Here is a 144179-nt window from a genome sequence, read left to right on the forward strand (position 1 = left end):
GTCTACCATAGGTAAATATTATTGTTTGGGAATAGGGCAGCAGCAGGATTTTGACAGTGAGGTAGATAACTCTTTGTGTGTCTATGTATTTGGGAATAGAGAGCACAGAAAATTCTAAGTGCACATAGTGCCCATCTCAGATATGATTTGTAAACTACACACGGATGAACTTAAGTGATTAAATTCCAGCAGACGTTTTGAAAGTTTTTTTGATCTGGCAGTTTTCTCCTGCTCCTTTGGACTTCCAGCTCAGTCAGAGCTGGTCTTTGCTGGCTTATAGCTCCACAAATGATAAAGAGGATGGAACAGCTCCCCTATGAGGAAAGGCTGAAGAGGTTAGGGCTGTTCATCTTGGAGAAGAGAAGGCTGAGGGGGGATAATAGAGATATCTAAGATCATGAAAGGTCTTGAACGAGTAGATGTGAATCGGTTAGTTACACTTTCGGATAATGAAATTAGCAAGGAGCACATTTAAGACTAATCGGAGAAAATTATGTTTCACTCAATGCACAATTAAGCTCTGGAATTTGTTTCCAGAGGATGTGGTTAGTGCAGTTAGTGTAGCTGGAGTTCAAAAAAGGTTTGGATAAATTGTTGGAGAAGTCCATTAACTGCTATTAATCAAGTTGACTTAGGGAATAGCCACTGCTATTAATTGCATCAGTAGCATGGGATCTTCTTAGTGTTTGGGTAATTGCCAGGTTCTTGTGGCCTGGTTTGACCTCTGTTGGAAACAGGATGCTGGGCTTAATGGACCCTTGGGCTGACCCAGCATGGCAATTTCTTATGTTCTTACAAGTTCTCTTTTACAGATTCCTGAGATTTTGTCTTCTATTCTATATTTGCCTCCAACTCATCCCAACCATCAAAGCAACAGTGAATGGCTGAAGGACATAAACTGTGGCTCCTCCAGAGCTCAGCTAACATGGATCCAAAGTCCTGCCATGAGGTGTCACCATTGTGAAGTCCGAGACTCTTTCTCCCCTCCCCCCTCCCTAGGGACTGTAAATGCTGCCTCTGTTGAATTCCCAGCCTGGAATGTGAACCCAGGTCTTCTGCATGACCCTGCCCAGCACTGCCACAGAGCCGCTGGACTAGCCCAAATTCTAGGAGATTGACTTCAGAGGGAAGAGATTCCTTTAAGGAAGTCCCATATTATCCTTCATTTGTACATTCCTGGGAGTTCCAGTCTTAGCAATGAAGCAGCACACGTGCTAATGCTACACCTAATCCATGTTAATAATCTATCCCAGGCTGTAGTTTCATGAAATAAAGGAGAAAACTATATTGGTCTAGAGTAAATGAATGTCAAATATCTGGCTTTAAACAAGAGTTTCAGAATCAAAGTTTTCACAAACCAGACAGTATTTATATATTAATATATTATCAAGAATATTGATGAAATATTAGACTGCAATATAAATATCTGGACCCTTACTAAAGTGCACGTAACATCACCAGTGTATGCACGTAAATGCAAATTTATCTTTCCTATTAAAGGGGGATGTGAATGATCTACAAATGAACCCAAATGATAAAATACTCATATACTATGCTTATGGACTTTATTGCAAAAAGCTTTCCTGAGGTGCAGTGATTTGTCTCATAATAAAGCGTTTTGAGAAGGAGTTTGTCCAGCACTTTGTGCTAATAGATGATGAGGGCTTTTGCATAATTTTTCATTGCATTACTTCATAAGCATGGGCTTTGCAGGTAAATTCACAAATGCCAAAGTATGCAGATATAAATTGCTGTCAGTAAGCCAACACTCAGTTCATGCACAATAATTGCACTTTTTGTGCACTTTTGAGCCCAACTTTCAAAACTGAAGTACACAATTTGCAATTATAAGTGAAGGTGCAGAGATATATGCAAGAATTTTGTAAACTGTGTGCCAGGCTCTGCACAGTTTAGAAAATCCTGCCTATTTCAGCCCTGAAAGTATGCATGTATGTTGTAGTAACGATGCGTATTTCAATCCCAGAAAATGTTTCCTTTCTCTGTTTTATAAATGTACACCCATATATTTTAGAGGCATAAAAAATATAACGTCTGCTTAATAACCCTGATTTAAACACAGCGGCAGTATTTTGTAAAGAATGCTTGTGTACTATTCTGAAAATACTTGCGCACGTACTTAGACTAATCCCTTTGCCCATACCTCTACCACTTTGCCCAGTCCTGTAAACATTTCACCCAGACCTCCCACTCAAAAACTACAAAAAAAAAGAAAAAAGCAAGTTTGATTTCAACTGCATGAGTCTATTCCTGGGTGTAAAAATGTTCAGGCAAGTTCAGCAATGTGTGCTCATATACCTCTTACAAAATAGCAACGTGTGGGTGCTTCTGAATCCTAGCCCAAATTGCCCCTAGACCTGGTAAAATGTATCCATCATACTGCAAGTACATGCGTACTTTTGAGGTTATAAAATAGCAAATATGCGCATACCTGCTACTTAAGTACATATATGCAATTTGCACTCATGTAACCCCTTAGAAAATTCACTCTTTTTACGTTCACCTTAATATATTGGTCTCATTATATGAAATTCATGATCCCATCTCTTAAAGAAACAATGCTCTTGTTTTAAATACTGTTGGCCACTTCACTGCTGACTTTTTAAAAACTCATGAGGAAGAGCAAAAATAGATAAGGAAGTAAAGTATCTAGTAAGATATTACTGATGTATTAAAGGATTTTCTTATGGAATGACTTGGAAAATTTACCCTGCCTGGTTTGTGCCTAAAACACAAAGAAGAATGGCTGAGCTAGCATGTCTCAAACTTGCAGGCAGCAACGCTGTCTTCATTTCTTCAGTCTTGGCTTTGAAATATTTAATCAACTGTCATGCACATTTGTACTTCAGTCACTTTTAATAAACACATATATTCACTCACCTTTTTCCTCATTTCCTCGTCTCTTAAGAAGAGATGAAATAAGGAGCATTACGCTTAACAGGGGTCATTCTCAAATGGTCCGCACTGGAACAAAACGTATGCAGGCTTTTTATCCACTGGCTTTGTACCAGTTTTCAAAGCAGAAAGATGTGCATATTTTCACTTTGAAAACTGCCACCGATACAAAGTATACGTGTTTACGCATGGGCAGAATTGTGCTTGGAAACTACATGCACAGATTTGAAAATGCAATCTATGCGCATACTCTCACCCACCCTGGAACGTCTTGTCTCCTATACAGCTGAAAGGACAATGCATTGAGGAACAACATGCATATGTTTTGTCACAGTTAAGATGGGCATTGGGCAATGATCAGACAGCCAATGTCTATGGTTGAAAGGAAAAGGAACAAATTTAAAATAATTCCTCAATTACTGAATTTTACTAAGACCACCAGTATTTAGTGAATGTATAGCTTGTCCCTAATTTCAAAAGTGTTTCATCCATTCTGTGCCTATAACAAACATCTTTTGAAAATAGGGAACTGGGTTTGAAAGGACATTTATACAACTAAACCTAGCAAATAAGGTCACTTTCAATGGCATACTTCTGATCTTTTGGGACAGGTGAAATAATTGGACAGATACAACCTTTTACAAAGCAGTATGTGTTTGCATGATAAAATAATTTGGTACATAAACTGGGCAATTTTCAAAAGTTATTTCTGTAGGTAAAGGCCATTTATTTGTGATTTTTTAAAAACTTTTTCCAATGATATATGCTGATAAAGTTAACGTGTGTAGTGCCACTAGATGAGGAACTATATCCACAGCAATGGGCAGCATTCCCAGGAGCAGAGTTTACAATTACAAGAATATGCATGGATTTTCAAACATACAGGCATGCATTTACCTGGAAAAAGTGGCCACTCAAAAAGCAGGCGCAAGGTTGTCTAGGTACATTTTTTTCTTAGGCAGTGTTTCAAGTGGGAAGGTTTTTCCCTTTGAAAAACTGGTGCAAAGTTTGCAGATAAGAAGTACCCATGGACTTTTCACTTATCGGCTTATTTAGAAGTGGTCCTAGTGTTCAAGTGCCCTTGCTGATGATGTAGGAAACAATTGTAAACATTTGTGGAAGGGAGTTTCACCAAGCATCACCTATTCAGTCCAGAGAAAATAAAGTGGAATTTGATGCTTGTTTTCAAAAGCAAATATTTTTTTAATTATAAGTAAATATTATGCCCTCATCTTCAGTTCATGGAAGGTCCAGGAACACATCTTTATGTAATGTTAACAAACGACGACTCTAATTTCTGTGGAACTGATCCCAACTAGCATCTGAAACACACAGGTAACCTTTGTAATAACCAACTGGAATGACCACACCTTTTTTTTTTTTTTTTTATTCATATTCTTCCTTTTTGCAACAATTCATAGCAAATTACGTTCAGGGACTTAAGCAAGTTGTGTTTTGAATGTGGATTAAGTGTATTGCAAAAATCATAAAGATGCGTGCCACAGTCCTCTGAAAACAAGCCCGTCTGTTCTTTCTATGTATCCATCTATAGGATGCTAAAGCTGTTAATTCCTATACATATCTTTTACCAGAGCACCCAAGTGATTTTCTCATTCCACTGTGGCATAAACCAAGGCACATCAAGTTGAAAACACAGTAAAAGTCTCATGTAGGTGTGAATATAATCTACCTGCCCTTTCAATTTAATTAACTTACAATGATTCTATGCAATGTCTATCCCCTATTCCCATCCCAAAGGGCTATTCTAAATCTACTTTGAAAACAGTGCTTATTATAACATGGCCACACTGCACCCCCCCCCTGTCTTGCCATGCTGTACCCATCCCCCACTCCACTCCTTAACCCCCTTCCTCCAAATCCTTCTTGAAATGACAGAAGAAAACCATTGCCTGGAGTGGAACTACCACAGCCAGAAAACTGGACACCATTGTTAACCAACTTAAGAAATTCTTTACTACAAAACTTCCTCACCCCAGCAGGAAAGGGTCCCATTTACCATACATAAAACCTTGCTCCAGTTAGTGCTGGAACTTCATAGGAGGCGGCACTTTCCATCTCGTCCACTCCATGCGTGAGACGGCGTGCGGTAGGGATGCGCATGGGCAAGCATGTTGCTTCTGTTTTTGTTTTTCTGTGGGCGGGAGTTCATATCTCTGTTTACGGTCTTTTTTTTTTTTTTTTCAATTTTGGCAAGGTATTGCAAATAGTGCATGCTAGCTGTTAATACGTCACTTTCTGTTTTTTTTGGGGGGACCACATCCATTTCATTTGATGTAAAATGAAAAACAGGCTCATTTGTCCTGTTTTTCCATTTTAGTTCTGTAACAAATGCACATCCCTAGCATTCAGTCCTTACAGGTAACTGCAGCAACCTGCAGACCTTTGACCTGTATTACTTCTGTCTCAGCCTGCCCATACTGAGGGCAATATTCAAAGCCCTTTCCATGGTTAAAAAAGCATTTTGCAGACAGAAATCAGTGCTTTGAATATTGTCCATGCCCAATGGCACAAGTTCTTTTACCCACAGACTGAAGAGGAGGTCCCAGGACACAAAAGGGGTAGAGATTAGAACAATGCAAGTTGTTTCCAATCGAAACATTTTCTGTAGAGAAAAGCAGGCACTAATTTCTGTAGGGTCATTTTTATTTAGGCACTAATGAAAGCAAAACTGCCTAACTCAGTGGTTCCCAACCCTGTCCTCGGGAGCCCCCAGCCAGTCGGTTTTTCAGGATATCCACAATGAATATGTATGAGAGAACATTTGCATGTTATGGAGGCAGTGCATGCAAATGTTCTCTCATGCATATTCATTGTGGATATCCGGAAAACCTGACTGGCTGGGGGGGGGGGGGGGGGGTGACCCCAGGACAGGGTTGGGAACCGCTGGCCTAACATCATTGCCTCTTGCAAATCTCATGAATAAAAATTATCCACAGGCTTCACAGCAACTGATTATTATTGCCCCATTATGCATAGCTAACCAAATCCCTTTTCTTCCTGGGGTTGGGACCAAACCATACCAAGCTCTGAATGGGCTCAAGTGCTCCATCTGCATCTATACCTGAGGCCGCATGCCTTAATAAGCCCAGGTATTCCCTGTGTTCTAGCACCTGAGCTCTAGCCACTTCTTTCCAAGTTCTGTTTTTTGTACTGTACCCCCTCTTTCCTGCAAGCGAAGTTCTGCCAAACTGTGACAGATTGTCCCAGGTCTTACCCTTTCCTAGGTTCTGGGGTCCGGTGAGCAGAGCCGGCGCGTCCATTAGGCAAACTTCGGCAGTCGCCTAGGGCACTGAGCCGTAGGGGGCGCCAAAGAGCAGCCACGTAGTGACGCAGCAAGTAGGGAGGGGCACGACCGGGGGAGCGGGTGCGACCGGGGGGGGGGGGGGGGGCAGTGCAAGGGTCGCCTAGGGCGCCCAATACCCTTGCATCGGCCCTGCCGGTGAGTGGGTCCATTCTAGTAAGTCTACCCTTTAATCTAACTATCTCCCTATTTATTCACCCCTTGCGCCTGTTAGACCTGCCTGCTGCTGCTTGCACTAGCTCCTGCTTGGAAACCTGTCCCCCTGCTCCGGGATCCGTACCTTCAAACTTAACCCAGTCGTTCTCTGAATTCAGACTCACTTCCCCAAGTGATTGGACTGTGGCCATGTAATACTGCTACTATCCTGTAAATGGCAAGGCTATTTTATTTGGTGCCTGATTCACTAAGGGTTTTTTCCCATGGACACAAAATGAGAGAAAAACCTTAATGAATCTGGCTCTTGATTTGATAATGTTCCTAGTATCATTTTTCTTATTACTATCATGATAAATACATAATTTAGCAATATGCCATGTTCAAGGTGTTGAACTCTGGACACAAGAACTCAAATCACGATTTATTAAGCGTTTTTCCCCAAAGATAGAAAATGGAAGCACATTTATGATAAAACAGGCTATTGGTGCTCTCCAATTTGCAGATGCTTCTTTTGCACAGATGTGCAATGTTAACACTGTTAATGTGTACAGCTCCCCTCTCTTACGATAAATGTAGGGCAGAACCATAAAAGCTGCAATCTCATTTCAGTTTTGTTTTGATGCATTTATTGTTACGTGAACAAGCCTCTTAGGATTTGAAGCATCCAGAGCAACTGATGATTCTGGAAGAATTCATCTGAGGCTTTACAACATCAGGATCTGCAGACTGCATGAGGCCATTCTCGCTTGCAATTATGTGTTTCACCAGACATTGGACAGCTTCCTCAATATTTATGTTATCCTGAGAGAAAGAAAAAGAAAAAAAAGCAAGGTTGACATTCACATGTTTGAAATACATGTATTATATCCCCTGAAGTCTGAATTAAGCCTGCTCCTCCTTTTTTGTGTCTGCTTGAATGAATGGGCTTATGCTGAAAGAGTCACAAACAGCCACGCAGGGCTTACTTGGGTCATAGCGATACTGGCATTAGCCTAATAGCCAGATGACAGTGTTATGAAATTCAGATATAAATCCCAAAGTGACCCTTAGCCAGTCATTGTAACTTCCCTGGGCTCAAAGGAAAATGACCCCAATTTTCAAGCAGAGATGGAAATTTAGCACACAGAGGGATGCTGCAACCATCCTTAGAAATCAACATAAGAGCCTGATATGAGCTCAGAGACATGAAGCATTGCCACTTAAAGTTCTCTTGAGATGAAACTCTTTTTCAGTTGCAACCAACTCTGATTCTGTTGTTAAAAGTTGCAAATGTATCATTCCCACTTCTAAAAGGGAACAAAAGCTGGGCTGGCACCCCTGCTACCAAAGAGACTGTGCACCCCCTGGATAGCCCTGGGGAAGACAAATTTTCTAAAGCATTTGCACGGGTAAAGAGCAATTTGCTCAAGGAAATTGGCTACATCTGAGATTGTTTCCTTCCTCCATGCGGCGAAACGTATGCCCACGTCTTCCAGGATTTGTGCACCTTCTGCCACATTTACAGAAGGTGCTCCTGGAAGGAGAGGAGGGATTTTTCTTTTTTTTTTTACCAGATCAGAAGTAAAATAATGCAGGTAGGTTGTACTTCCAAGTCTCTGTGTGTTATTTTCTGTTTAAACTCAATCTGCACCATAAGTGAGTGCAAATGTCTGTGGCATAGTTTGTACCCACAGCAAGTCTCAGAACGGAAGTATATACACAGTCTTTGAAAGTCTGTGCAAAGCCTGCAGATAAAAAGCACCCAGTGGAATTTGTCTCAAAGTGGACAATCAGAACCAGCACCACCGGGTGTGCAAGCCATGCATTTGCACAGGGTGGCACACCCGGTGAGTGCGGCATCGGGAGCAGGGAGAGGTCTGTGTTGCTGCCGGAAACAGAAGGCCTGTGGTGCCGCCGATGGGATTGGGTCCACTGGCGGCAGAAGAAAAATTTGCGTCCAGGTGCTCCTCCTCTTTCCTGCCTGCGTGGCACCAGAAGAAACACTTTGCCAGAGCTAAGCAGGCAGGAAGGAGGAGGAGCATCGGCCATGTGCAGTGTCAGGGCCGCATTAAGATGGGATCCCACTTCATGGCAGCCCGAGAAGAGGAGAACCCAGCAACAGGGCCACCACAGATCCCATCTCATGGCAGCTAAAGAAGAGGAGGCCCAGTAGCAGGGCCGCCGTGGATCCCACCTTCCAGCAGCCCGAGATTAGGGCCCATGGCATCCCGCGAAGTGGAGGCCCAGAGGTGAGAGAGAGACTGAGGCCTTATAGAGTATGTGTGTATGAGAGTGAGTTGAGAAACTGTATGTGGGAGTGAGAGCCTATATGATCGGAGAGATAGCATGTGAGAGCCTCTGTGTGTGTGTGTGAGAGAGACAGCATGTAAGAGCCTATGAGTTTGTGTGAGACAGCATGTGAGAGTGAAAGCATGTGTGTGTGTGAGAGAGTGAGACAGCATTTGAAAGAGAGAGCATTTTAGAGTGAGAGTTGTGTGTGTGTGAGAGAGACTGCATGTGAGTGTGAGAGCCTGTGCCTGTGTGTGTGTATATGTGTGATAGAGAGAAAGAGACAGCATGTGAGGATGAGAACCTTAGTGTGTATTTGAAGGAAGAAGGAAAGAAGACAGGTGGATAGAGAAGAAATAGAACAAAAAAGAGACCCTGTAAAAGGAATAGGGAAAAGGCCAAGAAAGGGAGAGGTGGGGGAAAAAAGTCTGTAACCAACTGATTAGAAAACTAAGAACAGACAGCAAAGGAAAAAAAAATAATTTTTTAATTTGTAATGATTGGAATATGTTATGTTTGGGAACGCTGAAGAGTAGCACTTTCTCTATGCTGATCTCTCAATGTTTGTGATCAGCATGGAGGAACTGGAAGCCCTGCAAATTTTTAATACCATGGGGCCTGCACAGAGGAGGCAGCAGAATGGGCTTCAGTGCCAGCAGCAGCAATCAGCACCTCCCCAATAGCCACGCGGCAGTGGTGACAGTGGCAGCAGAGGAATGAGAGAGGTTCCGAGGTTGCTGGCAAAAGAAAGAGAGGGGGTCTGCCTTCCGTGTGTGCATGTGTATGAATGGGAGTCTGCCTGAGGGTCTGTCTGTGTGTGAGTGTAAATTAGGGATGTGAATCGTTTTTTGACGATTTAAAATATCGTCCGATAAATTTTAAATCGTCAAAAATTGTTAGGGCCACGATACAATACCAATTCCCCCGATTTATCGTTAAAAAATCGTAAATCGGGGGAAGGGGGAGGGCAGGAACTTACTTACTTGCCCTAAACCAATGGCAGGAAAACCGGCACACTAAAACCCCCTAAAACCCACCCCCAACCCTTTAAATTAAATCCCCCACCCTCCCGAACCCCCCCCCAAATGCCTTAAATTACCTGGGGGTCCAGCGGCGGTCCGGAACGGGCTCCTGCAATTGAATTGTGTTGTCTTCAGCTGGCGCCATTTTGCAAAATGGCGGCCGCAAAATGGCGGCGGCCATAGACCAACACGATTCGACTGCAGGAGGTCGTTCCGGACCCCCGCTGGACTTTTGGCAAGTCTTGTGGGGGTCAGGAGGCCCCCCCAAGCTGGCCAAAAGTCCCTGGGGGTCCAGCGGGGGTCCGGGAGCGATCTCCTGCCGCAAATCGTTTTCCGTATGGAAAATGGCGCCGGCAGGAGATCGACTGCAGGAGGTCATTCAGCGGCGGTCCGGAACCCCCGCTGAACGACCTAAAACCCACCCCCGACCCTTTAAATTAAATCCCCCACCCTCCCGAACCCCCCCCCCAAATTTTTGTAATGAGATACGTGTAGCAAATGAATCATACTTAGTACTTGGAACGAACGATAAACCTCTTTGTAACAATGACATTTCCACATTTGAAATCCTTCAATCAGATAAATTAAATACCAAAGAATTATCTACTGTTGCGATCGTGTTTTGCGTTTGTCTGTCATCATGTTGTACGTTTTGTGTTGTAAAATGCCCGTCTTTTTCTTGGTGTTTACTGGTTGTTGCGACAAAAAATTAGAGGATGTCTGTACCTGTGTTGATTCTCCTTGATGTGAAGTTTGGAATTTCACCCTTCTACCAGAATCATTTTGTCCATTATTTTTAGGGCGGTCTTCATCAGATGACTCATTCGATGATGTATCAAAAGATCTTGGTCGCCTATGTACCCTATTTTTGTTCATCCAAGGGTACCCTTGGATGAACAAAAATAGGGTACATAGGCGACCAAGACTCACTCGATGATGTATCAAAATGGATGAACAAAAATAGGGTACATAGGCGACCAAGATCTTTTGATACATCATCGAATGAGTCATCTGATGAAGACCGCCCTATAAATAATGGACAAAATGATTCTGGTAGAAGGGTGAAATTCCAAACTTCACATCAAGGAGAATCAACACAGGTACAGACATCCTCTAATTTTTTGTCGCAACAACCAGTAAACACCAAGAAAAAGACGGGCATTTTACAACACAAAACGTACAACATGATGACAGACAAACGCAAAACACGATCGCAACAGTAGATAATTCTTTGGTATTTAATTTATCTGATTGAAGGATTTCAAATGTGGAAATGTCATTGTTACAAAGAGGTTTATCGTTCGTTCCAAGTACTAAGTATGATTCATTTGCTACACGTATCTCATTACAAAAATTTTTCAGAAAATTAAAAATTGTTCGACACTTCACTGATCAACCTCGATTAATAACTAAGGGTTTATGGAGACCAACGAAATGGAATCCACCGGGAGTGGTGGATCCAGCTATAGCCATTTTTGAAAAATTAGTATTACGTGATTTGGAGATATTAGAAATGTCATCTACACAAATTTCATACAATCTTACTAGAGATGAGAGAACAGCTTGTATAGCCCTTCAGACCGATGACACTATCACTATACGCCCAGCTGATAAAGGGGGCGGTATAGTGATTTTAAATACGGTGGATTATGATAGAGAGGTGATGCGGCAATTGGCGGATCATAAATGTTATATATTTTTGCCACGTGATCCAACATCTGAGCTCCAAGAAATGATTCATGATCTGTTGGAGGAAGGAGAAGCACAAAAACTTTTAACAAAAAAAGAGAAACATTTTTTATGGGAACCCTATCCGAATACTCCAATTTTTTATGTAGTTCCTAAGATACATAAATCTTTGACAGCGCTCCCGGGACGTCCGATAGTCTCCGGTATACACTCAGTATTGGAGCCGCTTTCGAAATATGTTGATTCTTTTTTGAACCCATTGGTTAAGAAGAGCCGATCATACATTCGAGACTCTTCAGAGTTCATTTCCCGGATTCAATCTTTGACTGATGTTGAGGATGGATGGCTATTGGTTACGGCGGATATAGTGTCTTTGTACACTAATATCCCTCAAGTGGATTCTTTAAAGGTGATTCAGGAAGTATTAAGAGCTAACGAATTTTCGGACAAGAAGAGTATGTTTATAACAAAGGTAGCTAGTATAGCTCTAATGAAGAATTTTTTTCGATACAAAGATGAGTATTATCAACAAATACAGGGGACGGCCATGGGTGCCACTATGGCACCCTCGGTGGCCTGCCTGTATGTTGCAGAATTCGAGGAACGGTACATTTATGTGTCATCTTATTGGTCTAAAATTTTGTGTTGGGTACGCTTTATTGATGACGTATTCTTTATCTGGACGGGGTCTTTACAGGCTTTCTTGGAGTTTAAACTATGGATGAATTCATTGGATGTTAATTTACAGTTTACTTTTTCATCACATGAATATTCTATCTCGTTCTTGGATCTACAGATTTTTAAGCAAGCTCAACGTTTGGTGACGTCTATACATGTAAAAATGACAGATCGTAATAATTTGTTGCACTTCAGCAGTTTCCACCCACAGAATCTTCGAACAAACATCCCTGCAGGACAATTTTTGAGATTACGACGGTTATGTAGTGGTACGGATGAATATAAAAAACAAGCAGAGTCAATGCGGGATAAATTTGCAGCAAGAGGATATCCAAATAAGACCATCAGGAAAGCATATAAGAGAGGATTATATGCAGATCGAATATCACTACTTCAAACACGACAACGTAGGGAAGAAGATAGATTAGTATGTGTACTTCCTTATTCACAAAGAACTCATAAGATTCAAGATATTATATTGCAACACTGGCATGTTTTAACATTCCATGATTCTCTAAAAAATAAACCCGTATTCGCTAAAACCAGAGGGCGAAATTTACGAGATTTATTAGTACATTCGGACTCACAGATAACAGATACAGGACAAACCCCTAGTCAATATAAGTGCCAGGGCTGCTCTTTATGTAAGCATGTTATTGAGACACGGAGTTTTCAACACCCCACTATGCCTTATAAACAGGTATTGAGTCATTATTTTGACTGTGGTACAGACAAGGTGGTATATGTCATTTTATGTCCATGCCAGAAACTATATATCGGTCAAACTAAATTACCAATACGGACCCGAATTATACAACATAGGAGCTGCATACATACAGCCAAATTAGAATCTCCATTGGTTAAACATTGGCAGGATTATGGCCATACAGAAGATCAGCTAAAATTTTGCATATTACAGCAACGTTTAAATAGAAGGGGAGGACATATTTCTCAAGATTTGCGGCAAACAGAGCAAAGATTTATTTATTATTGGCAGACTACGGCACCTAAGGGGCTTAATGCCACAATAGAATGGGAAGCATTCGCGTAAGTTAGAGTGTGACGCATGGGGAAAGGAATAGGCAGTACGTCCGGTGGAAGGGACGTCCGGTGGAAGGGAATTGACTACGTATGATATATACTCTTTAGAAGAGCATTGATTGGAGAGAGATTTGGACGTGAGTTGGGATTGGATGCCATAGAAAACCGTGGAGGCGTATATAAGGGTAGTTTCGATTGGAGTATCCTCAGTATGAAAAAACCTTTGAAGACGATGCACGGCTACACGCTGAGGAAGGTGAGTGTGATAGATGTTAGTGATGGAGGCGGTTGACAGAGAACGGTTTGGGTTGTTATTTATTTGATTTTAAATTTATAGAAATTGAAGGTGGTTGAGAATTACCAGGAACGACTTCGAAGTTAAGTGAGAAGGAATTGAACAGCGGTAGTGTGCAGTTGCTTTGAGAATGTTTTGGAAGCTTGAGAGAAGAATTTGAATCTGCAACATTATTATGAATAGTAGCTTTACTGTGGAGGAAAAGGTAATTCAAATAATTTTAATAGATATAAAGATAACGGGAGGAAGCGCCACTTGTTTTGTCTCACAGGTGTTAGAGTAACATAAAATTGTAATTTGTAACGTTCACAGGTGATGAGAACCAGTGAACATTCTTTGAAAGTTTGTATCCATGGTAGACGCCGATAGAGACGAATCTGTGATGAGACAAAGGTAAAGTTCTGTTAGTCTTTCTGTGGGAACATCAGAAGACGATGCCAGATTAAAAAGAATGATTAAGCCATTTTTGGAAACTATTCATTTCTAAAGATTGTTTTAAATTTGAGGATTTAATTGAGTAAGAAAAAATTTTTTGAAAATACTTTATAGGGTCACATTCATATTCGGGAGTTTTCTAATAATTAAAATCTGGAGCTACTTAGCCGGAGTGAAATGAATGTGTTGGTCTGAATCCACTCCTTTAAAGTCTAGGCAGGAGTGGATATCAGGTTAGAATTTTTAAATATTGTGGTTTCAGTTGTAATCATTAATGAAACATCATGAAGTATTTTTGAATATGGTTAATAATAAAAATGGGTTAATGAATATGTTTGAATATTGTTGAAGATAGGGTAAATACATGATTATGGAGGGGTGGGAGGATTAATGTTGGTAATAGATCTGTTTTTAATATAGTTGTGTGATTTTCAGATATATGAAATAGAAGATATTGGTCTTTGTTGATGTTTGGTCTCTATATAAGCATTCCCCTGAAGAAGCCAATATTGGCGAAACAAGGTCCTTGTCGGGATGGAAGATGGAACCATCAAAACAGAAGACACCACTAATCTTTGTTAAGGCTGATGGGCATAGCAGTAGTAATTAAGCTATGCAGATAAAATGTTTAATAGTTAAGTGGTTGATTCATTACAGAAGACCAAGTACAACATCAAAGAGAGTATAAGTCCAATGAGGGTAAGATTGAGTTTAGCAATCAGGTGAGAATTGAGGGCTAATAATCATTGGACTGATTAGAATTTTTAATGTATGTAAAAAGAATGTATTTGATATAATTTTGTATTAATATATTTGTAGAGTGAGTGTTAATACACTAATAAAAAGTTGATAATTTTAAAATAGTGTGGGTTATTCAAATTGGATCATTATAGGTAAGGAGTGCTAGTTGTCTCCCACGTTATCACGTTGGGGTTTTTTTTGATGTATATATATATATATATATACCGTATATATATATATATATATATATATATATATATATATATATATATATATATATATAAGAAAGAGAGGAGAAAGTTTGTGCATCCCACTCCCACTAATCCATGACAATCCCAGGGTGGCTGAAAATCAAAAGTTCCCTGGTATGGAGAGCGTGAATTTTTAAAATCCTTTTTAGTTTTATTTTTCAGGTGTTATTTAGCCGAGGTTATTTCTCCGCACCTCCTTGAAGTTTCCAATAAGATCCTCCTCTGACTCACCAATCGTTTAGACTTGTTTACTGCATTCCTAGGCCTTTTTTCTTCCAGCAGTCTATGCCTCCAAGTTTACTATCCCTGTTGAATGTAACTTTGTTTTTCCTGTTTTAACTATTGTCTTTGGTTCAGTCCCCCAGTTCGATGTAAACCGATCTGATATGGTCTTTTAACCATGAAGGTCGGTATAGAAAAGTGTTAAATAAATAAATAAATATTATTTGATGTGTCTACTGTTTTGAAATATTTTATTGGTGTTTGGGACATTTAAAAAAACATATTTTATTTGATCTGTAATCCATCAGCTTTTTTTGAAACAATATTATTGGTATGTTTTTAGTATTATGATTATGTATTTATTTTATTTCTTTATTTTACTGTTTGATGTTTGAAGTATGGTGATGTTTCTGTTTTTTCATTGTTGAATTGCATAGAGAGTTTGGCTTCTTGCAGATTCCAGTTCAGTTTTTGTCTGCGCGTTTGTATTTCTACTTTATGGTTGCTCTATTCTGTAATTGGTGAGGGCCTATTTACGTTCTGCATGTGTCACTGAGGTGGGGCATTTTCCTAATAGGAAGTGTATTCGGGCTTTCAGAGGGTCAAGCCCACACCCAACACATATCACAAAAGGCCTAATACCATAGGGGTTCCGAGTGTGTCTTTTTTGCAGGGATTTCTGACTGGCATCGCAGCAGTGCATGTAAATATAATGTAAGTGTTAGTTTTACCTCTGAACACTGTACTTTGATATGTTTCATGTAAAATATAAATGCATAACTCTTAACTGTGTGTGTGTGGAATGGGGTGGGGGGCATTGTGCAAGGCTATAAGGTTCACCTAGGGCACCTCATACCCTTGCACCAGCCATGGGTTGGGGGGGGGGGGGGATGGAGTCCGTTTTTAAAGGTTGCATCATTGAAGGGAGCTGGGTGTATTTTTGGTGGGCCCGGGACAGAGAATGAATAAATGGTGGGGGTGCAGCACAGTAATTGTTCACACAGGGCAGCAATAAAGCTAGCATCGGCCCCTTTGGACAATTGGAGAATGTCTTCCATTACGCACTTTTGTTCATTTGCAGGCTACGATAATTTCAATTGGCTCAAATAAGAATTATCCAAAGATGATAAGCTCATGCATATCAAAACTACATAGGCTTCTTCTTTACCCCTGAAGACAAAACCTAACACTTTAGGTGGCCTCCACAGTTCACATGCACATTCTTAAATCATTTTTATGTTCTCCTAATTAATTGTATCTCTCAAAACAGGAAGCCAAAAACCAAAGCGTCTCACAAAATATGCAAAGATCTGCAAACTAGTGAGGACAGCAAATTGCATAAAATCTGCTGTACTTTCATCAAATGGTGCGACTATTCAAGGAACTGATAACTCTGCAGGATTCAAAAAAGCAGGTCTCAATGATGGCTTACTGTGCACATTATAAATTATGTACCAAACAGTTTCATCAGTTTTGTAAGGTATTTTTCATTTTTGTACATAAAACCCAATGGGGGATCAAAATAGAATACAGTACATGTAACAAAAATAGGCAACTGAAAGACATACAGCACGTATCTTGCTTAATGTGTAGTTACGGAGATGGCAGTAAAAGACAACAGGAGCTATTAATTCAAAAGCCAAATCCAGCAAGCACCAGCCCTGGAATACTTTGAGAGAATTCTGTGTGTAACCTATGCCTTTGTGTTGAAATGAATAAAATTATATGCAGAGATTTAGTCAAAGGGGGGATAATTTGCAAAGGAAAGTCTGCAGGTAAAGCAGCGATATACCGACTGAAATGGCCCTTTATAGAATTGAGCAACTAGTATGCATGTAAAATTACACATATTCACACTGTTTGCACATCCGTTTATGCAAATTGTGGTAACTCCAGCAGTAGTGGCTTGGACTCAGCCAGAGGAAAGGAAGCAGACTCTGGTTGTTCATTTCATGCTCTTTATATACAGGGAAAAAGGCAACTCAAACACAAACAATGCAGCTCAGCTTAACTTGAGGTAATACACAGTCTTGAAAAGTCAACACAAAACAAAGAGCGTGGCTCACCTTAGCTTCAGATAATACATAGTCCTTAGACATAACAAGTCTTAGCATATGGTATCTCTCTGCCTGCTCTCCAGGGCCTCCCTAACCTCTCTGGGCACTGCCAAACTTGTGTTAGGCTGAAGGGATCCTCCCTAGGCCCAGAATCCTTTGCACGGATGATCCTCAAGGAAGACCCAGCTAGATTTCTGTGGCTGGTCCCTTAAGGTAGTTTGAGGGAGTTTCTGGTATACTCCCTCACAACATACAGGCTAATTTTAAAATGAGTGCACATGCACCCATAGACCCACACACATCTGCGCATGAGCGGAGATATGCTGCAATTTTAAATCGTGCATGCGCTCGCGGGCATATGTTTCAAAATATACCTCCCGCGCGTAAGTATGTGCTTAATCTTAAGAGAGTTCTCAAGAAAAAGTACTTCGCATATCTTTCCTAGGACCTTGCTGGCTTTTATGCCCAATGCAGGTGAATTTTAAAATATGCTCTTGCGAGGGACAACCCAGTTTTTCCAATTAGCCCACCAGTTTGCCCAGTTCATATTGTGGTGTTCAAGACCCCTTTGGTTCGTCATCCAAAGGGGTCTTGAACACCACAGACTACTCACCCTGTCCCCTAGGCCCTAAAACTCAAGATCTACAATTTTTTCTCCTCATCTGGAGCAGCACTAAAGTTATGCAGATAACAAACCAACATGCGCTGCAGTTTCCAGTTTTAAAATACAGAGCTACACACGTAATTGTTGGCCCTGCCCCGCATCGCACTATGCTCTGTCCATGCCCTACTCCTTTTCCACTCTTATTTTTGATGCGTGCACAGGTATATCTGCGTGTACTTCACAGCTTTTTTAAATCCACGTTGCTTGTGCATGGCCCACATACACACGTATGTGGGCATTTTTGCACGAGCAACGCTATTAAACTCGACCTACTAGGGAACAAGCATTCCAGGAAGTGGAGTCTGGGAGGCGTTGGGACATACACACATACTTTTTAATTAAAAAAACACCAAATAACAGGTGTGATTGTGTGGGTCTAGTTATGCTGGGAAAATTTTCAGAGTGAAATTATGCACATAAGTACAATTTGAAAATTGGTATAACTCATACACACATTTATCAGCTAACTTCTGTGTGATGCTACAAACTTATCCCATAGCGGCCGACAGAGAACGGTGAATGCCTCAACTTAGCACCTAAATTAGGAGCCTCTTTTCACATGATCTTAGGTGCTTAAGTCTGATATGAAAATAGGTGCCTTAATTTACCTTTATGGGCCTGATATTCAGTGCAAGTTAACTGGATAAGTCAGAACTAAGTGGTGGTGTTTCAATATTCAGCTGTGTCAGTGACCACTACTTATCCAGCTAAGTGATGGGCAGAGCTATTGAGCAGGTCTAAAGTTAACTGGATAAACATTTCCTGCTAACTAAAAGTTATCTGTGTAAATTCACTAAAGTGGAGTATATGATCAATGGTTTTAGAGGAAAGAAAGTCATGACAGCGGAGGTGAACAGCATGTTTGAGTAGTTTGGATATGAAAGGGAAGATGGACATGGAACAATATTTAGAAAAGGTAGTTAGGGTCCAATGAGGAGGTTTTGAGAAGTGGCATGATCATTGCATGTTTGAAGGCAGTGAAAACAGTTAGGGCGGATTTTAATAGGTATGCACGGGCGTAGATTTGTGCGTGCAACCCGACGCTCAGAAATCTATGCCCGATTTTATAACATACGCACGCAGTCAAGCGCATGTTATAAAATCCAGGGTCGGCGCGCGCAAGGGGGTGCACACTTGTGCACACCGAGCCCTAGGGGAGTCTGGATGGCTTTCCGCCCCCCCAGCCCTACCTAAATCCCCCGCCCACCTTTATTTTTTTATTTACGCCTGCCTTCGGGAGTTCTTGGCCCCAGTCGCTTGCTGGGCTAAGACTGGTCTGAGCTCTGGAGAAGAAAAAGATAGATTTGAGACAAACAGCCAGGTAACAGCAGGGCTTCTTATGTGCGCAGGACACTGGAGCTCATCTGCTTCATCGCAGGGAGAGGTGGGGGTGCTGGCTCAGGGTATCTTCAGGTGTTAATGGCTCTTCTTTTGCCAGCCCCCAGAGCCCTCTCCCCAGCTGTTTTTTAACAGGCAAAGCATGAATATGTAAGAAGCTCGTGCATAGTCAAGAGGCAGGATGGCTGGGGTCATTTCTCCATTTCAGGCTGCTGGTCCCCCTTATCCCATCAGAGGTGGTCACTGCTTCTGCTGTGTGGAAACTCTGGACCAGGATATGATCTCGGTCCTGCAACCTTTTGACCCGCAAGCTGTCTTGTGGTGTCAGAGCTTTTCTGTGAGTTGACCTGTCTGATAAATTGGCTTTTGGATAGGCTGTTTTTCGTCTCCATGAAGATTTGGGTTGTTATTGCTTTTGTGACCTGGCCCTGTTCTGAACAGTCGTAGCTCATGTTTGTGGAAAGAAGATATAGCCCTTGGTTAAACAAGCAGATCAGATAACCTGAAGCTATTGTCATTCTGGTTAAAAGTTCCTCATCTTGTTTTCCTGATGAAACATCCATATCAGCATCTACCTTATGAAGTCAGCATCTCTCTTGTGGGGTCAGTATTCACAGTGGTAAAACCTTCTAATACCTCCTACAACTTCCTTCAATGTGATTTCAGAAAAGTTGGCAGGGAACAGAGAAAGTGGAGATGAATGAAATGGGGGAGGGGGGAGACTAAGGGGCGGATTTTAAAAGCCCTGCTCGCGTAAATCCGCCCGGATTTACGCGAGCAGGGCCTTGCGCGCCGGCACGCCTATTTTCCATAGGCCTGCCGGTGCGTGCAGAGCCCCGGGACTCGCGTAAGTCCCGGGGTTTTTTGTCAGGGGCGTGTCAGGGGCAGGGCTGATCGACGAGGCGTTTTGGGGGCGGGACGCAGTGTTTCGGGGGCGGGCCCGGGGGCATGGTTTCGGCCCAGGGCGGTCCAGGGGTGTGGCCACACCCTCCGGAACCGCCCTCGGGTCGCGGCTTGGCGCGCTAGCGGCCCGCTGGCGCGCGGGGATTTACTTCTCCCTCCGGGAGGCGTAAATCCCCGGACAAAGGTAGGGGGGGTTTAGATAGGGCCGGGGAGGTGGGTTAGGTAGAGGAAGGGAGGGGAAGGTGAGGGGAGGGCGAAAGCGAGTTCCCTCCGAGGCCGCTCCGATTTCGGAGCGGCCTCGGAGGGAATGGAGGCAGGCTGCGCTGCTCGGCGTGCGCCGGCTGCCCAAAATCGGCAGCCTTGCGCGCGCCAATCCTGGATTTTAGCAGATACGCGCGTATCTACTAAAATCCAGCGTACTTTTGTTTGCGCCTGGAGTGCGAACAAAAGTACGCGAACGCGCCATTTTTAAAAATCTACCCCTAATTTTGTTAACCTTGTCATGGAATTTGCATTGATCTGGGAAGAGAATTAAGTGATGGGGTGTTAGGGGAGACAAAGATAGTTTGAGGAAGGAATGGAGAGTGGCAAAGATATGGTGATATTTGAAGGCAAGACAATTTATCAGATGGACATAATAGTCTTGTGTGGCAAATGCAATAGCAGATTGGAAGGAGGACAACATGAATTTGAAATATATATGAAGTTGTCATGGGCATGGGATTTAACACTGGAGCATTAAGGTCTTTGTAGATTTAAAAAAAAAAAAAAAAAAAAAAAAGGATTTATTAATGATTATGAAAAAATGGCTCATCACACCCTTGTACTAGTATCAGTCATTAAAATATTTTGTTTTCATTGATCACAATGGATATCTGCCAAATTCTCCACCTATATCCTATGTGGTACATTGTATTGCAATATTATAGGAGAAGAAGAGTCGCCTAGTAGTGATAGCAATGGGCAGAAAATCAAGGTTAAAATCTCACTCTTTCCACTGCTAGGCCTTGTGACCTTGGGCAAGTCACTTTACCTCCCATTACTTCAGCTACCCAATTAGGCCTGAATTTTCAAAGAGATACACGTGTAAAAATTAGTTTATATACATGTAAGTAGAATGTACTCACATAATCACTATTTTATAAACATCTGAAGTAAACGCTCACATATATGTGTGGAAAAAAGGGGCAGTCTAGGGATGCTTTGCAGTAGAGCCAACAGTTACGCACTGTGGGGTAGATTTTCAAAGGGGTACGCATGTAGGATACGCACGTACCCCCCAAAAACCTACCCCAAACCCCCCCTGCGCGCGCCGAGCCTATTTTGCATAGGCTCGGCAGCGCGCGCAAGCCCCGGGATGCGCGTAAGTCCCGGGGCTTGCATGGAGAGGCATGCCGGGGTGTGGTGGGGGGCGTGGCGGTCGTAACGCGGCGTTTCAGGGGTGTGGCACAGGTGACGCGACATTTCGGGGGTGGCACCGCTGGCGTGGTTTCGGCCCAGGGGTGTTCTGGGGGTGTGGCTGCACCCTCCGGAACAGCCCCTGGGTCGGGTGATGGCGCGCCAGCAGCCTGCTGGCACGCGCAGATTTACATCTGCCTCCAGCAGGCGTAAATCCGGCGATAAAGGTAGGGGGGGTTTAGATAGGGCCGGGGGGATGGGTTAGGTAGGGGAAGGGAGGGGAAGGTGAGGGGAGGACAAAAGAAAGTTCCCTCCAAGGCCGCTCCGATTTCGGAGCGGCCTCGGAGGGAACGGAGGTAGGCTGCACGGCTCGGCGCACGCAGGCTGCCCAAAATTGGCAGCCTTGCGCGCGCCAATCCCGGATTTTAATGGATACGCGCGGCTACGCGCATATCTATTGAAATCCCGATACTCTTGTTCGTGCCTGGTGCACAAACAAAAGTACGCGTTCGCGCTAAATTATAAAATCTACCCCAAAAGGTGCTTTTTTATAAGAGACATGTGTGAACTCGCATTATTTTACACTTGCTAATCTTGCTTAAATAATATCAGACTTGTTTACTGTGTATAGTTGGCTAGGTGGGATGTCTAAGTTCCCGAACTGGGGGAAGATCTAATTGAAGAACCAGGAGGGTCTCGATGACCTGAAAAAAGACTAGGCAAACTGGTCGAGAAATTGGAAAACTGGTAATTTCAGTTACATGTGTATGCTTTAAAATGTCTACTTCCATGCATAATTCGGGTTTTATGCAAGCAAGTCTTACTTTTTTTTTTGCACATAAAATATAGGCGTGTATATTTTTCAAATTGGTAGGAAAAGTAAGAGCGTTCAGTACATTGAAATACTTTCAATGCATTGCATGTGTTCATTTGTAAGCATACATTTGTGTATTATTTTATAATATGAAAGCATACAATAAGAGTAGGGGTAATGTGGTCTCTTTTTTTAGAGTTTGATAGAATACGTGCTGTAGCGTTCTGTAGGAGTTGCAAGGGTTTGATGTATGTGGAGGGGAGGCTAAGGAGGAGAGCATTACAGTAGTCGATTTTGGAGAAAATAATCGACTGAAGTACTGTGCGAAAATCGGAGAAGTGCAGAAGGGGTCTGAGTTTTTTAATTGTTTGTAGCTTGAAATAGCAGTCACTTAAGATGGATTTAATAAAGGGTTTGAGGGTGAGCTGGTTGTCAATAAGAACACCCAGGTTGCGGGTGTGCGAGGGGAAGGTAGTGGATGATTAAGAGAGGGGGGATAGAGGGAGATGGATGTTTGGTGGAAATAATGAGGAGTTCAGTTTTTTGAGGGTTGAGGGCAAGGTGCATGTCTGTGAGAAGTTGGTTGATGGCGGTAAGGCATGATTCCCAGTTTTGGAGAGCGGTTTGGAGGGAGTGAGAAAAGGGGAAAAGAATTTGCACGTCATCTGCATAGATGAAGTGTTTAATACCAAGGTTGGTGAGGAGGGTGGTGAGGGGAAGCATGTAAATGTTGAAAAGGGTGGAGGAGAGTGAGGAGCCCTGGGGAACGCCCTGATCAAGACTAATAGGGTCAGATTCGTTGTTGTCAGCAAGGACTGTGAAGTGACGATTTTGTAGGTAAGATTTAATCCAGGAGAGCGCGGTTCCAGAAATACCAATTCTGCTGAGGATGTTGATAAGGATGGTGTGGTCAACAGTGTCGAAGGCTGCAGAGATGTCCAACATAGCAAGCAGGTATGAGCTACCAGTATCAATTCTTTTGATTATGGTGTCCGTTAGGGAAAGAAGTAAGGTTTCAGTACTCAGATGCTTCTGGAAACCATATTGTGTTGAGGGAAGAATGTTGTGTTGTTCGAGGTAGTCAGATAGGTGAGAGTTGGCTAGCTTTTCTAGGATTTTCGCTAAGAGGGGGAGATTGGTCTGAAATTGGACAGGGTGGAGGGAACAAGGTTAGGTTTTTTGAGGATGGGTTTAACCACCGCTTGTTTGAGTATATTGGGGACCGTGCCTTGTTCCAAGGAGCAGTTGTAAATGTTAGAAAGAGGCTTGGCAATTGCTTTGGGAATAGACAGAAAAAGTTTGGACGGTATGGTTTTGGAGGGATGGGAGGAGGGCCTCATTTTTCTTAAAATGTTTTCTATTTCCAGGGAGGAGGATGAGTCAAAAGTTGACAGGGTAGATGAGAAACTGAAGGTGGGAAGAATCACGTTGTTGGTGTTAAGAGAGAATTGTGCGGTGAGGGAGGAGACTTTACTTTTAAAGAAGTGTGCTAGTTCGTTGCAGGAGTTGGTGAGGAGTTGGGGAGGCCGGCGAGGAGTTGGTGAGGCCGGCGATCATAGCAAAAAGGGCCTTGGGATTGTATTGGAAACCATGTATCTTTCTAGCATAATATTCTCGTTTAGTAAGAAGGATGTTTTTCTGTTATACATGAGTTATAAAATACTATTACACTGGGCAACAAATTTTCACAGATGTCATGTTACTGAAATGAAATTAGTCAATTCTTATAAATTTCCATGTGCTAAACATGAACGTGTCTGTGAAAATGCAAAATTGGCTCTAGTTTTTCTGTAATATGCAATAATATAATTACATCTTGAATTGTATGCCAATAGTAGGAGGCCTACGGTTAATACCGTTTGAAAAATGAAGTCATAGACTACGTCTTAGATTTCTTTGCTTGTCTCTTGTACACCTGCTCGGGAGCATCTCTGCGGAGTGTCCAGCAGTAGTCAGCCAGCATGAATATTTCAAATGCTCACCCTTTCTGACTGGGCTTCATATAGTACACTGCTGACGTCAGCTTACTCAGCAGCAGCATGGCAGTAGAACTGCATTGCATCAGAAAATGATGTAATAAACTCTGGATGATGTGTGCATGATGGTATTATGCAATATGATGCAATATTACATCATTCTAGGCTTATTTACAGTCCTACTGGATAAATTTACATGACTAAACATAGAAGGGTGGATTTTAAAAGCCCTGCGCGCCGGTGCGCCTATTTTCCATAGGCCTGCCGGCGTGCGCAGAGCCCCGGGACTCGCGTAAGTCCCGGGGTTTTTCGAGGGGGGCGTGTCGGGGGCGTGTCGGGGGCGGGGCCGATCAGCGTGGTGTTTTGGGGGCGGGACGTGGTGTTTCGGGGGCGGGCCCGGGGGCGTGGTTTCGGCCCAGGGCGGTCCGGGGGCATGGCCGCGCCCTCTGGAACCGCCCCCAGGTCGCGTCTCGGCACGCTAGCGGCCCACTGGCGCGCGGGGATTTACTTCTCCCTCCGGGAGGCGTAAATCCCCCGACAAAGGTAGGGGGGGGGTTTAGATAGGGCCGGGGGGCTGGGTTAGATAGAGGAAGGGAGGGGAAGGTGAGGGGAGGGCGAAAGCGAGTTCCCTTCGAGGCCGCTCCGATTTCGGAGCGGCCTTGGAGGGAATGGAGGCAGGCTGCGCGGCTCGGCGCGCACCGGCTGCACAAAATCGGCAGCCTTGCGTGCGCCGATCCTGGATTTTAGTGGCTACGCGCGTATCTACTAAAATCCAGCGTACTTTTGTTTGCGCCTGGTACGCCAACAAAAGTACGCGAAGGCGCACTTTTTTAAAATCTACCCCAGAAAGTGAACTATATTAAATATCTTCAAAACGAGAGCCAATAAAAACTTTTCATGGTCATATTCATGTTCAGCACATCAAGATACTACAGAGTAGGACCTTTTTAGGTCAGTAACACTTTCATTATTGCCCAGTGTTATAGATCTTCATGCGACCACTTTCGCTCGTATGTGTGGCTGGTGGAGTTCTTGAAATTTATCATCCCAGAAAGTAAGCTCTATAGGACAGGAACTTATTGTATCTGGAAACAGTTTTGCAAACCACCTTGAGCTAAAACTGGAAAGGCAGTCTAGAAATACAAAATATGATTATAACAGAAATGTAAAGAGTGAGAGCAACTTAGGATCATTAATTGCACTGAAAGAAAACATGCTGCTGTAGTTTAATGATATTAACCAGTTTTATTTTATTCAGAAAACAGTGATGCAACCATTCCACATTCTGATGGGGAAATAGCTGGCATTGAGCAAAAACTTTTAATTAGTTACTGACTTTATAATTGATTTTTTTTTTCCTGTGGAAGCCAGAGTCTGTCTTCAAATCCTTAATCTCTGCCCTCTGCATCAGCCAGCCATGAACAAGCAAGAACATCACAGTATCTATTTACATACCTAATAGCTGATGTGTGCCACAAACCTAATAATCAATATAAACTGTCTGTGACCCCAGAACTTAAGTACATCATGGGATGCTCTCTTAGACTTCACTGCTACATTCCTCAGCTGTGCAACAAGTCATTTTCAAAGGGCTGTGAGATTTAATTAGAGCCAAGGGGCAATAAAAGACATTTTTTTTAAAACCAATGCAATGGGTTAGTATCTTGCAAATCAAGCAGCACAAAAGGGGATATGGTTCCCACAGAACCAAAACCTGGGAGAAACCTTTAGTCCATCAGGTCCTAAAGTACTCAGCTGCTTTTGGCAATATGTGCTACATTTTTATGCCATTTTCACAGTTATTTATTTATTTGAACAACTTATATCCTGCACTGGTGCCCATTCATAAACGATACGACAAACACAAAACCATTATCATACATCATGCATAGTAATGTGCAAACCTCACATAGGATCACTTGCTGGAATTCTATTGCACATTGAGAAATACATTATTATTTTCAATTACGTCTCAAATACAATAGTTACCTAAGTATGTTTACACCCATAGAGTAACTGCATTTAATATATAAAATAGATTTAACTTAAAATACTTTGTGCTGAAGTCTCCTACTGAGCGTTAGCACAGGACAATTTCCAAATCCATTTACCCAGGTAAATAGCAATTTACCAGGGCAATATGGCTTCTTTAAGAATTGCCTTCCTCCGCCCATCTAAAAGTATGCATGGTCTTCTTTAGCATGTGCACTTCTAGCCAGACTGGCAGGAGGTGCCCAGAGGTGCTTTTAGATCAGGGATGAATATAGTGGCCTTATGACACATTGTGACACGTGTGCATGCTCTCTCTCCATCTCGGTCACCTGCACAATAGAGCAGGCGAAAAGTGCATGACTGTGCCATATGCTTCATGCTAGCTTTCAAAGAGCGATTATCTACATTGCATCTCTTTGAAAATTTGCATAAAAAGTACACGCACTAAAGGCAGCTGAGTACTTTATAAGTATGTGAGCTATTGAAAAGTTGTCTCCTTTGTACTAAATAAATAAATAGCGACCTACAGTTGCTAAGTTAAAGGAAATATTACTGTGACTGTAAACCATTTGGCAAGCCTTGCAAGGTTAATCTGAAAGGTCTTCTATCATCAACCAAGATTGTTCCTCTAGGGGCAAAGAGGACAATTTTTTAAATCAGCTAAGCCTGATGAAAATCTTGAGTGTGCATTTTTTAGATTATATGAGGCATATTAGAGGTGTGGAGGAGGAGCAGCCTAGTAGTTAGCTCTCTGAGAACCAGTGGAGTCAGAGTACGAACCCTGCTTCTTCCACTGCTGCTCCTTGCAACCTTAGACAAATCACTTCACCCTTGACTACCTCAGGTACAACTTATATTGTAAGCTCTTGGACCAGGAAATAACTTCAGCACCCGAATTGTAACTTGCCTTGAGCTTGGATGTGGAACGATGAATAATTACATTAAAAAATAAAAAAATCTACCACTTGTCAGTTGTCAATCAATCAGATTGTTTATCTGGGCATTCCATGGGAATGTGATGAACCTCATGTGTCACATTGCCTCTGCTGAACACGAACCGAAGTTAACATCATTCAATTACATTCAGTGCAGAACTGAAGTCACAACCTAAGGCAAGGGCTTAGGCTAAACAGTGGCAATATCTGTATTTTAATCTTTTTATTTTTTTTTTGTTTAATTATGCTATGCAGGCTGCTGCTCAGAAGATAAGCAGAGCTAGACACCCAAAGCCTAGTCAAAAGACTCTCTCTCTCTCAGCTTCTAATAGGCAGCAGCACACAAAAACATTTTCTTATTTTGTTCATTCTCTTTTGCCCTCCTTCATAAACCTAGCTGCGTCCTGAAAATATATGAGGTGCATTAACCTGATTTAAATGAGTTTCCACCCACAAAAAAATAGAGCAATAGCTCAGTGTGCAGGGTGCACTCCGAACAAGCACCTGGCAAAGGAGGATGGGAGACAACTAGGAAAAACCAGATGACCACTTAGAGAAACCAAGCAAGCAGGCTGAATCCAGAAACGTGGCTCCTAGTCAGTCAGTCCACCAACTAAGTGCAAATGCTAAAACACTTCCCAGTCAGTTCCAGTCAAAACCTATACATTGTTTCTTTTTCCCTTTCCTGAAACGTTCTCTTTGTTCTAGATGCTTCCTAATTTGTGTGACAGCGGTTACACCTCTGCTATAACATCCCAATTGCCTTTCTGACAACTGTACTATTACTTCTCATGCAACATCCTGAGGAGGGGGTGTGGCCCTAGTGGTTAAAAGAAGGATGCTATCCTCTCGGCGTTTCCAAAGCATTCACTGCAAATAGCACACACTGGGCCAGATTTTCTAACCTACGCGCGGGCATAGATTTGTTCGCGCAACCAAGCGTGCACAAATCTACGCCCGATTTTATAACATGCGCACGCAGCCACTGGCTGTTGCGGTACATGTGGGCACCAACGACAAAGGAAAATGTGGGAGGGAGGTTCCAGAAGCCAAATTTAGGCTCTTAGGTAGCAAGCTGAAAACCATAACCTCCAGGGTAGCATTCTCTGAAATGCTCCCTGTTCCACGCGCAGGTCACCAGAAGCAGGCAGAGCTCCAGGGTCTCAAAGCGTGGATGAGCTGATGGTGCAAGGAAGAGGGACTCAGATTTGTAAGGAACTGGGGAACCTTTTAGGGAAGGGGGAATCTTTTCCAGAGGGATGGGCTACACCTTAACCAGGGAAGAGACAGGCTGCTGGTGCTAATCTTTAAAAGTGAGATAGAGCAGCTTTTAAACTAGAACAAAGGGGAAAGCTGACAGTCACTCAGCAGCACATGGTTCAGAGGAAGGTATCTTCAAAGGATACTAATGAAGTATTAGAGATGGGTGCTTTATGTCTGGGATGGCATAGAGTCCAAAACATAAAGGTCCTGCATGAGACTCAATACACAATTGATTCTTTACGGGTAGAAATCTCTTGTGTGTGTTGGAGAAGAGTATAGTGATAGGAGTATACTACCGTCCACCTGGCCAAAATGGTGAGACAGACAGTGAAATGCTAAGAGAAATTAGGGATGCTAACCAAATTAGTAGTGCAGTAATAATGGGAGATTTCAATTACCTAAATTGAAATACGTGGTGTTTTAAAGAATTGAAAAAACTTTTACGCTGTGCATATCAGAATTTGCTTTTAGGAATTTAAGGACCATCATACCACCCAGTGCTCACAAGTCAAACTTGCATTTCATGCACTTCATTTGGGTCACTTTTAATCAACTGGTCCATGTAACTCAGTTCAATTTTTATGAATTTTTTAAGTAATAAATTTAAAAAAAAGAAGAAGAACTTCCCTTATTCATCCGCTGTCGGGGTCATTCATCCCGTTGCTGTCGGAGGTACTCATCCGACGCGCGCGTTTCGCCAAAGTAGCTGCTTCAGAGACATGTATTCAGACTCTCCTGATCCAGCACTCCCCTTGATTTGACGGGGGATACAAACAGATATTTAGGCATTAGTAAATTCTTACAAAAAGTGCTTCAGTGGTGTTAAAGGTCCATCAAAAATTTTTTTCTAAAAAAACATTAAAAGCTTCGGTTAAATTCAGCGATAATACTTTTTTGCAATCAAATGTCTTAACGATGTATACTTGCAGAGGGAACAACAGATAAACTTACCGAACCCAACGCCGTCTCCCCGCTCGAAGTTCTTAGCGGTAGAGCGGCTTGGGTCGGTCTGAATTTAAATGCAATTGCGTCTGACATACACCTGACAGTCAGGAGATTCCTGATTTTGGCGGGCAATCACCAGAAATGAAACCATTCGATGTCTTTATTCAAGCCACCAGGGGTCATTGATTTCAATTGAAAAATCCACTTCTGTTCGCATTGTCTCAAGGTCTGTACACGATTTCCACCTCTCCAGTGCTGATTGATGATGATTTCTAGCACGGTCCATTTGATGTCATCAAACTCATGCTTAAATTCTTTAAAATGAGCAACTAGGGGTTCCTCAATTCGGTTGGTATTAATGCAAAAACATTCGGGACCATGTTGTACGCTCAAACTGTTCCAAACCCATACAGAACAGGTTCAAACATGTGATAAATGCAAATTCTGCCCTCTAAAGTCTCCTCAGACTCAAATTGTCACGGCATCGGGGAAAACCATTCTACTGCCTGAATTTTCTTGTCATTCAACTCATGCAGTTTATGCCATCTTTTGTCCGTGCCCATTAACTTATGTAGGCATGACAAAAAGGAAGGTTAAGATTCGTCTTACTGAACATAAATGCTGCATTAATACCAACCGAATTGAGGAACCCCTAGTTGCTCATTTTAAAGAATTTAAGCATGAGTTTGATGACATCAAATGGACCGTGCTAGAAATCATCAATCAGTAGGGATGTGAATCGTTTTAGGACGATTAAAATTATCGTCCGATAATTTTAATATTGTCTTAAACCGTTATGGAACACAATACAATAGAGATTCTAACGATTTATCGTTATAAATCGTTAGAATCGTGAGCCGGCACACTAAAACCCCCTAAAACCCACCCCCGACCCTTTAAATTAAATCCCCCACCCTCCCGAACCCCCCCCCAAATGAGTTAAATAACCTGCGGGTCCAGCGGCGGTCCGGAACGGCAGCGGTCCGGAACGGGCTCCTGCTCCTGAATCTTGTTGTCTTCAGCCGGCGCCATTTTCCAAAATGGTGGCGGCCATAGACGAACACGATTGGACGGCAGGAGGTCCTTCCGGACCCCCGCTGGACTTTTGGCAAGTCTCGTGGGGGTCAGGAGGCCCCCCACAAGCTGGCCAAAAGTTCCTGGAGGTCCAGCGGGGGTCAGGGAGCGATTTCCTGCCGCGAATCGTTTTCGTACGGAAAATGGCGCCGGCAGGAGATCGACTGCAGGAGGTTGTTCAGCGAGGCGCCGGAACCCTCGCTGAATGACCTCCTGCAGTCGATCTCCTGCCGGCGCCATTTTCCATACGAAAACGATTCGCGGCGGGAAATCGCTCCCTGACCCCCGCTGGACCTCCAGGAACTTTTGGCCAGCTTGTGGGGGGCCTCCTGACCCCCACGAGACTTGCCAAAAGTCCAGCGGGGGTCCGGAAGGACCTCCTGCCGTCCAATCGTGTTCGTCTATGGCCGCCGCCATTTTTCGGCGCCATTTTGGAAAATGGCGCCGGCTGAAGACAACAAGATTCAGGAGCAGGAGCCCGTTCCGGACCGCTGCCGTTCCGGACCGCCGCTGGACCAGCAGGTTATTTAACTCATTTGGGGGGGGGTTCGGGAGGGTGGGGGATTTAATTTAAAGGGTCGGGGGTGGGTTTTAGGGGGTTTTAATGTGCCGGTTTTGCGATTTTTAGATTTTTAGATTTTTCATGATTTTTCACGATTTTTCACGATATTTTACCCCCCCCCAAACGGCAACAATACGATTCCCTCCCCCTCCCAGCCGAAATCGATCGTTAAGACGATCGAGGACACGATTCACATCCCTATCAATCAGCACTGGAGAGGTGGAAATCGTGTACAGACCTTGAGACAATGCGAACAGAAGTGGATTTTTCAATTGAAATCAATGACCCCTGGTGGCTTGAATAAAGACATCGAATGGTTTCATTTCTGGTGATTGCCCGCCAAAATCAGGAATCTACTGACTGTCAGGTGGATGTCAGACACAATTGCATTTAAATTCAGACCGACCCAAGCCGCTCTACCACTAAGAACTTTGAGCGGGGAGACGGCATTGGGTTCGGTAAGTTTATCTGTTGTTCCCTCTGCAAGTATACATCGTTAAGACATTTGATTGAAAAAAAGTATTATCGCTGAATTTAACCGAAGCTTTTAATGTTTTTTAGAAAAAATTTTTTGATGGACCTTTAACACCACTGAAGCACTTTTTGTAAGAATTTACTAATGCCTAAATATCTGTTTGTATCCCCCGTCAAATCAAGGGGAGTGCTGGATCAGGAGAGTCTGAATACATGTCTCTGAAGCAGCTACTTTGGCGAAACGCGCGCGTCGGATGAGTACCTCCGACAGCAACGGGATGAATGACCCCGACAGCGGATGAATAAGGGAAGTTCTTCTTCTTTTTTTTAAATTTATTACTTAAAAAATTCATAAAAATTGAACTGAGTTACATGGACCAGTTGATTAAAAGTGACCCAAATGAAGTGCATGAAATGCAAGTTTGACTTGTGAGCACTGGGTGGTATGATGGTCCTTAAATTCCTAAAAGCAAATTCTGATATGCACAGCGTAAAAGTTTTTTCAATTCTTTAAAACACCACGTATTTCAATTTAGTTCACTATCCTCGTGGGGTTACCCATTAAGAGATTTTTTGAATTAGATTTCAATTACCCCAATATTGACTGGGTAAATGTAACATCAGGACATGCGAGAGAGATAGAGTTCCTGGATGGAATAAATGACAGTTTCCATAGAGCGATTGGTCCAGGAACCGACAAGAGAGGGAACAATTTTAGATCTAATTCTCAGTGGAGACCAGGATATGGTGAGAGAGTGGGGTGGTGGGACTGCTTGGCAAAAGTGATCCTAATATTATCAAATTTGAATTAATGACAGGAAGGGGGAACAGTAAGTAAATCCATGGCTCTAGCTCTAAATTTTCAAAAATGAGGAAAATAGTTTAAAAAAAAAACAAAAAACAGAAAGGTGAAGCAACAAAGGTAAAGAGTAAGCATAGGCATGGACACTGTTTAAAAAATACCATCTTAGAAGCGCAGTCCAGATGTATTCCACGCATAAAAAAAAGTGGAAGGAAGGTCAAACAATTGCCGGCATGGTCAAAAAGTCAGGTGAAAGAGGCTATTTTAGCCAAAAGATTTTCATTCAAAAATTGGAAGAAGGATCCATCACAGGAAAATAGGATAAAGCATAAGCATTGGCAAGTTAAATGTAATTGATTAATTGATAAGACAGGCTAAGAGAGAATTTAAAAAATTTGGCCATAGAGGCAAAAACTCATAATAAAAGCTTTTAAAAATATATCCAAAGCAGGATTGGACTGTTAGAAGATTTAGGGGTTAAAGAGGCACTTAGAGAAGCCCTTTGTGGAAAGGCTAAAATTCTTTGTTTTGGTGTTTACTGAAGAGGATGTTGGGGAGATACCCATTCCAGAGCTGGTTTTCAAGGGTGATGATTCAGATGAACTGAACCATATTATGGTTAAATTGGAAAATGTTGTCAGCTAAATTGACAAACTGAAGAGTAGTAAATCGCCTGGACCAGATGACTGGAGGGTAGCCAATATAACCCCGATATTTAAAAAAGGTTCCAGGGGAGATCCAGGAAACTATAGACCCGTTAGCCTGACTTCAGTTCCTGGAAAAATCTTGGAAACTGTTATAAATGTTGCGGTCCCGGTCGCTAGGCTAGCGACCGGGTCCTTACCTTTCTGCTGCCTCTCCCGGTCTCGCCGCGTTCCGTTGCTCCTGGGGCCTGCAGGGCCGCATGGCAGCGTCTCTCTCCACGTGGAGACGCTGCCGAGGGACGACTCAGACTCCTCCCACTGCCAGGCAACGCGCGCGCGCGCGAGCAGGGGGCTCTTAAAGGCCCAGCACCCGGAAGTGCTGAACCGCCCCGTTCCTGACGTCAGACGCTGGCCGGCTATTTAAACCAGCGTCTGACTTCCTTGCTTTGCCTTTGCAACGAGGTCACTCTACTGTGTGCTTAGTTGCTTCCCAGCGTTGCTTTCAGCCTTGGTTCCTGCTTGTTCCAGCCGTGCCTTGCTTCCAGCCCTGGTTCCTGCTTGTTCCAGCCGTGCCTTGCTTCCAGCTCCGGTTCCAGCTTGTTCCAGCCGTGCCTTGCTTCCAGCCCTGGTTCCTGCTTGTTCCAGCCGTGCCTCGCTTCCAGCTCCGGTTCCAGCTTGTCCCAGCCGTGCCTTGCTTCCAGGTCAGGTTCTGTTTGGTCCTGCTGTGCCTTGGCTCCAGCTCTGGGCTCTACTTGCTGTCTACATATCCTGACTCCAGCTCCGGTTCCTGATTCTCCTTGTCTTCAGCCAGCCACGAACCTTGGTCTTCTTCACGATTCTCCTTGGTCTTCAGCCAGCCACGAACCTTGGTCTTCTTCACGATTCTCCTTGGTCTTCAGCCAGCCACGAACCTTGGTCTTCTTCACGATTCTCCTTTGTCTTCTGCCAGCCTCGAACCTCGGTCTTCTTCACGATTCTCCTTTGTCTTCAGCCAGCCACAGACCTTGGACTCATTCACGATTCTCCTAAGTCCCAGCGACTCGGACCCCTACGGGCTCCTCCTGGGGGGGTCTTGGGTTTCCAGGGTGAAGACGCCATCAGTCCGCTCCAGCTGAGTGCCGCCTCCCGGCTTATTAACTCTTGTGGACGCTGTCCACCTCAGCCGGCCCAAGGGTCCACTATTGACTTTACTCATAACATAACAATAAAGAATAAAATCACATTATGCTGAGTAATTAAATCTCATGCGGATTGTGATAAATTGCAGGAAGACCTTGCCACATTGGAAAATTGGACATCCAAATGGCAGATGAAATTTAATGTGGCAAGTGCAAGGTGATGCATATAGGGAAAGATATCCTTTGCTGTGGTTACACGATGTTAAATTCTATATTAGATGTTATCACCTAGGAAAAAGATCTTGGCGTCATAGTGGATAATACATGGAAATCATGGGCTCAGTGTTCTGTGGCATTCAAAAAAAGCAAACAGATTTTTAGGAATTATTAGAAAGGGAATGGTGAATAAAATGGAAAATGTCATAATGCCTCTGTATCGCTCTATGGTGAGACCTCACCTTGAATACTGTGTGCAGTTCTGATCGCCGCATCTCAAAAAAGGTATAGTTGCACTAGAGAAAGTACAGAGAAGGGCAACCAAAATGATAAAGGGGATAGAATGGCTCTCCTATCAGGAAAGGCTAAAGAGGTTAGGGCTGTTTAGCTTGGAGAAGAGACGGCTGAGGGGGGATATGATAGAAGTCTACGAAATCTTGAAAGGACTTGAATGGGTAAATGTGAATCGGTTATTTACTCTTTCGGATAATACAAGGACTAGGGGGCCATTCCATGAAGTTAGCAAGTAGCACATTTCAAACAAATCAGAGATAATTATTTTTCACTCAACACATAATTAAGCTCTGGAATTTATTGTTGCAGTCTGGGAAGCTGCGGTTCGAGAGTGGACCCTTGAGCCGAACCACCCTGGGTAGAGTAGCTCGGGAGGCGGAGCCACAGGCACAGGTCTTCACCCGGGAACCAGGAACCCCCCAGGAGGAGCCCGTAGGGTCCTGGAACCTTGGGACTTGGGAGTACTGATAAGCTCTTCACCCGGGAACCGGGGCCCCCCAGGAGGAGCCCGTAGGGTCCCAGTCCCTTGGGACTTAAGCACAGTGTCAGTCTCTCTAGGAAGGCCCGGGCAAGGAGTAAGCACAGAGTCCAGCAGCAAGAGCCAATAGGCCAGGGAGCACAGAGCAAGCGGAAGCAGGATCAGAGTCAGTAATGTCTTGACTGGAACTTGCAGGGTGCAAGATGGGAGCCAGCAGCGAGTAGGCCAGAGCCTGGCAGGAAGTAGAAGGTATCAGGACCCAAGACAGTCTGGCAGTAGCACTGTCCGGAGGACAGGAGCGCGGCAGCTGCGGCAGAGAAGCCGTGGACTGAGGCAGGCGGCAGGCAGCGGTCGAGTCAGGAACGAGCAGAGGTCGGTGGCTGGCGGCAGGCAGAAGCAGAGTCAGGAACGAGCAGAGGTCGGTGGCTGGCGGCAGGCAGAAGCAGAGTCAGGAACGAGCAGAGGTCGGTGGCTGGCGGCAGGCAGAAGCAGAGTCAGGAACGAGCAGAGGTCGGTGGCTGGCGGCAGGCAGAAGCAGAGTCAGGAACGAGCAGAGGTCGGTGGCCTGCGGCAGGCAGAAGCAGAGTCAGGAACAAGCAGAAGTCGGTGGCTGAAGCAGAACAACGGAAGTGCAACTAAGAACTACACACTGTAGCGACCCTCGTTGCAAGGCAATGAGAGGACTGAGGGACGCCGGTTATATCGGGCTTGGGGCGTGGCGTGGCCAGCTCAGGCGGGGTCAGGCTTCCGGTGAGCGTACGTCCATAACGCGCGTCCCCGCGTGCGTGCGGGGCGGCAGCGAGACGGCCCAGCAATGGCGGACGCCCTGAATACTCAGCAGAGCCGCGGAGGCGGCGTTCCCGGCCTCGCTGGTGAGCCCTGAACACAGCTAGCAAGGGGGAGGCTGTGGAGACCGCAACATTTATTGACAAAGAATGTGGTTATGGCATTCAGTGTAGCTGGGTTTAAAAAAGGTTTGCATAAGTTTCTAGAGCAGAAGTCCTAAACTGCTATTAATCAATAAGGATTAGTAGCTTGGGATTTATTCATATGCCCCTGAATTTTAAAAGCCTGGTATGCGTAAAAACTGGGGGATACGCACGTGGCAGGGCCGTGTGCACACCGAGTGCATTTAGAAATGGCCCAGCCACATGCATATCCCCGGGTATGCACAGAAATGCCGGGCCATCAAAAAGGGGAGGGCAGGAGTGGGGTCTGGGTGGGACAGCGCCATTAGATGCTGTCCCGGGGAAGCGCATGCCATTAGCCAGCTGGCACTCGGAACTTAGTTCATCTATTCTGATGAATTACGTTCTGAAATAAAGAAAATAAAGGTAGGAAAAGGGGTTTTAGGGGTCAGGGAGGAGAGGAGAGGAGTAAAGGGAGGCAGAGTAGGAAGGGGTATAGGGAACTGGGAACCGGCCGATTGCGTCACCACACATGTTTTAAAAATTCCCCCTCCCCCCCGTTGCATGCGGGAGAGGCCACCCACCCACACATGCATGCGCAGACATTAAAATTGGCACGCGGGAATCATATTTTATGACATATGCGCAGCAATGTGTATATTTTATAACATTGGCGCGCATTTCCGAAAATTGACCCCTTAATGTTTGCGTACTTGCCAGGTACTTGGGACTTGGTTGGCCACTGTTGGACACAGGATACTATAGTCATTTGTTTACAATGAGTTTGCAAGATGTGATGTTTCTCAATAAAATCTAGAGGGGCATAGTGAGGATATGAATCTCCCATATATATTACATTCCATGGGAGGGCGGTAACTGCCAGAACCAGGTGTAGGAGCATGTTGTGCCCTTCCCTGTCAAAAGTAGTTGGTAAGTTGAATACTCAGCTGGTTTGGTCAGAGAAATATGGAATTGTTTTGCCAAAGTATGAGAGGGACAACTGATATTTTGAAGAAACTAAGGCCTTCTTCTTGTGCCCTTGACACATGTCCAACACCTTTATTACAGGATTCCAGGAAGGCCCTGGTTTGAAGACTTCAGCTTTTGATTAATGCATCTGTATCTTAGGAAGTTTTTCTTGATAGCATTCCTTGGTGAGACCTCTTCTTACAAAACAAACAAACAAACAAAACCCCTCTCCTTATGCTGCTATCAAACACAACCACAGACCTATTTCTAACCTTGGCCTTGCAGTGAAAACAATTGAAAAGGTTGTGGCTAGGGATGCGCATTTGTTTCAAATGAAAGTGCAAAATGTGACAAATAAGGCTAATTTGTTTCTTTCAAAGGGGCCCCGAACTGAATCAGGGGAAGCCCCCAAAAGAAATGAACATTATTTATTTGTTTCATTTTAAACTAATGCATTGGGCCTAGACCTAGGCCCAAAGCTAGGGCCTTGCCTAGGGCATAGACTGAGGCCCAAATCAGGAACTGTGGACCTCAGTCTATGCCCTAGCACATTGCCGGTGCCTCAGCCTAGGCCCAAAGCCGGCACCTCGCCTAGGGCCTATGTCGAGGCCAAAGACAGAGGCTGCAGCCTAGGCCCAAGCATGATGCCGGGGTCTCACAGGATTTAAATTCTAAACATCATCATATTTGTGCAACAGTAATAGCAAGAGATATATTTATGTTTTTTTGGAGTTAACCTCATATAAAAAGGCGGGCTTTGTATAGTTCAAATAGCCCTATCAGCCATGCAGTATTTGTGCGGTCACTTCAATACCGATTTGATACCAACCGTCACTATTATAATCATAGGTTACTCCTGTTTATATTTTTTTATGCCGTGTAACATTGCAGCCGGGTAGCAGAATTGTTCCTGGGCAGACTTGAGAAATAAACTGGCACGTTGTGGGCCCCTGAAGAAGCTGTCAGAAACACGAGCCGTGTCGGGCCGTCGCCAGCCAACCAGATATTTCCGCTGCACCAGTGCTACCTTAATATTTACTGCCTTACAATAGGTATAAATAAGCTGAAACCATAAAAAAACATAAACAGGAGTAACCTATGATTATAATAGTGACGGTTGGTATCAAATCGGTATCGAAGTGACCGCACAAATACTGCATGGCTGATAGGGCTATTTGAACTATACAAAGCCCGCCATTTTATATGAGGTTAACTCCAAAAAAACATAAATATATCTCTTGCTATTACTGTTGCACAAATATGATGATGTTTAGAATTTAATTACAAAAGATTTCATCATATATCTGCAGTTTACTATTCTGGGGTCTCACAGGAGGCATGGGCTGAAGCTGGGGCCTCAGTTGAGACCCCTGAAAGTTAAAAAAAAACCCCCAAAAAACCTTACCTGATCCATCAGGTATCCGACAAAGGCTGGGTCCTAACACTGGGGCTCGGCCCGAACTTAGGCCCAATGCTACAAACTGACCTGAAGGCCGGGTCCTGATGCTGGGTCCTCAGCCTAGGCCAGAGCCCAGGCCCAACACTGGAGCCTTGGCCAGGGCCGGTTCCCAACACTTGGGCCTCGACTCAAGGTCGGTTCCCAACACCTGGACCTTAACCCAGGGTCAGGCCCAGGCTTCAGATCCCAGGCCTGGATCTCCTCTTCAGATCCTCTTCTGCTCTTCAACACCAAATGACAGCACCTATTGAAGTCGTACCAAAGTTAATTAACTCTGGAGTATTTACCCCAGTAGATGATGTCATTTTGATGTATGGCATTGTACAGCATTGCCATACCTCAAAATGGTGCCATCCACTGGGGTGAATACACCGGAGTTAATTAACTCCAGAATGACCCCAGTGGATGCTGTCATTTGGCATTGAAGAACTGAAGAAAGAAGAGGATCCAAAGATGAGCTCCTAAGCCTGGGTCTGACCCTGGGCTGAGGCCCCAGTGTCAGGACCTAGCTTCCTGACTAAGGCCCCAGCATCAGGCCTGTGTCCAGGCCTAGGCCACGGTCTCAGGATCCAGCCTCCAGTTCAGGTTGTGGAGTTGGGCCTGGGTCCAGGTCAAGGCCCCTTCGTTGGGATTTGGCCTCCAAGTAAGATTGCAGTGTTGGGCCTTGGTCTGGGCCAAAGTCCCTGCACCGGGACCCAACCTCCGGGTCGGGTTGCAGCATTGGGCCTAGGTTCAGGTTCCGGCCTAAGCCAAAGCCCAGCATTGAGTTATAGCTTCCGGGTCGGGTTGTGGTGTAAGGCCTGGGTCTGGGTTGAAGTCCCAGTGTCAGGACCAAGCCTCCGGGTCAGGTCATTGCGTCACTCTGGGCTGCAGTGTCTAGCCTGGGTCCGGGCTCCAATCTAGGCTGAAGCCTTGGCCTTCACAAGTCTGAGGCTTTGACCTAGCACTTGCCAGCACATTCAAAATCAGACTGCTTAGGAGGAGGCCGGGGGGATCCTAGCCCCCAGAATTTTACCGGGAGAGAGGGTTTGATTTCATTTTCTGGCCATGCTTTCTTTTCTGTTTATCGCTTGATTCATTTTCTTTCACACAAGTGAAACGAATCAAGCAATCCACGGGAAAAAAAAGAACCGAAAATGAACCAATCAACAAAAATGATTTTTTTTCCCACTGCACATCTCTAGTTGTGGCTGCCCAGTTGATTGATATTTTGGACAGTAGATCTTTGCTGGTTAAGTTCCAGTCAGGGTTAAGGGACTCCTTCAGCACAGAATCTCTTCTTACTTACCTCCTTGATGATTTTATTTTATTTATTTATTTTATTTAGAAACTTTTATATACCGGCATTAGTGGGTACATCATACCGGTTCACATAATAACTGAAAGTTTGGAAAATACATTTCAACAGGGAGACAGTAACTGGGCAGGGGATAAAATAAATAGGCAGTAGGAAAGATAGTTAAAAAACAAGAAAGTCATAACCAGAGAATACAGTTTATAATTTACAATGATAGTCTCCTTAATATAAGGAGAGGGCAGACCCCTGAAGGGGGAATTGTGAGGGGAGATGGAGAAGGGTTATTCTGGGTAGGCATGGTTGAACAGGAGTGTTTTTAATTTCTTTTTGAATTTGGTTGCACAGGGTTCAATGCGCATGTGGTCAGGTAGGGAGTTCCAAAGAGCCGGACCGGCAATAGAGATAGCACGGTCGCGGGTAGTGGAGAGATGAGCCATTTTCAGGGATTGGACATGTAGGGTGCCTTTGTTGGTAGATCTGGTGGCTCGGGTGGACAGGGGGGCAGTGAAAGGTAGGTCGAGCCAGTTGGAGTTGTGGGTGTGGATGGACTTGTGTATTATGGTCAATGTTTTGTAATGTATACGGGACAGGATGGGGAGCCAATGTAAGTCCTTAAGGATGGGGGTAATATGGTCGTGTTTGCGTGCGTTAGTAATGAGTCTTGCAGTAGCATTTTGTAGTAGTTGAAGGGGTTTTATTGAGGACAATGGGAGCCCTAATAGGAGAGCATTACAGTAATCTAGTTTGGAGGTGAGAGTGGCTTGAATCACTGTACGGAGGTCATGGGTGTAGAGCAGGGGTCTGAGTTTCTTTAGTACATTGAGCTTGAAGAAGCCCGCTTTAAGGATGGAATTGATGTGAGGTTTCATGCTAAGATTAGGATCAAGAAGGACTCCGAGGTCCCTAATGGACGGTTGGGCTGTGAGGAGGTTAAGTTTAGGGTCGTTAGGTGGGAGGTCGGGGGGATGTGAGGAGATGTAGAGGAGTTCCGTTTTGTTCGTGTTGAGTGCAAGCTGAAGGTTGGAGAGGAGTGCGTTGATGGCTGTAAGGCACTTTTCCCAGTGCTCCAGGGCGTCAGATATAGAGTTGTGAATGGGAATGATGATCTGTACATCATCAGCATAGAGATAGAATTTGAGTTTAAGGTCGGAAAGGAGATGGCAGAGAGGGATGAGGTAGATATTGAAGAGGGTAGATGAAAGTGATGAACCTTGCGGGACTCCTTGTTGTAGGGGGTATGCGGCAGATAGGTTGTTTCTGATTTTAACAGAGAACTTTCTGTTAGAGAGATAGGATTTGAACCAGGCTAGAGCTATTCCTGAGATGCCGATGCTTTCTAGCCGTGTCAGGAGGTGGTGGTGGCTGATGGTGTCGAAGGCTGCTGAGATATCGAGAAGGGCGAGGAGGTAACTGTGACCTTGTCCCAGTCCTCTGAGAAGATAGTCAGAGAGGGAGAGCAGTAAGGATTCGGTATTAAAGTGTTTTCTGAATCCAAATTGGGAAACATGGAGGATATCATGATTTTCTAGGTAGTCCATGAGTTGTGAATTGACCACCTTTTCCATAAGTTTGGAGATAAAAGGGAGGTTGGAAATGGGGCGGAAGTTGGAAGGGTCTTTCGGATCTAGGGAGGGTTTCTTAAGGAGGGGTTTGACAACAGCGTGTTTGAGGGAATCTGGGACTACCCCATGGGTGGTGGAGCAGTTGATAATATCTGCTATGGTGTTGGATATGCTGTTGGGGATGGTTATTAGGGCTTTGGTGGGGATGGTGTCGCTGGGGTGAGAGGCTGGCTTAAGTTTTCGCAAAAGGCCTGTAATTTCTTTAGAGGAGGTGAGGTCAATTGTGGTCATTGAAGGTTGGGATGGGGAGGGGATTGAGGGTGGGTTAGTGGGGGGAGAGGGGTTGGTGGGGGAAAATCTGGAGAGCAGGTTGGCGATTTTGCTTTGGAAGTAGTTGGCGAGTTCTTCAGTTTTAGCCGCAGCCTCAGAGTCTGGAATGGTAGGAGGGATAGGGGTGGTAAGGCTAGCGACATAGGAGAAAAGAGCTTTAGGGTTGAAATTATAGTCATGGATTTTTTTTCCATAGAAGTCTCGCTTATGTTTAAGGGTGGACAGTCTATATATATGAAGGGCTGTTTTGTAGCTGGAGGATAGTTGGGGGGGTTGGGTCCTTGCGCCATTTTCTCTCTTTTTGTCTGAGATTGCATTTAAGGGTTTTTAACTCTTGGGTGTACCATGGCTTAGAGGGTTTCACTGCGGTATTTATGATACGTTCGGTGATTGGGCATAGTTTGTTGGCAATGTCTTCTGTGAGGCTATGCCAGGATGCTAAGGCTGTATCTGGGTCTGATAAGATAAGTCGTGGTAGGGAAGAAGCTAGTGCGTCAGTTAATTTGTCGCTGGGGCAGGTTTTTCTGGATATGATGGTGGTGTGAGCAGGATAGTTAGTTGGGAGGGGTTTCTTCATGGCGAGTCTGCTTTCAATAAGGTAGTGGTCGGACCAAGGCACCGGGGTGCAGGTGGATGAGTTGGAGGTCTGGAAGCTGGAGTTAATAAACATTAGGTCCAACGTGTGACCAGCTTTATGAGTTGGAGATGCTATAATTTGTTGGAAGCCTATGGCAAGGAGCGATTGAATGAACGTTTCGCATGATGCAGTAGGGGGGAGTGAGTCAACATGGAGATTAAAATCTCCAAGGATGATGGAAGGGGTATCTGTTTTTATCCATTCTATAATGAATTCAATTAGGGGGGATGGGTTGGACTCAAGGACGGTAGGGGGGGGCATATACTAGACATATTTGCAGGGTAGCTGCATTAAAGAGACCTATTTCAAGTTTAGGCGGGGCTGCTATGCTGATGGGTTTAAGGTTAAGTTGTTTCTTGGCTGCTAGGAGGAGTCCTCCTCCTCTTTTTTTAGGTCGGTGGATGGGGAAGATGTCATAGAGGGAGGATGGGAGTTGGTTTATGAGGACGGTATCTGATTCTTTGAGCCATGTTTCAGTGACTGCACAAATGTCTGGAGTGCAGTCTGCAAGTATGTCGTTGAGGATTAGTGTCTTTTTAGATATGGATTGTGCATTCATAAGTATAATGGAGAGGGTGGTGAGACCGAGGAACTGAGTCAGGGGTGAGGTGAGGATGGGGATAAGGGATTTGCGGCGAGGTGATGGATGGCGGGGAAGGAGGGGGGGGGGAGGAAGTCTGGAGTAAGGGTGGTGGATGCGAGGGATTGGGTAAGCAGCCATGTTGATGCCTTCGTGGTCAGGTAGGAATGGTAGGAACAGGTAGGAGGAGTTGGTACCTTGATAGTCAGGTGGGAGGGGAGGTGCAGGGGGAGGAGGAGGGTGATCTGGTAGTGGAGTAAGTCAGCAGGTTTCAGCAGTCTGGATATCAGCGGGTTACAATTAGAGGCAGAATGGTACAAAACTTAAATAGGGATGAGGTACAGAGTAGAGAAACAAAAACAAAAACTTTCGATTGCTCACCGCGTGGCGAGAGTCCGTATTGAGAGGTAGCGGAGGAGGAGATAGTGAGGAAGGGGGTCCCGTTGCACGTAGTTCAGTTTGCGGCTGAGAGAACAGTCTTTATAGGAGCGTGTTTCTTAATTTCTCCCGGTCGGCGATTCTCACGCTCTCTCAGGCTGTGTGCTTCTCTCCTGTTCTGTCTCGATCACCCCCAGGCTGTGTATCACAGTGGGAGTTGGAGAGGAGTGGGGCCGCAGGTATGAAGCAGAAAGGGCTGAGCTGCTTTGTGTCCCTGAGTATGGGGTGGTGCAGGAGGCTGTGGAGGGTGAGTTTAGGTGCAGCACTTAGGTGCGGCACGAAGGGGCGCACAAAGGGGCGGGCCCCTTTGTCACGCTCCTTCGTGCGCGCGACGCCCGGCGCGCGGCGCCGGAGAGCGTTAGGATTTAAATGCCGGCTGGGGCGGCTGCTGGTTGGCTGTCCTGGCTGGCAGGGCGGGACGCGGCAGGTCGACGTCGTCGGTGCGCTCCGGTCGGGGGCGGGGTTTAGGCCGGCGGGTGGAGAGGAGCCTCGCGGTCGGCGCCTGGGCTGCTGGGGGCAAGGGTGCTACTGAGGCCTTACCCCGGCGGGTCCTGGGCGCCGAAAGCGCAGGCCTGGCTTCGCACTCTGCCGCTGGATCGAGGAGAAGAGGCCGGCTTCGGCGAGCGGTAGGATTTAAATGCTGGCTGGGGCGGCTGCTGGTTGGCTGTCCTGGCTGGCAGGGCGGGACGCGGCAGGTCGACGTCGTCGGTGCGCTCCGGTCGGGGGCGGGGTTTAGGCCGGCGGGTGGAGAGGAGCCTCGCGGTCGGCGCCTGGGCTGCTGGGGGCAAGGGTGCTACTGAGGCCTTACCCCGGCGGGTCCTGGGCGCCGAAAGCGCAGGCCTGGCTTCGCACTCTGCCGCTGGATCGAGGAGAAGAGGCCGGCTTCGGCGAGAGGTAGGATTTAAATGCCGGCTGGGGGCGGCTGCTGGTTGGCTGTCCTGGCTGGCAGGGCGGGACGCGGCAGGTCGACGTCGTCGGTGCGCTCCGGTCGGGGGCGGGGTTTAGGCCGGCGGGGGGAGAGGAGCCTCGCGGTCGGCGCCTGGGCTGCTGGGGGCAAGGGTGCTACTGAGGCCTTACCCCGGCGGGTCCTGGGCGCCGAAAGCGCAGGCCTGGCTTCGCACTCTGCCGCTGGATCGAGGAGAAGAGGCCGGCTTCGGCGAGCGGTAGGATTTAAATGCCGGCTGGGGCGGCTGCTGGTTGGCTGTCCTGGCTGGCAGGGCGGGACGCAGCAGGTCGACGTCGTCGGCGCGCTCCGGTCGGGGGCGGGGTTTAGGCCGGCGGGTGGAGAGGAGCCTCGCGGTCGGCGCCTGGGCTGCTGGGGGCAAGGGTGCTACTGAGGCCTTACCCCGGCGGGTCCTGGGCGCCGAAAGCGCAGGCCTGGCTTCGCACTCTGCCTATAGCAGGAAATGATAGAGCCAATGATGTGGTGGCAGTGTTCTTGGATTTGACTGCTGCTTTTGATACAGTCAGTCACAGTATGTTGGCTCACCATTTGAAGGAGATAGGGCTGGGTGGTGAAATCCTAGTGTAGCATTGTTTTTTGTCCACGGATGGTCGCAACAAGTGGCATTCCACAGGGCTCTGTTCTTTTCCCAAATCTTTTCAACATTATATGAGACTGCTTTGTGAGGTTATTGGGGAACAGGCCTCAGGTATCACTTCTTTGCAGATGACATTCATATTTATTTGGCTGGATCTAAGGAGATATCTGGGAACTTGGCCAATTTAAATGCAAGCATGAAGACAATATCTAACTAGCTCAGCAAACACATATTGAAACAGAATGTGTCAAAAACGGACGTGCTGTGGCTAGGCCAAACGGATATTCGTCCAGAATTTAAGATCATGTTGGACAGAGAGCCAAGTCAGGTGTACAAGAATCTTGGAATCTGGCAGCACTCTGATCTTGCCTTCTATACTTGCATAATGATGTTTACTTGGTAGTAAGGACCTCTTATGATTCTTTCCAAATTATTCAGCAATTAAGGGGTTTTCTTTCTGAGTAGAATTAATATTCTGTTACCAGTTTATTGCAATTCGATTTATGTGGATCTTCCTCTGAAGTTGATTCAGAGGTTGTAATTATTGCAAAACACCACCACAATAACTGAGTTTTCTAAAGCCTTATGATCATGTTTCCCTGATGTTAAGGGAGTTGCACTGGCTACCAATCACCTTTCAGCGCGAATGCAAACTGTTAATGTATGTTTTGGTTTTTTTTTAATTAGGCTCAGTATGGCTTCTATTTGGCAGAAAAACTAGTTTCTTATGTTACAGGAAAGGAGTTATGCTCTGTCTGGAGCGACCTCCTCCATGTTCCTACACCTAAAGAGGTTTGGTTGGCAGGGTTGTAAGCTAAAGCCCTTAATTACCATATTTGTTCACAGGGTAATTATTTAACTTTTCATGGCTTTTTTTTTATGTTCTAGCATCTTGAATGTTTACTTCATTTTTGAAGCGGTACCTGATGTCCTGTTAGGGAGACTCTAGGCTCTGGGTTTTGTATTATTTTATATTGTTGACATTATCTTGGTGTTGCCTAGAATTTACTTGCTGATGTTATTATGATTTCTATGGCTATAAGTTGTTATGTCGCAATACTTGTTGAATGCATTTTGTATTTCGAATATTGTGCATCTCATTGAGCAGTGTGGTAGATGTGAAAGATAAATATAAATAAATAACATAAAGTGTACCTGATGATATTTATTAAAAGAAATGGGGATGTAGGAGATACTGAATAGTATTTTAAATGTATTGCCACTAGAAACTGGGAGTAAACTGGTCTGTGGCTCTTACTGCTTTTGGCATTAACAATTCCATTAGGGAAACATTTATCCATTAATTTAAGAATCTGAATACTACAGAATTCATATTTATTATGATGACAGACTGTTTTCTGGTGGAACGTACCAATACTTAATACTGACACCTTTTCCTCCAGCTGCCTGCACAAATTGCATCCCATCCAGACAGTCCAGTTTAGAAGTCCTAAAACTAGACATTTATCACCAGTCAAGTGTGCAGTGAAGTGTGAGGGACTCAGCCAATCAGCATGCAGAAGGTGTTTCTATGTCCTATGTGTCTGACCCACATTATGTATTCCGCTAATGTGTAGTGTCTGTTGACTCCAGCACATTCTGTTTTCCCAATAAGACATACATCGCCAATAATACATTTGGAGCTTTAGCCCATCTTCACAAATAATGCTTAAGGTGCTTGACAACATTTTTAGAATTCAGGTACAGGAGTGTGGGTATGTGAGGCATTGGGAATTAAAGGGACATGCTCAAAGTTACAAGGAGCATCAGTGGGGGAAGTGGTTTCTCTGGTTCTGACCCCATTGCTCAGACCACTAGGCCATTTTTATTCCCTGCTGGGAAGAATAGCAAAGCTATTCTAGGGCTTGGAGTAATATTTGCATTTCTGCCGTTTCACAGGAAAGTTTTTTGCTGTTGGAGTTCTAGGAATTAGTGCTGCTTTAGTATGCAGGATTACCATTTAGCTTCTGAGTGACTTTTTTTCAGGGCTGTGTGTTACTTTACCATGTGCCTGCTATTGGAGAGAGTTTTTGTCCCTCTTACTGAAGTGACAAAAGAATTTGAAAATGGTAAGCAGAAAGGGGAAACATCCTTGTTCAGCCCAGCCAGCCAGGCCAGACTACTGTTTCAGAGACTATTCACAGCAATGCGGATAGCTTATGTTTCTAGCATTGCTGACTGAGCAACGCTGAAAACACTGTCCAGATTCACGAAGGAAGCCTATGGCAGGCTTGGCTAAGGATCTGCATTGAAGCAGGTACTGGGAGGGTGGGAGGGACAGAGATGGGATAGGGAAGAGAGGGTGGCACAAGATGGCATATTTTGGATAAATGTTTGCAGGCTGGAGGAGTGAATGGGGGAGGAGTGAGGTCAGCTTTTAAATAGGTCTTCAAGTGGTTTGGGTTGTGGATGCTTGGCCTGGCAGAGCACTTTTTTTATTTCTTTGATTAAGGGGGGAGGGGGGGGGGGATTGGGAATATGGCCGCCATGCTTACACTATTCTTGTCACTTGCCGGCTATATTCTTTGAGGTCGGACGACTTTGAACCTAACTGGTGATATTCCAAAACTATCTGGTTAGATTTAAATTTATCGAGCTAAAAGAAGTCGGATAACTCTAATCTGGGATATTCAGTGGGATGTTTATGCCATTGATTATCCAGGATAACTTATCTGGCTAATTTGTACATTCTTTTTATTCTTTTTTTATGTTAGCCTCTGTATTTTTTGGTGCAAAGTGTACACTAATTTTACTCATAGGTTTTGCATCAATTCTCAAAAGGAAAGAATGAGCTTATATGGAAGGCACCTCTAACTGTATTTCCTGGCAGGACCACAGTGCTCTTGTCGGCATATAACAAAGTCGCTTTTTTTTTTTTTTTATCAAATAACTTGGCCCATGCACAGCAAGAGAACAAGAAAGCCAAGGAAAGAATCTTAAATTGTATGGCACATGCCACTTACTTGTTATCATCCTGGTAGCAGCATTTTGCATTATCTGCACTATGCCAAATGGGCGCTAGCCCGCTCCCCAACTTGGCCCATGGAAGGTGGGCGGGTGCCACTGGTAACAGGGAGACCGGTGTGCTTCCCCGCTCACTTGGTTGGCATCCCATCACCCGGGCTGCACCATCCCTTCCCCCCCTTCCATGCCAAGTATCAGCAGGCCGGCGCAGCCGATCAGCATTGGCAGGGGAGGGTTGGAAGCTGCTTTGATCCCAGGCTTACCTAGCTCTGGGGGAGGGACTTATAAGAGTCATCGGGGGGGAGCAATGCACCCAGAGGGGGAACCCATGCCCATCCTCCTCCCCCACCTGGCTTCATGGTCTAGCGCCATGGCAGCCACCCTGGAGGGAGTGGGGCAAGCTGGGAGATCTCCCAGCAGCCCACGCGGCCGTGTGATGGCGCCAGGCCGATGGGTTCCGCTATTGATGGGTCCCACGACATTGGGGGCGGGACTTATGCCCCCTTTAATACTTTGGCAGCAGCTGCGATTGGCCCTTTTGCGATCACCACCACCAGCCAGCTGCTCGAGTCCTGCCCGCCCTGCTCTTCGTGAGCAGCATAGCCATTATAAATATTGTATGTGTGTAGTAACGTAGATGATATTTGTATTAGTGATACTTCTCTTTTGTTGCAGCGGGTGCCTGAGCCTGAAAAGAGGGGAGGAGCATTTGGTCAGACCAGTGGTGAGTCTATTCAGACCTCTTTTCTAGGAGCATGAAGGCAAGCTAGAGCTTGGCAATGCACTGGCAAGGCCTTGCGAGACATGGCAAGCCTTGGAAGTCCTGCCTATGTGCTGGTTTCTGCCACATCGCTGGGGCGTGGGGCAGAGAATAGTGCAAACAGTGGTTCAGGGCTTGTGGCCATAGTAGTGGCTCAGAGAGATGAGGCAAGAGACTCTGGCCAGTCCGGCACAGTTTGGGGGGGGGGGGGGGGGGGTGAGGAATAGTTGACAAGGGAAGACGTTGTTGAGGTTCAGCATCTGGTTTTACAGTTGTCATTTGGTAAGTTAATAAAGGTGTGGCCATACGTTTCCAAAAGTGAAGCCGTGTCCACCCCTTTATGTGAGGGATGATAGGGGCATGGGGGGAGAGTGATGGGGTTCAAGAGTCATAATATGTCAGTTTTGGGAATATGCATTTCTTCTATCCTTGTACTTTGCTTAGCGCAGGAAGAACTGTCTTTCTGTTTCTAGTTTTCCAGTTTTCCACTGCATGCAAAGTGGCTTTTTGGGATTTCCATTCCCGTTTTTGTCTCCACATTTGTATTTTGTGGTCTTTTATTGTATATTTGGGGAAGGCTGGTTTTGTGTGTGACCAAGGTGAGGTATTTTACTAGCAAGGCATTTGTATCAGTCTTTGTTGTTTTCTCAATAGGACATATACTGGTGCTGCACTGCTGCCTTTTCATAGGTAGGGCTATTGCTGTTTGAGTTCTTGCAGTTAGGACTGCTATGGTATGGCAAGTTTGCTACATAAGTGCTGAGTTGGTTTTTTTCTTTTTCAGGTTTTGTATTTTACAATGAACCTGACAGGAGAGGGAGTTTGTGTTCCTGTTACTGCGATGATACTAGAATCAGAATATCTATTTTGTATGGCAAGTTATATGGGGAAATATTCTAGTTCTGCTGGGCACCCATTGTTGGGGTTGGGAGGTTCCTGTGGATGCAGAGGGTCTGCTTACATTTAGCTCCGTGGTGGTCATGCAGGTGTCCCATCCTAGGGCACCTAATGTCCTTGCACAAGCCCTGTAATGGCAGTGGTGGATACATGGGTGTGATAAGTGAAAAAGAGGAGATAGTAGGGGGGGGGGGGAGTTGATGTTGGGCTACATGTGGGAATATGTATACTCATCTACCCAAAGCAGAGGAATCTTAACTGGGCTGTCTGGATGCACCAGCTTGGGTTTTATCTGCCATCATCTGTATCTTACTATGAGACTGATCACTGGCTCAAGGGATAAACAACAGCAATGGGGCAAAATAGATTTAATGAGTTATTAGAAAGTTTGTGTGACCCGATAAATGACAAGTATTTGCAATTCTTCTTCAAATCAAGTGCGAGTTTTCCTAATGGTGGGGGTTGTAGTTATTAATTATAATTTTCCTGGCTGTTCTAATGGAATGTTATTGGTATTTTTATATTTGGGATCATTTGGTTGCACCTTGCTTTGTACACAGGTTTCTAGTGATAAGGCAAGTAAGGTGTTTTGTTTTGGGGTTTTTTTTTGGGGGGGGGGGGGTTAATAGTCATGTAGAAGGAAAATTTTATTCTGTGCATCCAAGTTTTTGTAATTTTCACAGATGAAAGTTGGCAACCCTACTTCAATCCTCCCCCACCTATTGCCACTCCTAAATGTCCTGAGGAGCAGTATGCCAGTGGTCTGGTAATTGGGGCCACTTAGGAGGTGCCAACAGGGGTGAGACGGTTGGGGAGGGGGTGGGAGGGGGTGGGAGGGGAGTGAGGGAGGAGGGGGCAACCTTAATTTGGCAACAGTTTGTCTTTACTGAGTGTGGCATTATTAATTGTATTAATTGCTCCATCTCTAACCACAAACTGTGAGTAGAATTCAATATCTTCATATTTAAGGAATACAATTTAAAATGTGTTGCTTTCATATTTCTAGGCAATCTTGCCTCTCTGTGAGATGTAAAACCATAGTAAGTCAGGCCAAGAGAGAAAATGAGAAGAAGCTTGTCATAGAGGCAAAATGAATACATCAAACTTATCAATCTTTGTCCACAACCAATCATATTTGTTGGTTAAGTTCATTTGAAAGAAAGCCTACATAAACAGATTGGTCGCCCCATCTGAAAAAGACAGAGCGGAACTAGAAAAGGTGCAGGGAAGGGCAGCAAACATGACAAAGGGGATAGAACAGCTACATTATGAAGAAAGTCTAAACTGGCTAGGGCTCATCAGCTTGGAGAAGAAATCACTGAGAGGGGAAATGACAGTGGTTTATAAAATTATGAGTAGGGTGCAAAGGGTACAAAAGGCTTGGTTATTTGCTCTTTTAAATAATATAGATATAATTATGGAATAATATGGAAAAGTGTGTAAAACATTATTAGCTTGGAAGAACAAGGAAAGCCATTGCTATCTGGATCTATCCAGGCACATGTGAACCGGACTTGCCACTTTCAGAGATAGGATGCTGGGCTTGATGGTTCTTGGTCTGACCCAGCATGACATATCTTATATTTTGTACTATGATTTTCCATTATGCATATTTTGCAGAAATAATTGAAAAATCAATAAAATGAAAGCTGAAAAAAAAGTAATATTTGTCTTGTGCAGTTTGACACTTAAGTACTGCAGAGACAGATTGAACAATTATTATCCAAAAAGAAATGATTCAAACACGCAGCTGGTCCCATGAAGTATCTTTAAATTGCTTTTGCTTTCATTTATCTGCAGTACTGAAACACACAGATTTTTTTTCTAAAACTGTGCATGATTTCGACTCATAAGAATATTTATTCTTCAGGATGTGAAAATTTATTTGCATTATTACTTTCTGTCATGAACCTGTCATAGAGAATCCATCCAATTTGTAATTCAGCCACAAGCCAGTGAAATCCCTAAGGGCAAAACCTTTCAGTGAACAAATATAAGCTTGTTTGTTTCCTGCTTCCTTCCTATGGAATACCAATGAAGGAATGACAATGAATTATGATTATGTATTCATATCTGATATGTTCTGAAGTCATTGCTTTAAGCAGAGCCACACCATGTCATGCACAAAGCAATACTGTCCTCCAACTTTAGGACTTAGCGTGCATTTCATCACGAACAGGATAAAATTTAAAATCACGCTAGCCTGAAATATAAACGGGTTACGAGATAGGTTTACAGCCTTTTGGAGTGTGAGTGCCTCAGCAGACTTGCTATTAAATTAATAATTACTTTTATTTTCCTTAATGGCATAAATCAGTCGAGTCCTTTCTGAAATATTTGACAATGTTAAGCATGATCTCAAAACCTCCTGAGACCTAATTTGAGAAACACTGAAAAATGCAAAGTTATTTCCTATTGGAAACAATAAGTCCTGAAACTGTAAAAGATTTTGTATTTAGATTAGATGAAACTATGAAAAGGTTGTACTTTCTACCCTAGGAAGTGGATTTGCATTGCTTCTTTCAATGTTGAATACTTTTTATTATTGGTGGCTAGAAATACTGTTTGGAATGAAGGTAAATTTAAATTCCCATAATAAGTCTGTAGACAATATGTAATATTAATTAAATTATGTTTATATTATATAATTAAAGCCAATTGTAAAGATAATTTTGTAATCAGATATTGCTCTAATGATTCTAACAGCAAGTGAAGCTGCTAAAGACAATGTATAAAGCCTCTAAGTATTATTGTCCTATACAGATGCATTGCACTATTTGAATACATTGCACTGTCTATATGAGATATTTCTTGCCCATCCAACAATAATAATCCCCTGGATCCATTCACCTTCTATTACTGTGTATCCTCCACAGTTGCTAGGATACTTGGTGCCAATATAACCAGAGGTATATTGCACACATCTCCTCAATTGTTATGCCTTTCTATGTTAATTTCAATGCCTGAAACATTTTATATCTTGCACATTTCATCAGCTGTATTATTTATTAACTCTTCTCTGGATTTTACATGTCGTGCACATTTGTGATATTGTACTATGACATTACTGCAATAGATAACATGCCTCGAACTCCTTGGCTGGAAAGGGCATTTCATAAAAAGATGATGAGGAGGAGGAAGAGGAAGAGGAGGAGGGATGTTAAGCCCCAAAGGTTTTGGATCATATTTTGCTTTTGTGGGTAAGGATTGGCGGTTTTTTTGTTCATTTAAAGTTTTTTTTGTTTTTTTTTTTGTTTGGTTCATTTGCTGAACTGAAAAAAAAAAGGAAAAAAAAAACCAAACTGGTATTGGTTGAGGATGTGATGTTTTTTTAAAATAGCGGGCCTCCCGTGACACTCTACCATCCTCCGGCTCTTCCACAATTTAATCCAAGGCCTGGTGCTGTCCATCTTCTTCCCCAGACCCCTCTGAACTCCTACATCTGGCACAGTTGAAACCCAGCAGGAGACCTGGGCCTACTTTGCTGGGCCTTCCTAAGCCGTTCTGACACCCCTCTCCCCCCCCCCCACCCCCTACAGCTCTTGGCACAACTGAAACTCCGCCTAGGGCATGGGCCTTCCCTGAGCCAGAGAGCTCCCAGCCCAGCTCCCTCTTATTCCTTTCCCAAATCCTATAAAAAAGGCTAAAGGGCGAGAGTGAAGCCCACTTGCTCCTGCCTTTGCTCTAAAACTTTAAAAATGGTGCCATCCACCTGGGGAATGGCACCAAAATGACATAACGATGCCTCCCTCCAGTGCAGCCGGTGCCATTCCATTGTATGGTTGTACAATAATAAAGGATGTTCCTCCTGCACTCAAAGTCAATTACTCCTATTCAACAGACACTATAATAATCACCATCTTAATCGGCATCATCGATGTATGCACTTGCACGTCATACTCTGCCTTATTTATAATCACAGGTCATATTGAAGCCACAATTCATATTTCTTTATCTAAATGTCGTCTTCTATGCATTTAAAATCCATAAACTTATATAATTCTTCTCCACGTTTATCACTTATCTTTTACCAAAATAAAGCCACAATAAGGGACTTCTTTTAAATTCTTCAAAGCCTTTCAAAACTTCAAGAGACGCCGTGAAATAATACAAGATGCCATACCGAAAAACCCGCTGTCGATTTTTTCATTATGGCATCATGTTATATTTCACGGCGTCTCTTGAAGTTTTGAAAGGCTTTGAAGAATTTAAAAGAAGTCCCTTATTGTGGCTTTATTTTGGTAAAAGATAAGTGATAAATGTGGAGAAGAATTATATGTTTATTATATAAGTTTATGGATTTTAAATGCATAGAAAACAACAACAAATAAAAAAGATGACATTTAGATAAAGGAATATGAATTGTGGTTGCAATATGATCTATGATTATAAATAAGACTGAGCACGAAGTACGATTGCATAAATCAATGAAGGCTATTATTATAGCGTCTATTGAACATATGAGTATTTGAATCTGAGGGCAGGAGGAACAATTTTTGTTTCAGTAAACTTTTTCCACTTTACCTCAGGATTTATGTATATGGAAGATAGTGTGGTCTTTCTTTCAATAATAAAGGATAGCATTTTATAAAATCATTAGTGGGGAGAATGGGTAAATAGGGGGCAGTTATTTATGCTTTCCTATAATGATAAAACAAGGGGGTCACTCCATTAAACTAAAAACCAGATTTAAAACTTTTTCACTCAATGCACAACCAACCTGTGGAATCTGTTACCAGAGGATGAGGTCAAGGCAACTAGCATAGTCAGGGTTTAAGAGAGGTTTGGACAAGTTCCTGGAGGAAACTTCCACAACACATTATTAGTCAAGTAGACTAAGGAAAGCCATCGCTATCCTTGGGAGTGAGAAAAGAAATAGATCTACATTTTGGGATCTGCTGAGTACTTATGACCTGGACTGGCCACTGTAGGAGACAGGATGCTGGGCTTCATGACCTTGGTCTGAGCCAGCATGACATTTCTTATGTTCTTAGCCTAACTACCAAATATAGTACGCATATGAAAAACAAATAGGAGAATTTCTCTTAACTGTAATCACAAATATAGTCAGTAACAACTGTACATATTTAAGATATATGCACATTTCAGATTATACCAACTAGTGCATTGTTTGGATTTCGGTGGTAAGCACAAACCCTAAAGCATTCCCTTGTAATACTCAGTTAACTGGATCAGATATTAGGTAAGAAAAAGCTGCTGTTTTCCTTCTGCAGCAGAAATGAAAATAATGCTTGGGTCATGGCGAGTGGCCTAGAACCTCAGTGAAGTAACAAGTGGGGGTCTGATAGGGATCAGTGTTGGTCTTGGCACTGCTCAACCTATACATTAGTCCCCTATAGAAAAGTACAGGAAACAGAGTAGCACATTTTTACAATGACACCAAATTAGGTGAGGTTGTAGATATACCAAAGAACAAGCTGTCCACCCAGCAAGACCTTAATGGATTAATTAGCCTTAAAGTTTGCGATATGTGCATCATAAGCCCTATGCGTGAAGACATTTGTACCTACTGTCAATATGTATATTCAAGAAGAACATAAGTGGAGGGCTGCCCACAGAGACAATCAAATATCTCAAAGGTATAAATAATGTAATAGAAGAAAGCCTTTATCAGTTAAAAAAAAAAAAAAAAAAAAAAAAAAAGTAGTTCTAGAGCAAGGCTTCATGATATGAAGATAAAGGGAAGTAGGCGGACATTACAAAAACATATTTCCTCACAGAAAGGGTAGTGGATACATAACAGTCTCTCAATTGAGATGGCAGAAGCAAGAATAGTTAACAATACTATTTATTATAATACTCTTCATTATTTATTACTATTTATTATAATGCTCTTCGATTGTGCGCTCTGTTATTTGTAATAAGCTGTTACGTCTGTAACCTACTTGTTATTATGTTTTTAATTTTTCAATTCTCAATTTTTAGCTCCGTTATATGTATTAAGTTGTTACATCTGTAAACCGTTGTGAAGGCTTGCTCCAAAGAACAGTATATAAAAACCGATAAATAAAAATAAATAAATAAATATAGGAAAGCATGGGGTAAGCCTAATGGATCCTTAGCTACGGGAAAGCAAAGGTTAAATTCTGTTTTACTCCGTGCACAAACTGTGGAATTTGTTGCCAGAGGATGTAGTCAAGGCAACTAATACTGGGGTTTTAAAGAGATTTGGACAAGTTTCTGGAGGAAAAATCCATACAACATTATTAGCTAGGCGGACTAAAGAAAATTACTGCTATCCCAGGGAGTGAAGAGTAGGAAACAGGTCCACCTTGTGGGATCTGCTGAAAGCTTACAGCCTGGCCTGGCCACTATAGGAGACAAGATGCTGATCTTGATGGACTGTGGTCAGACCTAGCATGGAAAGTCTTATGTAAGTTGGTAATCAAATAGCATCTGCAGCATTGCAAGAGGATGGAAGCAGGCTAGGTAAGCCTTGCAGTGTATGGGGCTTATTTACTAAAGTGCAGTCAAAATGTGTTTTAATATTCATTTTTTCTGCATGTTAGTAGTATGTCGCCATGAATGCAGAACTTACAAAAGGCATTAAGCTCTTAGTAAATCTCATGTTTGCGCTGGTAACGTGTTCACTTGACTGGAAATGCACATAGACATTACCAGGAGCAGTAATGTATGTGCATTACTAGCCATAAGAACAGGGGCAGCTCAAGGCAATCTGCTGCCTAAGGCGAAGGATAAAATGTGACCCCCCCCTCCCCCCCCCAACATGGCCCAGTGCAGGTGAAATCACCGAGGTCCAGGGCAGGTAGAAGACAATGGCGGGTGAAGTGACTTGCCCAAGGTCACAAGGAATGGCAATAGGATTTGAATCCTGGCTTCCCTTGTTTGCAGCCCACTGCTCTGATTACTCAGTTTTTGGGCCTGTTTGTTTTGTTCTCAGTCTTTGGCGTCTGCACTAGGGGGCGCTGGAGAAATGTTTAATGGGGCAGGGTGGGCTTTGGCCACCCAACCTCCTGGGTCTAGAAATAGAACTCCTCCATTCTCTATTGCCTGCCTCCCACCCTTCTCCAGGATCTGCCCCCTGGGGGTGTGAGAGGTTGATGAACAGTGGGAGTCTGTGTGTGTGAGATATACTCTCTCTTAGGGCTGATACAGGGGTATTAGATGCCCTAGACAAACTTTACAGCCTTTCATTCCCCCTTCCCTCCTCCCATAATTAAAACTTATACATTCTTTTCCATTTTAAAATTTATTAACTTCTCCAACCTAAAAAGGCAGATTGCATATGGAAAACAGACATTCAAAATACAATCTTCTGAAATAAAAATATCACCTACAAGATATATATTATATAGGCATATACTGAAAAAATAACACACTTTCAATAATAATAGTTTAATAGACTTAATAAATTACCTTTCTCATAATAAAGTGGTTTACTGGATCCCATATGGTATTAGGCCTGTGGTAAAGTGCACTGGGTGAGGACTTGGCCCACAGAAATTCAGGAATAAACTGAACTAGAATTCCAATATAGTAAGCCTTCCATATCATAATTGCCAGCACTCAACCTATGAAAAAGCCATACTGCAAATATTACATCAGGCCCTAAACACTAATACACCTCCTATTAGGAAAACAGATTAAAGCCAGGTTGTTGTAAATCCCTTAACAGAAACTACATGCTAGCAGAATAAAGGGGATGGAACAGCTCCCCTATGAGGAAAGGCTGAAGAGGTTAGGGCTGTTCAGCTTGGAGAAGAGACGGCTGAGGGGGGATATGATAGAGGTCTTTAAGATCATGAGAGGTCTTGAATGAGTAGATGTGAATCAGTTATTTACACTTTCGAATAATAGAAGGACTAGGGGGCATTCCATGAAGTTAGCAAGTAGCACATTTAAGACTAATCAGAGAAAATTATTTTTCACTCAACGCACAATAAAGCTCTGGAATTTGTTGCCAGAGGATGTGGTTAGTGCAGTTAGTGTATCTGGGTTCAAAAAAGGTTTGGATAAGTTCTTGGAGGCGAAGTCCATTAACGGCTATTAATCAAGTTTACTTAGGGAATAGCCACTGCTATTAATTGCATCAGTAGCATGGGATCTTCTTAGTGTTTGGATATTTGCCAGGTTCTTGTGGCCTGGTTTGGCCTCTGTTGGAAACAGGATGCTGGGCTTGATGGACCCTTGGTCTGACCCAGCATGGCAATTTCTTATGTTCTTAACTAAAGCCTCAGTCACTCAAGCAGAACACAGATAGACTCTCACCAAATACAGAATAAAGAGATCATAAAATATAAATTGAAACGTGCAGACAAAAACTGAACTGGAAATCACAAGAAGCCAAACTCTGTAAGCAATGCAAACACAATCAAGAAATATAAAACATTAAACATATCAATAAAAAGAATGTCAAATCTGCTGATAAAGTCAGCCAATGAAAAACATGTATAAAAATGTTATCAAACACTAATAAAATATTTCAAAATAGCAGCTGCATCACATCCAATAATTAAAACTTACAAGGATAAAAAAGAAATCTCCCACTCTCCATACCTGGAACTTTAGATTTCCAGTTCTCCTGAGATTGTCATAGATTGAAGGAGGGTGCACAAACGTTAACCTCTCTCACACACATATATACAGGTATTCTCACACATGCACACACATGTATGCAGTCACTATCCCTCATAGACACACACATACATACACATATATACACACACAAAAACCCTCTCATATATATACACATACACACACACCCCCACCATCCTCTCATACACACACACAAGCAGGCTGCCTCAGACACAACATGCTCACACACACATATACACACACAAGCAGGCTGCTTCAGACACAGCACACACACACACACACAACACTCACACACATACATAACACACATACATAACACACACACACACACACAAGCAGGCTGCCTCAGACACAACATGCTCACACACACATATACACACACAAGCAGGCTGCCTCACACACAAAAGCAGGCTGTCTCACACACACAAACTGTGCCATTTCCCATTTCCCTGTTACCTTTTCTTTCACCACCACTGGCTTGGGTTCTGGCAGCGGCTCGCAGTCCCTTTTTTCCCCTCGGCTGTCACTTTCCCGGGTTCCGGTGGTAACACTTGGGCTTCTCTTCCATTTCTTCAGCCAGAGCCGTAGCCAGGCAATTTGGCGCCTATGGCCAAGTGAAAATCTACGCCCTCCCCCTTTACACAGGACATGACACCACGGGTTGGGAGATTCTGTTAAATATTTGTACAGCAATGCCTATGACCAGTGCAAGGGTATTAGAGGCCCTAGGAAAGCTTTATAGCCCTGCACCTCCCACCCCATCACACCCTCCTCACACACAATTAAAAATTATACATTTATAATACAGATTTTCCATGAAAAAGAACATTCAAAGCACAGCCTTCTGAGGTAAAAATATCACTTACAATATGTATATTATATTTACATGCCCTGCTGAGGTGCCAAACAGAAAACTCTGCAAAAAAGCAAGAGATGCTTGGAATCTATATGGTATTAGGCCTACTGTAATGCATCTCGGGCATGGACATGACCCTCAGAGAATCACGAGAAAAAAGAATTTCTATATAAAAATAGCACTAACTGCCAGAACTCAAACAGCAACAGCCCTACTTATGAAAGTTAATACCACAAATATTACACAAGGCCTAAAATAGTAATACACCCCTATTAGGAAAATTGAACAAGCCAAGCTGCTATGGATCCCTATATACAAATTATACATTACTAGTATACCTCACCTCAGTCACACATGAAAAACACAGATAGACCTTCAAATAGAGAATAAAGAGACCATACAGTATAAATAGAAATGTACAGACAAAAACTGAACTGGAAACTGCAACAAGCCAAATTCTGTATGCACTAATTGCCAGCAATTAAAAACAGAAACATTACCATTCCTCATACTCATAAAACAAAATTAGTAGAACCATCCCAAAAAAAGAATTCAAAACAATTAATTAACAGAATAACATTCAATAATTAAAAACTCATATAAAAATCTTCCAAACATCAATAAAATATTTCAAAACAGACACATAAAAAAACACCCAACAATTAAAATAAGATTTTTTAAAAATTCCCTGCAATCTATACCTTGGAACCTTTGATTTCTAGATGCCCTAAAATTGTCATGAATTAGCAGGCAGAGATTAACTGGTGTAGATGTGCATACACATGTTCCCTCTCACACATACACATGCTTTCTGTCACTCCCCTACATACATACACAGATGCGCTATCTTGCTTTCCCATACACATGCACACATGCTCTCTCACTCCCCCACACACACATGCTCTCCCTCACTCTCCCACACATGATCTGTCACTTTCCCACACACATGCTCTCTCACTACCCCACACACATGCTCTCTCACTCTCCTGCACACATGCTCTCTCTCTCCCCCACACACAAGCATACATGCTCTCATTTTCCCACACACAAGCACACATGCTTTCTCTCACTCTCCCACACACATGCTCTCTCTCACTCTCCCACACACATGCTCTCTCTCACTCTCCCACACACAAGCACACATGCTCTCTCACTCTCCCGCACACATGCTCTCTCTCACTCCCTTCCTCCTTGACCTAGCAGGGAGCAGCAATCTCCTTCTTCAGCTCCCTTGGCCAAGAGAATGATTTCCAGCCACAGGGCCATGCTAGCATTGGACTACTTCCGGTAGGGGTGCTCATCCTTCTCCAAAGCAGCATGGTCCCGCTGAAATTGTCGGCATGGTCAGTGTGGCCTTAGTAAATGGAAAAGCAGCGCAGCCCCACCAGAATCAGCAGTGTTGCTAACAGGGCTGCGCTGCTTTTCCACTTACTAAGGTTGCACTTACCACACCATCACTTTCGACAGGACAGCACTGCTTTTCTTTTGCAGAGGACCCACTAGCATCTGGTTGCACTGTTCTCACTGGCGCCATTTTGTAGCGGCACCTATGGTCGTGGCCATATTGGTCATAACACACTACATCTCTGTCTTCAGCCACCGTCAGCTTGGGCTCCAGCGGTGGCAGCCCCTCTTCCATTTCTTCAGCCGCCGCCGGCTTGGGCTCTGTCAGCGGCTTGTGGGCCCCTCTTTCATTCTTCAGCCATCGCTGGCCAGGATGGGCTCTACCACAGCCCCAGACGGCTGTCTTTTGGCCGCAGCAGGATGGCTTTGCCGCGGCCCCTCAGGTTTCTCTTTTGGCCGCAGCACCAAAGAGAAACCTGAGGGGGGAAATTAAAAAAAAAAAAAGGCATAATAAAGTTAGGGTGAGGCAGCTGTGGCAGGAAGTTTTCAGAGTGCAATTTTGCCACCTCAAAATCTTGCCACCTGAAGCAGCCGCCTCACCCTGCCTCAATATAGAATCACCCCTGCATGGGAACGTGCATTACTGACCTCCCCAGATCACAATCTAATAAGCCACCTAACCTTGAGTCATAGCCCCCTTCCCCAGCAGACACACCCCCTCAAGCAGATCCCTCCAATCCCCCAAATGATTACCCTAGTAATGCAGCTTTCCTCTTTGAAATCAGCCCTCTACCTGAAGGAAAAAATGAATACCTCAAACCCTGTTTACCCTAAGAGCTTTCCATGCTCTTAAGGGCAGAAACAATGCCCAGTTGCTTCTGCCATGCCAGCACCAAAATTAAAAATGGTGCAAGCTGATCCAAGTCTTCCTTAGGGCTCATATGTGAGGGGCAAAGTGGAGTCTGAGGTCAGCTGGTGCCATTTAGAATTTCAAGTTGTCTGCTGAGGGGTGTTGTTTCTTTAGGAGAGAGCCTGTAGGAAATATCCCAATTCTTGCTAACAGGGGCAAGCAACTAAGATTGACCCACAGACATCAGTAAAAATGGACATTGGCCTATCTGAGCTATGCACAGCTAAATGCAAAGAAAATGGTATTTGGCTCTGTACAGCCAAATGCAGACATGAGAAAGCATTCTCATTACTGTGTACGTGACAAGCCAAAGATTTTATTAGCCTTGCTAGGTAAGCTGGCAACAAAATGTGGGCAAGAGAAATACCAGCACAGTTGGTGCTGCGTGGAAATCAGTGCTGCAGTAAGATTGGGGCTTCTTTTTATGGTCCTAATGTCTGTCCAGGATCAGAGTTTATCATAACTCTGTCAGACCTGTGAAACTATCATTCATCAGAACTGACTGCTTGTTGAACTCCTGAGTGAACAAATAACTAAGAGAAAAGAGCAGGAAGCTGCTAATTAAAAGCCTTAATTATGCATTCACCTGACTATGCATGAGCCGCTGAATATGCATAGGTGAGCCCTCAAAAAGGAAGAAGTTAACATCCCTCTGGGTTCACCATGCACCATCCATTGGGAGCCCATTGTGGCCCCTCTGAATAGAAGGAGGTGACCTGAGTGCTGTTGTAATCCACCCCCTGCTCTGCCAGGCATCCTGGGCCAAGGTGACTTGCGGAGACAAGATCTACGAGACTTGAAAGTGAACAGTCTGTCACTCCAGTGGCCACGATTGTCCTTTCTGTATCTATGCTGGAGACCGCTGAAGGTAGGGACCTCACCCAACCAGCCCAAGAACCCAGCTGCTACTTGTCGCCTCGTAAGAATCTGGCTCCATTTCCTACCTCGGGGGTTAGTAAGGTAGAGCTTATTAGCATTCAAAAGTAAGTCTCGGCTAAAGAGAGATGAGACCAGCAGAAATTAAGGATAATTTGATAAGCACTGGATGTTAAATATGCTTTGGTAAATATTGTCATGTTGCCTATGTCCCTGATTGCCTGTGTGGGTATTGCCCGATGAAGTATTAAGCTTAGCTCTGTGTAACCTATAAATAAAGGAGATTTGTTTTTATTCAGACAGTTGTGTAATGTTCTAATAACGAACAGGAGGATGGCTGGTAAATAGGAGTCTCCCTTCAGGCCAACACTTGAGGGCTATATTCCCCATTAAATCACAGTTGGGGATTGGGGGTGGGGGGGTGGGAGGGGTAGTTAACTTTCTGAGGCTTCACTTGCATCACAAGATTTGTCAGAATCCATGTTCTTCCATTTTAATATTAATGAGCTCCTTTACATGCATTCGCTTGCAAGACAGCTCATTAATATTTGCCACATGTTAAAAAGAAACTTGTCGCATTATCAGTAATGCTTAAGCGAGTATTACCAAGAACACATATCGCTATGCTTTTTATGTGCATTAGCCATCAGATTTGGCATTTAATGTGCAATAATGCTGCTTATCGATAGACCCCCGCCCCTCTATCTGCCACCGCATTTTGCTTCTATAAGATTCAGAATGAGTATATTCAAAATACAGTGTGATGACCCTGAAAAAGAACAACTCTGTGCCATATTATAGTCTGAACGAAAGAATCATTGGCTTACATTTTCTCTCTCTTACAGTGAAATTTAAGGATTGTGCATAGGATGAAAAAAGGGTAAATAAAACTGTAAGTGAATCTCCTTTTCACAATGAATTTATTATCCAGCATCTTCTACAAAAACTTGTGTCTCTATGGACACAAAAAGAACAGACACAAAAAGAGGTTCAATTAGCATAAGTTAGAAACTTGTAAGCAGTTGTGCCCATCCTCATTCTTTGACAATTGGCGCCACTACTCAGAGGTTTGAACTAATCCAACCCTTTTTTATGTCTTCAACTTCTGAAAGCAAATAAATTGCACATTAAAAAGATGTGCAGGCAAAGCCTTGAGCCGAGAGCCTTATGTTAGGTCCTCTCAACCCCCCTGGTTCTTTAGCCTGAATTCCCCCCCAGTTACCTCAGACCCCTCAATCCCCTCACAGATGCCTATACATTTTCTTTTTTTTTTTAACGTATTTATTTATTTAATTAATTAAACATTTTAATATACCGGTATTAGTTGTGGACATCATACCGGTTTACAAGGAACAATCAAGGTTGGAAATTACATTATAACAGGGAAAGGCAAACTGGGAGAGGGGGGTAACAAGAGGCAGCTAAGAAGAAAAAAGATTAACAAAAATTAACCAAAAAATTTAACTAAACAACTGGGACCTCAATATGAGGAAAGCACCATGTGGAGATGCAAAGGTTGACATGTTTGTGGGCCGTCTATTCTGGGTAAGCCTCCTACATAGCAGAACTCCTACATAGCAGAACTAAATTTATATGGTACTGGTCCTGAGCGCATGCCCCAGGTGCATAGATACTTGTGCACACATCTCTTGGCCCCACCCTGGAATGCCCATGCCCCGCCCACACCATGCCCCTTCTTTCTCAGATGTGAGATATTTGCACATTGGCACTTGCAGGCGCATAAGGGCCACCTAATAAAATCTGGTGGACGCGCGCAGTGGCCAGATGCACAACCATCTCCCGATTTTGGTGCACGGCCAGCTTTTAAAGTTCACTTTTTCAATTGCAAAACATTTTTTGGGCAAAGAAATTTTCACCAAATGCTCACACCCATGCAAAATCATGTGTAGGCATTTTGCATGAATTTTTTGATAAAAATTCCTTTTGCGAAAGCATTTTGCAAATGTGGGCTTCAGGATAGCAAACGTTTGCACGTAGATGGCTGCATGCAAAAGTTTATTGAAATTGCCCATTAATAAGCTGCTGTGATGCAAAATCATGCAAAACAGCTCACTACTGGGTAATTTTACAGAGGCGGGCACGACGCAAAAGGCTTTGCAGTCCCCGTGTCCCAAAAAACATGACGACATCACAAAAAGGTGTAGTAATTTTTTGCAGCCAGCCCAGGGAAGCCTATATCACACCTAATGGCATGCAGGTTTAAAGGGGTCATAAGATCCACTGACTGTACCCCATCCCCCATAGTAAAAACTCTCATTGGTGGTGCTAGTGGACCCCCCCATCCTAAAATCAGAGTTTAAATTTAAAATTTAAAAGCCCCACCTGTTAAGTCTCACCCCCTTGCTCCTTCTAAAAGATTGAAAATGATATTTCATTCACCCCCCTTAGTCCTTCTGGGGGCAGGAGTGTTGCCCACTCACTCCTGCCTCATTTTTGCCATTTTCCAAAATGACCAGGTTGACCCCTGCATGCGCCACAGTTGTTTTTACTTTTTAGGCCTGCAAGGGGCTCTAGGATTAGGATAGGAGTCCACAAGCACCACCAGGGATTGCTTACTATGGGGGTCGGGGGGGGTGCAATGGGTAGGCTCTGTGGCCCTTTTAAAACATGATGGACTGGCATAGCCTGCACAAAATTCCCTGCGTGGCAACATGCAAAATATTTAACGCCAAAATGAGCTACGAATGCACTCATTTGCATCCATAGCAAACTTTGGCAAAATAGTAGTTAATCTGTGGAGAATACTAGTACCTCAGCCTCTGAATCTGGAAAATAAATATTAGAATATTTTAGAATCCAAACGATCATGCTTGTTAATGTAACAAATTCTTTTTAATAATCACTGTTATTTTTTTTTATAGACTAAAGACAATGAAAAACTAAAGCATCCTGTACAGGAAGGAATATTGACATATTAGTAACAGGATGGGAAAGTTTCTATTTAATATAAGACCTGATGATGCACACTATTAATAATACAACTGCAGTACTATTTCCTTCAATAATTTTCCAGCTAATGTGTTTTTTTCTGACCCTGTGATTTCTGTAGTGGTTTTACCGTGTATTAATTCTTATTTGTGTAGCTGCATTGCATTTGCAGGAGAACCAGTACTGCTATGAAAAGGTTGCACAGAATATTGAGTCATGCATCAGATATTCATGTATGGAATATGAGGTCATACGTCCGATTGTTCATCTAGGTCATTCACGGAGAGAAGAATGAAGGAGGAACTAAAACAGTGCCCTGCGGTATTCAGGCTACATAGTCAACACTGTCCTTTAAGCATGTGTAAGTCATTTGACCAAACGTCTTTGCCAAACTCTACAATATAATAAGGAAAAGGCCTGAGATGTTTTAAAAGAATGTGAGCTATCATATCTATTAACTGCCTTTTATGGCGCTAACTGAATGTAAAAGTCACAAGATTAGCAGTGCATTCATGATCACAAGCAATTGGACAGGAAGGCTCTCAGCTAGTTGAGCAACCTTACACAGTGGGTATTATCCATGATTTTTAAACTATGAATATCAAACTCTTGTTTACTCTTTTCTGACTGAGGGGCTTTGTTTCAAAGCCCAAGAGGTTATGCCTACCTGGCTGGTACATCTATTTTGTTGTTGCTACCATTACATTAGATGTGGATGCCTTCTCTTTCTACACAATTAATACTAACAATATCATGGGCCTTATTTATTAAAGGCTTTTCTCTCATTCTGTGTTGATGGGAAAAAAAATAAAGCTTAGTAGATCAGGGCCATAAATCCATATTAATGTAAATTAGGGATGGGAAGAGGGGAACATTTAATTTCTTTTCTCAATTCATTTTTTTTTTTGGGTGGGGGGGGGCTTTTCCCCCACAAATTTTGTTTCATGAAATATTTATTTTACTTCTTTAGTTTAAAAAAATAAAATAATACACCACCCCAGCCAAAATGGAAAAAAAGAAATGGGGCCTCCCAGGCCCTCCCATACCCCTACCTATCCCTCCCACCTAGAAAATGCCAGGGCCAGGATCCTCCCCAGCCCCCATTTACCCAGACTGGGGGATCAGCAGAAAAGGTCTAGGACTTGCGTAGGGCCAAAGTCGAAGTTGTGATGACCGACTGCGGCCTAGGCCAACGCAAGACCGAGGCCTATGCAGGTCATGGCAACCTCAGCCTAGGCCCTACACAAGACCCAGACTTGGAGGCCAGAACCCAATGCCTAGTCTTCGGGTCTCAGCCACCGAGCCCACGGCATTGAGATACAGCCTTGTGACCAGGCTGTGGCAATGGGACTGGCATGGGCTCTGGCCCCGGCATTGTACCTGGATCTGAGCTGAGGACTAGAGATGTGAATCGTGTCCTCGATCGTCTTAACGATCGATTTCGGCTGGGAGGGGGAGGGAATCGTATTGTTGCCGTTTGGGTGTTTGAAGTATCGTGAAAATCGTGAAAATCGTGAGCCGGCACACTAAAACCCCCTAAAACCCACCCCCGACCCTTTAAATTAAATCCCCCACCCTCCCGAACCCCCCCCCCCCCAAATGCCTTAAATTACCTGGGGTCCAGCGGCGGTCCGGAACGGCAGCGGTCCGGAACGGCTTCCTGCAATTGAATTGTGTTGTCTTCAGCCAGCGCCATTTTTTCAAAATGGCGGCGCAAAATGGCGGCAGCCATAGACCAACACGATTCGACTGCAGGAGGTCGTTCTGGACCCCCGCTGGACTTTTGGCAAGTCTTGTGGGGGTCAGGAGGCCCCCCCAACCTGGCCAAAAGTCCCTGGGGGTCCAGCAGGGGTCCGGAAAACGATCTCCTGCTGCGAATGCCGGTTTTCCTGCCCTCCCCCTTCCCCCGATTTACGATTTTTTGACGATAAATCGGGGGAATTGGTATTGTATCGTGGCCCTAAAGATTTTTGACGATTTAAAATATATCGGACGATATTTTAAATCGTCAAAAAACGATTCACATCCCTGCTGAGGACTCAGTGTCAGAACCTGTCCTCCAGACCAGTTTGGGCTATAACATCAGGCTGGGTCTGAGGCGGGCCAAGGCCCTGGTGTTAGCCTTTGGGCTGGGCTGTGGTGTCGAGCCTGGGTCTGGACTGAGGCCTCGGTTTTGGGACCGGGCAAGGATGCAGCATTGGATTTAGTAAGTATGTGGGGGGAAGCAGCAGGGTCATAGGGAAATTTCCCAGGTCTGTGTCTTTCCTTCAGTCTTGGACTAGGCCCCAGCATCAGGCCAGGGCCTAGGCTGAGAACCTAGCATCTAGTTCGGCTGTTGGCCGCAGCCCCTTCGTCGGGTCGTTCCCACCTATGTCTAGGCAAGCCAAGACTCCGGAATTTAACTCATTCCATTTTGAAAATGAACCAAAAGAAAATAGGAAATTTCATGTCATTTCATATTTCATTTCTCTTGAATGGCCATTCCTACTGTGAATAAAAAGAAAAGATATTAGTAAAATCATAGCAACTGTGGTCTGGAGTAACTCTCTTTCCAAGCACACTGGCTCTGCTTTCTTGGTACAACTATATGGAACTTCTAGAATACCCTGGCTGCTGTTTGAGATTCTTCTCTTTTTTTTTTTTTTTTTTTTAAGTATGTTCATGTTCTAATCCATCTTGAAAAATAATGTTGCATATGTGCGGAATATAAGAATTTTTAAATAAATAAATATGTTCTTCCTGCTGCATACACAGTGCCAAGGTTACTGTTCACTCAAGGACTGTATCACTTTCTGTGTGGACACATTTGACATCGTCTGCCTGTTATACTGTGGTCCAGATAAACCAAGCAATTTTTCCATGCACCCAAAAGGAGAAAAACCTCTTACATCTGACCCCGTCTCTCTTCTGTTGCTGGGTACATAATGTTAATAGCACTCTAATTAGGTTTCCTGAACAATTTGGGGGGGAAATGCAAAAAGCATGCACATTGGTTTGTGTGCACAGTTCTATGGGTTTCTGTACTTAGGCTGGTGGAAAGGGGAGCTGCGAGTTTGCTTGGGAAGGGACTGGCTTGCAGCCAGTTCTGCCCAGGGCTGACCAATCAAGTCAGCATGCGGGCAGGTCATGGAAGCTTCCGATGGGAAGGCAACTGAGGGCATGAGTGCTTTCCCATGGCAATTTAAATAGCGGCATTTTGGCATCAAAAGGGTTAGATATGTTTTGTGGCCTCACAAGTCCCGAAGCAGGGGTCCCCCACATAAAGCAGAATGGGGGTGGGGGGCTGGAAAGGAGTCCAGCCATTAAGGCAGTTTCAGCTGCGGATCCAGCCAGCATCATAGAAGAGTATCTGGGGCCTGGCTGCAGGAAATGCCAGCCCTAGTCACCCAGAGGAATGGTGCAAGGGACCATGTAAGCAGGAAAGGTAGTGCCAGAACAGCAGAGAGAGGCAGGGATGCTTGCTTTGTGTCACCGGGAGAAATTTGCAAGCATGCCCCAGGAAGACACATGACCCAGCAAAACAGTGTTACAGAGGACCCATAAACCAGGGATGCCTATGGATCACTTCATCTCCTCCTTCAGAGGAGATTCTGTCTATACAAATCTAAGCTAAAAGGTTTTTAGCCCAGGACGCAGCAAAGCCACACAAAATCAAGTTTCCAGATGAAGCATTTGCTTTTAAACTCTATTTTACCTTGCAGCTTATTTTTTACTTCTTCTAGCTAAATATAGTAGGTAAAGGTTTTCTATTATTTGTTTGTTTTAGTGGCATCTGTTCTCACAAAGTTAGGTGAAATAGGTTTCAAACGTATTAAATCAGCCTATGTATTATGCTCCTATGTAAGCATTCCAGATTCCCAACAGACAAAAGACTTACAGGGTTAAAGCATATAATTAACCAAACTAGTCAAAGAATTTTATGGAAATGATCCAAGATTTCCTTCAGATCGATTAACCAAACCTAATCCATAAAAATCCTGTTCCAGGTGTACTATGGGTTTTTATTCATTATATGCCTATGTGAATAAAGCTCATTATATCTGAATCTAAGGTAGACTATTCACCATTAAAATGAAGGTTTACCCTCTTGTGAATCAAAATGTTTGCAATAGAGATAAGCATTCATTTTGGAATGACATGAAAAATGCAATGAAACGGGCTGTTTTGTTATGTATTGTTTCAAAATGAAACAAAACACAATAACAAACAAAATGACATTTGTTTTTAATTTTGTTCTGTGTTGTTTTGTTTCTGGCCACTATTTAAAAAAAAAAAAAAAAAAAAAAACCCCACCAGCAGCCCACCCCGAGATTTCTCCCACCCTTCTGAATGTCCCCTCACTCTTTTTCCCACCCCTTCACATGATTGCAGGTGTCTTCCCCCAGGGAAGCAGGAGTGATCGCCGGATACGGCACAGCTGACATGACATTTTGCTGTACAACTAAATGGCTTTGACTGACCACCAGGGGGCAGCCCATGGATGAAGGGATAATTTTAAAAATGGCAGCTGGGTTTTGGTCTTAGCGCGCCATATTGTAAAATGGTATGCACGAAAACCAAAACGAAATGGGAAAACAATCGTATGGAAAACAAAACCGCTTCCATTAGTGAAATGAAAAAAGTACCCACGCGTACTCTTAATTTCAAGTTTTGGAAATGCTCTGAATGTATTTTATATAAAACGAGTATTTACATGAATGTATGTGTGTGTGTGTAGAGATGTACACTGTATAATGCTTTTATGACCTGAAAATTGCTGATTGACTTCAGTAGTTTATATAGCGAATCATACTGAGGTACATAATCTTTAAAGTACACATTTTGGGGCAAAGTCCACGGGTACATTTTAACCCACAAACTTGGTCCAGTTTTCAAAGCAAAAATGAATTCTGCCCTGGGTCCCTGCAGAGATTTGCACCAGCTTTTTCCACGGATACTTGCTTCAAGGAGAATAATGCATGAAGATTCGAAAATACAGTCTGGGGCGAGTTTTAAAAGGGTTACACATGTAATATACGTGCGTAACCCTTTTAAAAGTCTCCTGTGCGCCGAGCCTATTTTGCAGAGGCTCGGCGACACTCGCAAGCCCAGGGACGCGCATATGTCCCGGGGCTTGATAAAATGGGCGGGCAGTGGGCAGGCTGGGGGTGGGGAAGGGGTGGGGCCGTAGCCTCCCAGAGGCAGGCGCAACTTAAAAATTAAAGGTAAGGGGGGGGTTTAGGTAGGGCTGGGGGCGGGTTAGGTAGGGGAAGGGAGGGGAAGGTGGGGGTGGAGGGAACAGAGGAAGGATGCGTGGCTCGGCTTGCACAAGTTGCACAATTGTGCACCCCCTTGCGCGCGCCGACCCTGGATTTTATAACATGCGTGCGGCTGCACCCGCATGTTATAAATCGGGAGTAGTTTTTAAAATCTGGCCCTCTATGCACAACAGTTTCCTCCCCTGAGCAAAAAATTTCCCCCCCTGCATAATGCAGCTAAAGTACCCACTTTGTGAAACCACACGACTAATTTTAGCCATATAGAGGGAGTGCAATTTTCAGTCACCAATTTTCACACATAAATTGCTATTTACATGCATAAATTGTTTTAAAAGTTGCCCTCATAAGCTCCTTTTTTTTTTTTTTTATTACAAGAATCCTGCAGAGAATAACACAACGAAGACAAAAAGATTCAAAACAAACTATGGTAAAACAAAATTAATCAGAACTTCCTTGTTGTTATAGTAATGGATAAATGTCTAGTGGGTTCAGAATGATTACATTTAGATTAGTGATTCTTATAGCAAAGAGGAGAACAATTTCAATCAGACTAATCCACCTGAGTAAACAGAGAGAAAAACTAAAGCATCATATTGCAGAGGGAATGATGGTACAATAAACCTGGTTTCAGGTCACGGTTCTCTAACCAATCATATTTCAAGTCAATGCAGCAGTCTTCTTGTTAACATACTAATGCATTTTCCTTCAAAAGAGAGAGAGCAATAATGATATATTTAAAAAATAATACATTAATTTAATGAAAAGTACCTGAAAATAAATTACCATACATGAAATGTATTGTAAACGGCAAGCAATTGAAAACTCTCATTTGTGACAGTTAATGAAAACCATAAGAAATGTAATTAAAGCTAATTTCTAAAAGCAATGGAATCAGATGTTTCTTTTATAATGGGTGCTGTATGTTTTACATTTAGATGCATTATTTTCTGTAGATGGTGTCAACAAAAAAAATTACTTTCGGTGCAAATAGTTACCACAGAATTAAATAGCATCCTTATATACTTGGTGTGTTCCCATTAGTATTTCTATATGATTTGCATTTACTAATACTGTGTTTCTTTCTTCATGGTGATTTAATTAAAAAAAGAAGCTCATTTCCATTTAATCCTTAAGATATATATATATATATATATATATATATATATGTATATGTTATTGGAGAACTTTTGGAACTGAAGAACTTTTGGTGGAAAGTGGGAGCCTATTCTGACTGAATGATCTCTATCTTAACAAGACTAGAACCCAGATGCTGGTGCTAACAGTTAAAAATGAGCTAGAGTAGTCTTTAAAGTAGATCATGGGAGAAGCACACTGTCACTCGGGAATACTTGGTTTGGATACTGTTAAAAACAGAGAAATTAGAGTTTACTGTTGGAGAGGATGCAGAAAAAGCCAAGGGATCTCAGGTGGATTCAAATGAGCAGACAAAGATAAATGATTCAAAATTATCTGAATCAACTACTAACATGTAGGTTGTAATTTGGAACAAAAAAACACCACATTTGCATGTCTATATAGACAGGCTAGTAAGATAGAAATAATAATAAAGGGAGATTACCACAATATTGATTGGGAGAATGTAATACCGTAGCATAAGTAATGATGGCAGAAAAAGATCAAATGGTCCATCTAATCTGCCCAGCAAGTTTCACGCAGGTTACCCCTGTGTTTTTGATAAGGGCAGTAACTGATGTTCTGTGCTGGCTATCCCCAAGTTTTCTTGTGCCCTGGATTGGCCACTGTTGGAAACAGCATATTGGGCTTGATGGATCTTTGGTCTGACCCAGAATGGCAAGTTATGTTCTTATGTTAAAGATAGTAATATTTAGTCAGTCAAAACCAAATGTCTCATCAGAGCATGCTAAAGAGGTAAGGTTTCTAGGTATCATAAATGTTTGCTTCATGGAGCAGCTGATCCTGAAATCATCTGATAAGAGGAAAAGCTACCTTATATATAATTCTCAGTGAAAGACAGGATCTGGTTCAAGGATTAACCGTAGTGAAGTGGCTTGGCAATAGTGATCATCATGCAATCAAATCTGACAATCATTGAAGGGAGAATAATACAATTACAGCTGTAGCATTTAAATTTTAAATGGGAAACTGATAATATGAGGAAACTATTTATTTACCAGCATTTAAACTGCTTTCCAGATTTAAAAAAAAAAAAGTTAGAAGGAAACTAAAAGGAGCAGATGCATGGGTAAAATCAGTATTTTCATTAATTGCCACACTTCATTCTGTCTTGGAAGCCAAGATAAAGTTTATTCTGTGAGTTAAAAAGGTTAACAGATGGGGAAAAAAGTTATTAAAGCCAATAAGGCATGCTTTAAGAAATGAAAAGCAGGACCTAATGAAGAAAATATTGGTATCGCTCTCAAATCAGATATAAAACATCAATAAAACAGGCCAAGAAAGATTTTGAGGAGAAACATTCCAAGGAGGCAAAAACTAACAATAAAAACTATTTCAAGTATATCAAAAACCAAAACTCTGTTCACTACAATAGATGCAGATAGAATATATGATCAAATAGATGTTAATAACATCATGGCAATGGAACAAAAGAACAATTGATGCTGAATGGTCACGGCCAACTGTAAGAAAGGTTGAAATCTAAGTATAGCATAAATTGACTATAAAAATCTTTTGATAGCATTCCATATCCTTGAACAATAAATTGCCTTAAAGTGTACAAAATGAAACCTGGATTGATCAAGTACATCAAAGTTTACCATGAAAATGTTAAAGAATTCATTGTATCTCAATTATAATATCAAGAATCAGAGAGGAATATTTCAAGGCAATCCCATCACCACTTCTATTTATTGAGCATTGAATCCACTGAGTATTCTTTTTAACTTCTTGGGCTATAGATTTAGCCTTAATTCTAGAAACATTAATGATCCACAGATAACACCATACCTACAACACCTATTTTTGTAGATGATTTGAAGCTTTACAGTTCCTGTGATCATTATTTCAAGGAACACCTCTGAGTAGTTAAAAGCATCTCAAATGACAACAGGATGACAATCGGCCTAAGGTGATTCTCCGTAATGGAAAATGAAGCAAAGCTGAAAACATTTCTCTGACTGAAGAATGTAACATTAAAGTACTTGAACAGGAAGGTCAACATAAATATATAAGAGTAGAAGAAGATGCAGCAATCCAGCATAAGTTACTGAGAGAAAAGGTGAGAAAAGAATACTATAGGAGACAAATTGATAATGAAATGCATTTTAACAACACAGAAAAAAAATATAAACTATCAACTTGCAATCCCTGCACTCTCCTACAATTTCGGAATTGTAGACTACCCAATAAGGATCTCAAAGAGTTAGATGTAAGAACAAGATGTTGCACTGGAGGTGGACCCTTGGCCTGGTGCAGGATTGGTACGGCCCTCCGGTCGGACCCGGAGAGCGCCTGCCACCAGGAGGCGGAGCACACAAGGAGTCAGAGGCTAACTGGAGCTTCACCAATAGCAATCCGGGGTTTCTGCAGGTGGAGCCCTTGGGTACCCGGACCGCCTGGGCTTTGGGCCTTGTAGGTTCTCCCAGAGAGATAGCGGAGGGGTGTGCCCACCACGAGCAAAGGTGCACGGCTAGTGATGAAAGGAGGAACTAGACCTGAACAAGGATCACCAGAGACCTCAGGAAGAACACAGGATATGAAAGTCCTCCAGGCTAGATAGGCAGCGCGTATTGGTCTAGTATGAGGAAGGCCGCGGGCAGCGTCTGAACAGGCCGGTCTGGTGGTCACAGAAGCGAACAGAGTATCCGAGTGGAGCGCAAGGGTCCAAGCCAGGGTATCTGTCCGAGGATGGTCAGCCAAAGCAAGGGTCAGTTCCAAGATCAGTCCGAGTGTAGTCAAGGCAAGCAGAGGTCAATTCCAGGTGGCAGTCAACGTGGTCAGACAGGTAAAGGTCAGTTCCAGGTGGCAGTCAAACGTGTTCAGAAGACAGGCAGTGATCAGTTCCAGGCAGTGGTCAACGTGGTCAGGCAAGCAGAGGTCAGTACCATGAATCAGTCCGAGAAGGTACTACTGAGGAGGAACATGGAGCATGAATCAGGACAGACACTTGGACATAGAGAGGACCACAGGAACGCAGGAGCACTGGAACAAACAAGGAACACAGGAGCAATGGAACAACACAGTAACACAGGAACGCAGGATCACTGGAACAGAGACTGGATCAAGGAACACAGAAACAAGGAACGTAGGATGGCAACTAACTTCACCGGAGGTGTTGACCCAATTGCCAAGGCAGGGAACTGAAGCCTAAGCCCTGCCATATATACAGGGCTCGGGTGATGTCACTATCGCGTGCCGTGAGGGAACTTTCTGCATTTGGCCCTTTAAATGGCCGGGCGATCCGCGCTCTCGCGCGCTTAGGGGCAGACCTGATGCCCGCAAGAACGCCAAGCCCTGGAGAGAGGACCTGAGCGTCATTGAGGGCCTTGAAGGCCCGGGAGAGGCCGCAGGACACCGCGGATGCTGGGAGCTAGCGGCGGCTGCAAGAGATAATGGACCAGGCCTGGTGGAGGGAAGCCCGAGGTAAGCGGGACTGGTAGTGGCACCAGTGTGGCAGGGATGCGCAACACAAGAGAACTACTCCATACCCATCAAGTGATCTATAAGAATCAGTGCATTCTGAGATTATATATTCCATATTCATATATATTATATTATATTCATATATATCCCTTGTATTTGTTGCATATATCTATTAATTACACATATATCTATTGTATATTTGTTTTCCACATCTTACTGTTCGTTGTAAGGGCCATGCCCACAAGTTATTAGTTGTATGTAAACCGATACGATGTGCAAACGGCTATCGGTATATAAGAAACTCCAAATAAATAAATAAGAACTGACAGTAGTAGGGCCTTAGAGAAAGAGATTACACATATAAAACTACTATTATAGGCCTACATGCATACTTAACAGCTTACTTAACTGGGCAAAAAAAAAGGTTTGCATAAGTTCTTGGAGAAAAAGTCCATAAATAATTATGGAGGTAGAGTTGCAGAAATCCACTTCTTATTCTTGGGGTAAGCAGCTTGGCATCTATCAACCCCTTGGGATCCTGCCAGGAACTTATGACCTGGATTGACCACTGTTGGAAACAGGATACTGGGCTTGATGGACCTTTTGGGTTGACCCAGTATGGCAAATCTTATGTACTTATATATACTTATGTTAACAGATCACAATACTCAAATGCTGAATGGCCATAATCAGTCCTCATCCTTATACTTGGGCAATTCTTTCATTGAGTAGAAGGAATGAGGGAGAATCTATCTACCAGTGCATGAAGGAAAAGAAGCAAAAGAATTTGCAAAACAAGAAAAAAACACTTTAAAAAAAATCAGACCAGCGAACAAATAAAAATAATTGGCAAAACCATAAATATAGTGGATCAAAATCTGGCACAGGAATAGCTAAGGAGTGGTGCATTTAAACTTAAAGATGAGAAGATTGATAATTTTAGCACAGGACAGCGGACAATTGACCAACGCCAACACAGAAAAAAACAATAAAATAAATAAATGCAGATTCTGTAAAACAGAATTGGAAACAGTTAACACTTCTCATCGCTGGGTATGATGAGCTGATATTGGAAGACATAAAAAGGTGGCACGGTTCATCCACTGGAATGTGTAAATACTATAATATCACTGTCCCAGAAAAGCACTGGTCTCGTGACCCTGGAAGAACTGTAGAGAACGAAGAAGTTGTGATCACCCGGGACATTCCTATTCAAACCAATAAAAGACTTTTGTGAGAAAGCCAGACATCGTGGTAAAGGAGAAAAGCACAAGAATGGCACTGCTAGTAGAAGTGTCAGTTCCTTCCAACTACTCACTCTGTGGATTATATGGATAGACAGGAGATCCTCAAGTACCAAGAGCTGCAATCAGACCAAGAAACTAAGGTGGAAAAATACACAACTATTCCCAACTGTATTGGGTGCCACTGGCCCTAGTTAAAAAGAACTTCCAAGTGCAAAACTACGTGAAAACCGTATTCAAAAGCCTCACGAAACAGATGAGCCTTTATCTGCTTACGAGTCCATTACCTGCTATTAAGGTCACTTAGATAATAGCCACTGCCATTAGCAACGGTAACATGGAATAGACTTAGTTTTTGGGTACTTGCCAGGTTCTTATGGCCTGGATTGGCCACTGTTGGAAACAGGATGCTGGGCTTGATGGACCCTTGGTCTGACCCAGTACGGCATTTTCTTATGTTCTTATGTTCTTAATCCTGTAACTGTCTGATTGTCTCCGGGAGTGTATTCCACAAACGTGGTGCTACACCCAAAAAAAAAAAAAGCCCTATTCTTCGTTCCTTGGAGTCCTATCATTGCAGTACCTGGTGTTGGTAACAGAGAAGCATTCTGTGAATGTAAGGGCCTATTCGGTATATACCTAGACACCGCCGCCTTTAGGTAATGATTGACTTTGAGAGACTTTAGTTAATCCTGCTGCAAACAGAATAGCTAGGACACGGTGACAGTTACTCTAAGAGTATACCTTGCTGTCTTTCCTATAAAGCTAAAACTTTTTTTCTAATCTTTTTTTTTTACCTCTGGAACAAGGAGCTTCATAATCTCTGCCTTCTCTTTCTAAGATCTAAAAAGGAATGACTGAGAACAAAATGCTCACTGGCTGTGCAAAGTGCTCTTAATTTCACTTTCACCTAAAATGAATGATGAAGTCAATCCATGCAGCCACCAGCTGGGATAGGCAGGTCGAAAAAGTGCTGAAACAGGACTGGTGCTGCTCATTCCTTGTTCCATCCCCATCAAACTCTGCTTCCCCTAGTTTAGTAGGACCAAATCAAATGAGTCAAAATGGATTCAGATATTTTTTAGGGGACTGTACCAATTTGGTTTGGAAGACCCAAACCAAGCTGAAAATCAACTCATTTGGGTCAAATTTAATGTCTGATCGTCTGAATATATATCCTTAATAAGTACACATTAGAAGCTACCATTCAGGTAAAGGACATTGGGGCCATTATACACAATGGGGCGGATTTTCAGAGCCCTGCTCGCCTAAATCCGCCCAAAACCAGGCGGATTTAGGCGAGCAGGGCCCTGTGCGCCGGTGAGCCTATTTTACATAGGCTCACCGGCGCGCGCAGAGCCCCGGGACTCGCGTAAGTCCCGGGGTTCTCCGAGGGGGGCGTGTCGGGGGCGGGCCCGGTCGTCGCGGCGTTTCGGGGGCGTGTCGGCAGCGTTTTGGGGCGGGTACGGGGGCGTGGCTACGGCCCGGGGCGGTCCGGGGGCGTGGCCGCGCCCTCCGTACCCGCCCCCAGGTTGCGGCCCGGCGCGCAGGAGGCCCGCTGGCGCGCGGGGATTTACTTCTCCCTCCGGGAGGCGTAAATCCCCGGAGAAAGGTAAGGGGGGGTGTAGACAGGGCCGGGCGGGTGGGTTAGGTAGAGGAAGGGAGGGGAAGGTGAGGGGAGGGCGTTAGAGGATTCCCTCCAAGGCCGCTCCGATTTCGGAGCGGCCTTGGAGGGAACGGGGGTAGGCTGCGCGGCTCGGCGCGCGCCGGCTATACAAAATCGATAGCCTTGCGCACGCCGATCCAGGATTTTAGTGGATATGCGCGGCTCCGCGCGTATCTACTAAAATCCAGCGTACTTTTGCTTGCGCCTGATGCGCCAGCAAAAGTACGCCTATTCGCGTTTTTTGAAAATCTACCCCAATACATTGAAATCCTCAGCTCAGTATGTGGCAGTGGTCAAGAAAGCAAATACAATGTTAGTAACTATTTGGAAAACAATAGTGAATAAAACTGAGAATACAGTATTATAATGCCACTGTATAAATCCATGGCATGATTACACCTTGAGTACTGTGTGCAGTTCTGGTCATCCTTTCTCAAAAAAAAAGATATAGCAGAAATTGAAAAGGTACAAAGAAGGGCTGCAAAAACTATAAGGGATGGAAAGTTGCTGTTATGACAGCTGTGACCGATTCCACTCACGTCATATGTGCCCTGCTCTCCTCTCTGGGTCTACTCGTGGCTGGGGCTAGCCACTGCCGCCGCATACCTCCAGGTTCACAAGGTGCCTTGTGGCAGCTGGGACTCCGCCACCACCCAGCCGACTCCAGGCCTTCCTAGGTGCGCGCACCACCGGGCCTCCCTTTGAAGGCCCAATGGTGAGAACCTCAGGGGTGTCCCCGACTGATGGCATCACAAAGGTTGGGATTCATAAGCACCTCCCTCACCCTTTGCTAGCTGACTTGGCAACGAGTTCCTTCGCTACTGGTGCTTGCTCCTGTCTCCTCGGACCCGTGGTTCCTGCTTTGGATCTACCTGCGACTCTGGTCTCTGGCTCGGGTACCCGCTCCTTGGGGGCCTGCATGCACTCCAGTTGGAGAACTTGTCTCCAGGCTTCCCCACTCCTCGGGCTAACCCTGTGCCTCCCAGAGGTCCTGCCTGCCGGCTTCCCTGCTCCTTGGGGTTGTCCCTTGAACTGCCTTACTGCTTTGGAGACTCAACTCTGCGCGTCATCGCTCCTTGGGGCAGTGCCTATGCCAGTGATTATACTCCACACTTCACGCTCCTCGGGACAGTGCCTACATTCTACACCAGTGACTGTACTCTGCATCTCCCCACTCCTCAGGATATTTCCTCTGTTTCTCTACCAGAGATTCCATTGTGTGCAGCTCCTCGGGTTTGCTTATGTCACTACTTCGAAGATTCGACTTGGGCTTCCCCGCTCTGCGGGTCAGCCTAAGTTATCACACCAGAGCCTCTCTTGCTATACTATCCCGCCCCTCGGGACAGTCTCTGCTACATCCTTTCCTGAAGTTCCTGTCTCGTGCTCCCCACTCCTTGGGGCCTGCCTAGCGCTTCTCTGTCGGAGGTTCCTGCTCTGGTACTTGCATCTCCAGTTCTACCTGATTACTGTGGGTTCCCTTCAAACTGTGTCTCTTGCCCCGCTCCTCAGGATCCCTCACAGTACTCTCTCTACAAGCTCCTGCGATCACGTGGCTGTGACGCAGGACGCTCCATCTCTCTACCACCACTACTACATCTCCTGCTGCAGCTGACCTCGCCTCCCAACGGTGAGGACCTGTGGGGCTCCTCCCCGCAGGTGGTATCAACCCTCACCTCGAGCCAAGGGCCCATGAAACACACGAATCCTAACAGCTGCCCTTATAAAGAAAGGGTTAGGTTAGGGTTCTTTGGCTTGGAGAAGAGAGGACTGAGAGGAGATAGAACAGAAGTTTATAAAATCTTGAATGGTGTGGAACAAGTTAAAAGGAAATTGTTATTTACTATTTCATATAGTAGCATAACTAGGGGACACTTCATAAAACTAACTGGTAGTAGATCTAAAACAAAGTTAAGACAGTATTTTTCCATCAATATACGATTAAAACATGGAACGTGTTGCCAGATAATGCAGTCAAGGTTAATACAGCTGGATTAAAAAACAAAAAAAAATTTGGGTAAGTTTCTGGAGGACAGCTCAATTAACAATTATTAACCAGGTAGACCTGGAGATCACTATCTCTTACTTCTGAGAGTGAGCAACAGGAAGTGGATCCCCCCATTAAGATCTTTTAGATATTCAAACTGGCAACTGTCAGAGACAGGATACTGGGCTTAGTGGACCATTGGTCTGATTTAGTGGCATGTCTTATGTTCTTATCAATAGAAACAAGATCTCTGAGCCTTGACAGTCTAGCAGCTGCACAATTAAAGGATACTAGTACTATTGTATTAATGGGATAGAGGTGTCGATCTGATTAGCTAGAAAGCACACATATACCATTCAGATATGATACAAAATATGCAGTTAACATTTCACAGAATCCACTGTGATTCCTTTTGTTATTTAAGTCAAAAGGATTACCTTTGCTGAGGTTTCATACCAGCCTACAAAACCATTCTCCTTGCAGAACTGGTCCATTTTGATGCCGTTGTTCATAAGAACATCTTTTCCCTGGTCACATTTGTTTGCTAAGAGCACTATCGATACAGGTGCATCATTAGGGAAAGCCAGTTTACAGTCTAAATCCTCTTTCCATTTCATCACTGCTTCAAACGTTGAAGGCCTTGTAACATCAAACACGATAAATACTCCCACAGCTTCTCGGTAATAGACCCTTGTCATATTTCCAAACCTTTCCTGACCTGTTATAAGGAAAGAGGACAAGCTTCTTTAAAACATCAGGTGGTCAATATTCAAAGCTGGCCATTTAAGTAACTTAGCCGGATATAACTTACGATGTATATTCAGCAGCGCAGCAAAGCCACTGAATATATGCATATATGTGTACTCTTCACCGGATAAGTCTACCTGGCTAAGCTTAGACCTGCTCTATGGGATGTCTAAACTTAGACGTTCACTTATACGCCAAATATCAATAGTAAGGCGTAAGTTATGTCTAATTCGCTCCACCCCCAATCCACCCAATGCACATCCATTTTTTTTGTATGTACATTTTAGCCATATAAGAGACTTATATGGCTAAGCAGCAGCCACTGAATGTATGTGCATATTCAGCGGCCGCTACTTAGCCACATAAGTCATTTTATCTGTCTAATTAGTGCTGAACATGTTTTGAATATTGGGCCCCAATTGATTAATTCCTTTCAAGCTTAATTAATAGTTGACAAATCCTTGGACTTTGTGTAGGAATTTTGTCAAGATAGTAACTCATTTTTGTAAATTTAGAAAGATGTAATATTTCAAACCATTTCAGTAGCCATCAATACAAACATTACTCAGTGCATCTATTTTATTTTATACATAGTATTTGAAATATATACAAGGCAAAATTTTAAAAGGCTTGCAGGGAAGTTAAACATCTACCATAAATTTTCAGCAGTATGACATTTCATATCTTGATCCGATGCCGACTAACTTGGTAGAAAGTAAAGAATTAGATCTTGCCAAATTTTTAATGGAGAAATTACTTACCTGATAATTTCATTTTCCTTAGTGTAGACAGATGGACTCAACTATTATCAACTTGTTTCAATAGTGGTAGTAGTCTAGCTTGTTTGAGGTTCTCACAAGTAATCCCTAACTTAAAGAAAGCCTTTTTGGATCCAATTATCACTCAGTATCTAATATTCCATTTGTCATGAAGTAATTGAGAAAGTTTTTTTTTCACCTCAGACTTTGCACAAAAGGTGAATGTTATTCATCTGCATCAATCAGGTTTCCATAAGGATTTTCTTGCTAGTCTTAGTAAATGAAGTAAGGCTGAATATTAGGGACGTGCATTCATTTGAAACGAATGGGTAAAACAAGACAAATAAGGCCATATTTGTTTAATTCATGGACTCCCGAAATGAATAGAGAGGTCCCACAAATGAAACAAAAAATATTCATCTCATTCATTTGTTTCCCATTCAAGTCTATGATCCATTGAAGTCTATGGCTGTGTATTTCTGAGCCAAAAAAAGCAACGAACTCTCGCCTGTGTGACCTCATAGACTTATCAGAGCTGAAGTAGGACAAGTTGGCAAGGATACCAGTCAGATGACAAATCATAGTGCAGCATCATTTTAAATAGCCTATATCTGCTATCTGGAACAATGGGAAGGGCATGTTTGTAGAAGCTGTCACGGAATTTTAAAGAAAAGCTTAGAAATGTTTGTATTTGCCACTGATACAGGGCTGCAGTGGTCTTAGTTGCTGGACCAGAAAAAGAGGCAATGTACTACCTCTGATTTTGATTTTCCTCTTCACTGGTAGAGACTCAGGGTAGGAGACAGTGTGGAAATTGCAGCTGCAGCAGTGCTAGTGATATTATTTGTCTCTGTCTAAACACAAGTGAGATGAGCAGTGCATGCTCAGAGACTGAAGAGTCTTACCAGGCTGCCAGTCTTTTTGTTTCTGTTAGTGTTTAAAGTAAGGGATGTGCATTCGTTTGCGACGAAATAGGAAATAGAGATGATATTGGTTGGCCCCTGTCACATGGTAGGAGCAATGGATGGCCCGCACATTTTTTAAGATGGCGCCGGCTGTCCATTGCTCCTACCATGAGACAGAGGCCGGCCAATGGCACCAATAGCTCCTGTCACTCGGTAAGGGCAAAGGGCCATCGGCACCATTTTATTAGTGGCAGTCGACGGCCCAAGAGGGGGAGATCACTCCCGGGATCCACGCTGGACCACGAGGGACTTTCGGTAAGTCTTGGGGGGGTCAGGAGGGTGGGGGGTTGCAATAAATTAAATTTGAAGGGTTGGGGTGGGTTTGGGTTTTTTTTTTACAACCCCCCATCTGCCCCCGTTTCAGGGGGCAGATCGGCCCAAACCACGGGAAAATGAAATTTCCCACGGCAGGCCGTTAACAAAGGCCGAACCAAAAGGTTCGTCCGAATCACATCTCTATTTATCAGTTTTCTTTCTGTATGGAGTAGGGATGTGAATCGTGTCCTCGATCGTCTTAACGATCGATTTCGGCTGGGAGGGGGAGGGAATCGTATTGTTGCCGTTTGGGGGGGTAAAATATCGTGAAAAATCGTTAAAAATCGAAAAATCGAAAAACCGGCACATTAAAACCCCCTAAAACCCACCCCCGACCCTTTAAATTAAATCCCCCACCCAAATAACTTAAATAACCTGCGGGTCCAGCGGCGGTCCGGAACGGCAGCGGTCCGGAACGGGCTCCTGCTCCTCAATCTTGTCGTCTTCAGCCGGCGCCATTTTCCAAAATGGCGCCGAAAAATGGCGGCGGCCATAGATGAAAAAGATTGGACGGCAGGAGGTCCTTCCGGACCCCCGCTGGACTTTTGGCAAGTCTCGTGGGGGTCAGGAGGCCCCCCACAAGCTGGCCAAAAGTTCCTGGAGGTCCAGCGGGGGTCAGGGAGCGATTTCCCGCCGCGAATCGTTTTCGTACGGAAAATGGCGCCGGCAGGAGATCGACTGCAGGAGGTCGTTCAGCGAGGCGCCGGAACCCTCGCTGAACGACCTCCTGCAGTCGATCTCCTGCCGGCGCCATTTTCCGTACGAAAACGATTCGCGGCGGGAAATCGCTCCCTGACCCCCGCTGGACCTCCAGGAACTTTTGGCCAGCTTGTGGGGGGCCTCCTGACCCCCACGAGACTTGCCAAAAGTCCAGCGGGGGTCCGGAAGTACCTCCTGCCGTCCAATCTTTTTCGTCTATGGCCGCCGCCATTTTTCGGCGCCATTTTGGAAAATGGCGCCGGCTGAAGACGACAAGATTGAGGAGCAGGAGCCCGTTCCGGACCGCTGCCGTTCCGGACTGCCGCTGGACCCGCAGGTTATTTAAGTTATTGGGGGGGGGTTCGGGAGGGTGGGGGATTTAATTTAAAGGGTCGGGGGTGGGTTTTAGGGGGTTTTAGTGTGCCGGCTCACGATTCTAACGATTTATAACGATAAATCGTTAGAATCTGTATTGTATTGTGTTCCATAACGGTTTAAGACGATATTAAAATTATCGGACGATAATTTTAATCGTCCTAAAACGATTCACATCCCTAGTATGGAGTCAGTCAGAATTAGTGCACACAGCACAGCTCACATACACTCTTTATCTGTATGTGTGTGAGAGACAGTTCTCCATACAGTGAGTGGAACTGTGAGTGGAGGTACAGTTACAGTATCAATAAATAAATTCATTTGTAATATCCATGCCCCTAGTAGGCAGTGTACTTCAACAAATTCCATCATGTCAGGAAACAAGGAAAAAGGGAATGGCAGCCTTGACAGAGGCAAAGGAAATGGTGCAGCACCAGCCTAATCTAGTAACAGCAATATAAAACGGCACTACTCCATCTTTCAATGGCAAAGATTATTTTAGCCATAGAATTCCAGGAGTGGAAAGTAGTGGAAAATAAAGGAAACCGTTCTTCCAGTCAAAGTAAAAGCCAAGGGGTTAAAAGTAAAAGGGGTTGAAAAGAGGAAGACTTCCCCCAAGCTGATCCCAGGGCCCTTTCCACCAGTCAGGTGGCAGGCTGGCAGGTCAGAGTGGTGATCTATAGCACTGACCTGGGGCAAGAAATAGGCAGCATCTAAAGTAGTAAAAAGGAGCATCAAGGAAATGTTTTCCCATGATGACCAGCCCCTGCAGATAGTGGAGAACATGGGTTTTAAGTATCTGCTGCATGCATTAACCCCCAAATATAGAGTGCCCTCTAGGACTACATTAGTACAACCAGTGCTATAGTAGCATACAGACACAACTGGCTAAGGCAGATAAGAGTAGCATACATTTCATCTGCAATATTTGGACCAGCATGAACATTACGCACATTTACCTCTCCCTGATGGCATACTGGTGGGTCCTGGCTGATGCAAAGGGCAGGCAGCAGCTCTAAGGAGGACTGAGCATCAAGGAGCAGGTAAGCTTTGCTGCATTGATGCCGTACTTCATTGAATATCAGCCATCCCTTCCCCTATTTACGCCTGCCCCTTCCCTTCCTGCTGCCTTCCCCTATTTACGCCTGCCAGAGGCAGGCGTAAATAGGACAACAGAGATAGGGGGGGGGGGATTTAGGTAGGGCTGGGGGGCAGGTTAGATAGGGGAAGGGAGGGGAAGGTGGGGGGAGCGGAGGGAACAGGGAAAGCCATCGGGGCTCCCCTAGGGCTCGGTGCACCCCCTTGCGCGCGCCAACCCCGGATTTTATAACATGCACGCAGCTGCGCGTGCATATTATATAATCGGGTGTAGATTTGTCCATGCCGGGTTGAGTGCACAAATCTACGCGCTCGCGTAATTCTGAAAATCCGGCCCAGTATTCTAAGTGAGTTCTCACCAGGAGCCTATGCAGGAGCAATATCAGCTCCCTTTTTTTGCTGACCATTTCTCGCCCTCTGTAGCCAAGCATTTTTCTGGCTTTTACCATCAGTTTATCCACATTAAGATCAGCAGATATAATTAACCTCACAAGCTGCTCTTCCTTTGTGCTTAGAAGAATTTCACCTCCAATACTGTACCGTTCCGTCTTTCACATCAACTCTGGCACCAGCTGTGAGTGACGGGCTTTTGGAAAATGAATTTGCCTTTGCTTGGGTTTTCAGAATTTCCAAGTGAGTGGCAAAATGGCTGAAAACACTTTAGAGGTCTTGATGCTGCTCTACCATTCCCCTGATGTAGCATCTTAGATGTCTTGCTGCCACACTCCTGCCTGCAGATATTCTACCTTAGGTGTCTTGCTGCTACCAGTCTGCCTATCTGCCATGCCCCACATATACCACTTTAGGGGTCTTTCTGGTACCACTCTGCCACCTGCCATACTCTAGATAGACCATCTCAGGGATCATACTGTATATGCCTAACTGCCATGCCTATTACATCGTTTTAGTGCCTCTTTGTTGTTTGCTGTATGGCTCTCAGTCTAGTTCTCTGAAATCTGTTACTTTGCTAGTTATACTGGGGTGTTTTATCCCCAGAAAAAAAATTAGAAAAAATAAATACAAATTTCTCTACCTACTCCATCTCTTTTCTGGTTATTCATTTTGTTCTATCCCTCTATAATCCCAGCTTAGGTCTCTCACCATGCTTCTTTGTTGGTTATACTAGGATGTTTTGTCCCCAGAAAAAAAAATTGAGGAAAATAAATACAAGTTTCTCCTCCCATGTCACCTATTTTATGGTTTTCTGTCTGGCTGTCAAGGCCTGTCTTGTGCTGTTTACGATTAACTACACTCTGGGACAGATTTTAAAAGCTCTACGTGCGTAAATCGTCTTACGTGCACTGGGCCTATTTTATAAAGGCCTGGTCTATGTGTGTAAAGCCCTGGGACACATCTAAGTCCTGGGGCTTTACTAAAGGGGTGATCCGGTTGCGGGGCGGGGTGGTCCGAGGCAGGGCATGGGCAGGGCCAGAGGACTCCGACACAGCGGCAATTTGTGTCGGAGGATCCGGCCTGGGAGGGAATGGGGAAGCCCACAGGCGACGACATGCGCAAGGTGCACTAGTGTTACCCCCCTTGAGCACGCCGACCCCCAATTTTATAACATGTGCGCACCTGCGCACGCAAGTTATAAAACCAGGCGTACATGTGTGCGCACCGGGTAGTGCTCGCACATGTACGCCCATGTGCAGGTCTTAAAATCTACCCCTCTTAATGTTTTGGGTGTTCTAACACCTTTGTGGTGTTTTCAGTCGATCATATTTTAAGGCTTGGAGGTTTAGATTACTTTGTTCCTGTAATATACGCCTTGGTGGTTTTGACAACTTTGTGCTATTTGCAATTTCCTGCACTATATTTTGGGGGTTAGCACTCATCAGCATGTATTAGCTACAGAATTACCACAGTTGTACAAATAAAGTTGGAACCATAGCTGATTTAATGAGCCACTTGCAGTTTCACTGTACCAGTATTGTATATATTACAAATGCATGGCTCAATCTTTATAGTTTGACAGACGCATATGCTAATTCACTGGTAAAATCAACCAAATTCTTCCTGCAGAGGGAGATATCCCTCATGCTATTTGTCTTTGAGGATTTTTTATAATCCCCTTCCCTTACAGTACTTGCCGACTCTTAGTCTTGCCCTGGCCATCCATTGCTTTGCCAGTTGCTGCAACTCTCCTCACACTTTTCATGCTACTCCACGTACTGTTCAATCTTTGCAGTCTGACAGAAATATATGCTACTGGTAGAATCAACCTGGTAGCCATACCTCTGACTGAGATAGGCACCCCCCGCTCTGGCTGTCTTGGAGCTTCTATCCAAGTCCCACACCCCTATACTTGCTGACTCTTGATCTTACCCTGGCCATCCATTGCTTTGCATGCTTCCTGCACCAATTCTCTGGCTTTGGATACCATTCTTCCGCCTCCCACCTCAGTTCTAAAGTTTCACTTTGGAGTTTTTTCCAACTACTCTTCTTGCTATATTTATCTGCTCGTACCATTTCTGTTTTTAATAATTGCCTGCACCGGGACAGCCTTGATACCTTACAATGCTTCCTTCGCTCACTGGTGAATATAGAAAGGTTCACTGCCTTCGCTGCACTGGTGAATACAGAAAGAATTTGGTGCTTTCCAAATCTCCTTCTCCTATTATATTTGCAAAATCTTGGTGTTACCATGGCTATCCATTGCTTTGCATGCTTCCTGCACCATTCCTTGGGCCTTTCATGCCACTCCAGGTACCTCTTTGGCTTTTGATACCATTCTTCATCTTCCTTCCTCAGCCCTCAAAATACACTTTGGGGTTTTCTCTTCTTGTTGTGTTTCTCTGCTCCTGTTGTTTCAGTTTTTAATTGCTGGTGCCACTGCTGCCACCGCCACTCCAAGCCAGTCTTGGTACCTTAGGATACTTCCTCCACTGCTCCAACTGTCGCCTTGTGCTTTTCAAATTCCCTTCTCCTATGCTGACTCTTAGACTTGCCATGGTCACCTGTTGCTTTTCACAGGTCTCACCCATCCAGTTGACTTTCATGGCTTTATGCCCTCAGGCATTTTCTTCAAACCTGAGGTGTGGAGAGAATGCAAGGGTCCTGGAAGGGGGAGACAGAACTCGGTAATGGAGAAGCAGTGAATGCTGGAGCTCTTGCTGGGTGGGAGGGCACAGGTGATCCAGATGGGACAAAGAAAGAGTGAGCTGGAGAGGGCTCAAGCCTTGGGGGAGGCAGAAGGAAAGCTGGGGCCATCTGGAGTGTGGGGAGAGTGATGTAACTGAGGTCAAGTGGGTTAGAGCTTGGGTGGGGGGGGGGGGGGAACAGGTGAAGAAGCAGAGAGTCTTGCTGGGGAGGGGAATGAGAGGAGCAGGAAATGGGGTAGAGAGAATGAAAGCTGGGTAGAGAGGAAAAAAAGAGTTGTGTGAAACAAAGCTGAGGGAGGAGTGAACCAAGGGAGGGATAGACCAAGCCTGGGTAGCGGGTGGTTTCAAGACAAAAAGGACAAGAGAGCCAAAGAGGGTTGTACCTGGGAGAAGGTGAGCATGATCTGAGGGAGAGGGGCAAGGCCTTATTTAAGAAAAAAATCGTTTGACAAAATATGAAAATTCTGCATCTTTGAGTGATAACTTTTTTCTGTATTGCATTAATTATTTCTCCAAGACAGTGATTATTTTGTGTTATTTGAAAGGTTTGAGGAGTTGTAAAATATTGCGAATGGAACTTTTAATTTATTTGTACATACTTCCCTCAGGAGTACATGGAGATTCAAATCCAGGTAGCAGCTGAGAAAAAATAAATAGCAAGAAGTTTTGGTTCAGACAAAACAATACAGCCTTCAAACTGCATTCTCAAAGCTGCTCTGGGTTATGGGTGTGCAGAGAAAAAAAACCCCTCATCTCCATATTCATTTTTGTTTTGTTTTGTCTTTTGTTTTAGCATGCACTAAATCTTTAGTGCTTGTTTAAATCATTTAGCACACACTAAATGGTTGTAGCATGTTTAGCATGTGCCAACACAAAAACAAATCAAACACTTGTTGTAATTGCTGGTTTCATTTGGAAAAATACTCAAAATGGAACATAAATGGCATCAATGTTTTTCTGTCTTTTCAAGACAAAAGCACCTTCCTATTTCAGGCTTGGTTATTAATGGTATATCCTCATTCCAGCTCTTCCCAGACCTGTCCTGTTGAACCCATAGCCTGTCGGGTTTTTAGTATAACCACAAAGAATATGGGCACCAAATGTATACAAATTATCCTTCATGTTTCTTTGTAGATATCTTGAAAACCTAACTGGCTGTAGGTTTACAGCCAACATTGGGAAGTCATATCCCTAAGCAGCACTGGGATATTGCAAGTGCAACTTATTTGTCTCCATCCAATCATAATTTAACATTACATATAAAGCTAGAAAGTCAGAACCATGCTTAGTGGCCACAACAATGGGCTTAGTTTGCAATCTTAAATTTTAAAAAGGATGTTTAAAATCTCAGAGAGCTTTTTTCATCAAAAAAATTAAAAGATTTACTATTTTACTGTGTCAGCTCTGATTACATATGGAACATGTTTCTTTTGAGTTCCAAATGATTTGCATGTGTAGAATATCTTCTTGATGGCTACATGAAAAATCTGAATAAGTCACATCGCAGAAAGAGAAGCAAAGCAATACACAATGATATATTTATATTGAACAAATACATGTTACAATCCATACCCAAAGACTATAGTTAAAGCAGCAGCAATTAGATTCTTTAAAACATTTATATGCTTAGTTCTTGATTCTATTGTTTCTTGTTTTTGACTCTTTTTAAGTAAAATATATTTATTTACATCTCATGTTTGAACATTTTGTGGAGTAGAATATTTGCATCCCTTAATAATCAGACTTTGCATGGATCAGTGTGATGCATGAGGTTCTGGTAAAGATCAGATCTGCAGTTCACCAATTTCATTAGACGTAAATACCAATTTAACAACATGTATATTAGTCAATATTAGCAGAATGGCTTTAATTCAGTGTGAAAAATTGTGGTGTTTATGTCACAAGGACTTACTTTCAGAGACTTAAATTATGACCAATTACTTTCAGCTGTCTGCAGTGAAAAAGCAATTGATACATCTGAAAGAGGAATTGCTCAAATTTCAGAAAACATCCTCTCCCTGGCAGCATCCAAAATATCCCCCCCCCCCCAGCTCCCACAGAGGATTCAGAAATCCAAGAATAAATGGTTTACACTGGGCTTTGGTAGAACAAGGCATATGACTATATGACATCAAATTTCCCCAACTGTGCAGCATCCTGAATATCCATCCCCACTCCCACAGAGAAATCAGACATCCAGAATTCAGAAACTCATTAATAAATTGATTATAGTGGCTCTGGCAGAATAAGGCCTGTAATGAAAAGGCACCCATGCTCCCCACTGTTACTCTTACATAATATTTTTTTCTGCACTGGATAACAAATAAGCTCAATTAATGGAAAAAGAGGTGATGTATGAAAGGGATGTAGTCACCCTGTGAACTCAGAAACCCTTAAACATTATCAAAGGCCATAGAAGGCAGCTTTGTCTGTTGGGAGACTCTGCCATCAGAGGAATCAATTGGGTAATAATTTTGATGGGGACATAACAGTTAAAGGCCTTTCAGTATCCTCAGCCAGCAGAAATACCAACCAGATAGTTAACACAATTACAGAAGAAAGTAGAGACTCCAATATCAATGTTATCATCCATCTGAGAACCAATGACCTTGCTAGACATGGTATCCTTGAAGTAGAGAAAGATTTCTAAAACATAGTGAAGACTATTAGACACATGGCAAAGACCATTGCCTTTTCAGAAGTATTACCTGTTCATGGAAAGAGGAAGAAAAGGCTCTGCCATATAGATAACTTTAATGTCTGGCTCAAAACATGGTGTAAAGCAAGTGGTTTTGGCTACATCTGAGGCTGGGGCTGTGTATGGAACAATATAAAGTTATACTCTAAGGATGGTCTACATTTGTCTTTGGCTGGGGAAAGGATGCTAAGAAATTCAGAGCATAAACTATCAGGCATTTAAACTAGAAGGAGGGGATGCAGAAGGTGACCAATGAAATTGCCATGTTATACTCAAGCAATACAGGAATTGTGAGAAGACAAAAAAAATCAATCAGCTCAAAATAGCAGAAAAGATGACTAGGAAGAGCAGCAATCCTAAGAAAAAAAGTTGGAAAGCTATCACCACAAATGCTTGTAATCTAGGCAGTAAAATCTGAGACCTATAGGCCTTAATTGTGGAAGCGGACTTGGACATAGTTATCGCTACAGAGACTTGGTTCACTGAGTCTCATGATTGAGATACAGCCATCCCTGCCTATAATTTGATATGGAAGATTAGAGAGGACAGAAAAGGGGAGGAATAGCTCTTTATGTTAAAAACAATATCAAAACAATTGAATCGCAAGGGACATGGGGTGAGAAGGAGTGTTATGGACAGTCCTAAAAGAAGAAGATGGTGCTTCCATTTTTATTGGTGTGGTCTATAGGCTTCCGACTCAAACAGAAGAGGTCTTTGACAGAGATCTGGTCAAAGACATCTAGAAAGTGGGAAAGCAGAGAGAAGTTTTGCTTGTTGGAGATTTCAATCTGCTGAATGTAGACTGGAGAATCCCTTCTGTGGAATCTACTAGAAGTAGAGAGATGGTGGATGGTCTGTTCAAACAAATGGTAATGGAACCCACAAAAGAGGGAATTATACTCAACCTAGCGCTCACTAATGAGATAGCATCTCTAATGTCCGGGAGGGTGCCTACCTGAGCACTAGTGATCATCAAATGGTATAGTTTGATATCACAGATAGGATATAGAGAGGTCACACAAAGACCTGAGTTTTGAATTTCAAAAATATGAACTTTGTCGAAATGGGGATATACCTGGAGGTAGAACTAGAAGACTGGAAGAGAATGAGAGAGGTGGAACAATAGTGGGCCAAACTAAAAAGGGAAATTACAAAGGCAGCTAAGTCTGTTATTATTTGTGATAATTGTGGGTGGATCCTTGGGCAGGTGGCAGATGACCATGCCCACGGGGGAAGATCCCAAGAGGGGCCACCGGTCAGGCTCAGAGTTGGGAGACACACACTAGATCTTTTATTAAACTGTATAGTGAACCACCAGAGGTGGCAGTAGTGAGCTGGAAGAGCCGGGCTGGGCTGTAGTCTCTCAGACACCAGAACAGCGATCCCAGGTTGGCTGAGCTGTAGAGAAACTGAATATAGTGAGTAGGCAGAGTATAGGGACAGAACCTTGATGGTAACACTCACACAATAGTCTCTTGAAGCAGTCCAGGAGCTGGAATGAAGTAGGCCCTCAAGAAGCAAGTACCTGGTTCCAGGGAAAGCTCTGAGAGAGAGATGGTAACTCACTAGTGTTGTAGGCAGCAGTGACTTCCTGGCAGAAGTTGTATTCGGTAGCAGGTCCGGGAACATGGGCCCTCGAGGAGCAAGTACCAGTTCCAGACTGCAACCTGAAAAGCAAGAGAAAGAGAGCGAGGCCCCAGAGGAGCGGGTACCCCTGGTAAAGTCCGAGGAAGCAGAGTAGCAAGGTGTGCGGAGAGCGAATCCCATCCGCAGCGATACCTGGAGGAAGCTAGGAAAACCTAACCATAACCTTAACCTATGCAAACCTTTGCTAACTCAAAAAGCTAGCAAAACGACAGACCTTAAGTATCTGGTGAGGATGACGTCATCTCAGGGGGATGCCCCTGAGGTTTGCGCCACAGCTGGTACTTGAGCTAGGGCCGTGCCGCGCACACACACCCTTAGGCTTCAGGAGAACATGGTGGAAGGCAGCGTCTATCCGGTCCGGAGACGCCGGAGGAGAACGGCAAGATGCCGCTGCAGCAGCCAAACTTCCATCAACCAAAGAGGGAGTCGCAAAAGAGGTAATGTGGGCAGAGTGAAGACGTCGGGCAGCGACGGTCGCAACAGTCTACATGTTAGAAAAGTAAACAAAAGTAAGAGGACTAAGAAGCCAATCTGGTTCTCAAAGGAGGCGGCTGAAAAAATAAAGGCAAAAAGAACAGCATTCAAGAAGTATAAAGTATCCCAAAAAGAGGAACACAGAGAAGAATATCTTGCGAAACTGAAGGAGATGAAGAAAGCACGAAAGCAAAAAGTCAGGAGGAAGAAAAGATTGCCAAAGAGGTAACCTAAGGTGGCAAAACATTTTTAAGATATATTAGAGAAAGGAGAAAGATCCGAAGTGGTATAGTGAAATTGAAAGATTATAAAGATCAATGTGTGGAGAAAGATGAAGAAATGGCAGAAATATTAAACAAATACTTCAGTTTGGTGTTCACTAAAGAAGACCCTGGAGAAGGACCACTGCAGATTAACAAGACAATGGAAGGGGGTTGAGTAGACAAAAAAACCCTGTTTACAGAAGAGAATATATGGGAAAAGCTAGAAAAACTAAAAGTGGACAAGGCTATGGGGCTGGATGAGGTACATCCCAGGATACTGAGGGAGATCAGAGATGTGCTGGAGGGTCCACTGAAAGCCCTGTTCACTAGATCCATGGAAATGGGAGAGGTGACGCAAAATAGGAGAAGAGCAGTAGTGGTCCTGCTTCACAAAAGTGGAAGCAGAAATGAGACTGGAAACTAGACTGGTTAGTCTCATCTCGGTGCTGGGAAAATTAATGGAGAATCTGCTAAAGGAAAGGATCATGAACTATCCAGTGGGTTGTTCCACCCAAGGCAGCTTGGATTCTTCAGCTTTTGACACGGTCTCGCATAGGAGACTCATGAACAAAATGAGAAGCTTGGGAATGGTTGCCAAGGTAACAGCGGAGAATGCAAACTGGTTGACTGACAGGAAATAGCATGTAATGGTAAATGTAATCTACTCTGAAGAAAGAACAGTGTTAAATGGCATACCACAAGGATCGTTTTTTGGGACCGGTTCTGTTCAATATCTTTGAGAGTGACATTGTGGAAGAGATAGAAGGTAAAGTTTGTCTATTTATGGATGGTACTAAGATCTGCAACAGAGTGGACATACCTGCAGGAATAGAGAAAATGAAAAGTGATTTAAGAAATCTTGAAGACTGGTCGAGGATTTTGCAGTTGAGATTCAATACCAAGAAGAGCAGAGTCCTGCATCTGGGGTGCAGTAATCCAAAAGAGCTGTATGTGATGGGTGGTGAAAGACTAATGTGCATGGACTTGAAAAGGGATCTTAGGGTGATAGTGTCTGGTGATCTGAAGTGGAGAAGCAATGTGATAAGGTGATAGCTAAAACTAGAAGAATGCTGGACTGCATAAAGAGGAATAACCAATAAGAAAAAGGAGGTGGTGATTCCCTTGTACAGGTCTTTAGTAAGGCCTCACCTGGAGTACTGCATTCAATACTGGTGCCCATATTTCAAAAAGCATAAAGATAGGATGAAAGATGTCCAATGAAGAGCAACCAAAACGGTGTGGGGTCAGCATCGGAAGACTTATGAGGAAAGGCTGAAGGATCTTAATATGTATATTTTGGAAGAAAGGAGGATACCTGAAAGTTTTTAATGATTATCATCAAACTTTTTCCATTGGAAAGAAATCAGTAGAACTAGGGGTCATGAAATGAAAGTCCAGAGAGGATGACTCAGAACCAACGGCAGGAAATGTTTATTCATAGAGAGGTTGGTAAATGCCTGGAATGCCCTTCCGGAGGAAGTGGTGAAGATGAAAACAGTAAAAGAAGTCAAAGGGGCATGGGATAAACACTGTGGATCCCTAAAGGCTAGAGGATGGAAATGAAGAAAAGAGTGCAAGGGGGTAATTTGCTGGTATGGCAGTTACCACCCTTAGCCAATAAGCCTTGATACTGTTGAGGCAATTCCATCATTGCTCTCTGCATCAATGGCAGTGGGGAAAAGGGGAATTGGATTCAGACAGCAACCAACAAGGGCCCCAATTTTTATGGTCTGGGGAACAAGTAAGTATGGGGGTAACTTGCTGTTGTGGCTTTTACTACCCTTAACCAATAAACCTGAAACTTTTGATGCAACTCCAACATTGCTTTCTGCTTCCACAGCAAGGGAAATTGGAATCAAACAGCAAGCATCGAGCGCCCTGACTTTTATGTTCTGGGAAACTGATAAGCATGGGGGTAACCTGCATGGTGAGGCAGATACTACCATAAACTTGCTGGACAGACTGGATGGATCATTTGGTGCTTTTCTGCCGTCATTTCCATGTCTCTATAGATTTGTCAATAGTGGCAGTAATGAAGGAGGAGGAGGAGGAGCTTTCATAAAGCTTGGCAAACACAAGCTTGTTTTCAGAAGGGAAAGAAAAATTACAGAATCCTGAATATTTTGTTAGCAAACTGATTTGTTGAAAATATTTTTCTCACGTTGCAGCTTTAACACAGCTCTGCATACTTTGCCTTAACTGCTGCCTGTCTGAAAGCCTCAGTGTGTCCCATGATCTAATGACACATGACTTAGCCATAAAACACAGCATCTGAAGCCTGGCATGCAAGTTCAAAGCTTGATAAAAAAAAAAAAAAAAAAGAAATTCTGTATACATTGAGAAAAATATTTACTTTTCAAATGTTCGATACGAGCCAGCAAGGACAATGTACAGAAATCATAAGGCGGCCATCGGTAACAAAAATGTGAACAGCTTCTGTGGGCTGCATTTAATTTTTTAAAAAGTACCAGTGTCTTCCATGTCTGGACTAATAAAGCTTGAATAAAGATATAGTACCAGATAGGTAACAATAAATCTGTCCTGTGTTAATTCAATGGAATTTTCTTCTAAATTTAATTGAACTATATTTGCTTGTGGTTTCCGTGAACAAAAGCTATATTACACAAGATAAAGATTTTAAATAAGTAAAACTATTTTTATCATCCAAAAGAGCACTGATTTGACATATACATTGAGTTCAGATAAAAACGATCAACCACTGGTAGGGATATGCAAAGACTTTTTGTTTCATTTTGTTTTCTATTCTGTTTCTTTTTATTTTGTTTGTAGTTTAGATTTTCATTCATTTAAAAAAAAAAAAAAATGAAACAAAATTTTAAAAACAAATAAAAAAAAAAAAAGGAAACACACTCAAAACAAAATGTTGGCCCCCGAAGAAAAGAAATTCTCCCAGGTTCTGGTGTACATAGACCGAGGCTGGTGCCACTGTTATATTTCTTCCATTCAAACCAGTGCCAGCCGGGCCCATTCCCAGTCTGGCACTATTGAACGGAAGAAATGAACAGTGGTGCCAGCTTCAGTCTGCCAGTGCCATTTCTATGCTACCATTGGTGGCACAGAAGAAACCAGGAATTGCTTCTACCCGGTGAAAAAAGAAAAATATGGTAAGAGATTTTGAAGGGGTGGGAGGGATCAGAGGCAGGGCAAATAGAGTTTGTAATTTTGTTAGCAGCAGAGATAAAAAAGAAAAGAAAGCCAAAAAATGAAGGAAAACACATGAAATTGCTTGAAGGAAAATAAACAAAATGGGAAATGTAGGTATTTAAAATGTCTCAGTTCTTTTCAAATGCACAGCCTTAATTACAGCAATTAATTTTCAATTATTCTTCAGACTGGAGAAATGATTACTGAGAGGAGATACGATAAAGATTTGTACGAGCGTGAGTGGGGTGGAACATGGAAATGGGGGAATTGGTTATTTATGCTTTCAAGCGGTACTAAAATTAGGGGACACTCCATGAAACTAACAGTTCATAGAAAGTATTTTTTTTCCCACCCCGTGCACAATCAAGCGGTGGAATTTGTGGCCAGAGGACATTGTCAAGGCATCCAGCAGAGCGGTGTTTGAAAAGGGTTTGTACAAGTTCCTGGAGGGAAAAGCCCAGGAAGATTTGGGAAAGCCACTGCTTATCCCTGGGAATAAGCAACAAAGAATGGATCTATTCCTTGGGATGTATCAGGTATTTCATAGGACCCAGATTGGCCTCTGTTGGAGACAGTGCGCTGGGCTCGATGACCCTTTAGTCCGACCCAGCGAGGCACATCCTATGTCCTTATAAGATTATAGACAAACTCCCTTCCAACAATGCATAGTTTTGTCTAAAAGAATTTCATCTAAATGGAATATTATTATGTATTTTATTTAGCTTATAGAGGTTTACATTAGCATGACAGAGTTTACAAGATAAAGGTAGAAAAACAATTACTACATGCCAATTTTAACCCCAAAAGAACAATATTCTTGAGTTCTGCAGTGTGGTTTATATAAGTAGAATCTCACACTAAACAACAATTTAATATTTTGGCTGAAAGAACAAAGCAGTGTAGTTCTTGATCTTTTCATTTGAATACATTTTCTAAGCAAGTTTTTTTTTTTTTTGCTAAAGATATACCCCAACAAGTAGGAATTTTTAGAGGTAAATAATCATGACAGCACGGCATTCCTCTTACTGCTGCTAACTGCCTCTTAAATTGACACTAGCTTGAAAATCCAGCTCATGAATGCCTTTTACGTGTTCAACAGGCCACATCTCTTGTTTGAATTTTAGGTTTATAATGCATGTCTAGTTAACCAATGGGACAGAATGAAGTTAATTCCTCCCCTTCCCCGCATTTTGGGTGCCAGGGTCTCCATGAACTGAGCGTACTCACCGGCAATGTCCCATAACTGCAGCCGGACGATGGTGTCAGAGTCCCAGGTCAACACTTTCAGGGCGAAGTCTACCCCGATGGTGGCACGGTAGTGCGAAGAGAAATTCTGGTGCACATAGCGTCTGATGATACTGGTTTTGCCAACGCCAAGGTCCCCGATCACCAGGATCTTGTACAGGTGCTCTCTCTGGTGGTTCTGCATCTTGGCTCCTGAGCTTCCTGCAAACTAAACTGCATGCTCCCCCTGTGCTGTTCTGACAGGGGTCAGGAGGGATTAGGGAGAGGGAGGGATAGAAAGAGAGAGAGAGAAAAAAAGAACAAGGAAGAAGTGGGTGGGAAGACAGAAAAACACTCAGAAGCTTCAGAAAGGCAAGGGGAACTCACAGTTAAATTCAGACTCAAGGAAAACACATTTTTATTTGTCTTTCCTGTAAAGTATTTTCCAGTGTAACACTGGAAACAAAACTGGGGGAATTATAACCTCTCTCTCTGCCCTAATTTTAAACTGAGAATCTTTTTTTCAGTCACGTCTCTGGTAAGAATGGACGGTTTAAACAGTGCACAAAGGACTACAGCTAATAATGACAGTTTTTTCGTTGTTTTCTATTTATAGCAAAACCTTTTACATAAAAGGGTAAAAGGCCAAAAACTGACAAGTTACTTGTGTTATGTAAAAGTAAGTAAAATATTTTCATAGTTTGTTCTTTAAAAAAAAATTCTGTAGCATCGTTCATCTCAATAAAGATTCTAATGGGCTTAAACATTGTAAAGCATGCAGGCACCTCTGGGGTGTAAGGGGTCATCTCTCAGAATAAGGGCTTGGAGTCTTTGTGGATAGTTTTCTAAACATAATGCACTGCAATAGTAAAACAGATTAATGGAATGTTAAGAATTATTGAGAAAGGATCTAAAAACATCATCATATCCACTAAAGAATTCAAAGATGCACCCCTATATCTTGATCACTGTGGGCAGTTCTGGTCACCCAATTACAAAAAGGACATAGACTGAGAAAATACACAGAGAAAGGCAACAAAGATGGTCAGGTATGAACAGTGCCTGCCTTTGGGTAGGGCAACATTGAATGAGAGATGCCCCAGGCACTGCTGGCATTGCCTGTTTGGCTGGTCAGCCATGGCTGGACATGGCAACAAAGACAACTCAAACAAGGCAACTTAGTTGCAGAGACTCTGCTCCCCCCCCCCCCCCCCCCCTCTAAAAGGCACAGGTGTTCCAAACTCTGATAGCATTGGATTTGGTGCCTGCCTAGGCATCCTTGTGCCTTTAAGGGAGCAAAACTCCTAGACAACGCACTATTCCTCGGTGGCAGCAGGAAGTTCACTTGCCAGGGGCAAGGAGCATGAGTGCTGGAAAAAGAGAAGTAGCATCTGTAGTACAGACACCCTGAGCCAGGTCAGGAGGAGGATGTGAAAAGCAGGGCAGTAGGCAGGAGAAGAGACATGGGTCACAAACCGGCAGAGGAAGGAGGGAGAGTCCAGCGATTCCAAGAAGCCCACAAAGGCACTGCCCCTTCTCCACCTTGAAAGAGTGTCAGGAGGGATAGAAAATGAATGAAGAGAGGGGGAAAAGGGGGAGAGAAATTGCCCGGAGGGAGCGAAGGTTGGGGGAAGGGGAAGGTGAGAGAGAATGCCTGGAGAGAGGAAGAAGAGATGGGCGGAAGGAGAGAATGCCTGTAAGAAGGAAGGGGAGGTTGAGGAAAGGGGAGATGGAGGGGATGTAGGGAAAAGTAGAAAGTATGTGGTGGGAGTGCAAAATACACTCTCCAGATACTCCGGTAGAAGAGTATGTTATGAGTGGGGATCAGTTGGGGGCAGGGGTATGGAGCACCTCACTTGTCCTACAACCAGCCCTGGGTATGAAACAATACCCACACAAGGAAACACCAAAAAAAAAAAAAAAAAAGATAAAGCAATTTATTTAAAAAATAAAAAGAAAAGGGAGATATGATAGATGAGAGCTTCCAAAATCTTTCCTGAGGCCCCCAAAGCCAGTCAAGATTTCAGAATATCTATGATATGATGGTCGATAAAGATATCATAAAGGTTTACAAAATTGTGCTCAAGGTGGAACAGGTAAACAGCAATAGTTATTTACTCTAATAGAACAGGACTAGGGGACACTCAATGAAGCTAATAGGTAGCACATTTAGGGCTAGATTTTAAAACTTATGTGCGGGCGTAGATTTGTGAGCGCAACCTGACGCACACAAATCTACGCGCAACCGCACGCATGTTAGAAAATCCGGGGTCGGCGCGCGCAAGGGGGTGCACAATAGTACACCTTGCGCGCGCCGAGCCCTAGGGGAGCCTCGATGGCTTTCCCCATTCCCTCCGAGGCCGCGCCGAACTTTTTTCTCCTCCCCCCCCACCTTTCCCTCCCTTCCCCTATCTAACTCACCCCCCAGCCCTACCAAAATCCTCCCATACCTTATTTCGGCGAGTTACGCCTGCCCAAGGCGTAACTTGCGTGCACCAGCCAGCTGCCGGCGCGTGAACCTCTGGCATGGCCGCTGTGCCGTAGACTCAGGAACGCTCCCGGCCCGCCGCCATGCCCCCGGACCCACCTCTGAACCACTGCCATGTCGCCAGACCCACCCCAGGACCTCCCATTTTTGAAAGCCCCAGGAATTAGCATTTCCTGAGGGTTGTGCGTGCCACTGAGCCTATGCAAGATAGGCTCTGCGTGCACAGGAGCAACTTGGGGCAGCTTTTCGGGAGTTACGCGCGTAACCCTTTGAAAATCTGCTCCTTATTTATTTAAAAATATTTCTAGCCCACAGATCCAAAAGTTTCATTAGAGCTTAAACAGAGGAAGATAGAAATGCTTTCATTTTTTTTTTTCAAGAAGTCTAACAACATTCCAATAAGTGAATTTCAGCAGATTTAAAACAAATCGAAGAAATTATTTTTTCACTCTGTGCACAATTAAACTGGGTTTTGATGCCAAAGGAGGTGGCGAAGTTAACATAGTAATGACAGCAGAAAAAATACAAATGGTTCATCCAGTCTGCCCAGCAAGTCTCTACGGTAGTCACTACCACTCGTGCAAGTTACCCCTATGTGTCTGTCAAAGGTAGTAACTGCCACTCCATGCCGGTTACAATCAAGCATCTGTCAAATCCATAACCAAGTTACTGCCAGTAACATTTTTATGGGGTGAGCAGCCTTCTTGATAATTCGGACAATGCTGCTTGAAATTGCTTTGCTTTTCCCCGAATGTCTGGTATCAGTACCTCAGAGCTGGCTGTTGTTTGAATCCAATTCCCCTTCTTCCCCCTGCCATCGAAGCAGAGATTGCAGTTATGCCAAAAGCATCAAGACTAATTGGTTAAGGGTAGCAATTCCCATGCCTTTTGTTAAGGGTAGTAACTGCCACTCCATGCAGGTTACTCCCATGCACCCTTTTCTTCGTTTCCAATTTCTAACCTTTAGGGATCCACAGTGTTTCTCCTACGCCTTTATGAATTTGTTTATTGGTTTTTGTCCTCTCCACCTCTTCCAGAAGGGTATTCCAGGGATCTACCACGCTCTTCATTAAGAAATAATTCCTGATATTGGTTCTGAATCATCCCCCTGGAGTTTTATATTGTGACCCCTGGTATAGTTTCCTTTTCAATGGAAAAGGCTCAATATGTGTGCATCATTAAAACCTGTCAGGTATCTGAAGGTCTGTATCATATCTCCCCTGTACCTCCTCTCTTCCAATGTATACGTATTTAGATGCTTCAGCCTCTCCTTTAAGTCTTCTGATACCAGGCCCAGTGTGACCGGGTGTGAATACCGTGCATTTGCACAGGGTGGCACACCCGGAGGGGCGGCAGCAGCAACAGAAGAGGTCACAGGGCCACCAGTGGAGCCAAACCCGCCAGCGGCTGAAGAGGAAGAGAGGCTGTTGGCTGCAGCAAAGTTCAACCTGCTGGCGGGCTAAACTACTGCGCCACTGCAGGAGCTCAGTACCACGCTGCCGCAGTGTTCCCTCCTGCTTCAGCACAAACTCCACACCCCTTGAGGCTGATGAGAAGAGGAGCCCGCCGGGCCGTGGTGGAGCTCATCCCACCATGGCCCAAAGAGAAAAGGAGTCCACGGGGCAGTGCTGGAGCTCATCCCACCAGGCCCGAAAAGAACAGGAGGCCGTGTCCGTGTGTGTCTGAGTCTATGTGAGAGTTTATCTGTGTGCGCCTGTGAGAGCCTCTCACAGTCATACGCGCACACAACATTATGGGCCAGATTTTCAAAGCCTTACACGCGTAGATGGGGTTATGTGCGCTGGACCTATTTTACAAAGGCTTGGCGATGCGCGTAAAAGCCCCGGGACACATCTAAGTCCCGGAGCTTCAAAAAAGAGGCGGGGAGGGGGCGGGGTGGTCCGGGGGCAGGGTGGGGTGGGGCCAGAGGCCATTTGCAGCTGTGTTGGAGGATCACGTGCCAGCAGGCTGCCAGCAGGCGCAAGAGGTAAAATAAAGGTCGGGGGGAGTTAGGTTAGGGCTAGGGGGTGGGAGGGTTAGGGGAAGGGAGGTTAGGTTAGGGTTAGGAAGTTCCTTCCCAGGCCACTCCGAAATCAGAGCAGCCTGGGAGGGAATTGGTGAAGGCCGCGGGCGTCGGCGCACAGGGTGCACAATTGTGTACCCCCTTGCATGTGCAGGCCCCCGATTTTATAACATGTGCTCGTGCCGGGTAGCACACGCACATGGACGCCCACGCACAATTTCTTAAAATCTACCCCTATGTGTCTGATGGAGAGAGAGACTATGTGTGAGAGCATAGGCATGTATATGAGACAGGGAGTGTGTGAGAAAATCAATATGTTATTGTGAGTGTGTGTGTGAGAGAGAGAGATAAAGTTTGTGCAGCCCTATCCCCACAAAAATCTGAGTGACTGGAAATCAAAAGATCCCAGGTATGGAGAGCAGGAGATTTTTTAATCCTTATTAGTTTTAATTATTGGGTGTAATTTGATGATTTTGCTGTCTTGAAATATTTTATTGTTTTTTGGGAAATATTAGAACATTTTTTAATTATTGGACTTTTTAGAATATTGCATTGGTGTTTAGGAAATTTTGAATATTCTATTCAACTGTTTCTAAATATTTTTTTATGAATATGATTCTACTATTATGTTTTATATTTCTCAATTTTATTATTTAATGTTTTATGAAGAATGGTTATGTTTTTGTTTTCCATTGTTGCTCTGCATATAGAGGCTGGCTTGTTGTGAGTTTCAGTTCAGTTCTTCTTAACATGTTTCTATTTATACTTTGAGGACTCTTTATTCTGTATTCGGTCAGGGTCTGCCTGTATTCTGCACTTGTGACAGAGGTGAGCTCTTTTGCTGGCATGTAGTTTCTGTGTAGGGATCTATAGCAGCCTGGCTTGTTATATATTTTCCCAAAAGGAGGTGTATTAGTGTTCTAGGACCTGGTGTAATATTTGCAGTATTGTCTTTTCATAGATAATGTTGCTACTGTTTTGAGTGCTTGTAAATAGGATTGTTTGGTATGGGATGTTTATGATATTGGCAATTATGTTTATTCATGGCTTTCTGAGGTGCCATTATAAATTCCATAGGAGTTTCAAGTGTCTTTTTTGCAGAGTTTTCTGGTGGCAACAGCAGTGCATGTGAATATAATTTATATTGTGGTAAGTGATATTTTGCTTCAGAAGACTGTACTTCTGAATGTTCTTTTTCATGTAAAATTTGTTACAAGTGCATTTTGTGTGGCTATAGAGGGTGTGGCAGTGGGGGTGGTGGTGGTGTGTGTGCAAGGCTGTAAGGTTTCCCTAGGATATGTAATACCCTTCTCTTGACCATTGAGTGTCAGTTTTTAAAAATATAGATTTCTGGAGGAAGCTGGGCTTTGACTGGCCTGGGACAGAGACTGAATGAATCGGGGGGGGGGGGGGGGGGGGGAAGCACAGTTAGCATTCACACAGGGCAGCAACAAAGCTAGCACCAGCTCTGTCTGATAAGACCCCACACTATTTTGGTCGCCCTTCTCTGGAGAACCTCCGTCCTGTCCTTATCCTTTTTGAGATACGGACTCCAGTACTGAACACAGCATCTAGGTAAGGCCTCCCCAAGGACCTGTATGAGAGCAAAAACAGCTTTTTCTTACTGGTTATTTCTCTTTCTATATGGCCCAGCATTCTTCTGGCTTTAGCTCTCACCTTGTCACATCACTTTGCTGCCTTCAGAATACCTGACACTATTACCCCCAAGATCCCACTCCCTGTCTGTGCACATTAGTCTTTAAAAAGGTTTAGACAAGTTCCTGGAGGAAAAGTTCATAACCCAATATTAGGGATGTGCAGCAGGGACAGATTCATCCCATTCAGTATTCGTATTCGTTGGGACCCAAATCCGTTGTATCCGTTCTCGGGGACCCCGATCCGTTCATTAGTTACATATGTATTCAGTTCCCAAAAAAACCCCATCCCAACCCTTTAAATTTAATTAACTTCAATCCCCCACCCTCCTGACCCCCCCCCCAAGCCTTGCCAAAAGTCCCTGGTGGTCCAGCAGGGGTCCTGGAGCGATCTCCTGCACTCGGACCATCGGTATTCAAAATGGCGCTGATAACCTTTGCCCTTACTATGTCACAGGGGCTACTGGTGCCATTGGTTGGCCCCTGTCACATGGTAGGAGCACAAGATGGCGCCGGCCGTCCATTGCTCCTATCATGTGACAGGGGCCGACCAATGGCACTGGTAGCCCCTGTGACATGTAAGGGAAAAGGCTATCAGCGCCATTTTGAATACCGGCAGCCGACGGCTTGAGTGCAGGAGATCGCTCCAGGACCCCCGCTGGGCCACCAGGGACTTTTGGCAAGTCTTGGGGGGGTCAGGAGGGTGGGGGTTTATTTGTTAGTGATACGTTGTATTCGTGGGGGTTCGCCATACGTTTCGTGACCCCCCCCCCCCCCACGAATACAATGAATATGGCATATACGTTGCAGATTGCCAATACCTTGCAAACGAATGCACACCCCTACCCATTGTTAGCCATGTACACTTGGGAAAGCCACTGCTTATCCCTGACTATGAACAAGAAGGATTGGATCTACCTTATGGGATCCTACTGGATACTCGTGACCTGGATTGGCCACTGTTGGAGACAGGATGCTGAGCTTGATGGACTTTGATCTGACCCAGCATGGCATTTCTTACAATGAATATGCATGAGAAATCTTCATGCATAAGAGACCTAATACATGCTTATGTTTATTCAAATTTAACATACCACCTATATACAGATTGAGGTGGTTTCAATGAATATACATAATTTCTTAAAACAGATATATGAGCTAAAACATACACTTCAAGACAAAATAAATCACAAAAAGTGTCACTACACTTTGCTACACACAATAACACATACAAAATTGTCTATAAGCAAATGTTTTTCTTGCATATTCATTGTGGATATCCTAAAAACCCAACTGATTGCAAGATCCCCAGGACAGGTCTTGGAAGCTCTCCAACTGTGGCATATACAACCATGAAAGATGAGCAGCAAGGGAACGGGGAACTATTATTCTCTGTCTCATAATAGAAGAACTAAGGAGCAACCAATGAAATTATCAAGTGACAGGCTTTAACACAGCACCAAGTAAACTTGTTCAACTCATTGCCACAGGACATTAAGGTGGGAAAAAATGTAGCAATGCACAGGAGCCAGATCTCTTTCAATGGAAAGGAGACTGAAATGATGGGTCAATAGATGAGAGTGAAAATGAGTAGATTGAGGAGTAATCTAAGGATGCATGGAACAGTCTTCCAGCGGAGGTGGTGGAGACAAGCACAGGATATGAATTCAAGAAAGCATGGGACATGCACAGGGGATATCTGAGGGAGTGTTAGTGACTGTCAAGCTGAGCAATTTTGTGCATGGGCAGACTAGATAAGCTGCATGATTTTTTTTTTCTGCTACCATATTTCTATGTGGCATTGCACTGCCCAGAACTGCACAAGCTCCTATTTGCACTGCTCTGGCCTGATCTTTTCTGTTTTGTTTTGTTTTTTATTGCACCAATCTAATGCACAAAAATCTAATGAGGCTCAGTGCACACTACAGTTGTACTGTGCCACATTCATACGTCAGCCACATAGCATATGTAACCCCAATCCTGGGTGTGGATTGCTACCTGATGAGCCATACAAGAATTTGTTGTCCTCTTTTGGGCAGGAATCCTTCCCAGGCTAGCTTGGCAAAGTCTGCCCTGAAATGTGAGTATGTGTGGGTGGGGAGATTACTCCTAAGGCCCCGAGTGTTAAGGGTAGCTCCTTGTGTCTGTCCCGCCGTCCCTGAGGTAACCAATGGATGTCTGTCCCAATGTGTGCTTGCTGTGCCAAAAATGACTGGTGTCACCATGTTAGTGTCCAAAACAATTCTTTACTGATGAACAATTAGTAAAAATGGCACAAATCTTGATCCACAGCAGCACAATGTATTGATTTATCATAATGTTCTCCTCAATCTGTGCAGGAATATCAAAGTCCAAGCTGGGGAAGTCCTGCCTCCAGGGCTTGGAAAAATAGTAGAGATGTGCAGAAGGAAAAAAATGGTTTCGATTCGGTTTTCATTTCGCTGGGACCCAAATTCGTTGCATTAGTTTCAGAGGGGGAAAAAACAATTCGTTGATTAGTTTTATTTGTTTCCATTTTCCCATTAAAGTCAAAGGGGGGGAAATATTTGCAGCTTATTTTTGCTGCAGAATTGGGGTTTTCTTATCAATTCTGATGAAACCTCTGGGAGCAATCATCAGAACTAGAAAAGAGCTCCAAGGTATTTAGACTGTGGCAAAGTGGCACCAAAGTGGCATGAATAGCCTAAGGCACTGTAAAGGGGCAAAGGGGTACCAGGAGTGGCAAGAGTGCTTTAACAGAGGTGTAAAGGCAGCAGCGAGAGTGTCAAAAGCACACCACAGCTTCAAAAGAGAGCACTGATAACAGTTGCATGAATCCTCGAAGGCAGCACGACAGGCAAAGTGGCAAGAAAAGTGGCATCAACATCCTACAGCACAATGAAGGGGGAAACATAGCAAGCAGAAAGATTGTCAGAAAAATAAACACAAGGTGCCGATAAAGGGACAAAGCAGCAGAAAGACTAGCACCAACACACTGAGGAACCATGATAGTGGCAAGAAAACCACAAAAAGTAGGTCTGGTGTATGGCAGCAAGGCAGAGTGGCAGAAAGTTGATAAGGGCAAGACAGGCTGGCAGAGCGGAGGTAGCCTGGTCCCTGTAGTTTTGATAGGGGCAAGATAGGCTGGCAGAGCTGAGGTAGTCAGGTCCCTGTGATTTTGAAAGGGGCAAGACAGGCTGGCCCCGGGGAGAGTTCCCTTTCCTTTGCGCAGGAAAGGGCTCCCTAGAATGGGTTCGCCCCTAGAGTGGGGTGATTCCGTTGGCATCTAGTGAGATCTCGCTGGTCTTTTAAAATCTGGTGGATGTAGCAGATATACAAATGAGAATTTTGAAGGCCGAGGCGGAGGAGGTTTCCATGTGAACAGCGGTTCAACATGGGTCAGCGGGTTTTAAGAGATAGGCTGGCTACACCCGGGGAGAGTTCCTGTTCCTTTGTTCAGGAAAGGGCTCCCTAGAATGGGTTGGCCCCTGGAGTGGAGCACGAGCCTTCAACAGTGGCGAGTCGACGTGGAGGAGGTTTCCATGTGAACAGCAGTTCAACATGGGTCAACGGGTGCTAAGGAATAGGCTGGCTACACCCGGGGAGAGTTCCCTTTCCTTTGCACAGGAAAGGGCTCATTGAAATGGGTTGGCCCCTAGAGTGGAGCATGAGCCTTCAAGCGTGGCGAGTCGATGTGGAGGAGGTTTCCATGTGAACAGCAGTTCTGGTTCAACATGGGGCAACAGGTACTAAGTGATTGGTTGGCTATACCTGGGGAGAGTTCCCTTTCCTTTACGCAGGAAGTGACTCCCTAGAATGGGTTGGCCCCTAGAGTGTGGTGGTTCCATTGGTGTCTAGTAAATACTCAGAAGTTATTAACTGTACTTATGCACTTCAGCTGATGACAAAGGAACTTGAAGAGCAATCAGAAATAAGGAAACTGCTACTCAAGTCCAAATCAACAATATCAACCTATCTTGACTTTATACCCTACACAGTGCCTCTGTAAACTATGGGAACACAGAGGATGAACTAGAGTACAACTCCCACCAGTTTTCTATAGTATTAGAAATATTAATGTTGGCACCTAAGAAAGATTTAGGGAAAATGGCCCATATTATGAAGGTCATGAAAACTATTGAGCATATGAAATATGTAAGCTCCAAACATCTTGTAAGCTTTTTATGTTCTTACATTCCAAATGTTGCAAAACAGGAAAAAGAATATTCTGTAAAGAAGTGATGCACAAATACATGAAACTGAAATTAGAAATACTAGAACTAAACTCAGACAGGCACAGTGTTTGAGGTCAGGCCCTTGCAGTGACGTAAGGGCTGGACAGTGGACAGACAGGCACAGCGTTTGAGGTCAGGCCCTTGTAGGGATGTACGGCCTGGATAGTGGACAGACAGGCACACCGTTAGAGATCAGGTACATGTGCTGATATTATCTGGAGCACAGGAGGCAGTTGGAGCTGCTGCAAGGCTTTCAATTGCTTTTATTCATCTTGCCATTCACAGGGAAAATTTGGAAACCCAAGCAAAGGCATGTTTATTTTCAAACACACTAGCATTTCCATCAACTCTGGTGCCAGCCTTGAGAAGTGAAGGCTCATGATATCCCCTGTCATTGAAAATACATGTTCACTGGGCACACTAGTTGGTGGACATGACAGATATCACTGAGCCACTATGGCTAGGTGTGGCCAGACAGTGGACTTGTGTGCCCAATATGCCAGTGGATATGTCTGCATGTCCTCTATGGGCTCTGTGAGATACCGTGTCACTGACATTTGTGCTGGTGTCTCCTTTACTTGGGTGGGCTGAAAGTCCTTCATGCCAGCTGTTTTCTCTTTAGCCCATTCCAGAACAGATGATTTTTTAGGGGCAACATGGCTTTGGCGTGGAAAAGGAAGTACTAGTTGTCGCTGACAGAGTGCTGCTCCTGCTTGGGCTAGCAATACTCTCTGAAGTGACCGCTGTTTCCTCCTCTGCTTCATGCCTAATCTGTCTCTGCCTATGACGCTCTGTTCATGGATTTTTACTAACAGCAGGTCCTTCACAAATATGAGACAATCGGACTGTAGAGCGAGTTTCCCTTTCACATGGGGATCACAGACTGTGGTGAGCATGTATGTGTGGTCATCTGTTAAAGGTCTTAATCTCTCTTGTACCTGCTTCTGCAAAAAGTCCAGGCAATGCAGCACCTCTGCTGTCATTCCCTCTTCCTGTTTAAAACCCTCCAAATTTTCCTCTAGAAAATTAACTATAGGGATGATGTCAGGCAAGGTGGCACTTCTGGAACTCAGCTCCTCCATTCCATCTGAAGGGCTGCAGTGGTTTTACCAGCTGACTCATGACTAACCAATCATGATGCCCTAGGGGACTCTGCACACCTATGTCCATTGCCGCAGAAAGTTCATGAAGAGGTGTCTGCTGCTCCCCTAACCTCTGCAGCATCATATAGGTGGAATTCCACTGGGTGGCAATGTCTTAAACAAGACGCTTGTGAGGCATCTCCAAATCAGTCTGCTTTTGTCGGAGAACCTGCCCCGCCTTCACACTTCTGTGGAAGTGCACTGCTATGTTCCTGCATTTCTGTATTAACGTATGCAGGTATTCATTCTCTTGGTGACTAGACTCCAACCCCAGAGCTGACTTCACTACCAGGTGCAGAGTCTGTGCAAAACATCGGATGTTCTGAAAGCCCCCGTCACATATTGCCTTTATCATGTTTGCACCATTTTCTGTAACAAAGAACCCTGTCTGAAGATTCCTGTCTCACTGGTGTAGCTGCCAGCCCTCCAGCATCTGTTTGATGCATGCTAGAATATTGGCTGAGGTATGGGCCTCGTCCATCAGGTGGGTGTGCAGTAAAGCCCACCTCCACCCTGATACTTGTTCACTAATAGAGCTGCTGTCTTCCCCGCCTCAGCCAGGTCCCACCAGTGTGCTGTCAGGGAGAGGTAAGAGTGTGCAGCATTCATGGCGGTCCAGATATCACAGGTGAAATGCACACTCCCCTCTGCCTTAGCTAGCAGCGCTTGGATGCGACTATGACACTGGTTGCACAGGCTGGGGATTACCTTTCTGCTAAATGTGGTTCTGGAGGGGACTTTGTAATTTGGAACTAAGACCTTCAGCAAATGCTTGAAACCCACATTCTCTACTATCTGCAAGGGCTGGTTATCAAGTGCAATCATTTCCCTGATGCTCCTGATTACTACTTTTGAGGCTACCTGCCTCCTTCCCCGGAATAGCGTTACAGAACACCACCCCATTTCTTCCATGGTGGGTTGTCGCTTCTGACACATGGCAGGGGGCTGCGGGCCTGCCACCTGACTGCTAGAAGGGGCTGAGGGTGTGGGGTAACTCTGCTCCTTTTCAACCACTTTACGCTGCCTGGTAAAAGGGGTCCCCTGACTGGTACTACCACCATCCCCAGATGGCAGTACTGTTGGATGTTGCTTCTGCATATGATGCATCATGCCAAAATTAGTTAGATGTCCTATTTGTTTGCCTCTGCTAATAGCCCTGGCACAGTAATTACACTGAGCAAAATGTGGGTCCTCCGTCACTTTAAAGTAGCTCCAGATCGCAGATTTTTTTCGTGATCCCTTCTCTATAGCCTTCGGGGTGGATGCTAGCACTGGAGTTGAAGTAGTGGGTGCACCCTGAGAAACAATGCCAGGGGTATCAGTCACACTTTGTGCCTGTGCTGACTGCTCTTCCTCCTCATCATCATCAGTTTCATCTCTCCCCTGCAGCACTGAAATGGAGGCTAAGACAGAAATAACTAATCCTCCTAAACCTTCTTCAGCTATTACTTCTTCCATTTCTGATGCTGAGAATCCCACACAAGATGATTCTTCATTGGAATCAGACGCAAACAGTGCCTGCGCTACATTTTCAATGCTAAGTCGAGTCTGCTATTGCAGTGCTGCTTTTGGGTCTTGCCCTTTTGTCTTGCATGACTCAACCTCCCCTTCCCTCACCTCCAAAACTACAGGGTCAGAAACAGGTGGTGGTGCATCATCTTTAAATTTCATTTTTTTCAGATGGAAATGCCTGCCTCTCCAGAGATTTTAGATTGGAACAACTCCCTTTTTAACTTTCATGGGGGACCATCACTGTCTTTTGAAATGCTTCCTCTGCCAGTGCCTCCTCTGTCAGTTCCAATCACTCGATCATGTCTAGCTTTCCCTGACATCATGAATTTAATGTCACTGCCTACTAGGGATTTCAATTAAAAGAATTATTTCGAAAAGAGGCCTACTTGGGATTTGGCTTCAAAGAGCACCGCTGTCCCAATATATGTGAGTCTGCAAAACTTCCCCCAGGCACACGATGCAGTGCCTTGATGTACACTACAACTGGGACAGCTGTATGTGCACACACCAAACTTGTAACTACAAAAGAGGCCTACTGGGGATTTGGCTTCAAAGAGCACCCCTGTCCCAATATATGTGAGTCTGCAAAACTGCCCCCAGGTGCATGATACAGTGCCTTGATGTACACTACAACTGGGACAGCTGTATGTCCACACACCAAACTTGTAACTACAAAGGAGGCCTACTGGGGATTTGGATTAAAAAAGAACTGCTGTCCCAATATATGTGAGTCTGTAAAACTGCCCACAGATGCAGTACAGTGCCTTGATGTACAGTACACTACAACTTAGACTGCTCTGTGTGCACAATTCCCAGTGATGTTGCTTCTTGTTTGAAAATACCAACTCACACTATCTCCCACCCATACTCAGCCTGCAACTACCTACCCCAGGGGGGTAAGATAAGCAGCAAAATGCCACTGTTAGCAACTTGTCTCAGTGAGAGAGACAGAGAGACCGTCTGAGATCAATAAAAAAAAGTGCTGTCAAAAAAAGCCTGGCTGACTGGCTGGCACTGCAGCAAAAACGAACAATGGAAAATTCTATCAAAGTAGCTAGCAATTGAATACAGATTTGAGACACTCAGACTAGCTCTGAGTAAAGCCACCATCCCCGGACCACCCCCACAAAGAAAGCGCGTGGCACACCACATGCTTAAGGTATAAATAGTGCAGCTTCATCAGGAATAGCGTCACAGAGAACTGAGTGAGAGCAGCAATTGGCTGCACTAGAAAAATGCTTAGCTCTGATAGGTTGCATTCTCGTCTCCTTGCCAACCTGTTTGACCCACTCTGACAGGGCTGTGAGGTCATTTATGACTCACAGAAAAGGGCTGTTTTTTTTTTTTTATGGATACTCCCACATGGCCTTTTCCTATTTCAAATGGCCACTAAGAAATCACTGCAAACCAAAAGAATTAAACTAATATGATATGTTTTATTCTTGAGGGATCGCGATGCATTTCGCGAACCCACGAATAAAACGAACAGGGACTTATGCGTTGCAGATTCAACATTCGTTGAAAAACGAATGCACATCCCTAAAAAATAGGTCCCATGTAGAGGGGGTGTCCTTTTGATCGGCAGAACCACCCCTTCCAACTGGCAAGGTTTCAAAGTTACTGTCCCAGTTCAGAAAGATAAAACTCTCTCTTTCCCCAGGGTCTGGAGAATCCCTTTACTCACTGTTAGAGGACTCAAACTTTCTTGCTCTAATGCAGTCCTTTGTTCTTGTCTTTGAATCCCTGATGGGAGGGATTCCCTGGAGCAGGACTCTTGGTGCTCCAGTCAGGAAGGAAGGGCATTCAGAACGTCCTCCTGGATCTCGAAAGTAATCTTTAGCAAAAATGAAAATACCACCGGTGTGAACCTCTACAGCAGGTCACTGACACCCCTGGCCTCACTGAGGAAATGTGGTGGGGGGCCCAGACCCAGGATTCCCCATTCCCTGGGCCCAGGAGCTGAACAGGCTCCAGTCTGGCTCTTACATCTTAAAAGGCTGAATTCCAAAACAAAATGTACCTAGAGGGAGAACTCCCACCAGACAGGTTGTGTACTGGATATGCAAAACCCCTCCCGACCCTGGCCAGGACCACTAAACAGGGTTTGCTTGGCTCCTCTGGCTGGGTCTGTAAAATAAAAACTAAGCTCAAAGGAGCCAGAGCCCTGCTTTTAAAGCGCGCCAAAGGGATGGTCATTCCAGACGCCGCAGAAGGAGTGGCTGCATCTGAATGAACCCTACCCCACTTTCATCCTGCACTAGCAAAGCTGACACTTGACATCCAGGGCTTACTGGTAACAGATGCTATTACTCTTTGCTGGAAAGTACACGGAGAAGAGGCATTTGGAAAGACTTGCTGCTTTCTGTGCCAGACTTTACAATGTGTCAAATAAAAGAGATCTACAACTCCCAGAAGGCATGGAGATAAAGGTTCTCAGAAGCAGAACTTGAATTCTTTGTACAGCAAATGAGAACACATGAGATCCTCTCTACCACAGACCTTTTCTTGTAGCGTGCATGGTTATATCTCTCTTGCCCTGAGACTGAGCAACCAGGGAATGGTAGCATTAGGCAAGATCTGAGTGCTTACACACCACTTACTGTGAAGAGACAAAGCATTTATTATTAGCAGGTTTACATGCAGAATCAGTACTGAAAAAAGCAAAACAAAACAAAAACAGCATGATACTTGTAACCATCTACCTCCATAAAGCACATCTCTAATCTCCTGCTGGATAGCAGAGTTCTGAAAAATTGTCACATGGTCACATGATGCAGTATGGCTTAGCCTGGCTCTGGGTGCCACCCTGCTCCATCCCTCCCCCCCCCCCCCCAAGTAGAAGCTGAAACAGATTCTGAAGTGACATGGTCAGCTCTCCCTGTGGTTCTTTGTGAGTAAATACTACTAGAACAGTGAAAAACAAAATCACGGATAAGGTGCAACCTCGTGAGCAGAAAATAGCGGCAGCTAGCACAGATCTGGACTCACCACCAGTAAATCCAGCAGCAGTTACTGAATGGATGACATTGGTAATAAAGGTGCTGGGCTGCAAATTTGAAAAAATGTATGCCAAACAAGAAGTAGTAATGACACTGAAGGTGCAATCTATATTTTCTCATATATCAATATTCCATCCACTCATTGAGAAAATAATTGATTAAATAATATCATTCAATTTTTTAATACTGTTATATCAAACACTTTACAAAATGTATGCACTTTACAAAATCTATAACAAACCTAAGTACACAAAAAAAAACTAACTCACACATACCATCACACATTCATACTTCATTAAAAATACAGAATCTCAGAAATGTAAAGTATCTGAAATATGTAAACCTGGACCATATTGTGAATAGTAAAGATAACGAAGATCAGATAATAGAATTTGCGGCTGAATCTACAAGGTTATACTCCACAGTTACATATATCCTATCAGTATTTTGAGGAAACTAAATTGAATGAAGCGACCTTCACATTTGGTGCTACATGACATAACTACATGTTTCAAAGTAGAGATTCATGATCAAACAGGTTGTATATAATTGTGGATGCACAAATACTGTGGCCTCAGCCCTGCAGGTGCACAATAAGTCCTGCTAACATTTATTGCCTTTGAGGCAGCTCTCGACCAAAGAGCGAAACTCGGCCAGAGTCAGGCAAATTTTAATAAAGGGCTTTTTCTATTATCCGATCTTCGTTATCTTTACTGCTACACAGCCAACTGGATCGGCTTCCGATTTGTTTTCTGGGTCCATATTGTGAATAAACATCCCAAGAATTGGTTTAACTCAACGATTTCTGAACAATATCCTCACAACATATGTTACTCTCCTATACTTCTTCTAAAAATTCTTCTATAATATAATCCCAACTCTTCTACAACATTCTCCTATAGCCACTCTTCTGTCAATGATGTTCTCTGCCACATTCTCCTATGAAGGCTGTATTGCAATGTCATTCCTCTACAATACTCTCCTATGAAGACTCTTCTATCGCATCATCTGACAAAGAATTCTTTGTTTCACCCTCTGTATACCTGATGTTATCTACTACTGGCGGGAAGTGATCTATATGACATCAGTTTGACAAATTTTAAGTGACTAGAGTCTGAAGGCTCAGCATTTATAGAACAGTAAGATGGTTGGAATCAGCAAATGAGTTATGTAAATGAAGATAAAGAGTCTATGTAAGGAAGAGGTGTCGTGTTGAACATCTCCCTGAAGAAGCACGTTTAATGGAGGGTGAAACAAAAAATTCTTTATCGGATGACATGATAGAAATGTCATCACCACATTTAATATCCAGTTTGCAAAGGATGAGAAGAGGGCCTCCAGCTTACGGAGTGGCCTGATGGCTTAAGATGAAACCTGCAACACACTTAAATAAAAGGTGCTATAGCTAAAGAAACACATAGAAAATATATAATCTTCATGTGGTGGAACTGCCCAAGACATCATTAGTCTGAGCTCAGAGGCTTTATAGAGTCATAGCTACCATGGAAATTGGCCTGTAAAATCTTGGCAGAGGCCTCTAGACTGAAAATGTTCACAGACTGGGCCCGAGGCGGGAGACTGCATACAGACCCCAGGTGGGTAATCGCCCATCTGTTACAGTTCGCTGACAAAACAATGATTCTATGAATGGTTCATGGAAGTAAGAAGCTAAAAAACAATAGCAAAGTTGTGCTGGTGTTCCAAAACTATTCAATAAAACTATCTCCACGACAAAAATTTGCACCATTGTGCTCAAGCTGCATGCCCTCTGGGTTCACTGTAGCCTTAACTACCCGGCACAGCTATCAACAGAGCATGAAAGAGAGACAAGATATTTTACCTCAGCAGTTGAGGCTTAACAACAGTACAAAGCCATGTTGGAAACAAAGCTGGGAGGCTGTGGGGAAGCCCCAATCATGGAAGACTGAGTGGCTGCATAAAATCCTTTAAATCTGTCTGTAGTTTATGTGGTTCTCTTTAATTTTTTTTTTTTTTTTTTTTTTTTGCAGTTTTGAAAACTGTTTCTGGAATATCGTGGATTGAGAATGCTTGGTTGGGTTAAAGATTGTTGTTTAACTCCAGAGTGTGTAAGACTGAAATTCATAGGAAGTTAACACCAATACGCTTTCCTGGAATATCAGTGACCCAACTGCCGTGACGCGGAGTAGGTACAACATAAGAACATAAAAAAATGCCATACTGGGTCAGACCAAGGGTCCATCAAGCCCAGCATCCTGTATCCAACAGTGGCCAATCCAGGCCATAAGAACCTGGCAAGTACCCAAAAACTAAGTCTATTCCATGTTACCATTGTTAATGGTAGTGGCTATTCTCTAAGGGGTAGATTTTTTTAAAAAGCGCGTTCGCGTACTTTTGTTTGCGCAGCAGGCGCAAACAAAAGTACGCTGGATTTTATAAGATATGGGGTAGATTTTAAAAGAAGCGCGATCAGCCTACTTTTGCTTGCGCATCAGACTCAAGCAAAAGTACGCTGGATTTTAGTAGATACGCGCGGAGCCGCGTGTATCCACTAAAATCCTGGATCGGCGCGCGCAAGGCTATCGATTTTGTATAGCCTGCGCGCGCCGAGCCGCACTGCCTCCCCCCGTTCCCTCCAAGGCCGCTCCGAAATCGGAGCGGCCTCGGAGGGAACTTTCCTTTGCCCTCCCCTCACCTTACCCTCCCTTCCCCTACCTAACCCACCGACCCGGCCCTGTCTACACCCCCCCCCTTACCTTTGTCGGGGGATTTACGCCTCCCGGAGGGAGACGTAAATCCCCGCGCGCCAGCGGGCCTGCTGCGCGCCGGGCCGCGACCTGGGGGCGGGTACGGAGGGCGCGGCCACGCCCCCGGGCCGTAGCCACGCCCCCGTACCCGCCCCCAAAACGCTGCCGACACGCCCCCGGAACGCCGCGACGACCGGGCCCGCCCCCCGACACGCCCCCCTCCGAGAACCCCGGGACTTACGCGAGTCCCTGGGCTCTGCGCGCGCCGGGAGGCCTATATAAAATAGGCTTCCCGGCGCGCAGGGCCCTGCTCGCGTAAATCCGCCCGGTTTTGGGCGGATTTACGCGAGCAGGGCTCTGAAAATCCGCCCCTATGTGCGTAGCCGCGTGTATCTTCTAAAATTCTGGATCGGCGCGTGCAAGGCTGCCGATTTTGGGCAGCCGGCGTGCGCTGAGCCGCGCAGCCTGTCTCCGTTCCCTCCGAGGCCGCTCCGAAATCGGAGCGGCCTCGGAGGGAACTTTCTTTCGCCCTACCCTCACCTTCCCCTCCCTTCCCCTACCTAACTCAGCCCCCCGGCCCTATCTAAACTCCCCCCTACCTTTATCCACGGATTTACGCTTCCCGGAGGGAGACGTAAATCCACGCGCGCCAGCGGGCTGCTGGCGCGCTGAGACTCGACCCGGGGGCGGTTCCAGAGGGCGCGGCCACGCCCCCGAAACACCCCAGGCCGAAACCACGCCCCCGGTCCCGCCCCCGAAACACCGCGCCCCTCCCCTGAAATGCCCCCTTCCAAAAACCCCGGGACCTACGCGCGTCCCGGGGCTCTGCGCGCGCCGGCGGCCTATGGAAAATAGGCGCGCCGGCACGCAAGGCCCTGCTCGTGTAAATCCAGGCGGATTTACGCGAGCAGAGCTTTGAAAATCCGCCCGTAAGTGAACTTAATAGCAGGTAATGGACTTCTCCTCCAAGAACTTATCCAATCCTTTTTTTAAACACAGCTATACTAACTGCACTAACCACATCCTCTGGCAACAAATTCCAGAGTTTAATTGTGCGTTGAGTAAAAAAGAACTTTCTCCGATTAGTTTTAAATGTGCCCCATGCTAACTTCATGGAGTGCCCCCTAGTCTTTCACTATCCGAAAGAAATAACCGATTCACATCTACCCGTTCTAGACCTCTCATAATTTTAAACATCTCTATCATATCCCCCCTCAGCCGTCTCTTCTCCAAGCTGAAAAGTCCTAACCTCTTTAGTCTTTCCTCATAGGGGAGCTGTTCCATTCCCCTTATCATTTTGGTAGCCCTTCTCTGCACCTTCTCCATCGCAATTATATCTTTTTTTAGATGCGGCGACCAGAATTGTACACAGTATTCAAGGTGCGGTCTCACCATGGAGCGATACAGAGGCATTATGACATTTTCCGTTTTATTCACCATTCCCTTTCTAATAATTCCCAACATTCTGTTTGCTTTTTTGACTGCCACAGCACACTGAACTGACGATTTCAATGTGTTATCCAATATGACGCCTAGATCTCTTTCTTGGGTTGTAGCACCTAATATGGAACCCAACATTGTGTAATTATAGCATGGGTTATTTTTCCCTGTATGCATCACCTTGCACTTATCCACATTAAATTTCATCTGCCATTTGAATGCCCAATTTTCCAGTCTCACAAGGTCTTCCTGCAATTTATCACAATCTGCTTGTGATTTAACTACTCTGAACAATTTTGTGTCATCTGCAGATTTGATTATCTCACTCGTCGCATTTCTTTCCAGATCATTTATAAATATATTGAAAAGTAAGGGTCCCAATACAGATCCCTGAGGCACTCCACTGCCCACTCCCTTCCACTGAGAAAATTGTCCATTTAATCCTACTCTCTGTTTCCTGTCTTTTAGCCAGTTTGCAGTCCACGAAAGGACATCGCCACCTATCCCATGACTTTTTACTTTTCCTAGAAGCCTCTCATGAGGAACTTTGTCAAACGCCTTCTGAAAATCCAAGTATACTACATCTACCAGTTCACCTTTATCCACATGTTTTTTAACTTCTTAAAAAAAAAAGAGGAATTAACTGTGATGGGTGCTGTTAGTTAAGTCTCATTCTCCAAATGGGACCAATATGGAGTATTTATGTTCACTTTATTGGTTGCGCAACTCACTACTTATTTTGCATGTGGCATCAGGACTCCTAGTGGTGTTGAAGCCTGGGGACTGCATGTGGTGCGACCTTATGAGATTCCCAAGCATATCAGCAGTATGCTGCTCTGGGGTATAAAAGTCTCACTCTAAACTCTGAAACTCCACTCTCTGATGGTGTGGACTTTTTGGAGGCACATTTTGCAGCAAGATTAACAGGATTGCTTAGTTTGAACATTCAAAGCCTTCATGTGTACCACTTAAAAGCTTTTTGAGGTCAGGTGACTGGTCCGTAGAGTTTAGTACCTCTGTGTCCTATTTCAGAATGCTAATTACATAATCCTCTTCATTTCACAACAGCAAACTATTAGGAAGCAGTTCTCTGCAGTTTTTTCTCTTTATATTGGGCTGTTCTACCTCTTTAATTTACATGCTTTTCTAGTTAATGATATGGAATTGCTGTTCACAGTCTCACTTTTTATATGGTTAAGGGAACATTTGTTTAGTAGAGGGTTGATTTTCAGGATAGGGTGGAAAGGAGGGGTGTTGGGGGGGGGTTAGGGGTAGGGTGGTACTCTATTTCATTAAATGTGACTAATACTCAAATGTTGAGTACGGTATTTGATAGGGGACAGTGAGTGGTGGGAGAAGTAGGGGATGGGGGGTAGGGGCAAAGGGGACAAGGGGGGAGTAGAGTTTACAGTATGAAAATGGGGGAAGGAAGAGAGAGGGTTTGGTTGGGAAGTTAGGACTGTAGATATACTCTGGGTGAGCTACTTGGGCATACAAGAGGGGAAGTCTAGACTGGGAGGCCTCTTCCATTCGCTAGAGTGGATTTTGAATTCATGCGGTGAGGAGTTTCTGGTCCATCTGAGAGGTAAAGATGTCCCTCAATACTAAAAATTTCAGCATAAGTCATCCACCCAATTCCTCCATCCAGGAAACCCAAGGGTAATCTTCAACTTCTTTCACTCCTTCTCTAGACATGTCCAACACTCTGCTAAAATGTGCCATTTCTTTCTCTATAACGTCGACAAAATCCATCCCTTCCTTTTGGAACATGCTACCAGAACCCTTATATGCTTTCTCATCTCCTCCTGCTTAGACTATTACAACATGCTCCTCACAGGTCTCCCTGCAAGCTAACTCTCTCCACTACAATCCATCCTAAATTCAGCTGTGTGACTTATCTTTTGCCAAAGTCACTACATTCACATAACCCTTCTTCTGAAATTGTAGCATTGGCTCCCTAGCCGCTCACACATACAGGTCAAGCTTCTTTTTTTTCACATACAAAGGCCTTCACAATGCAGTAGGGATGTGCATTAGTTTAAAATGAAAGCGCAAAATGCAACAAATAAGGCTGATTCATTTCATGCAGGGGGTCACAAACCAAATCAAAATGGTGCTGTCCACTAATGCAAATATGCCAGCCTTGTGTGGGCTGAATTTATGGTGACCTACCTTGTTTGCTGCCTGGGCCTAGGCCTCACTGTTGGATCCGCACTGGACCAGATAAGTGGGAGCCAGGGAGATCCTGGGCCTGGCCTTTTTCTAGGTGGGCGAGAGGCCCCAGTTTTGGGGGGTTTTTTGTTTGTTAAAATTTGATGTTTTTTTACCCCACAAATGAAACGAATCAAACATTCCATGAACCGAAATTCGTGGGAAAATAAACTTCCTGAAAACAAAACAAAAATGATTTTTTTTTCCCCTGCACACCCTTACTACCTCTCCTCTCTTATCTCTGTACACCCCTCCTCATGCACTCCGCATATGGGACAAGTCACTCCTATCTGTGCCTCTCTCTTCTACTGCCAGTTCCCGACTCTGTGCTTTTCATCTGGCTGTGCCGTGTGCTTGGAATAGTCTTCCTGAACTGGTACGTCATGTTCCTCTCTCACCCTGTTTAAATCCCATCTAAAGACCCAGCTTTTTGAGGATACTTTTAAATCTTAGGCCTGATTGTCTGCTTTTAGCCTCATTAACTAACTTTCTTTTTCAATCATTGCCTTACTTTATGAAATGCCCCAAGTCTCTTGCCCTGTATGCTTGTCTTCTTGGATTGTAAGCTCTAATGAGTAGGGCCTGTCTTTTTTGTGTGCTGTTTGTATAGTGCTGCGTATGTCATGTAACGCTATAACAATGGGGCGGATTTACGCGAGCAGGGCCCTGCGCGCCGGGAAGCCTATTTTACATAGGCCTCCCGGCGCGCGCAGAGCCCCGGGACTCGCGTAAGTCCCGGGGTTCTCGGAGGGGGGCGTGTCGGGGGGGGGGGCCCGGTCGTCGCGGCGTTCCGGGGGCGTGTCGGCAGCGTTTTGGGGGCGGGTACGGGGGCGTGGCTACGGCCCGGGGGCGTGGCCGCGCCCTCCGTACCCGCCCCCAGGTCGCGGCCCGGCGCGCAGCAGGCCCGCTGGCGCGCGGGGATTTACGCCTCCCTCCGGGAGGCGTAAATCCCCCGACAAAGGTAAGGGGGGGGGTGTAGACAGGGCCGGGTGGGTGGGTTAGGTAGGGGAAGGGAGGGTAAGGTGAGGGGAGGGCAAAGGAAAGTTCCCTCCGAGGCCGCTCCGATTTCGGAGCGGCCTTGGAGGGAACGGGGGGAGGCAGCGCGGCTCGGCGCGCGCAGGCTATACAAAATCGATAGCCTTGCGCGCGCCGATCCAGGATTTTAGTGGATACGCGCGGCTCCGCGCGTATCTACTAAAATCCAGCGTACTTTTGCTTGAGTCTGATGCGCAAGCAAAAGTAGGCTGATCGCGCTTCTTTTAAAATCTACCCCAATCTGTAGTAGTAGTAGTAGTGGTACTACCCTTTCACACATTTTTTGGTCCTGTTCTAAGACACAGAATTTCTGGCAGAAAATCATTGGCTTTCTTAGAGGGCAGACCATTGTACTGAAGATGGAACCTGTTTTATTTGATGATGTCTCTGCATTGAAAATTAGAGATAAAGGGGCTCAGCCACTGGTGCATAAAGCATTTCTTCTGGGAAAGAAGATAATAGTGTCGAATTGGATGACATCTTATCCCCCTTTCTGTTGGCACTGGTGGAATTTACTTCATAACAGCATGCAGATGGAGAATATGGCAAGCGTTTCTGACTTTCGGCGGCATAGCAGCTTCATAACAATATGGGACTGATACATACAGAAACTGCCTTCACGTGCTCATGGTTTGCATTCAGTTCTTAATGTTAGAGAGTCAGGCTATTTTGCCTATTTTTAGTGTTATAGTAGCATATGGACAGTTTGTTTGGAAGTGGCTCTTTTGATACATTTAATCTAGGGAAGAGTTGGGAGGGGAGGGTAATTGTAGGGCATGATAAAAGAAGGGAGAGGGAGGATTGGATTTGAGAATTTGAATACTCGTGCTGATATAGGGGAAGGAGGGCTGGGTGAGAGAGGGAGGGAGAGGGAATGAAAACAGTACATATGTTCAAGAAAAATTGTTATCAGAGCTTGTGGACCGGTGTGCAACAGAAACAAATGCATGCTAGATTGTTTGTTTCCACATGTTTTTTTTATTTCAATAAAAAAGATTCAATATAAAAAAGAGTCATGTGTTGATCCAGTGGCTTCAGCTGTAATATTGGCAATATGATGCAGAGCATCACATATCACCTGCAAATAGAGAGACACATATTCAGAAAGAATGTGCTCCATTTTGGCAGGTGGAGTTGGGTGTGGGAATTATATGAGTGCTTGCCAAAGTGCCCATCACTTTAGGAAGCTCTGCTAGCTCTACAACCAAGCTTTATGGCATGAAGTGCTGCTTGGGTACTAGGCAATGTAGTACAGACTGAATTCTCTTCCCTAACCTTGCTTCAATGCTCTCGTAATCTGTGCAAAGATCCAGGTACAAATAATTAATAGGCACAGAGCAGATTCACAGGAGCAGGTCCTCCATGGGTCCTAACGGGAGGGGGAGGGGGTGTTTCAGTTATCGTTTAAACTGCAAATAACCACAGGATACTAGTGTTGGGAACATGATGCCTTTGGATGACACCTTCCTCAGTTATCTCACAAATTGTAACTCTGGCTCTAAATATCATCTCTAGAACCTCCTCCACTTCAAATTTAAATCACTACTTATGTCTCCTCTGCACAGAGAAGCTATGGTCCCCTAGGCAAAGGAGGCACTGAAAATCATGGCTAGGCTATTGAAAGCAGCACAATAAAATGTGACCCTGGTTTTCACTACTACTGAATTAGTTTATTTATTTATTTATTTATTTATTTAGGGTTTTTTTATACCGACTTTCTCGATATACAAATCAAATCAAGACGGTTTCCAAAGAACAAAACTTTCGCCGTAAGGCGTTACATTAAACAATAGATATAGTATTGAACAGGTCACTATTAGTGTGCTAATAGTGCTCCCAAGTCAGTGCAATTTGGTTAACACAAAGAAAGATACTGCATAACTAAATGTATCAAGAATGTCCCCAATGTTTGTGCCGCATACGTTAACTATTTGTCAGGGCTTTCGTGTGCATATGAAGCTGAAGGTCAAGCAAGCACAAATCTGTCACTATTTAGTACCAACACTAAAACAGCACAAAAGTTGCAGCCCACAATAGGTTTGTACCAATTGCTATATACAAATTTCATTTTTTTGCCAGCATTAGGTGTGAAAAATGATTTCCGCTTGAACTAATCTTTTGGTACTTCAGCCCCACATAACTTAATTGGGTTTAAGAAAGGATAAGAGAAATTTGTGGAAGTGTTGCGTTCATGCCTATTCTCGCCCTCGCTCCACCCTCTCTACCTTTGTGGCGACTCCCTTCGGGTCTGACGGACAGATGCTGCCACGGCTTCTCCCTGCCTCTGAGTCCCTGAGTCCCCGGGCTGGCTTGACGCTACAGATCCGCCATGTTCCTGATGATGTAAGGGCACGCGCACGCTCCACACTTGTACCGGCAAGGGCGCGAACCTCGGGGGTGTCCCCCCATAGTGACGTCATCTGCTTCCAACATAAAAGGTCTTTGCTTGCAACTACAAATTGAGTTAGCAAGGAGGAATCTTTCTCCGCTGCTCTACCTCTACAAACTTACCTAGGGGTACCCGCTCCTTGGGGGCTCCACGCTCTCTCTTCTTGATTTCAGATACAGGATGGAATCTGGTACTCGCTCCACGAGGGCCTACGTTCCTGAAGACTCAGAAGACTCCTATTGCCTGGAAGCGATCACAGATGTGAATACTGTGAGTTCTATTCAGATAGGAGCCTGTACTCACTCCACGAGGGCCTACGCTCCTAATCCCAAAGACTCCTTTCTGTCTAAGATGTTATCGCAGGTATGGAGATCGTGAGTTATTGCAGATAGGAACCAGTACTAGCTCCACAAGGGCCCATGTTCCTAAAACCCTTCACAAACTCTCTTCTTTCTCAGAAGATATTGCATACCTATATCTATGAATTGCTATTACAGATTGCAGATAGGAACTGGTACTCGCTCCATGAGGGCCTATGTTCCTCAACTCTCCTCAACTCTCTTCTATTCCAGAAGCCATCTCATACACAGTTATTGTGAGTTACTATTTCAGACTGCTTACAAGAACCAGTACTTGCCTGTGGCTCCTGTTCCTGAATACTGAAGACTCTCTGTTGCATAAGAGGACCTTACAGACATCTACCATTGTGAGTGTATCTTCCACTACTGGTTATGTATCCAGCATACCCTGTCTACTCACTATCTATAGTCTCTCTCTACAGCTCAGCAACTCAGAGATCGCTATTTCAGTATCTGAGGGACTTCAGCCCTGCCGAGCACATCAGCTCACTACTGCCACCTCTGGTGGTTCTACTTCCAATCTAATAAAGAACTATCTGTGTTTGTCTCAATACTCCAGCCTAGCTGGTGGTTCCTCTCAGGATCTCCTCTTGAGGGCGCTGTCATCTGCCATCGGCCCAGGGATTCACCATTTCTACTAAGTGTTCATTATATAAATCTACCACTCTGTGGGAGCCAACCCACATTAGTTCACTAATTCTGCCTACGGAGTATCATCACTGTTACTCCTTCTTCAAGGGAACAGATCCATAACAGATTGCTACTTCAGTACAGAGATTATATTAAGTGCTAACTCCCTAGCAGATCTGTCTCAGATTGCTCAACTCCAAAGCAGGGACCAGCGCATACCAGGTTGCCAACTCTGCCCTCCTGGTGGGGTTAGCCATATCAGACTGCCAACTCCTCCCCTCGGAGGAGCTGGTCGATACAGACTGCTAGCTCCACCCTCCTGGCAGGTTGAGCCACAACGGTTTGCTAACTCCTCCTCCCAGAGGAGCTGGAACCTAATAGATTGCTAACTCTGCCCTCCTGGCCGGTGAGCAATATCAGGATGATAGGCCAGGTATGGGCTATTAAGCATAAACCACCATGAACTCCACCCTCAAACTGCGACTAAGGCTGCTGGATAGAGGTGTGCAGGCCAAAGATTTTCAGTTTGGTTTTAAAAATCACAGTTTACGCACGTATATGCGCGTACAAAAAAATAAGGGGGGGCAGAAAAGGAGCGTGGAATGGGCATTCTTGGGCGGGCCCACCAATTACACATGCAACTCCGTATTTTAAAACCGGAGGCCGCAGTGCACAGTGAACATATAAAAAGTGTGGTCTGGGGCATTCCCAGGTGGGGGACAAACCTTAGGTGCATGTTGCTATTTTAAAAGACACAACCTATTGGATGTGCCCTAGGTCAGCTTCATCTGTTGTCCGAATCATGTGAGATAATAAGGTCTGTAGCAAGTCCAATCTTATGGAAATCTCTAGCATTTGTCCTGTAACCCTCGGAGTGTACTATGACTTAAGAAGCACTTAAAACATTCCTGTTTCATCAGGCATTTGATGACCGATGGGGCCTCTGCTTTGATTTCTACCTAAGTAGGGATGTGAATCGTTTTTTGACGATTTAAAATATCGTCCGATATATTTTAAATCGTCAAAAAATCGTTAGGGCCACGATACAATACCAATTCCCCCGATTTATCGTTAAAAATCGTAAATCAGGGGAAGGGGGAGGGCAGGAAAACCGGCACACTAAAACCCCCTAAAACCCACCCCCGACCCTTTAAATTAAATCCCCCACCCTCCCGAACCCCCCCCCCCCAATGCTTTAAATTACCTGGGGATCCGGCGGTGGTCCAGAACGGCGGCGGTCCGGAACGGCCCCCTCAATAGAATAGTGTTGTCTTCAGCCGGCGCCATTTTTCAAAATGGCTGCCGCAAAATGGCGGCGGCCATAGACAAAAACGATTCGACGGAGGAGGTCGTTCCGGACCCCCGCTGGACTTTTGGCAAGTCTTGTGGGGGTCAGGAGGCCCCCCCAAGCTGGCCAAAAGTTTCCTGGGAGTCCAGCGGGGTTCCGGGAGCGATTTCTTGCCGCGAATCGTTTTCGTACGGAAAATGGCGCCGGCAGGAGATCGAGTGCAGGAGGTCGTTCAGCGGCGGTCCGGAACCCCCGCTGAACGACCTCCTGCAGTCGATCTCCTGCCGGCGCCATTTTCCGTACGAAAACGATTCGCGGCAAGAAATCGCTCCCGGAACCCCGCTGGACTCCCAGGAAACTTTTGGCCAGCTTGGGGGGGCCTCCTGACCCCCACAAGACTTGCCAAAAGTCCAGCGGGGGTCCAGAACGACCTCCTCCGTCGAATCGTTTTTGTCTATGGCCGCCGCCATTTTGTGGCGGCCATTTTGAAAAATGGTGCCGGCTGAAGACAACACGATTCTATTGAGGGGGCCGTTCCGGACCACCGCCGGATCCCCAGGTAATTTAAAGCATTTGGGGGGGGTGGGGGGGGGGGGGGGATTTAATTTAAAGGGTCGGGGTGGGTTTTAGGGGGGTTTAGTGTGCCGGCTCACGATTTTAACGATTTTTCACGATAGTTTACACACCCAAATGGCAACAATACGATTCCCTCCCCCTCCCAGCCGAAATCGATCGTTAAGACGATCGAGGACATGATTCACATCTCTACTACCTAGTGTATACTTCTGTTCACTTCCTTTTGTTTTTTTTATCTGATCTTTTCATTTATGCATGTGTTTTATGTAAGCTGCTGAGAGCCTTGTGATGTGCAGCCTATACCTCTGAGAAAAATTACTTGCCAACTTGCTTATTTTTATACCTGGTAATTTATCTGCCATGATATTAAATGTGTTTCTTATGTAGTCCTGACTGCGTAGGAGGACTGGATGAACTGGAGGGAGTTCAGACTGAAGAACCAGGAAAGTCTAGATGACCTGGAGGGCTGGGAAAACTGGTAGACTAATTGGTAACCTGATTAAATTTCATTTATGCGTTCATGTGTTAACTTTGGCCAACTTACCTTCATATGTAAAATATACACACCTTTTTAATAGGTAGGAAAAGTAAGTGTGATCAGTGCATTAACATACCTGGTTTTAATGCATTTCCTGTATTCAGAAATAAGCCTACATACAAATGTATGTTGTGGAGTAGATACACATATATCATATGTGCATTGTAAAATATTTGCATAGATCCATTCACAGCCTATACTTGCATACAATGGCACCGGACACAGTTGTTTGAAAGTTAGCCTGAGTGTGCGAGAGTATATCACGCTTGAAATCTGGCTGGTACGTGGGGGCTGAGAAGTGCACATGTATGTTCTATGTATCAGCTAGGCATGCAACTGAAAATGAATCCAATTATTGCTGCCCTTGCTGAACACGTCTCCGTTTAGGAACCTTATTTGTATTGGTTTCATATAGCCAGAGTACATATGCACTGCCATGCTGGGTAAAAGCAAGGTCCATCGGGATCCCACATTCTGTCTCTGAACATGGCCAGTTCAGGTCACAAGTACACCTCAGCCCCCCATTTGTTGATCTGTTTCTTGTATCTCCCACATGAAGGCAATATCTCCTGTTTACCAATGATGCACCAATTATAAATTATAATAGCCATGTACAGGATAACGTCTGACAGGCCCAAACCCTGCTACAGCAAGAGAAGGAATTTTACCCAGGTGAACTTTAAACTACCTTGCATCAGTGGAAACTAAGGCCTTGTTCTAAAGCAGTATTGGAGGCCTTATTAGATGCGCCTGTTTGGCAGTTCCTGTGCAAATAAAGAAACATGACAGAAGAGACAATACAATTTAAGATCCTAAGCAAGTATCAGGGACATTAGAGCAAAGACCCCCACCTTTGCAAAGGGGGCAGCCTGAGACAGGACTCCTCCCAACGAAATGGGGGGGGGGGGGAGAGAGAAAAAGACCTGCAAGGTGGCAAGAGATCCTCCCCCCACCACAAGGGTATGCATGGGCTTATGCATATTTATCAGCTGGGAAGTATAAGACAGGGAGCAAGGAGGAGAAAAAAACAAGCTGGAAAGAAGAACCACCTCCTGACAGAGCGACCCGGATGTCAAAAAGGGAGAATGGGGGCAAGGTACAGATCCCTGGAGAAGCCCACATTCTGAATGCAAACCCAGGGAGAAAACCCTGAGAGCGAGAACCTGTGGTGAGGTGCCCCTGAAAGTGAAAGGAAGGTGCAAGACTGACCAGATCTCCCTGCTATCCTGAAGGATGAGAACAAGTCCAGATAGCTCAATCCGCATCAAGCCAGGAAGCAACCTATCCCCTGCCCATGCTCTCCAGCCAGAACCTGTTTCAGAGGTAAACAGAAGAATTACCTGAAAGTTCGAATCAGGGGTAAGTTAGTCATAAGTGTTAGTATCTTAAGCAGGCTAAGGTTTATGGCATGTTTGTTACCACCTATGATACAGAACTTTCTTTAGAGAAAACTGGTGCTTAGTAGCCAGGATGTTAAAAATAGGAATTGTTGTTAGTTGCTAAATGCTATGTCCTGCCAAACCTGATAAATAAAAGTCTATTTCTGAGGAGAATACACATAGGGGCAGATTTTATAAATCTGCGCACACGCGTACGTTTGTTCGCGCACCAGGCGCGAACAAGAGTACGCGAGATTTTAATAGATACGCATGTAGCTGCGCATATCCATTAAAATCCGGGGTCGGCACGCACAAGACTGCCCAAAATTGGCAGCCTGCACGTGCTGAGCCATGCAGCCTGCCTCTGTTCCCTCCGAGGCCGCTCCAAAATCAGAGCGGCCTCAGAGGGAACTTTCCTTCCCCCCCCCGCACCTTCCCTTCCCCTACCTAACCCACCCCACCTGCCCTATCTAAACCCCCCCTATCTTTGTCGGCAAAGTTACGCCTGCTAGAAGCAGGCGTAACTTTGCGCGTGCCGGGCCGGCTGCCGTGCTCCATGTTCCGGTCCGGAGGCCGCGGCCACGCCCTCGGAACGCCCCCAGGCCGAAACCACGCCCGCGACGCCGCCCCCGAAATGCCGCATCACTCGTGACATGCCCCCAACATGCCCCCGACACACCCCTCCAAGCAAGCCCCGGGGCTTGCGCGCACCACCGAGCCTCTGCAAAATAGGCTCGGCGCGCGCAGGGGGGGTTTGGGGTAGGTTTTCGGGGGGTACGCATGTATCCCTTTTAAAATCTACCCCATAATCTTTTACCTGACTTGGGATCGCAAGGAAGGTGAGAGGGCATCTGGCAGTGTCATATAGCAGATATATCCCTGTACTGAACCTGTCTACACACCTAGAGATAAGCAGCATTGACTTTCCCAAGTAGAACTGGCTAATAACTAAATATTTATGGACTTTTCTTTCAGGGACCTGTCTAATCCTCTTTTGAACCCACCATGTTGGTTGACTTAACCATGTCCTCTGGCAGCAAATTTCACAGCTTGAATGTGCACTGAGTGAAAAGTACTTCTTAGGATTTGTTTTAAACCTGCTAATTGCTAGTTTCATAGCACAGCCCCTAGTCCTAGTATTGTTTGAAAGGTTAAATAACCATTCACTATTTTTATTTTATTTATTTATTTATTTTTACCAGTTTGATCTCACTCATGATTTTATAAATTTCAATTATAGCCCCATCTCAGCTGTCTCTTTTCCAAGCTAAAGAGTCCTAATCTGTTTAGCCTCTCTCCATATGGGAGCTTTCCCTCCCCTTTATCATTTTTGTCACCCTTCTCTGTACCCCACCTGCAGCATGTTTGGGGTATTTCTCTCCTTCTTTCTCTCTTCCCTCCAACTCAGGTAGGTGCCATGGCTGCTTCTTGCCCCTTCCTGGATAGGAGACAGAAGTTGGACAAATAAGAGAGAGTAGTGATTGTTTCTTCTTCCTTTTACCCATCCGAGCACCTCTATCTCCAAAATCCAGTAATATCCTAGAATATGTGTTTTCAGGTCCCATTTCCTATTTCAGTCTTGCTAACTCCATCCATAATCTGTTCTCTAAATGAACTGAGCTTCCTCTCTCTCTCTATCCACTTTAGCCATAGTCCTTCAACAAGCTCTCCTTTTATGAATACCTCACTCAACGATTTATTCAGTATTTCTGCCTTTGTTGGTCTCCTAATATAATAGCTGCTTCACTCAAACACAGAATTGGAAAATGCATGACAGGTCAAATTCCTTTCTACTAAGTTAGCACAGTGACTACAGTTTATTAACTGCAATGTGTAGACACAATTATTGGGCCTAATTCAAACTCTAGCAGCCATCACATCTCTCTCAGAGAGAATGGAGATCATACACAGTAACAATCAGAAAGGTCAAGCTGTTGGGTTTGAATTAGGCCCATCCAAAATAATAAAGCAATGGCTTCATAAAGTGATTTTTATTCAGGAAATGTCATTCACTTGGATGGACAATGAAAATAAATTGTACTAATATTTTATATTAGAATTTGGCAATGTGCCATTACAGTGCTCTACAATGATCCAGCTGGTGCAGATTTACATAAAAGGCATACAAATCACACATTTGTAAATATAGCAAATGATCACTTACACAAATGGAAATAATAGGACAACAGAATCCACTAGGCATTTAGCTCATTACATTAAAAAAACAAAGTGCTGTTAACACTTTTATAACTCTAAAGCAACTTTTGTGATCTCTATAATATGTTCATTGTATTTCACACCAAAAAAAAAAGTGTTTTCGCATCTATTAGCAGAGTACATAACTGAAAATCATTTATTTAACAAAATGTTGAACTTGACAGACAAGATCCAGGCCAATGCTGCCAGTCATGAGCTCTGAAATCATATGATATAACTGTCAGGCAGCTGGAGACCTGAGGGCAAGGACACACAGTTATAGGAACCGGAGTGAAGCAAGGTCTTCGCAACTTACAGCACCAAATATTAAAGATATCAGTACAGCACAATTTCATAAGTACTGTAGCTAGATTGATTTTCTTAAATTTTAATTACAGTATATGCCAACAGAGGCATTAATTATGCATCAACAACCTACACAGTGCTAGACACGGAAATTCACTTGATTACAAAGTGCCTATTTCCAGGAATTTATGATGTAAGGGTTTGTTCAGCAGTAGCTATTTGACTACTTAAGTGACCGTAATGATATTTAAAAGGACATTAGGAGGGCTGGTAAAATGGGAATGGCCGACATTTATTAGCAATTTTTATAGCTAGGATTGTTGTGAATTGTAATACTTTTTTGAAGCCCAACAAGATGCAGTAATAAATAAGCTTCTGCGACCTCTAAGTAAGGTCAAGAAGAGACCTAGTGAGGTCTTAATTTAATATTTATATTTAGAGCTTCTGATTTTCAGTTAAATCTTGAAAAAAAAAAAACCACAATAAAACTCCCCTAATGGGAACATTTTTTTGTTTTAACCAACAGGCATATCGAGGTGCTCCAATGAAATCTGGCTGCTGTGAACAGTTCAAGATGAGATCATCAGAATGGCCAGCTGTGAACACAAGTCCTGCTGGGACAAGGAAAAAAGAACCCCACAGGTGGTGTGACAGCATTGGTCCAGCAGGGAGTGCAAGGCCTTCTGGCAGAAGATATGCATGGGAGCAGCAGGCCAACAGGAAACCCAAACCCAGCCAGCCCAAGAAAAGGAGCACGGGAGCAGCAGCCGGCACCAAGGAAAGGAGCACAGGAGTGGTAGAGTAGCAAGGAGCCTAAGCCTTCCTGACCATGAAGGAACACCAGAGGTATTAGCAGGGAAGGGAGACAGGGATAGGGGAATGTAATTTTATTTATTTATTTATTTAGCATTTTTCTATACCGACTTTCCAATAACAGAATTATTGATCAATTCGGTTTACATTCTCAACAATAACAATGACAAGTAAATGTCTTACAATGAACAGGTCGAATTAACTTGGGTTAAGATATATGGGGTTAATAACATAATTAAAAGGTACGGTGCCTAATGTAGTCTAGCTAAACAGGTGGTATTATAATGTTGTTAGATAATTAGACTGCCAAAGAATGTAATGGGAGGATAGGTGAGTAAAAGGGATGGAGAGTACAATAGGGACCCACTCAGCCACAGAAACACACACAGCTACCCCATCCTACAACTGCACAACACAGCATGTAAAAATGTTAAGAAATAAATTATTAGATGGATTCAGTTTAATAAACCATAAAACAATGTGTCAAAATTTAAATTCACACTGTGAAAAAACAAACACCTATTTGTGGTATCCACCAAAACCATCTAATTGACTGAAAAGTAAACCACTAAATTTGCATTTTATAAATCCCTAGAACCAGAAGCTCTATTTGTATTCCATTGTTTTTGATCAAACAGGCAAAAGAAATGGATCCCAATCATTTAAAAACAACTTTAACTAAAAACAACAACAAAAAACCCCCATCAGAAATGCAAAAAAATATAATAAAAACATAATTACTCAAACCTATCATCAAGCAATCAACCACACTTATCCCCTCTGCAACAGCATGATATCTATTATTGGACTCAAATTCTAAGTCTGATTTCAAGATGGTGGCAGAAACTGAGATATTTCTCAATATCACCAAGGTCTATAGGCAGTTAGTTCTAGAAAGAGTGCCACCCTTGTAAGGCCTTTGTCCTTTCCTTGGCTAGGCACCTTGCTTTATTTGCTAGCACAGTCACCGCCTTTCTGGGCTGGATCGTAGATCACGTGCTAGCAGACACCAGGCAATCTTGTCTGCCAGATAGCATGGCCCGTATATCCTTAGTAGCTCACAACAGCAGGGTAAGAACTCTGAATTTAACATGCAATAATATTGGGAGCCTGATTCCATCACTTACCTCTCTCACAGTATTCTTGAAAGCTCGGTACGACGACACTTTACAGATCCTCTAAAAAGGTTTAACAAAAAAAGGCAATGACATGCACCTCAGCATAGATAATTCTTTCTTCCGTATAACTCACCCCACAGGGCCCAGAGCTGCCAAGAAGGGATCATTTGGTGAGAAGGAAATGTTCAATATACTCAGAAACCTCTTCCCCACCACTCCTACTCCTTGCAGTAAAAATGCCTGAAAATTACCTTCACACACAGATATCCATACATGTGACTTGTGTGTGATCATTTAAGGAGGCGTGGGATATTATCACAGAGAGAGAAAGAGCTATTCCCTGACCCCCCAGAATTTGTTTTCTTAAAAGTTGGACATTAAAAACTGAATCATTCAGTAAAATATTTAAAAAACCTTTTCTATTTCTTGATCTTTTCTCCTCCTCCTTACTTTCTACATTTATATTTCTCCCTTGTTACTTTCTCCTGAAACCTTCTCAATTTCATGGAAATAGATGGCAGCTGAAGAGGACCACTTAGACCACCCCGTCTGTCATTTATAACCATCTACTAGGTTGTCATAGGACCTACCTGATCTGTGGTACTCTATCTACATCACTTAAGGGACCTGTGGGTCTACCCCATGCATACTTGAATTCTGCCACAGCATTTTTCAGCCTAGAACCAACCTGCTGTGCAAATGTGGTCCATTGGTGAAAAAGTAATTTTCTCAGTCCTTTTTCATTCTATGGAAAATGCTCCCTTTTGGTAACTTGATTCAAAATCTACCAGAAATTTGAATGTTTGTATCTCTCTTCTTCCCTTTTTTTCTAGAATAAATCTAACTCCTTCAGTCTCTCTCTATATATGAATTAGTTATGAATTCTATTTTTAAACTGTAAATGTAGATATATTTTCAGCTAATTAAGGGTTCTTTGAATACAAGAAATTCAGTGTGTATCAGTGTTTTTGGAGCACAGGTACTATGGCTGGGCATCTTTTCCGGCTGAATGCATACATTTAAGCAGCTGAAAAGTCACCAGTGCGGAAGAGGCCAAAAACCAGAGTGAAGGACCCAAAGCAGGCAAACGGAGACAAGATTATTAGGAGAAGGGAAGTCTTACCTCACAAATCTACATTTTGTTTTTGAAGCGGTGAATAAAACATGTGGACAAAGGTGAACCGGTAGATGTGGTGTATTTGGATTTTCAGCAGGCATTTGGAAAAGCCCCCCGTGAGAGATTTCTAAGAAGTCATGGGATAGGAGGCGATGTCCTTTTGTGGACTACAAACTGGTTTAAAGCAGGAATCAGAGAGTAGGATTAAATGATCAGTTTTCACAGTGGAAAAGGTAAACAGTAGAATGCCTCAGGGATCTGTACTTGGCCTAGTACTTTTTAATGTATTTATTAATGATCTGGAAAGGGGCACGACGAGTGAGGATCAAATTTGCGGATGACACAGTTATGCAGAGTAGTTAAATCTCAAGCAGATTGTGATAAATTTTAGGAGGACCTTGCAAGACTAGAAGATTGAGCTTCCAAATGGCAGATGAAATTTAACATGGACAAGTGCAAAGTGATGCATACAGAGAAAAATAATCCTTGTTGTAGTTACACAATGCTAGGTTCTAGGCGTCATGGTGAATAATACATTGAAATAGTCAACTCAGTGTGCTGTGGAGATCACAAAAGAAAACAGAATGTTAGGAATATTAGGAAGGAAATGGCAAATAAAACGATGGATGTCATAATTAGAGATGTGCATCGTTTTTTGTGTTCGTGTCGTTCTTCGGCCGCCATGGAAAATTGTGTTTTTTTTCGGTTCGGGTCTTTTTTTTCGCGAAAAATCGATTTTTAGTTAGTGCGCGCTAACTCCCGTTAGTGCGCACTAACAAAAACCGTTAGATTTTGTTACTTTTTGTTAGTTTTTGTTAGTGCGCACTAACGGGAGATAGCGCGCACTAACGGGGAGTTAGCGCGCACTGACTCCCGTTAGTGCGCACTAATCGGAAAAACACATTTTTGCGAAAAAACAGGAAAATCCTGATTTTTTTCGGGCTCCCTGAAACATGCCGAATTGGACAATTTCGTTGCAATTTTCCAATTCGGCAAAAACGAATGCACATCTCTAGTCATAATGCCTCTGTATCGCTCTATGGTGAGACTGCATCTTGAATACTATTTGCAATTCTAGTCGCCGCATCTCAAAAAAGATATAGTTGCACTGGAGAAAATGCAGAGAAGGGCGACCAAAATAAGGAGCATGGAATAGCTGTCCTGTGAGGAAAGGCTAAGGAAATTAGCGCTGTTCAGTTTGGAGAAGAGATGACTTGAGAGGAGATATGATAGTAGTCTATAAACTCATGAAAGGACTTGAACAAGTTAATATAAATTGGTTATTTACTCTCTCAGATAATAGAAGGACTAGGGGACACTCCAAGAAGTTAGCAAGTAGCTCATTTAAAAAAAATGTAAGAAAATTCTTTCACTCAGTGCATAATTAAGCTCTGCAATTCATTGCCAGAGGATGTGGTTACAGCAGTTAGTGTAACTGGGTTTAAAAAGGTTTGGATAAGTTCCTAGAGGAAAAATCCATAAATTGCTATTAATTAATAAGCAATAGTCACTTGAGATTTATTTAATGTTTGCGAACTTGCCAGGCACTTGTGACTTGGATTGCCCACTGTTGGAAACAGGGTACTGGGCTTGATGGTCCCTTGGTCTGACCCAGTATGGCATATCTTGTGTTTTTATGAGAAGTGACTTTTTTCTGGTGTTTATCCAATAAAGCCTATTTTAATTTTTCACATTGGAGGTTTTTGGGCATTTATTGGTTAAAACCCTAAAATCAAAAGCCCTACTTAGGCCATGCATATCATTTTGGGGATCCTCCTTTGACTTACTTCTATCCTGCCAATCGTCATTTGGAAACATGGCCTCCGGAGCTGAACATAATATTCAAAGTGGGGGTCTCACTGGAGACATGTAGAGAGCTAGTATTTGCCTCTTTTTTTTTTTTTTTTTTACACTAATGGTGCCTCTCAGTGAAGGAGGCTACAACCTTAAAGACAAGGCCTTTAAAGTCAAGGTCAGACAGTCCTAACAAGAGAAAGCATCTGCCAGTCTTCTTTTCTGCAAGACTGGCTAAAAACTTTTATTCAGAGGCTCAGGACCAGTAAAAGCAGAAAAGAAACCAGCCTTGTAAGTAAGTAAGGGGGCTATGTAAAGGACTAAGGACCTTATTAGAGGCAGCCCAAGGAGGCGCAGGGACTATGGCACAGGGCCTGGCTTCTGGGATTCATTGACCAACGCTTTTCTCTGTCCTATTGTGGCAACAAACTTCTCACCCACTTTTCCAATTTCCTTGCAACTCCCCGATGTTACTACTCCTACTAAATGGAAAAGCATCAAAGGCTTTACTAACATGCAGATAGGCCATATCTACTGCCAAATGCCATAAAAACAAGCTGTTTTCTTGTGCAAGCCTTTGAGCGTTGAGGGGGTCTGGCTCATTTTTGTGGTGTCCAAATAGGTTTTATGGGCTGCTTTTTCAGGCTGGAATGTATTATAGGGAATTAAGATGGGAGGGGGCATTATTTTTAAGATAATTGTATGTCTTACACAAGTTTATTTGTTTTTAGGTGGTGTTAGACACTGGTTAGTCATTGTGGATATTTGTAACCCACCTTGCGCATGTTTTCAAGAAGGGCAGGCCAATAACCTTTTAATATAAAATCCTACTTTTAGTCGCTGCTGCCGTGGGATAGGAGAAGGCAGCATGGAGGGGCTCTAACCATGTCCCGGCAAACGTCCCAGCTGTCTCCCCTAGCTGGTGGAGGGCAGGAGCTAGACTCCCGAAGTGGGAGACACGCACCTGAGGCCAGACACTTGGCCTGTAGTCAGGAAGCAGTGAGAAGCAGCTAATTAAGGGGTACACATTGCACTGGTGAGCAGAAGCAGAAGGGTTAAAACTACAGCTCATGCATTAATTAGAAAAAAATTATTAAAACCTCTAAAATGCACCAGATCCCACCCAGATTCCATTTCTCGCCAGGACCAGTATGGTTACTAGTACTCTATGTGCTGCAAGTTATATATCCAAAACCTGCTCCAAATCAACAATTTAAAAATATCAGTTCCAGAATGATCACGAGCGAGACACAGGATAGCCATGTTTCAAGGGCTGGCACACCAAGGTAAGAAAAGCTGATTAATTAGTCCTTGGAAGATTTAAAACATTTCATTCAGGAGCACCAGTTTGTGGACTGCTCCAAAATTCTCGCCCCTGTCTTCTTGGTGTCCATTTTGAAAAGGCACATTTAATTTCATGCAACTGCAGAAAGGGTAAAAATTCCGGCACCCCTTCAAAACCTTTTGCCCAAAATTTAAAATTTAGCACTTTTGGACAACAGTTCTTCAGTGGGCAGTGAGCAGATCTGTTTGGGTCTGTGCTGCAAAAGTGAGATGCTTCCTCCTGCTTCCTAGTCTTGGAGTCACACCTTGGCTAAGTGTGAATCACCCCCCCCCCCCCCCCCCGCTAGGGTTATGGTGAATTATATTGGTTTCTACGGGGTTTTTTTCTTTTAAACTTATGACTCATTTCCCCCACCGGTTTATGTACTATTCATAATCTACATTTATTTGCAAGACACCCTGTATGCCATCGAACACAGTACATCTGCTGAAAAAAAAATTGTTTGGTTTGTGCTTGCACAAGTTTGCCCTGGCTTTTTCCTTTTCCTGAAGTTCCAGAAAAATAAATCGCTGCACAAAAACAGCAGCGTTAAGACTGCAAGAAGCTAACCTGCAGGCGTTTTGCAGTTTTACTTGTCCTACTTTTGCACAGAAGTTGGATCTGGCCCGTAGGGTCTCACATGACTTGTTCAGAATTTAACCAGCCCGATGCCGGCTTAAGCAGCCAGATATTTATTGCCAAGCAGAGGGCAAGGTGTAAGCAGCTTGCTTAAGCTCCCACCAATAGGGGTGGTTAGGGAACTGAACTGGCTTTTAGGGGCCTTTGGCCTTCTCTCTCCCGTAAAAGCATACACGCCTACCTTCTTTGCTGTCTGCTTTGGTTTCACGTGACATCCACAAGTTGTTCTTGCACAGCTCCGTGCATGGTCCCATAAGCGGAGGCGGGGATAATTGCAATAAAACTAAACGTACATCACTTCCATAGCAACACAGTGTGGGTAGATTTCCCTTATAAAGAGGAAAAATGAAACTGTCACAATGCACCAAATCCTGACTTTTTTTTTAAGACAAAATTAGATTTTAGAAAATGTCAGTGCTTGCACCCAAAAGTACCTTATGGTGTACAAGCAGGCTGGCTCCTTTCCCGGCAGCCCGTGAATCCATTACCCTTTCACCAGGACTGCTAAAGTAGAGATGTTCAATCCTGATCCTTCAGACAGGCCTGATTTTGAGTATTCAAGTCGTATCTGCATATATTTGGGCTGAGAACCAGTTTAATTTGTATAGCTTGGTTACAGAAAAAAAAACCCAACCCAAAACAGACTTGTTTGTGGCCCTCAGGGATGTACAGTTGCTCTCTGTAAGGGGTCTAAGCGTCAGCCAGGGACCCTCTAATAGAACTGATCTTTCTCTTTCCTGAACGGCAGATTGTCTCCTCCCCACCCCCTCCTAGAGTGAGTCCAAACAAGCCTCTTCTCTTACATCCTTCCATGATGGACTTCCATGTGCCCTAGCATGTGCCCTTCCATGTGCCCTAGCATGATGGACTTCCATGTGCCCTCCTCCAGAAAAACACCCCCCGCACAATGAGGACGTTTTCCCTTTCATGGTGAAAGGCTTAATTCCTACACTGCTGCAACATAAATCAACGGTAACCTCCCTTATAGACGGTGGCCCTTAATGCAATCTCCGCTACAATCATCACATAGATCTGAGTTTTCCTTCAGCAGCTGGAGAATCAAACTGCAGCTCCCTTCTACCAGCCAGTGTGAATCTTTAAAAAAAAAAAAAAAAGAAAAATTCTACATTTGCCAATTTCTGGAGAAACACTACAACTGAGTGAAAGGATTAGCCTCACTAATCAAGCTAGATATTTCACTTGGATGCAGCTCCATCACTGCTTTCTACATTAATGGTGGGGGTGGAAGGGAAATAGAACCAAGAGCTAAGAGAAACAGATAAGTATGAGAGAAAAAAATGTGTGAAGCTTGCTGGGCAGACTGGATGGGCCATTTGGTCTTCTTCTGCCGTCATTTCTATGTTTCTATATTAGACAACATTAACCAAAGGGCAGAAGAGAATTAGCCTGCCACCTAGTGGGGCAGAGCAAAAGTATAAGCACCTCACAGTTACACATATACAGAATATTAATCTCATAGCTTTGCAGCCAGTGGCTGAATTTCCCTGCCCCAAATAAGGGAAATACTATTAAACTTCAAGAGTTTTTTGTTTTTTTTAACCAAACAAATATTTCATAACAAAATAGAGATATCATATTAAGCAATATGTCCATACCTGTGGCTAAGGGAGAAAAGATAGGGGTCCTTGCATTGCCTTAAAGTAAATAAATAAACCCTTTGCATATTTGCCCAATATATTATTCAAAAATGACATTTCGGATAGAAAAAAAAACCTGCCAGGCTTAAGGGTTGCGTTTGCGATACCCTACATGAAACATAGTAAAGAAATTAACTAAATGTTTTAATTAGGAGTGTGAAATCAATATGAATATTTTTCATTTAAATAGAGCAATTAATTTCCAAAATGTAAACACACAGATGTCCTCGAAGGGGATGGGGAAAGCATAATATACTCATTTAATGGCAGCTTTATCAATGCCCGAAAATAGATGACCAAAATGAACACACACACACAGGAGAACGGAAGCAAGCTGCTAATCATAATCCAGGAATAATAGAAACAGATGGCTGAGATTGGTCTTCTTAGATTGAATTATGGTTGCACTCTTATTTCTCAGATATTTTTCTGTTTCCAAGTATTTACTTGCAAATTTATATTGATAATGTTATAAATAAAGAATATTTAGGGAAAAAAAAGAAAAAGAATACTACAAACAGATGGACTTGCTCCTGGGAAGATTTGTGATCGTCCAGAAAATTATCTAGTCTAGAGATTCAACCTAGACTTGATGCCAAAGCACAAAGTTTTATACAGAACTCCAGTCCAATATTGCAAATCCAGGGAACTACCTAGAACTGGACACACTAGGATAGGCGACACCCCAAAACGAATCCTACACAACCCACACAATTTAACCTTATGCAGAGTCCATGGACTGTAAAATTAGCTCCTAGGATAGAAAAGAATCTCAGCCAACATAACAGCTGCGTTACTAAACCCTTAATTTAAGCTTCAGTTCCAGCAAAATCTATTATATTAGGTGCCAACGGGGTGAGGGCAGTGCTGTGAATGGCGGTGCTGCCAAGAGATGCAGACTGAATTTCCTTTCAGTGAAGCTATAATAAAAATATATAACGAAAAAAAAAAAAAAAAAAAAAAAAAAAGACACCAACACTTTTTAGCTTTTTGGAAAGAAAATTTCTTTTTTTTTTTTGGGTGGGGGAGGTGGCATTTTAACCAGGAATATCAGGAAGGTAAATAACACATCGGCTCTAAAAAGGCTTCAAGTTCCTAAAATAGAATCACATAATATGCACTGAAGGAACATCTTCAGTGACATTTAACATGAATCCAAAGCAGCTTTAACTTTAAATAATGTAAATTTCACCAGTTTGGGAAAAAAAAAAAAAAGACATCTAAACACTATTTGGTACATTTAAAAAATTGTATTTCAATGCAAATCTCCTGTATATTTGACAAGGTGTAACAAATGTGGTGCAGACCAACTGCCTGCAGGTTCCAGCAAATGCAATTTTTTTTTTTTTTTTAATCTGGATTAGTGGACTGAGATTGGTATTTTATCATCTTTAAGATCCTGTAATGTACAATTTTAGAGTAAGTTGTTTCATATGATAAGAAGCATGGCAGACATTATGCAGGTGTAAGAGGGTCCAAACGCTTGCTTTCTAAGGGATCTACATCTGAAAGATTTTTTTCCTAATCAATGCATAACATGGATTATGTAGGCAGTGACAAAAGTTATCATTACCATCTTACAGCAGTTCAGAAGCCTTTTTGAAATGAGATGTTCCCAGTGGACAAGAATCCACCTCACTAAAGTGCCAGTTTGGCAACCAACCCATCATTGTTGGCTGGTTTCAAAGTACAGGTTAAAAAAAAGAAATCATGGAGGTGGTGGTGACTGGTGAGGAGTCGCTGAACATTTACCCGAGAGGTTGCCAAGGGTCTAAGGAACCTTGCTTGGTCCAGTCGGGGCCTCTGGACATTTCCGGGATTGTGACATCAGCAGGGAGGGTCCGGCGTGGGAGCTATAAGTCCGGCCCTCCTAAGGCACGCGGCTTTGTCCCGTTTTAATAACTTTGGAGCTCCTCGACACCTCCACCTCGGGTATGTTAAGGAAATTTAAATATATATTTTTATTATATCTCCTTTCACCTCATGCCTCCAAAATAATAAGGGTCCAAGTTAAATTGCCATACGCTGTATTATATTGTGGAGTCCATTATTCTTGAAAATTTTGGGACTGAATCAATGCCTCATAGTGTAAGGAAAAGAAGGGCAAAAAAGAGAAAGCCAGCCCTGGAGCTTCTCTTAACCCTGAAGTATCCGGACCAATGGATGCCCACATTATTAGAGGAGGAACCGAATCGGGAGTGCAGTCGCTGAGGCAGGGGACTCTGGAAGCATCTCAAGTCCCAGTGCCTGACTCTGACGTCTCGCTTTCCCCTGATATTGAGAGTGAGGCCGGCGAACCCTGCAACACTTAGAGCTGGCATCACTGCAGGCCAAAGTTGCTTGCAGTTTGGAAGGCCAGGCAGGGTCTTATAGTCTGGGAGAACAAAGTGGAGACGCTGGGAAAGTTATTCATGGCGAGTTTGCCAGCAGTCCAGTAAAGGGGGAACAAGGATTAGTAGCGGGACACGATCTAACTACTCCCCCTGTTTCAACTTTTTCTTACAAGTTACAGAAACCGGTGGAAGTGACAGGGTAAGTCTGTAGGGTCCGCAATAGAAGGTTTAAATAATCTGATTGTGAATACAATTTTACCTATTAATTATGTTTGTAAGGAACATGAAGTGAGATTGATAACTATGGAGAATACACTAAAAAGTGTTATCTCACAGAATACAGAGATAAAAACCTTACGGCCGGATTTTAAAAGCCCTGCGCGCGTAAATCCAGCCGGATTTACGCGCGCCTGTTTTGCATAGGCCGCCGGTGCACGCATAGCTCCGGGACACACGTAAGTCCTGGGGCTTATCCAGGGGTCAGGGGGCAGTTTGGGGCAGGACTGGGGGCGTGGTGCCGGCCCAGGAGCATGGTCGAGTCCTCCTGACCAGCCCCTGGGTTGGGTGATGGCGCGCCAGCAGCCCGCTGGCACGCGCAGATTTACACCTGCTTTTGGCAGGCGTAAATCTGCCAACAAAGGTAGGGGGGGGGGTTTAGATAGGGCCAGGGGGGTGGGTTAGGTAGGGGAAGGGAGGTGAGGGGAGGCGGAAGGAAAGTTCCCTCCAAGGCCGCTCCGATTTCCCTTGGAGGGATTTTATAAGATACACGCGGCTACGCGCGTATCTTATAAAATCCAGCGTACTTTTCTTCGCGCCTGGTGCACAAACAAAAGTACGCGCGTGCGTAAATTTATAAAATCTACCCCTTATTGAGTTCTAATAAAATCTCACAAAAGTCCATAATGAAGGATTATGAAAATTGTTAAACAAATTGGAGAATATGGAAAATGTGTTAAAAGCTAGGAATTTGAGATTTGTCAATTTCCCTAAGTTAGTACATATATCACCGAAAGATGTATAGGAAATATTTAATAGATATACTATACTAAAAGTATCTGAATAAAATATCCCACCGGTGGTGAAGGCTTATTAATATTTACCAACATGTAGAAAAGGTTTAGAAAGTGAGAATAGAGGAGAAGTTAGAGTACCTGAAAAAAAGACCTTATCACTGAATGTCACATCTTAAAGAACCTTCACTGGCTCCCCATCAATCAGAGAATCTTCTATAAAACCATAACAATAATCCACAAAGTCATCAATAACTCTTCTCCAATTGACCTCACCATCCCTTTACAACTTCACACCTCTTCCCGTCCAACGAGGCTAGCCCAGAGAGGCACGCTAAAGGCCCATCCGCTCAAAACTTCACTTAGTAAAAGAGCTCTTTCCACCGCCGGACCTAAACTCTGGAACTCTCTCCCTCCTGACCTGAGAATGGAACAATCGGCTCCCATCTTTAAAAAGAGACTCAAGACATGGTTGTTTAACCAAGCATTCTCCTAATCCCAATAACTATTCTGAACTTTTCAACAATCGACCTCAGGCCCGACATAGTCAATTCCGAAAATATATTCACCTATATTATATTGTATTTAAATTGTACTCTCCTTGCTCCGTTGAAGTTATTTATTGCTCTCATTAAGTTATTTTATTTATTTCCAAGTTCAATCTTCCCTGTTCTTTGTAAGACATTATTCTATATACTGTCAATTTTATTGTTGTAATGTAAACCGAATTGATTAGTAACTTTGTTACTAGAACTTCGGTATATAAAACTGTTAAATAAAATAAATTGTTAAGAGACCTCAGATTCTAGTTTGCAAATAAAAAATAGTTTGCAAATAAAAAGATTAAACAAAAAAAAAAAGAGAGAGTGGATATTTAGATTGTTTTTTTAAAGTATCACTCATGTAGCTTTTTTAATATGCAAATGAGATTATTTTCTGTGTCAAGGGTGACGCAAAAGAAAAGGAGGCAATTTTTGCTTATGAGAGCACAGGTGCTAATAGGTGCTAATTTTCAATTGCTGTTTCCATATTGGTGTCAAGTTAAATATAAAGGGTCGAACTACCTCTTTTTCCTCCCTTCACAATTAACCCAATTTCTTTCTGATAAAGTAATTAAGCATGAAGGAGTGGAAGATCAAAGTCCCGATGTATCCAGTACCCCCAATATGCTCTGACTAATGTATTGATTCTGTAAAATTAATAATCATGCTTCACTTTTCTGGTCAAGTATTGCTATCTTGATATGTAATTGATAAAAAGTTCAATAAATAAAAAAAATCATAAGGAATGGAACTGCTCATAAAACAGTGATTCACAACCCAACCCTGAAGGTACACAGTCTAGTTTTCTGGATAGCCATGAAATATCTGCAGGCAAGGCATTGGTTCTCCATCCCATGTGCGATCATTGCGATTATCCAACTCAAAGTCTGGTTAGGTGTGCCTCCAGGACAAGATTGTTTTAGGACAGGAATTCCCAATCTGTGGTCCACAGACCCCTAGAGGTCTGCCAGACCATAAGAGGGAGTCTGCAGAAATAGCTGTGGGCTTGTAGAAGGATCAACATAGAAATTATACACAGCTAAACCTTTCCACGTTTAGTTCAGGTTTATCAGAAAGTATACAGTTCTGTGGTCTTGTATAATGGGTTTTTATTATAGGGCAGGGATTCCCAAATCTGTCCTGGGGATCCCCACAGCCAGTCAGATTTCAGGATATATCCACATGAATATGTATGAGATAGATCTGCATATACTGAATCTCCAGGATATGCAAATTTTGCTCATGTATATTATTTATGGATGTCCTGAAAACACGACTGGCTTGAGGTCCCCAGGACAGGTTTGGGAAGCCCTGATATAGGGAGTGTTAGCTTGTCAGAATTGTCATCACACAACTTAGTAATGATCAGGAAAGAACTATATAAACATTTTTAGAATAGGAAAAGTGCTCTGCTGTTTGGGGCAGATTTTAAAAGCCCTGCGCACGTAAATCCAGCCGGATTTACGCAGGCAGGGGACTTGCGTGCCGGCACGCCGATGTTGCATATGCCACCGCCGCAAGCAAAGCCCCGGGACGCATGTAAGTCCCGGGGCTTTGCTGGGGGGGCGTGTCAGGGGCGGGACCATGGCCAAAAGCACTAGTTTCAGGGATGCCTAGCTAGGTCTCCCC

The 144179-nt window shown here is 43.9% G+C and overlaps 1 protein-coding gene across 3 annotated transcripts; it reads right to left on the minus strand.

Annotated features, from left to right (window-relative positions):
- Positions 1-6366: 6366 nt before the first annotated feature.
- Positions 6367-112260, minus strand: RAB38 (RAB38, member RAS oncogene family). Of its 3 annotated transcripts, none has more exons than XM_029602287.1 (4): positions 112151-112260; positions 97100-97353; positions 80005-80285; positions 6367-7192 (listed from the first exon to the last, which is right to left on the minus strand). In XM_029602287.1, the coding sequence occupies exons 2-4, from the start codon at positions 97299-97301 to the stop codon at positions 7040-7042; spliced, it is 636 nt and encodes a 211-aa protein (XP_029458147.1). In that variant the 5' UTR covers positions 97302-97353; positions 112151-112260; the 3' UTR covers positions 6367-7039. The 3 variants fall into 3 exon arrangements, with proteins under 3 accessions (XP_029458147.1, XP_029458146.1, XP_029458148.1); XM_029602286.1 differs by having other exon boundaries at positions 111815-112249; XM_029602288.1 differs by having other exon boundaries at positions 97100-97348; positions 112151-112242.
- Positions 112261-144179: the final 31919 nt, after the last annotated feature.

This window comes from Rhinatrema bivittatum, chromosome 5 (genome assembly GCF_901001135.1).
Source record: "Rhinatrema bivittatum chromosome 5, aRhiBiv1.1, whole genome shotgun sequence".
NCBI lineage: Eukaryota > Metazoa > Chordata > Amphibia > Gymnophiona > Rhinatrematidae > Rhinatrema > Rhinatrema bivittatum.

Excerpts from the sequence above, each read along its gene's own strand:
- RAB38 (XM_029602287.1), bottom strand. The coding sequence starts at position 97,301 with ATGCAGAACCACCAGAGAGAGCACCTGTACAAGATCCTGGTGATCGGG. Across the intron at positions 80,286-97,099 it reads GCAGTTATGGGACATTGCCG|GTCAGGAAAGGTTTGGAAAT; the intron begins GTGAGTACGCTC and ends TCCTTATAACAG. Across the intron at positions 7,193-80,004 it reads GGTATGAAACCTCAGCAAAG|GATAACATAAATATTGAGGA; the intron begins GTAATCCTTTTG and ends TCTTTCTCTCAG.